Here is a 144,179-nt window from a genome sequence, read left to right as displayed (position 1 = left end):
TTCCTTGGCTGGCTCCTCCATCTGGAACAGCCTCCCTCCCCACCCCCCTCCTACTTGAGCCGGGTCTTCCAAAGTTGCAGAAACCTCTCAAGACTTTCCTGTTCTCCTCTTCCTTCCCTCTCCCCCCCTCCCATGCTAACTTTCCCTCTGCCTTTGCGACTGGGGACTTGTCCCTTCAGAGTCGTACAGGGGCCAGACCACCCCCCACCACCCCTCCTGTATCCTTTGCCATCACTTGCCCTCTGGCTCCCTTCCCCAGACTAGCCCAACCTGGTCCTCCCTGCCTACCGCACTCATCCTCCCTTTCCCCCTTTTTCCCCATTGCACTTGCCACCTTGGCCCACCCAGAAAGAACTTTCTGCCCCTTCCCTGGGGGCACCCCACTCCTGCACTTCTCCCTCTAGCCCCTCACCACCTTCTCAAACACTTGCACGGTATGATTATCATGACCAATATAACAGTTGCTCTGCCCCAGCCCCCCCATCTTGTATTGTGGCGCCTGGAAACAAATGTCCAATAAATAAAATAAATTCATTTGCCAGGGCCCAAACAAGTTAACTCCTACTGGAGCTCTCTGGTCTCCACAATAGATCTGTTGCGGATTGCTCATAGCCACAATTCCTTCTCCCTTTTTGGTGCCATTCCCTGTAACTCTATTATCTGGGAGGTAGGCAATGCTGTGTAAGGTGTTGGATGTTCGCTCGCTGGTGGAGTGGTCACAATGTATTCAGCAGGCATTTTATCTGGTAGATGTGCCACTATTTCGTCTACTGCATTGGCGGCTGCATTCCCCATTGATATTTCTTCGGCCCGGTTAGTGTGGGTGGCGCACTTGACGATCGCCACAACAGATGGCTGGGATAATGTTTCTATTAGTGTTTCTAGCAGTTCTGCATGCTGCACTGGAGACGCCTCTGCCCTCCGAAACCCCCTCCTCTTCCAGCGGGATAGACTGGCGTGCACAGTTGTTGTGACGTACGCTGAGTCTGGATATATTGTGACATGGCACCCTTGGTATGCTCTATGCTTCAATGAGCAATATGAGTTCTGTCACCAGTGCATAATGATGCATGTCACAATTCAAGGGAGGAGAGGGTACCGACCCCCTCCTCCAAACCACAGAAGCCGAATAGGTTGACCCTCCCACCGTGGTTGGCACGAGCGCCTGGATATGAATAATACAGGTAACCACGTGGCAGCCAATGGGGGGAGGAGGGATTAGGGAGAGGTTGTAGATAGGTAAACCGGAAAGAGGGTAAGGAACACATGGAGTGGATGGGTTGGGGGATATTAGGGAAGAAATCACACTCATGAATCAACAGTCTAATCAATTATCACAACCTTGTACACTTTAACTGAAGATCTCAAAACCTGACCATTCCTACCTACACCTGAATTCTATTACCCTACTAGAGTGTAGATCACGTATAACATGGACCTTATATCAGCAGAGCTGAACATACATGAAAGCACATGTCATAAAGGTTAGTGCAGCCTAACACAAGAACATAGAACCTTATGCAACATGAGGCAAGACATGACCCTGAGAGCAAGCAATATGGCACAGACAAGGGAATTCCCATTCCATGAAAACAAGACACATGGACCATAGGGCGAGCAACATCAAAGCAAACAAACACATATTACATTGAGGAGTGCCCCTTCCTTACTGCTTGAGGAGCAACCCCCATCTCATCATGTAATACTCGTATGATCGTGCCCCTTAGCCTTTTCAGCAGAACACAATGCATGCTTCCCTTTCCCTGCGTGCGGATTTAGTTGTGGCAAGGATCAGTATGCTAAGTAAAGTTCCACATCAATTCCGTAACATGTCAGTCTGCGATGACGGATCACCGCGTTATAGAACTCTTTGTTATCTTGTGCGTGTAACGCCTATGCAGTAGTCTGCACCCTCCCCTTCATCCCAAACAACATTGCCCACATTTATCTGAGTGTCCGAGAGCCTCATGAGGAAACCTGGACTCTGTAGAACGAAGCAGTGTATTGCCAGGGCCGCTTCTGTTCACCGCCGTGGCCCAGGACTTAGTTCAGCATTCCTCTGGCCCCCCTCAGTTCTCTAGATTGCCTCCTTCAAAACGCAGTGACCACCCGTGCTGCATACCATCAATAATCCACACCAGAGCACGGGCGGCCAGCGCGTTAAGAAGGCTCCTGATTGACGTCAGCTAGGCTGATGCGCAAAAACCCCAGAACTACCCGCTAGCCCCCAGGCTGCTAGGTAATGTAGTTTTCCAGTCTTTTTCTGCAAACATTACACCTTTTCCTGCCCCAAACTCAATTCCTGACAATGCACGGGCAATCTTTTACATAACCACTGCTCGTATTCCCCTTCCTCAAGTCGTACTACAGCTGCCCCGGTATGTCTCTGTCCATCCTCCTGGCTAATTGTGGATAACCCATCAATGAACAGTACCTCACCTTCCGTCAATGTGCAATGTTTTGCTTTGTGGATGTCCTCTTTCATCTCCTATGTGGCGCAGTCATGCAACGTTAGATCTTCGGCAGTGGGCATATCTGTTAGGAAGGTGGCAGGATTCACTATTTGGTATCTAACCACATGGATGTGAGGCTTTGAAATAATGATCTTTTACACCGAAGATTTGTGTAGTCTGGGTCTATTTTGACCTTTCCAGGATGACAAATAGTGTTCCACATACAACGTAACTGAGCACACCATTACAATAGTAGAACTCTTTGCGATGCAAATTCAGCAGCTGCTAAAGCTTGTTCGCACATGAACTGCCCTTGCATCACTGAATCCAGTGTGCCACTGTAATAGGCCAACAGCTTATGGCTCATAGTGTTCTTCTGTGTCAACACTGCGGTCATTAGCTGGCTATCTGAATGTGAGAACAAGTCAAATTCCTGTGTGTAATGTGAAAACCCTGAGGGTATTCTCCCAGTAAGAAGTCAAGAATCCCTTATTCAGGTGGCCAAGGACGGGCTGGCGTTTTCAGATCCCAACCCTGGGGGTGGACAAGCGAGGGAGGATCACCTGGGTAGGGGAACCATGGGTTTTGCTTGGGAGAATAGCCCAGGTGAGATGCGGTATCACACCGGGGAAGAAGGAGAGGAGGGTGAGATTCCTGAGATCTTTGTGGGCTGTACCGTTTCCCTACACCTTACCTGAATACTCCCAGTCATTTTCTGTCCCGGCCCTCTGAATATTTCCCACACTCCCATCTTGCTCGGGCAAAATACTACCGTTCCCACAATCCCTCTTATTTTTTTTCATGATCCTAGCTATTCCCGTTTGCCTCACAAACCCTCTTACTCATTGCAAAACCCACCCTTCCGAGTTTAACAAAATCCCCTCTAATATGAGGATTGTAATCCCATATAGCACTGTTATTCCATCCTACCATGTGGGACATTCAAAACCACTGCCCCCCCTACCCTTTTTACGACACAAACACTTTTGCACGACACACTAGAGAACGGGCTAACACCAGAGTCATTTACCTGACATGTCCCAATACAAGGGTCAGGCAAAGTCAGGCAATTGATCAGAAACACAAACACCCGAGTGGCCATTCCCTTCCCCAAAGGGATAAAAGGTGGAGCAAGAGAGCACAGTACAAGCAAGGCAGACCACACAACGAGATCACTATCAAGACCCAGCAGTTCAAGAGGATGTGAAAAGTGGCGAATACCAAGAGGCTGACTAGGAGAGACCCGACCTTGCCCTTTTTGACAAAACCCTGCAAGACCTCTGCAGAAGGAATCGTAAGACTGAGGACAATAGCCCAAGTGTGTTGCAGCAGATGTCAACGGTACATGAGCGTATCAATGCTGATAAGCCGGAGCGAGAGAGACTCCTGCTACCGTGGTACCGCCCTTGACTTCGGCTACAACAAAAGCCAAGCAATTTATCACAGCCGGTGAATGGAGAGGAGAACTGATAAGAACCAGGCTGCGATGAATGAAAGTCACAAAATGGCAGAACGAAATAACTGAAAGATTGTAAAGGGGAGACCAGCTTCAGAAGGGGACCGGCACCAAGTGGGTGCTGCTCCAGGAAGCTCTGGTTGATCCCCATCTGTGTAAAACTACAGATACCAGAATGCCATAGGAGAGCCGCAGAGATGGGTCAAAGTGGTCATACAGGAGGTCAAGCAAAATCCCCTTACAGTCGAAAGCCTTTGACCTAAGAACTATAAAGAAAGCATGGGAAGTGAATCCCAAAAACATAGAAAGAAAATGAGAACGTGAAGTTGGCAAGAGTGAACCCGGAAGAGGGATGCTGACGAGAAGGGGGCAAAGTCTAAAATCCCAAGAAATAGTGTGTTGACAAAGGTGAACCCGGCTGAGGGATGTCCATTGGAACTGTTTAGAAAGACAATAAGATTTGTAAGGTTGGTGAATGTTGAAAAATAAGCCACAGTGAACCCGGTGGAGGGAGCCTATAAGCAACGAGGGTTCTGCACTCAGAAGAGAGGGACCCAAGGGTGAAGCCATCAACCGAGAAAAAGTAGAACAGAACTTTGTGTTTGTTTGTTATAGGCCCTCGGAATCAGGAGGCACAACTACCAAAGGCTTTGAGATCGATAGGAATTGTCTTAGGATCCAAGCCTGGAAATCCAAGGGGTGAAAATCCAGGAGGTTAAAAGCTATCACCCAACACCACGAGGAACAGGGGGTCAGCGCCAAGAAGAGGGGGTTTGCAGGGGTGAAGAATCCTCACCGTAAGTAAAACCAGGAAGAAAACCTTCATTTTGTTGAAGAAACTTTTGTTTTGTTATTTGAATACGTCAGGCCCTCCAAGGCAAGAAACTATCAAGGGAAACAAGACTTGGTCATCGAGGCTGGAACAGAACTGTCGACTCGTGTTTGGAAAGCTTGAGTGTGTGCTGTGCTCTAAGATTCCACCTTGCCCCGTGCTCAAAACGTGGGGAAGGGAGACCCAAGCCATTGCATCCTGACCTATTATTTGAGAACACTACTTTCTTTTCTTGAAAATCATCCCACACCTTTTTGTATTAGTTGTAAGATTTGACAATTGATTTCTTAGTATAGGCCCTTTTTATTTGACACAAGGCCACTAGGACTGCCTTATTTTCATTTGCTGGTCGACGCTTGCTCCCAGCTTAGATTTAGGTTTAGATTAGGCTTTTTTCCAACCTGCATACAGTTTAATAAACACCCTTGAACTGTGATCACTTGTGTCTGCCTTTACTGTTGCCACCGTGAGTTCCTTACACTAACCTTGGGTGGCCAGTACGGGTGCTGAACTAATTACTTCTTTTAGATTGCCAAACTGTTTGATCATATCTGCAGTCCACTGTAACTTATCTTTTGTTTTTTGTGCTTCCTTAAGGGCCTGCAGAAGTAGTCTTGTGTATGCCACATAATCTAAGATCCATGCCATACAGCAGTTGCCCAACCCCAAAAACGTCTGCATTTCTTTAACTGAGGCGGGTTTGGGGGTGGCGCGTACTGATGCTGCCATATCTGGTAGTATTCTTTTACCATTCGCTGATATGAACTGTCCCAGACAGCGCACCTCCTTTTAGCAGTATTGCAATTTACCCATGTCGACCTTGTACCACTTATAGGCCAGCAATTGTAGAAGTGCAATGGAATCCTTTCGGTAGTGCTGCTCACTGTCACTAGACACTAGCAGATCGTCCATGTACTGGATAATCGTGCTGGGTACCTGAATGTTCCCTAAATCAGAGTGCAGTATTCTGTTAAAGATTGTCTGGCTCTCACAGTACCCGTGATGTAACGTAGTATATTTCAAATGCATCTGGCCCTCTATAAATGCTGTGAGGTACCTCTCGACTCAGGATGGAGTGGAATTCAAGTCCACTACAGTGAAGTATGTGGCTTCTTTGGGGATACTGCATAGAATTGTCTCAGGATTAGAAACAACTGGAAATTCTTTCTGTACATGCCATTTATGGGGCGCAAGTCCTGAATCATTCTCCAATTGCCCCCTATTGATTTTTGGACAGTGCCTGTATTGTATTTCTAATACCCTCCTCCGGCTCCCTTAAAATTGTTTTACCCTGGGTAGCACTCCACCTGGGTTCATTGTTATGCGCACAGTGGTCACGTCTTTCATTAGTCCCACATCGTGTGGATTTGTAGACCACAACTGCGGAGGCACATGTTGTAAGTCTTCGTCAAGAAATAGAGGCGGAGTTAGTTCTACCATCAGAGGGCACAGCACCCTTTGGTACTGTACCATTATGTCGCAGGGGATACAAATCTCTAATATTATCTCACCATTTTTGTCATTGTTCCCCAAACAGCTCGTCATCCATCACTGCCTTTAACTGTACTGTTGGATTTATACAGAGCACTGTGCACCACTCACACCCGTGCCTGTCTATTCCCAGCATGACAACCCTAATCAGAGACTAACAAACTCTGTAAATCCAGCGACCATATTGTTCCTGCCACCACCTCGGAAGACACAACTGGATGAAAGATGAAATCTGAGGGCGCTCACCAACACTGCTTAGCGATCTGAGGCACCGTCTCCACAAGTACAGTAATACCATAAATGAACATGTCTGGGTCCACGGGAGTCTAGCAAACCACCACCTCCCTTGTCATTGTTTGTATTATCAGCATTCTCCTGATTGCACACATCCCAGGCATGGAGCAAACTATACTGCGATCTGTAAATAATATTATCATATTTATTTTGCTGAGCAGGTCACTGCCCAACAAATTGACAAGGGAACTTTCAGAATATAGTAAGAGAGCCCGCACCACCTTCCCACTCACCTTTACGTCCAGCTCCTCAGTGTATGGAACCATGGAAATAGCCCCAGATAATCCCTGCGTGTCACGATATTTGCCTGATAATGGGAAATTCCCCTCCGTGATGCATGATTTTGTTTGTTGGCTTGTGTGGGAGTGGCTTTTTTTCGCTGCCCCCGCCTCCTGTTAAAACAAGGAATCGTGCCCAAAATACAAGTTAACCAGTCTATTAAGGTAAATTCTTACATTAACCTTTCTGCATGATCAGGGCAATTGATAAAGGCCACTATAGTTTGTTACAAATGAGAGTGCTTTGCATCATCAGTATTAAAACCCCGGATTAAACCTATTTGGCATGGCTGAATGGTTTAGGTTAAATAGCCTGCAGGAAGGAAATGAACATTTGCATTGTAAAAAAAGAAAAGATAAGATCAAAAAAATCAAGTTTGCGAAGCAGAGTGTCATGAACTTCAGATCACGCCCCTTTTGGACCTCCTGGTCCTTGTCTCAACAGGGCTTGCATTCCGTATTACTTCCAACATGGCTGTCCAGAGCTGAAGCCCTTGCTCGCTCCATGCGCTGAACACGGCATGGTCTATTTATAGACCACGCTTTCCGCGGCTCAGCGCGTCTCAATGCTATTGCATAGTAGCCCAGACGTGTGTTCTTAGCTCGCGGTATTGTTTCCCTTGTCCCAGTGCTATTATCCATTCCTTTTCCTTCCCCCTTCCTGGTTCCGAGCTTTTCTAGCCTTTTCCAGTCTCCCGGATTCCTGGACTCCGTGATCCCGGAACTAAACGCAACCTGGAACCAGATGAATCTCGAGCAGCGCTGTTCAAGACCAGGAGCGTTCGCAAGAAGGCAGCGATCGAAGTCACCGGCAGGCATCGGACCCAGGTGAGAAGGGGGGAACTCCTTGACAGTTTGAGACGCCACCCGACCAAACCTAAAAACGAGATGGAAGCCGCCGTGCAGGACTTAATGCTACGAATGCAAGAACTATCAACCGAGGTTCAAAATCTTAAAGCGGAAAACACCGCGCTCAAACAATTGGTCTTATCCCGGGATTCTGCTACAAAGAGGGTGCCCTGTTGGGCGGAATTGTTGACAATTATGATGGTTCGGCAAAAACACTCCGCGGATTCCTGGATTCATGCCTGGTCCACTTTACCTTCAAGCCCTATTATTTTTCGACTCCTAGGGCTAAGGTGGGTTTCATCATATCCTACTTTTCTGGCAATGCCTTAACTTGGGCAACACCCCTTGTCAACTCCGGCGATTCCCTCCTAGACGACTACAATGGGTTCATACAGGCCCTTAAAGGCATGTTTGACCGTCCAGAGCAGGTCTATACTGCCCAAGAACGCTTGCTGGACTTTCAACAAGGTTCCCAAGATATGCTCACTTATGTGACCAGATTTAAACAATTGGCCAAGGAAGCAGACTGGGCCCCTGAGGCTAGTTTTACCCGGTTCAGGAGAGGCCTAAACAAAGAGATCAAGGATGAACTGGCAGGGTGGCCAGACCAAATTCATTCCAAGCACTAATGGACCTGGCCTTGCAAATAGACTTTCGCATCCAGAAAAGGAAGGCTGAAAGAAAGAAATCCAAGGAAAACCCACCCAAGACGTCCTTTGAGAGCACAGCCACATTGGACGCAAACCCAAGTCCAGCCCCAGAACCTGAACCCATGCAAATTGGAGCCTTTCGTGGACCCATATCGCCTCAAGAAATATTGAGAAGGATCCATACGGGTTTGTGTATGTATTGTGCTTCAGACAAACTTTTGGTCAGGGAATGTCCTCTGGCACCTCCTCGGCGTTCGGGAAACGCCAGCTCCCGATCTTAAATGGAGCAGAGATTCGGGAGAGAGATGTTTGCTCCACATCAATTCCATCCTTGAACTCTCCTGGACAAAACAGTTTGGTGATACTACAGGCTTTCCCGTCGCCCTCCAAAGACAAGACCTATCCCATTCTGGCCTTGGTGGACTGCGGAGCTATGGGAATTTTCATTGATCAAGACTGGGTGGTTAGTTATCATATTCCGTACGAGACCCGAAACACCATGCAGCCGGTGGAAGCAATAGACGGAAGACCACTCTCTTCAGGGCCCATAAGCCTGCAGACTAAAGAGATCCAACTTTCCATAAACCATCATCAAGATCGGATTACATTCGACATCATTAAGTCAGCCCATTACCCCATGGTTTTGGCAATGCCCTGGTTACAAAAGCACAATCCGTATATCAATTGGACAGCAGGATCATTATTCCTGGGCTCAGAGTTCTGTATGTCCCACTGTCTGTCCCTGGATCCCTCCTCTGTAACTCCTAAAGAACCACCAAGAGACCAAGAAACACCACTCATGGTTTCCAATATCATACAAGTTCCAGAGGCCTATCAGGAATATGCTGATGTATTCTCTACTGCCATAGTCCAGGCCTTACCCCCTCACAGGCCCGAAGACTGTGCCATAGATACTGATCCCTCAGCTGTAATTCCTTTCGGCAGAATGTTCATTCTTTCCGGACCCGAGAAAAAGGCCCTTTGGGAATACCTAGACACTAATCTTGAAAATGGCACCATAAGACCCTCGAAATCTCCAGCGGGTGCTTCATTGTTCTTCGTTCCCAAGAAGGATACCAAGGAACTCAGACTTTGCCTCGACTATAGAGGCTTAAATCAATGCACTCTCAAGGATCGGTACCCACTGCCCCTGATCTCGGATATCCTGGAAGCTGTGCGAGGAGCCGTAATATTCACCAAATTGGATCTCAGGGGTGCCTACCATTTGATCTGTATCCGGGAAGGATCGAGTGGAAGACCGCCTTTAGAACATCCCTTTGGCCACTACAAGTACCTACTCATGCCCTTTGGACTAGCCAATGCCCTAGCAGTTTTCCAACGTTTTATGGATAGGGTGTTCTCTGATATGTTGTTTCTCTTCGTCATTGTCATGATGCCTACCTCCAAGGAGCCAGGCCCAGCCCAGCAACCCCAGAGGCAGACATCATTTTCCCCAAGGACGTCTCAGCAGGCCCAAGTTGGGGCCTTTTGGACGCAGTCCTGGCGCCTTTGGCGCCAGGCTCATTCTGGACCCCAGTCCTGGCGCCTTAGGCGCCAGGCTCATAAAGCAAGACATGTGTGTAAGTGTTTTAATGTGCACTTACCTGAAGCAGACCGTGCTGCTACATCCAGGCCCTCTTGAGGACTGAATGGGACTACTTTATCTTTTGGACTACTTTATCACTCGGGTGTGGTCTGAGGAAGAATACATATCTGAGTGGAAGGATACATACCTGGAACTACTTTACAGGCTATTTAAACCACACCCGAAGAGCAGCACATGCTTCGCGTTGTTCTGCATCTAGCAGCTGGACGCTCACCGTGTTTGCTCCTGCATTCGGACTTCTGCCACGCCTGCCAGCATCCTGATCACCTACAAAGGAAGAGAAAGAGAGAATAGGAGAAGGAAAAGACTTTACCTGCAAGATCCGCATTCCGGAGTCAGCTCGCCGACGATCCTGCAAAGGAAGACACTTAATTTAAAAGCACATCGCATCGACCGCCGCAGCGCCGCATTCCACTCACCTTCACAGGGCGCCTCCATGTTCAGCAGCGATCACCCGGATTCGCAGCCACGCTTCCACGCCTAGGGAGAAAAAGACAAGAGCAAAGGTGAGAGAGAGAAGGGAATGAGGAAACCTAAACCTCCATGTTAAGACTTACCTGTTGGGTCATTCCCTTTTCATTTCGGGTCCGCGCCGCATCCAGGCGTTTCCGGACCCCGGCCCCTATGGGGAAAAAGACATTAGCGTCAATGAGCGAATGAAAAGACATTACCCAAAAACGCTCATCAAGACTTACCTGATTTCTACAGGGATTGCACCTCGCATCTCGGGTCGGTGCCTTTTCCCCGGCATTCCGTACCCCGGCCCCTATGAGGAAAAAGACATTGACATTAGCATATTGATGCAAGGACAAAAGGGGAACCTTTCAAGGAACTTACCTGGAAGCCAAGCAAGTTTGGTTCTCATAAAACCAAGAATCCAGTGAAGTAACTGGATACCAACGCGCCCCGGCATCAGAAGCAGGAAGGAGAGCTCGCCCTTCAAGACCCTAAGGTGAGACGCCACGGGAAACACACAAGGGTTTCGAGGAGGGTGAGAGGGGAAAGGGGGAGGCTGGTAGCATTCCCCGCAGACAGTTAATCCCTTATTCTCGCCTACAGAAGGATTCTTTTGCAAGCCGGACAAGCAGGAGTTGGGAGTCCGGTCCAGTCCATCTTCTGAGCCCCGCGCAACACCTTAGAAGAGGTCACAGCAGCACGATCCTGGCCAGCGCCTCCGTGGGAGTCAGGTGAGCGTAACAGTCATTGTCTATCTGGATGACATATTGATTTTTTCCAAGGACCCTCAGAAGCATGAAGGACATGTCAAGGCAGTTCTACAAAGACTCCGGGAACATCACCTTTTAGCCAAGCCTGAAAAATGTTTGTTTCACGTTACCTCTGTGCACTATCTGGGATTTATCCTTAGTCCAGAGGGGATTGGCATGGACCCTTCAAAAGTAAAGGCCATTCACACCTCGCCTACTCCCACGTCCGTGAAACAAATCCAATCCTTCCTAGGACTAGCCAATTTCTACCGGAAGTTCATAGCCACCTTTTCCGAGATTGTACAACCCATAGTGGCTCTGCTAAAGAAGGACACCCATTTGTCTGGTCCACTTTACAAGAAACTGCATTCCAGCGTTTAAAGACTGAGTTCACACAAGCTCCCATATTGGCTCAACCCAATACAAGTCGACCCTTTTTAGTGGAAACGGATGCCTCTAATTACGCTATAGGAACAGTGTTGAAGCAGAAGATGGAGGACGATTTGGAACACCCCGTTGCTTATCTGTCAAGAACCTTAACTCCTAGTGAAACGCACTACTGTCCTGGAAAAGGAACTCTTAGCCATTCGCCAAGCTTTCACTGAATGGTGACACCTACTTCTAGGAGCCAGACATCCTGTCCAAGTCCGTACTGATCATCGAAACCTACAGATTCTACAGTCACTGGAGTGTCAGGCACGTTGGGCCTACTTTTTTGCCCAGTATCAGTTCCACATTACCCATGTCCTCGGATCACAGAACCTGATCGCTGACGCCTTGTCTCGCCATCCTGACTACGTGACAACTGAAGATAAAGCATTTTCTAAAATGTTCTCTCCCACAATATTCGTAGCCCAAGCAGTTAATCTCCTGGAACAAGTCCGATCGCAAACCCAATCCTCGGAATTATGGAAGGACATTTCAACACGAAATCTCTGGAAATTAAGAGCCAAGGAAGGCTACTTATTCAAGGACAATGTACTATTGATTCCTACACGGAAGCTACAGCAAAAGATAATAAACCTTTGTCATGACACACTCCATTCCGGGCACCGAGGTATCAATAACACCCTCCGTCTTATTCAGAGACAGTTCTGGTGGCCTAAAATGAAGTCTGACGTGCAGCAACACATCCAGACTTGTATAACCTGTGCCCAAAATAAACATGATAACAAGAGACCGGCAGGTCTTCTTCTGCAGCCCACTCTACCCTCTAAACCATGGGAAATCATCCCTACAGACTTCATAGTGGAGTTACCACCTTCCTGAGGATATGCTACCATCATGGTCACCATAGATTTGTTTACCCATATGGCTCATTTTACGTCACTGATGAAACTACCCTCCTCTTCAGAGCTAGCTGGAATATTTCTGGAACACATATTCCGACTACATGGGCTTCCTTCCAAGATCATATCTGACCGGGGTCCCCAATACATTTCACAATTCTGGAAACACCTCTGTCGGGTGTTAGGAATCCAACATGCCCTCTCTTCAGGACATCACCCCCAAACCAACGCAGCCACAGAACGTGCAAATCAGACCCTGGAACAATATCTCCGATGTTTTGCTACCAAGGTCCAGGATGACTGGTCTCTCCTGATACCCGTTGCGGAATTCGCTTACAACAACTCCGAACACTCAGCGCTACAGACCAGCCCCTTTTATTGTAGTCAGGGGTTCCATCCATCGGTCTTACCTTCGGTTCTTCCTGACCCTACACCAGTACCTACTGTTGACTCCTGGATCGAAACTCTTATCAACATTCACCGGGAGGCTAAAGAACACTTAGAGAAAGCCACATTACAGACCAAGAGGTATGCAGATTCCAAGAGAAGACCAGGTCCGGCCTATACGGTCGGTGACCGAGTGTGGTTGTCATCAAAACTACTCCCCCTACACTTACGACCAAACAAGCTGGCTCCCCGCTACTATGGTCCATTTCCTATCAAGGAGATTATCAATCCTGTCTCATATCGAATCAAGCTACCTGACTCCTGGAAAAGAATTCATCCAGTCTTTTACACATCCTTATTGAAACCCTACATCCAGTCCTCTCGAAATCCCAGTAGACCACCTCCTCTACTGGTTGACAACCAACTGGAATATGAGGTGTCCCGGATTTGTGACTCCAGGTATAAGCGGGGCCATCTTCAATATCTAGTGGAGTGGAAAGGATATCCTCCTAGCGAAAGGACCTGGGAACCTATTTCAAATATCAAGGCTCCTCGGTTGCTCAGAAGATTTCACCTAATACACCCGGGCAAACCTGGAGGGAAAGGCCTTCGGAGGAGGCATGCTGTCATGAACTTCAGATCACGCCCCTGTTGGAGCTCCTGGTCCTTGTCTCAACGGGGCTTGCATTCCGTACTACTTCCAACATAGCCGTCCAGAGCTGAAGCCCTTGCTCGCTCCATGTGCTGAATGTGGCGTGGTCTATTTATAGACCACGCCTTCCGCGGCTCTGCACGTCTCAATGCTATTGCAGAGAAGCCCAGACGTGTGTTCGTAGCTCGCGGTATTGTTTCCCTTGTCCCAGTGCTATTACCCATTCCTTTTCCTTCCCCCTTCCTAGTTCCGAGCTTTTCTAGCCTTTTCCAGTCTCCCGGATTCCTGGACTCCGTGATCCTGGAACTAAATGCAACCTGGAACCAGACGAATCTCGAGCAGCGCTGTTCAAGGCCAGGAGCGTTCGCAAGAAGGCAGCGATCAAAGTCACCGCCAAACATCGGACCCAGCTGAGAAGGGGGGAACTCCTTCACACAGAGTACTTAAAGTTTGACATTTGAGATCCATGGCTAAAGTTTCTTCGACCACCTTAATTACTGCAAATAGTGTTCTAGTGTATGTGAAACAAATGTCAGCATGCCTCTCCACGAGTTTAGCTGAAAGGTTGATTTAAAAGCCGTTTTAGTTCTGAGATAGCTTTACCATTCTTTATCATGGTAAAGCATTCAATTTAGTCCACCGCCAAGGGTAATTGCTCCTGTGGGTGCTAACTGTATCTAAGCAAAATCACACTTTCTGTAATTATTTAGAATGCTTAGCAAGCAAATAGCTCATTTTAATTAAACAATTGTAAGAGCATTGTTCAAGAAGTTCTGTGCCCTTACATTTAAGGCTTAATTCAGTGACTTTGAGGATTCGAGCATCGGTTGCTTGGGGAGCTGATATCAAAATCAGTCACTTCTGTCACTTCTGCACACTTCAACGAAGAGCATTCACATCCGCAAAGGGGTCATGGTCGGTCGCAAAAAAAAAAAACGATAGAAGCAAACTCAATAAAGTTTCACCACTGACAGTGCTGAGTTTACCTCACACGGGTACAAGCTACTCTACTCACAAAAAAAGAGCATTTGCACACTAATCTAGCTACATGGGCATTAGAGCATATATATTGGTGTGAGATTAAAACATCTCTGGCTTAGGATTTGTGTGTTTACGGTAAGAAAAGAAGGAGTGTTGTAGATCAAACATGATGGAGCACAATGGAAGCAAACAGGAGCACTCATATCACCCATATGTCCCTGTGTATTATAAGGAGGCATAGCTGAAGAACGCATGGTAGGGCATCACGGTTGCATACGGTAATGACTACTATCAAAGCCGACTAGAGAGACATTACAAATAACAGGGAGACTCGCCTCCGTGTAAGCAGCGCCTTGAAAACCATCTCTCACCTAAGCGCTAATCCGCATTGCACTCCACGGCCTCCCGTCCGACTCAGCTGTGCTCCAAACCTCTTCAACACTTGGCTTGCCATTTTCACTTCTACTGTGAATCTCAGAACTTTGAAGGAGGGGCCTCGGAGCAGTACTGCCTCCTGGAAGTGACACAGTGCCTGTGCTGCGTCCAATGAGGATTAACTGTGCCAACAGGAATGATAAAACATCATAAACGACACCTTCCACCCAGCAGCCACCTTCCAAGGGAGCTAATAGCGTTCCATTTCAATAATCCAACATTACAAAGTCACGCAAATAAGCCTCTCTGTCCTAACTCCTAACACAGGGATGAACTGTAGCTGTATTTATTTCCCTTTCTAAATACGCAATGTACTGTGGGGTAGAAGCGCCCCTCTGGTGCATCTGTGAAGTGATTGTCTGTTACATGGTGGTTGCTATGCGTAATGGGAGCTGTATTTCTCGCTGGTCACCGAGTTTATCTAGCTTCCAGGGGCCACACCATTGTACGCTAAGGATTGAAAATGCAACACTTTTACACACAGACTGGAGAAGCACCCACATCATACTGACATCACTCACTGCACAGCCAATCAGGTGCTGCTTGGATTTTGACACTTGACCAACGCTCCACAAATAACTATATGAACATTTTGAAAGACAATTTAGACCAAAACATAACTATTGCATTAACGTTTTTTTATTTTAAATACCAAGTACATTAAAATGTGTAACATAACTTCAGAGCTGTAGTAAATATTTATAAAAGCATCAATAAAGTGAATCAACTTTTTCTTAACATTAACATATGGCAGCCGCCATTTTGCAAGTAAAAATGGCTGACAAAAACACTGCACAATGCAAATGAAGGCAAAGAGTGCAAAACGGGGTGTGGTTTGAGGTAACTTGGGTGTGAATAGGAAGAAATCCATATAGATTTCACTTAGAGATGGGTGTTAAATGGGTGGGACACATAGCTAAACAACCTAAATCCATCCTCATATGTCATCTGCATTGAAAAGCATTAGAGACTCTTATTCAAAGCCTCTATTCGAAGCTCTTATGTTAAAGCTCTTATTTTAATGACAATAGTTTCAGCTAAAAAGCAGCGCTTTCAGCACCACGCAATATCCATAAATAAAAAGGGGGCAATATTGAAGAACCAAAATTGCCAAAGTAAAGAGGGAGCAATATTTCTGAAAGTATATAACCTGCATTGGCAAACTAACAAGAGAAAACTATTGCAGAAATATTGTAACCATTATTCCCAGAGTGAGGAGGAGGCAATAGTTAAGCAGGGTATTAACAAGCATTGCCTAAGCCAAAGAGGAGCAAGTATAATAAAGAAACATTGTCAGCAGTTAGTTGATGTGAAAGTGGGAAGTCAAGAGTGGCAGGAGAAAAGCCCTGCAGGTAGGAAGTATCAAGGTGGAGAGGAGCATAACCTGCATTGTATGTGGCAAATAAAACAGTGGAGCAAACCACACCAATATGTATCATGTCTTCTCAGAAGAAATTGTGTGTTTCGATGTTGAAAGTTAAAAACTTTTCTAAATGTTTGATGCAAACCTCACCACAAACTATTTGTAATAGAGTTAGGAGTTTGTCCTGGCAGGCGAGTATACCAGGAGAGGGATTGCTAGTGGTAGTACTGGCAGGTTAGTGGACCAGGAAGAAATCATTGAAGAACATATTGTGGTTGAAGGTTGTGGAGAAGAGGAAGTGGCAGAACCACGAAAATGTTTTATGAGTTGTGGTGAAATCTGGAAAACATTGTTGATACCTGAGAATTGTGAAAGTATTTGTTTTCTTAAAAAATTCAGTTAAACTATTGACTACAAGTGGAGAGATAAAGACTTTTTCGTTTGGTTGAACCTTTGTTGAAAGCCAAGTGAAAGACCTTTGGCGTGAGGAGAGCATTATGGTCAGAACTTGGCTACAAAAGGAGCTTTCTTATTTGAACCTTTGATAGAAAAATCCTGCTTTGAATCTGGTGAAAGGGGATCCAACCCAGGTTACAATCATATACAATTACTAGGTTCATGTTGAATATAACTGTTATTTCTTTTATACCTGAATTGCCATATTCTACTTTTATGGATTTAATGTATGTATAAGTGTGAGGGACAGATGCCTTTAAATTAAGTGTTTTCTTTTAGTTTTCCTTTGATAGGTATGGAACCCTCTGTAGGTTAGGGAACTTGAATGGGTATCCTCACTGTCTGTGCTCACTTTCTAAAGATATAACGGACCAAACATTGTTAAAACATGAAAGCACTTTGTGGGTGCTTGGTTTATTGGTATTGGTAAACAACTTAAAACTAGTAATATGAAACCATAATATAGGAGTAAAGGTTGGTATTAGATAGTTGTCATACCAATCGTGTGTATCACACCTGTGTTTCCACACACAGCAGTATAAATATTGCAGTAACAGTTGTGCATCGTTTTTAGGCCACACCATAAATGCTGTGGAAAGAAAAGTTGTAACTTAATTTTGAGCCACGCCACGCCAACACGTGTTTCGATCCTGTAAGGTCGTCCTCAGGGCGTACAATAATACATTTGACACAAATGGTCCACTCAAATTTTAAATCAATTGTACATGATCATATGTCAAATCACATTGGAAAGCAAACTGGTTCAATCTGGTAATAAAAAACAGAGGGGGGGTCTGGGAAACTCTCTACCAGCACGAACACAGCCCATTGACTTGTTCTTGGGTGGATGGCCCCTGGGAGAGCCTCAACCAAGTATTTAGCTCACTGTTATTTTCACAGAGAAGAAATATCCCCACATATCAGTCTTTGTCCTGCTCAGGGGCAGTCCAGCACCGAAATGCTAGGCAATTCTCCTCTGAGCAAGAGTACCACAGCAACCCCATGCACGTGTTTCAGCCTAGTTGGGCATCATCAGTGAGGTGAAGCTTTGTCTCTCTAAGAGCAGTGAGCAAGGGGTCCACGTCTGGAGTCCCCTGGTAACTTAGGGTGAGATCCAAAGTTACTTGGTATGCAAAACAGAGGGGGGTCTGGGAAACTCTCTACCAGCACGAACACAGCCCATTGACTTGTTCTTGGGTGGATGGCCCCTGGGAGAGTCTCAACTAAGTTTTTAGCTCACTGTTCTTTTCACAGAGAAGAAATATCCCCACATATCAGTTTTTGTCCTGCCCAGGGGCAGTCCAGCACCGAAATGCTAGGCAAATCTCCTCTGAACAAGAGTACCGCAGCAACCCCATGCACGTGTTTCAGCCTAGTTGGGCATCATCAGTGAGGTGAAGCTGTGTCTCTCTAAGAGCAGTGAGCAAGGGGTCCATGTCTGGAGTCCCCTGGTAACTTAGGCTGAGACTCAAAGTTACTTGGTATGCAAAACAGAGGGGGGTCTGGGAAACTCTCTACCAGCACGAACACAGCCCATTGACTTGTTCTTGGGTGGATGGCCCCTGGGAGAGTCTCAACCAAGACTTTAGCTCACTGTTCTTTTCACAGAGAAGAAATATCCCCACAGTATGATGTTACTGGCGCCATTTTCCGAAAACGTCATGTTAATCTCCAGAAAATGAGCATCACAGCTTTCAAGTTTCTGGTAAATTGAAAATTAGGTAGTGCTCCCACTGAAATCCAGGTTCTGTACATACTGAGACTTCCAAGTAGAAGGTGGGGAGGAGAACTCAAAGAAGATTAGGGGACCAATCATATCAAACGACCTGGGAGTGACATTGAAGACAAATGAGGGTCCCTGTCATGAAGTGATCGATGTACTGCCCCATAAGAGCCCACCCTCCATGGATTGGTCGGGGTTATTGGCAGCTTTGTGGGTGAAGGGGAGTCAGAACTTGGGAACTGTGCAACAGCCTTTTTAGCAGCATTTACCACATAAAGGTTATTTCATGGCATACGCACAGAAGTGTCCATCTTATTTCCAATGTGGAAGCTTTAGATCTTTTAAAACAATGTAATTTTATATTTCTGCAAGAGAGTGGCTAACTACTGCACCGGTGTTTGATGGTGTGAGACAGGTATGGTATCAAGAGAGACAAAGGTTCCTGGGGTGGTGGAATGCCTGACTGGCTGTAACTCTAAAAGGATGGTTCCCTTAACTGATGTTTGTAATGGCCGGAGTCGTCTAATAGTCCAAAATAAAAGTCTGTCTGTGCCTAAACCTATGCTTGCTCTCACACTGTACAAAAGTCTTTTGAAAAGGAAAAGATAGTGGTTCAACAAAAATGGCAAAACCAAAGTTGGTTTCAGGTGTTCTTCTGACTAGCTGCAATTTGATCAATTGTACAAAGATGGGTTCACTCACTAGGGCTGGCTGTTCGTACGACCTTCTCCACAGGGCCCTTACAGTGAATTCAAACACCTTCAATGTCCTTGAGTTCCTTGGGGTTCACTTCGCCAAGCTTGAACTTGTTCACTTTCATCTTTCAACACAAAACACAAAGTCTACTTTTCTCAATATGGGAAATTAGTACCCAGCGGGGTGTGGCAACCTCTCAGCCAATGAGAAGGCTCGGAACGGGGGAATACTACGTGGTATTCCCCCGCTGCAGGCCTCCTCATGACTTGCGGCTGCCATCTTCCCCCGCCGGGTATTCAGGTCAGCACTCTGCTTCCCCCCTCCCCTCTACCGATTTCCCTTCCCTCCACTTACCTGTTTTTTGCTCCTCTTTGTGAGCGGACACGCTGGAAACACTTCTGTCTCCAGGGCATCCGCTCCCCATCTGTGACAGGCTGCCATGAACAGGAAGAACGGCCTAGTCCCTTCTCGCCTTTCTAGGGCGGCCATTTATTTGTTTACTTTTTGCCAATTTTTTTGATGGCTGCCATGGAAAGGGCGAAGGGACTGTAGTCCTGTCGCCCTTTCCATGGCAGCCATTAAGTCTGTTAACTTTTTTATTATTTTCAATGGCAGCCATGGAAAGTGGAAACTGCTCATCCGCTTGTACTGTATCCTCTTGTGCAGCCAACTGCTACCTATTATGCTCTGCCACCATTTAGCCTCTGCCTGCCCCACTCAGAAAATCGAATTTAGGCATTGTATTTTGTTGAACTGCTACCTATTATGCCCTGCCACCATTTGGCCTCTGGCTGCCGCCTTTTAGAAAATCGAATTTAGGCATTGTATTTTGATGAACTGCTACCTATTATGCCCTGCCTCTGAACTACCTAGCACTAGTCGCACAATCCCCCTGTCATTTCTGTCACACACCATCAGCACCCACCAGCTGCACACACACACACACAGCCACTCTCCACGATCATGATGCCCAAGAATGCACCTCCCAATCATAGCATAGTTTCACTCTCCCGCACTCTCCCTGCCACACTCTGCTCAGCCAACCTATTAGCCATCCTTATAGCCCTCACTATAATGGCCTCTATGCCTCCCCACATATTCCCAGCACACCTCACCCAGCGCTCGGCACTAAATTCACATGCCGCAGCACCAGACTACAACATCAGACAGTCTCGGCCACCTAGCTTAGCCACCAGACTCCACAATCTCAGAAATCGATCACTTCCTAGGTATTTACTCTGCTCACCCACACCCATCATGACTAGAAACACCAGATTGGGCACCCGCACTGCACCACTACCCCATACTAAAATGAGCATAGGCACTAGTGCCTCTCCCCCCACCACCCCAACATGCCTCTACACTACTTCACACTAAGCTCCTCACGACCACACACCACAACAAGCACACTTCACCCCATACTAGTATAAACAAAAACTTCAAAGGCGCACAACACCCACCTCTTAAATGTGCGCTACTGAGCGTACGCTCCCTACCTGCACATGCCCTTGAGATAAATGATCTACTATCCACACTTGATCTAGACTTACTTTGCATCACTGAATCCTGGCTCAATGATGCCTCCTGCCCAGCCATCGCACAAGCCCTACCCACAGGCTACACCATCCTTAGGCACGATAGATGTGATAAGATTGGAGGGGGAGTTGCCCTTATCCACAAAGACTCAATATCCATCAGATTAGCAGACCATAGTACATGGGGTGGTAATGCTGATATCCTATCAGCTAAACTTACGCTCTCCCCCAATAATCTAATCAACATCTGTTAGGCAGAAACCTGTGCAGTTCCCTTGGGGAACACTGCAAAAGATTTAAGACCACAGGTATAGCAGTAAACCCACTTGGTAGCAGTCCGCACCACCCAGATTTACCTGGTAGCTGTGGCTGAGCAGTCAGACTTCCCTCAAGAAGAGTTAGGCAGTATGCAAAGTATACACAATATGTACTCAGACACAATAGCACAAGCAAACACTGACCAGAGCTTGGTTTCAAAAGTATATAGTTATTTATTTTCTAGAACATATAAGTTGAAAACACTCCAGCAAAAATATAGTAAAACACTCTAAACACAGTTATATGGAAAGCAGTCCCAATCCTTATTCCTATCTAGACAACTCTAGGTTAACACCACATAATTCAAACAGAGGTGAGCGCTTAACGTTAGATGACACTCTAGTAGGTAAAAAGAAGGGAGAAGGAGCAGAATTAGGTTAAACACACCACTCTAAGGTCCAGTACACTTGCAATAGGCTCAAAGAAGTACCAAGTCACAGGTGAGCAAAAGTCACTAGGCAGGGCCCACTCTTAGAGTAGCCGGAGCGAAAAATGTGCCCAAGATCACACTGTTATTAGGGATTCAAAGTCTTGCAAAGAGTTAGAAAGAGTTTAGAGTGGCTTAGAAAGTTTAGCCAGGGTGTCCCAGGCACTCCCAGGTTCGAAAGCCGGGGGCTAAATCTACCCCGTACAGTCGGTGGCAAGGGAAGCCAGGCGGAACACGGTACCTTAAGCGGAAAGGGTCCTCCAGCGGTGGCAGTTGTTCCAGGCAGTGGCAGCAAGGCTCGACGTCGGTCAGGGGAGAAGAAGTTCTCGCTGAAGAGCAGAAGAAGAAGGTCGTTGCACTGCCCGGGAAGAAACCAACCGCGGAGTCCTCCGGTTAAAGGGTTGTACCGACTTTCGCGGTTAGGGGTAAAAATGTGGTATTCCGGTTGCCGGGGTGCTTGGCACGGGCAAGGCGGCCACGGGATGCCTCGAGAAGCGAAAAGAAGGTGAAAACTGGTTGTCCCCACCAGTCAAGGGAAGGAGCCACTCCGTTAAGAGTTCTCCTCGGTCGTCGGGAAAAGTGGTGAGACGGTTCAGCAGGGCTCCACCGGGTGGTGTCGTCGAAGCAGGTCGGCTCAGCTCTTCCCTCGTCGGATTCTTGGTCCTGTGGCGACTTCTGAAGTTCCAGTCCCCAAAGCCCTGCTTTTATGCAGCAAACCCCCATTCACCCAGCCTAGCTGTCACTCAAACATGCTAAGTGGTGAGCCGGCCGGCTCACCACTTGGGCCAATCAGGACGGAGTGCGACTTGAGTTACCAAGGTAACTCAGTCCAGGGTGCCTAAATCCCCCTCCACCCCTCCTAAGTACCCCAGACAGAGTGGCACCACTTTGGAGGGCTTCTGTGGAGAAGCCCGCCAAAAGTGGAACAAAGGGCTCCACTTTGGGTCAGAGTTACAGAGGCGAACGCCAACGCCATTTTAGGATCAAGTTTTGGCAAAAAGTCCCAACCGGAGTTATAATAATAAATATATAAACCGGCGGTATGTTTAAGGCTACCGTAAATAAATAATTAAATGTGTTAGCCTAAAACAATGGGAAATCCCATAGGAAAATATTCGCGGTCGAATATAAAAAGTAGTTTCCACTGCCACTAGCCAAAACTCGATCAGGGGGGACGGAGACGTGCCCCCTCGACTAACAGACCCTGGGGCAATCGAATTGCCCCAGCCAGTACGTCCACAATATGATGGTTTGTACTGGTTCTGTTCAGGATTCAAGACTAGCAAAGTCTTTGGTGACTTTACATGCCCTGGGAGACAGTAGTCAGTCCCAGGGTATGGAGTCTATGTTGGGGAGTCCCTAGGACACCCCTGGGTCACGGCACAGAGGGTGCTGTGTAACCCACATCACAAAAATACATGAGGCCCTATGGAGTAAAAGACCCCATAGCCCATTCAACACAAGGTTTAACCAAGAAAACACACTTCAACATGTCCAAGAGTGAGGGTAAAAGAGTCTCACTCTGGGCAGGGGAGAAAAAATAAACCCAGAAATCCAGCAAAGCTGCTGGGGGACTCACTAGGTAGGGAAATTCAGCCTAAACAGAGAATTCTCCCTAACAACATCCACATCCTATACAGACCTCCCGGACTCACCGCTCACTTCCAAGAGCACCTCTCCCATCGACTCAGCAACAACATTAAAAAGTCCTCCACAATACTTCTATTAGGAGACTTAAATTTAGGATACAATGATCCTAAGGATAAATCCGCCGCAACCCTAGCTAAAGAACTCGCAGACTTAGGTTTCTCCCAAAGAATCCTCACCCCCTACTCACTCCAAAGGCTGCACCCTTGACTGGGTCATGGATCACAACTGTGCATCCAACATTACCTCAAACACCGCCCTTCCTTGGACGGACCACACATGCATCGAATTCCTCATCCCCACCAAGACTAAACCTAAGACTCTCACCCACGCACCAACTGCCACAATAAGAAGTTCTAAAAAACTCAACGCAGACAACTTGCGTCACCATCTTAAAAGCCCATGCCTAGCACCACCTTTCTCTCAGGACCCAAATATACTATCAGCTATCTTCAATGATACTCTCACCAATGCCATAAACTCTATAGCCCCACTTGAAAGCAAGAAGGAAAAAAAATAATTTCACTGCAACTCCTGGTTCTCGGAAGAACTCCAAACCCTCCAAGCTCAAAAGCGCCAGTCGCTTAAAAACTGGCAAACGGATCTGAGTGATCTAAATAAGAGCCTCTTCAAATAAATAGCCCTCCAATATAAAAAAGCCATTTTAGCAGCAAAGCCCAACTCCTTCAATGATAGGATCTCAAAGGCCAACTCCCAAGCTAAGGAACTATTCGCAATCTTTAATGAATCAGTCACTCCCCCAGCTAGCGCTGACGAGATAACTAAAGACAATGCCTGGTGCGCTAGCATTCAGTCCGCCATGCTCAACAAAATAAAACTCCTCCAAAACAAAATCCAAAACCACTGCAAAGCCCTCCCAAACCAAAAAACCAACCGCCCTACACAAGCCGAGCGTAGTAATCTCAATCACGCTCAATTCTCCTTCAGAAACGTCATTGAACCTGAGGTCCTTAATCTCATCAAAAACCTCAAACCATCCCTCTGCAAAGCAGACATTTGCCCTCCCAAAATCATCAAGGAATGCGCCAATGAGCTAGCACCCCTGATTACTGCCTTCATTAGCGCATCTTTCCAAAAGGAACTGTCCCAAACAATCTCAAGGAAGCCTGGGTGTGGCCACCTCTAAAAAAGGCCACACTAGACCCAGCGCAACCCAACAACTACAGACCGATAACAACAGTCTTGTTCCTCCTAAAAATCCTGGACAAAGCAGCTCACATCCAGATCCAATCATACATAGGAGCTAACTCCATACTAGGCAAAAGACAATCTGGCTTCCGTGTCGGGCGTGGAACAGAATCCGCCTTATTAGACCTAAAAAATCAAATCTCACAGATCATGGACAAAGGCAAACCTGCCTTGCTCCTCCTCCTCGATCTATCAGCTGCTTTTGACCTGGTAGATCACCAAACACTCACCACCCACCTCACCCATGCAGCCCATTTCTCTAATCAAGCAGCATCCTGGATCACTTCCTTCCTTGAAGGAAGAGCCGTGAAGGTCTACTCCGACAAAGCTAACGCAGATCCTACCACTATAAACTGTGGTGTCCCCCAAGGATCTTGTACAGCCCCCACCCTCTATAGCCTCTTCACAAAACCCCTCTTCGATCTACTTGACTCCATGGGTGTTGCATACACAAACTATGCAGACGACACTCAAGTACTTGTACCCCTATCCGGAGTCTATCACCAAGACGCCACGGCCCTTCACAATATCTATGCCACTATCCAAGCTTGGATGGCAATCAACGGCGTCTGTCTTAACAGAGAGAAGACTGAAATTCTCATCATGGGCCAAACACATTATCGAAACTAAGCCCCCAATACAACAACTTCAACACAGACAACTCAACCATCTCCTTATCATCCTCCGTCAAGACTCTAGGTGTTCACATTGATGCAAATCTATCGATGAACAAACAAGTCAGTGCCATAGCCTCTGCATCAGCGTTCAGCACCAAACTCATCAATGCCATTAAACCCTACTTATCCACCCCCAACCGCTTGGCCATAGCTAGAGCAACTATATGAGCCAAACTCGATTATTGCAACACCCTTCTAGCTGGCACCTCTGCCAAAAACATTCACAGACTGCAAACCACACAAAACAATGCCCTCAGAGCCGCCATGAGCATCCCTAGGTGGCTCCATGTCCAAGACCGTATTACTCTGAATATCCTCACCAACATTCACAGGTGCATCAACAAAACCGCTCCAGCATACCTATCTGAAGCAATATCAAGGACCACATCTACTCGCCCCACCAGAGCTCAGTACACCAACCAGCTACACGTACCACGCATAAAAAGAGAGCCACAGCGGGAGGTCTAGGCTTCTCCTATGTTGCACCGAAACTCTGGAACTCACTCCCTGCCACCCTTAGAGCTGAAACTTCCATCTCTGTCTTCCGCAAAACAACCTTAAGGCCACTCTCCTCAACTAGCAAGTGGAGGACTGCCTCCTCCACTTCTGCCATGTATATTGTAATATAACACAAATGTAATATAACTATATTGCAACCTGTATATATATTGCTAATGACCATGTAACTAAGTAACTAAGCTTTGTACTGTAACAAGTGCCACAATGTCCTCGGGCTGTTGTGCGCTATATAAATACGAATAAAACAAACAAACAAAACAAATAGACTTTGTTTTCCCTTCCCCAGTAGCCATTTTTTTTCTTCCTTTCCGAAAAGCCAGAGCGTTTCGCAAAGGAAGGAACAAGCTTTTAGTACCCCTGTCCAATGGGCCGGGCTACTAATAGCAATAATCCCCTCACCAGGGGGTCATTACTGACTCAGGTAATGCCCCCGGGTCTTCCTTAAGGCCCTCACACCTGTAACAATGGACCTTGGTGCACTACCTGACTCTGTAATGCCCCCCGTTCCCCGGCGAGGGGATTATTGCTTAATTATGCATTGGGACTGCATGTGTCAGAGGGTGACGAGTTATGGTGGATTGCAATGGCTGTGTGGCTCACTGTCACTCCAGGTTACATGAGTTCACATGCTCATAGCTAGTTTGCCCATTGACAGGTATGCATTTATCACAGCCTCTTTGTATGAGTGTCACCTGCATTACTGGTCCCCTGGTATAAATTGTGACCATTCAGCACAAGCTTTAGCATCACCTGATTCTGCATTGTGACTCTCCAATTGTGGTTTAACACGCATATTGATATTTCCAAGAGGCCATACATCTGATTTTGTACTCATCGGACTGCTCCCATCTGGACTTCAAGTAAGCCACTAGACCAGCCACATGGAGGATGCTGGAGACCTTATCCTCCCAGGGATTACCCTTCCAGTGGCCCTGTGGTGCACCGCCGGTAGATCAACAGGAGACTGTGCACCCTGCCCTTAATGTCAGTCCACTTTTTTTGCAGCCCTCAGTACCATAGTCATGCCCCGGGCACTGCCGCCGTGGCTGTCTTCCTCTGGATTGTAGGTTTGTGATGGTCGGTCCTGAAGCAATCATCTACGTGGTCGGCCTCCTCACCTGAAAGAGTGTGCCGCTCTTCCTCTGTAAATGTGCGCATTTCCGGCACGTTCGCTTTCCCATCACTGAAGAGGGAAAAAGACATATGCAAACCAGGCCTGGATGCACCTCTATAGGGCAGGGAATCTTCCACGCAGCACCCATTTTTAAACCTGTGTTGTGTTCTAAAAAAAAAACATTCCCTGGAAAGAAATAATAGGCGTTCTTCACAGCCTTTGAACTCTGGCGGTTTGATCAATATCCAGGGCTTGGAAAGTGGATTTTTGCTGGTGGGCGCCCATTTCTCCAGTCTCTCCTTGTAGTGCCTCTATGCGTGTTGGTTTTGCTGCTGACATTTTTTGGCTGACTTGCTTGAACCTGCTCTGTGTACAAATATCCCCGAGGAGAAAGGCAGGGGCGCTGAGTTCTGCCCAATGAACAGAGCGATGCACAGCGATTATATAACGCTTATATAAACCGCACCGGGCAGTGCAAACTATGGTTGTGTTAAATGCTATGACGTGCTGTTTTGATGCACTTGTGCTACAGTGCACAGGGGAATATTGCAACTGGTGGTGATTTTCAACAGGTACCTCTTGTCATTAATTTGTTTTATTTGTACGCAATTTGACTACATATTGAAAGACAGAAAAGAGATACAAATAAAATACGATAAGGGCAACATTTCACCTGACTCTATTAACCGCATGGGACCAGATTACAGAAACTTTGCCCCGGTGCAAGTGCAAAGTTTGCACGGTATTAGCAGTAGGGCAAAATTTATCCTATTTTTAAAAACACTGGCACATATTAAAAAACCATTGCACCTCGATAAGTGCAGTTTGGCATATTAAATGAACCAGGGTCAAAATTGCCCTAGTATTAAAAAGATATATTTCTGATGCATGTTTGCATCAGGGCAAAGTTTGCCCTAGTGCTAATACCTTTCTGTATCAGCACTAGGGCAAACTTTGCACTGGTAAAAAAGGTAGTGAAAATGCATCTTTTTTGCACCATGGCAATTTTTCCCTGGTGCTTTTAATATGCCAATCTGCAGTTGTCGAGGTGCAAAGGTTTTTGATGTGTCCCAGTGTTCTTAAAAATAGGGCAAACTTCGCCCTAGTGCTAATACCGTGCAAACTGTGCACATGTACCGGTGCAACGTTTCTGTAATCTGGCCCCAAGGCGCAGTTTCACCCCTGCAATTAAGCACCACTGCAGCAAAATAACATACAAGCGCAATTTAACACAGCAGTCTCAGGGACTGATTTTTCCATTGAAAGCATGTTTGTAAATCAGGCCCTTAATTGACCTGTTTTTGCGATATTCGCATCAATTCTTCCAAAAGAGCTCAGCACCCCTGCTGGGAGCCACTGTGCTTCAGTCGATATAACACTCATTTGTCTTACTTTTCACCTCCGGAAATAACCCCTCTTGATCCCTTGCTGCTCTATAGAGCGTCGGGGAAAACATGTTTGCGCAAATGGGTGTAATCTCGTCTGAAAACCCGCGTAATTATGCAGTAACCTAATCTTACCTCTCGTTTCATTTTCATATCTGTCGTCAGCATTATTTGAGGCCGTTGGATACAGGCCGGCAGTGCCCTCCACCTTCAACCCGCAGTAAATAACCGCTGCCAGGCGACACCGAGAGTGAAAAGGGCTCTAATGAGAAGTGTGGGCAGGCGTGGGCGCCATTCATCATCCTGCCCGGCCCAGCGTCGAGGGGCTTTTTTTATCAGCGCTCTCCCTCACTCGTGCCATCACCCCCGGCATACATCTTCTGTCAGCTGCGGTCGCTCGGCCGCCCTATTAAACCCATGCTCGCACATCATCACAGGGCGACCTTTGGATGTCTTTCATTAACCCCTGACCCCGACCTCACAGGCTTAAAGACCTCTAGGTGGTGGGTCAATCCATTGCGAGACGTTTATGTGTGACAGCGCATTTGTCGTATTTAATAATCATCGCTTTCCAATGACTCCTGTTAACTGAAATGGGGATGTGTGATTTGAGTGTCCCGTTATTGATTTGGCTTTTAAAAGACCGAACCGCAATGAATTCTGTAATACTGCCTTGTGGAGGGCGGGCTTCTGAATCGTCTGAAGAACAGCGGGTGAATTCATTTGATAGAGGAATTTGCGAGGACGGCAGTCTGCGATTTTAGGAGAGACTGTGGCTGGCCTGAAGCTTAAACATACCAATCAAAGTCGCTGTTTACTTGACGCTCTTTGAAACCTCGCAATGCCACAAGTTCATTCCCTAGGAGGTGTCAGAACAGTTCAATATCAATTACAGACGTTTTGCCTTGTTGGAACCAAACTTCTAGAAATCATACATAACTCATTAGATATGAAATATGGTTATAAAACTAAAAAAGATGCTTCTAATTCTATTCTATCCCTTGAAGATGAAAGGTTTGCCAAGTATACTGGACTACAAAATACTAATGGAAAACCTTAAAGGGCAAGCACAAAACAATGTTACCCATAGAATCGGTATCAACAAACACAAATGTGTAATTGAATACACTTGTATTATATTATATTGTTTATAGCGCAAACCTAGCCCAAGTGCAGCAAAGCGCTTTACAACATGATTGCGCCAGAATTGTGCTTGGCACTTTATACAGTAACACTGTACTGTTGGTGACAGGAGAGGGAGAGAGAGAGATTTTTATTCCTCTGGCAGGTTTTGTTGAAAGAGACACGTTTTTGTGTGTTTTGTGGAGGATGGTAGAGGCATTTCAAGCTGATCTATGTGATGACTGCGACCCCATAATTGCGACGGCCGAAAATGCCGACTTTTATTATTATTTTTTAAACCCCCTTTACTGCACATACATATGGGGGGGAGACCCCTGCAACCCCGTATTGCTGTTATATCATATACCCCCCCACATATATATGTGGTGTAAGGGGGGTCTAAAAATATATATGTGGTGTAAGGCGGGTCTAAAAAAAGAAAGTCAGAACTTCGGCGTCGCAATTAGGAGGGCGACATTTTGGGCCATTATCTTTCAAGCCTCTAGCGGGATTGTGTTCCAGGGGTCGGGCTGTGACAGGAGCAGGACTGCTTGCCTGTCTTCTGTTTGAGGGCTAACTTTGACTCCAAAGTTTTGATAGTTTTGCTATGTGAGGTGTGAGAGCCTTCATAATATACACTCAATGGTCTGCTTTAACTTGAAGGTGTAGGATACACAGTGGGCCGCCGCGGAAGCAGCAGTTAATGTGACACTAGGTATTTGCTCACTTATGAAATGGTATTTAAAAATCATAATTGTGATTCTCAAAGCATGAATAATCTAGTAGCACACACAATTGAAATACAATACATAAAGTAGGGGAAGTGCAGAATGTGTGACATGCCTAGTCAGGTCAGTCCCCAAGTTCAACCTCAACAAAGGGAAATACAACAGATGCAACATCCCTGATGTATCTGCATGGATATTGTGACCAGTCCAGCATTGCATCAAAATGTGCGCGTGTTCTTCAGGACTCCATTACACAACTTATATCAATTATCTCCTGTCATGTCCAAGGGTTCCAGACAGTGTATTCGTCTGTCCTCTCACGCATTTGTTGCAATTCGAATGCCCCTTAAGAAGATAAGAAGGGTAATAAATAGTAGATGTTCCTTAATTAAAATTAAATTAAATAAAACATTTTAAAAAAAATAAAAATATTAATGTGCCCAAGTCTAACAAAATGTGACTGATTTTATACTGATAGCTATTTTCTTGCTGCAGCTTTAAATTGCAACACATAAAAACATGAACCTAGAAAATGACAACTGTAGACACATAAACTTTTAATGTGATATTGAAACCCCTTTAAATTATTAATAACAGCTTGACAAATGCTATTATTGGTATGGGGTCTCCATTCCCTCCAATCTCCTTCTTGCGACATGCATAGATATTCACAGACATGTGCATATTTGAAGATTTTTAAATATCTATTTGACTAGCCTTGCAGAATGTGCCTTCTTAGAAAAACTTGTCGTTAATCTCATTCCAACTATTTCTTTTTCTCACTAACTATAGATATATGCATATCAGTGCGCCACTTTACTGACAAACCCTTGGGTACAAGTGGCAGCCAAAATCAGTTCTTCTACAAAAAAGCTTCAAGACATCATGATCACCATAAAAATTGCTCTTTCGATTGAGCCACTGTGAGATCATTTTACTTTTTAATTTTGCCGTTTTTAATTGTGGCAATTTGAATTTGCCACCGTGAGGTTTTGCCACTCTGGATGTTGTCACTATGAGGTGTTGTCACTCTGAGCTGTGCCACTTTGAATTATGGCACTGAATGCTGCAACCTTTAATTTTGCTACTCTGGCATTTGCCACTTTGAATTTTACGGCTATGAGTTTTGCCTCCTCACATTTTTCCACTGTGAGTTCTGCCACTTTAATTTTACCACTTCGAATTCCCCTACTGTGAATTTTACCACCTTGAATTTTGCCACTTTTTACTGTGCCACTGATTTTGTGCCACTTAGAATTTTGCTGCTGTGAGTTTAGTCGCTTTGAATTTTGCTGCTGTGGGTTTATCCGTTTAGAATTTTGCCACTATGATTTTGTTCTGTGAATTTTGCCACTGGGAATTTTACCAAAGTGAAATTTGCCACTATGAATCTTGCCACCTTTCATCTTGCCACCTTGAATCTTGCCACTTTCAATTTTTCCACTTTTAACCCTGCCACTGTGATTTTTTGCCACTTTGAATTTTTCTGCTGTCAGTTTAGCAGCTTCGATTTTTGCCACTGTGATTTTTCCACTGTGAATTTTGCCACTGTGAATTGTGCCACAGTGAAATGTTGCCAATGTGAGTTTTGGCTCTATGAATTTTGCCACTTTTAATTTTATCGCTGTGAGTTTAGTCACTTCGAATTTTGCCATTCTGAACTTTGAGGTTTTCCCCACCACAAGGTTTTGCGACTGTGAGCCAACCACCACATTGAGGATTTCACCACTGTGAACTGTGAGGGATCATTAATGTGAGACTCACGACAATGTTTGGTTTACTCAGGATTCTGCATTTTATTGTACACAAAAATAAAAAAATAACCCTAATTAAACCTGCTCTACCAGGGGATTATCTAGCTAATCTAGGAACTATGAGAAAACCTCCTAATATTCAGAAAACAAACTCTCATACTAAACAACGTAAACATTCAAAGCAACATGAAAACACCATAAATAAAAGTTCACCAAACATCCAGTGTCTTGGATGAATTCTAGTGGTCCTGGGCAGAGCTTGCTCCCCCAGGAGTGTGCCAACGTCGCTTCCGTCAAAGGAAAAGAAAGTCTTAACTAAAGTCTTGAAAAGTTCCAAATAAATAAAAGTTTGCACAAATAAAGATTCACTGGCAAAAGTCTCTTCTTTGCTTGATGAAAAGATTCCCCTTTTACAGTTCCATAAAGAAAATACCAGCACCAATGGAGTTTCCCGGATGACTTCCTTCCATGAAAGAATAGGTAAAGTTGAAGAAAAAAAATGACCACTTCTGCTTATCTCAACTTCTCTGCTTTCAACTTCTGCGGTGTGTTTCATATACAGTTTGTTAGGATGCTTCTACTTTTCCAACTTTTACCATTCTGACAAGAATATTGATGACCACAGTTCTACTGCTGATACTACAACTTCTGATGTTAGGCCAGTTTGCTGACACAACTGCAACTTCACTTTTAGTCAACTTCAACAAGACTTCCTCAACCTCTTCAGGTTGGCAAGGCACTCTTCTCTCTTGTATGGAAAAAAAGGCAGCCTCTTCGCCTGTCTTATAGCTATCACAAATCTGCTTCCCGGCTTTTAGACCACTTATCCCTGCAAATAGTCTCAGTCAGTCATGCAGATTTAAAAACAGCTTCTTTTAACAAGAACCCAGCTCCCGTCCCCAGCTTCATATAGATGTTTTCCTCTAATAGTTACCCCACAGCTGTTGGTTCACTCTTCCAGCTTTGGGTAACTTGGCCACGTTTATTTCAGAGGATTCTTGGGTAACAACAACTTCATAAACCCAAGAACAATGTTGTTTAATTCTTAATTGAGCGCGATTCACTTTTATAGAGTTCACTCTATGGGCTTAGGTAATGCTTGTTCTTGCTTCAGCTTCAACCACTCCTACAACTGCTGCTTCAGCAATTAATGTGTTACAAGATGTAGACCACTAAATGAAAAACTAAATTAGGCACATGCAACTTCATTTTGTGTTTCAACTGCCACTTCAAAGGGAGACACATTCCCACATTTCGGTCAGCATTCAGCCTCCAATGTATCAGGAAACATTGTCTTGTGTGCAGCCTCTTTAAACGGTGTTTGTAACACTTCAGGAAATTCTGTTCTACTTCAAATAACCTTACTGGCAGCATTCTCTGTGTTAGCAGGAGCCACATGACCGCTTGGCAACAAATTATTTCTAATATTATTTAAAGGAGATGTGTTCAGCATTCTACATAAGCGCGTGTTACCCTTTCCTTATATAAAGACAGGTATTGCTGTTGTGCAGGAGTGCTGAGCTTCCTTTTCCGACTGCCAATTCCAACGACTGTGGTCTGCTGCTGCTTCCCAGCTTTGCTTCTTCTCCTTCTACTGCTATGGGCACTCTTGGGGCCCACACCAATCTGCATCCAGCCTCATCAAGGGAGAGTCTCCTACTTTCCAGTTTCCCTTTGGCCTGCCTCTGCACATGGACCTTGGGAGAATGCACAGCTTCAGCTCTACATTCACAGCAATTAGGTGCATCTGGAAAGACTATCTGTTGCTTCCATTCTCTTCCAATGCTGCCACAGCCAAACAGGGTTTGTGAGCAGAGGACCAACTCAGAGCCTGCAGGTTAAATCTTCCCTTCTGTTTTCACACTTCCATGTGAACTGCCAGCCTTGTGCTCTGCTTTCTCCTGCTTCTGCCAACCTTTCAGCTCCTGCTCCAGCTTCTTTCTACTGCTCCTCCCTTATGGAGCCTTTTATGCCCCCCAGGTGGGTTAACTTGATTTAGGTACATGCCCTTAGGACTAATTGCCTGACCTTGCCAAGAGCCATTAGGCGTACCTGCTTGTCTTGGACTTCTACATGTCTCTTTAGCCCTCTTCTTTTCCACAGTCCCTGAGGGATTCTGGGACTTGCAGTTCTTTTTGGGAAAGTTACATTTCTCCACTTCTTTAGAATGGCAAAAGGCCATAAAAAGGGCAGGGTTACGGGGAAAGTTAAAAAGGGGATCCTCCCAGTCTTCCTGGTCTGATTCCACCCCATGTGATCCTCCCGCAGTGCACCACCCCCAGTGCCAGGATCAGAGAGTCTGTGCCTTCCCCTGGCCACATGAGAAGGGTCCCAGACCAGGTTCTTGGGGGGGAATCCTGTCGGATTCATCACACGCGTTACTAATCTTCATTCTTGTGCTCTTTATACAATGTTGCCGCTTGCAACTTTGACTTCAACACAGGCCGGTCTTGCATCGGTCTCCCCAACTCACCGGCTGTGTTGATCTCTCTAGCGCTGCTTTGATTCTGGAGCCAAGGATGGTACCATGGCGGCTGGTGCTCCTCCCCGACTCAGTCAGTCATGCAGGAGCGCCTCGGCTATCTCCGACACACAATGCAGGATTCTTCAATCTGGTTTCCTGGCCTCACGCTTTTTAATCTGAAGGATTCTGGAAAGTCCCATTTCTCGGTGGAAAGGTCAAGGGTATCTCCTTGTGCACCCTTCTTGCTTTTCTGTCTTTCTCCCCTCTTTCAGCTGCCATCTGGAAAACGATGTTCCTTCGCATGCTTTGCCTCACTCAGAGTCTGCTCTCCTGCTCCACCTTTTATCTGTGTAGGGAAGCTTAATGGAAGTCAGGTGTGAGTGGTTACCAGTAATTGTTTGACCTTGCTGACCATAGTAGTGGTCCATGTCAGGTACAATATTCGGGTGTGAGTCTGTTTTCTCCCAGAGTGGGCTTTCAATGTAAAAGTGTTCATGAAGGGAAAAGGGGGGTTGGGGGATGAAGTTCCCAAATTTCCTACTCAGTAGGATGGGGTAAAGGTGTTACAGGGAGGGGATACCGTGTCTCACCATCAGCGGTCCCACTCCCCGAAGACCCCTGATCCAAGTTTTCCTACCGCATTGGTCCGCCCCCAGGAACTGTATCCAAAAGTAATGGCTGTGTCCTGGCCACCTGGATGACATATCCCCGGGGACTAGCAGGTGAGACATTTTCTGGTTTCTCACACCCATAAGGCCCCCTTTATTTGTCCCCTGCCAATGTTCCTCCTCCAACTTCTCGGCCTCCAAACAAGGTGGTGATCCCTCCGTTGGAACCCATGCTCTACAGACATGATGCAAAGTCTCGCCAGACTGGGCATCCTCTTTGGGGGGTGCAAGTCATGTATATACACCCCCCAGCCCCTGCTAAATCTATCCAATGCTCCGTATAATGCTTATGGTTAGGTGGGGGTATAGTGATGGTGCTAGGAGGGTCTAAGCGCTTTTCTATCTCCACCATGCAGGGTTTGTTTGGGTCATCTGTTTGGACAGCACTATCCTTTGTACCTCGAGAAAAGGTTGTCAAACCAATCCCCTGACTGTATGCCGGTTTCGGTCGGCATTTGCAATCCAAGGGTGAGCCATTCTCTGCATCATTTGGCGGCACGAATGTGCAGCAAGGATCACCAGTTTTTTGCCCTTCCATCACTGTTGACAGGTCAAGCACATATGGGTTATGAAAAGTCATCAACCTTATGGCACGCACCTCGACCTTGATTGCACTGAGGCCTTGTTCTGTGTCATATGCTAGTTCTACAACCTCCCATCACACAATCTGGGGCCACTTGGCATTTGTGGCTGTTTGAACCGCAGGTAGGAGTAGAGATGCGAAAAATGTTTCTTCTTTGCGAAACCGTCTATATTCATTAGGTATTTCTTTGAGCAATTCAGAGGAGTCTTGAGACAGATGATTCGATCTTTCTCTGTGCAACTTGCTGTTCTTTTCTTTCACAGGCAATACACTGAAGATGGGGAGTTGTAACGGTTTCTGGTGGTTCTCATTGTGGCTGTAGCTAGATGTTGGGGCAGGCAAAGTTTTCGATCCCACTGCAAGGTGTTTTTCAGGAATCACAAGAATTGCTGAGTGCAATGTGGTGAGTGAGCAGTAGCCTCTTCATGATGGCGGGAGGTGCAAGAATGCCTGCTGTCCACACACCTAGTACTAGTCCATTACTGCAGCTGTACCTTTTTTGAGGTCTTATTACACCACAAGTTGTTCCCAGAAAAACAGTTGCCTCATTGTTAGTTTTGCGATATGTTTGTTCCGAATTGTGCACATGCTTTGTTCACTTGAGCCAACACTTCTTTTCCGAATCCCATATATTGTATCTGGACCAAGTCCATTGTAAACCTATGTTTTATATATTTTCAAAAGACCTGGTGAGATTAGAAGATATTGTAGAAGAAATGATAGTCATTGGTGTTACGAACAATACTTTCACTTATTATTTGATCTTTACCAGGGTTATCTGTGGCCGCAGTGTTGTGTGTGTATAGGAACGGGAGCATATGTTTGTTTGAAATGTTGGTCATATAAAGCACAACCCAAATATATTCCTAAACCACACATAAATATTGTGAACAGTAATACTTTGTACATGAATATGAATAGGAAAACCTTGACATAGTATTATACACATTACATTTCTTAATATAAATGGAACTGTTGGAGCTGGCTGGATCCATTGGAAAACCACGTAAAAAATGAACTTGTAGTTATAAGAGGCAGATGAGAGCAGAAGGGAGACTAAGAGAGAAAGAGAGATAGATATAGGAAGAGAGAGAGGTAGAGGAAGAGAAATAGAAAAAGAAAAAGAGAGAGTGAGAGAGAAGGAGAGAAAAGTGTATGGGGAACTGTGAGAGTGCAGTTCCTGTGGACATGTAATGTGTAGCAGCATTGTGTGGGAGTATTCGGTGGTGCTTCTTTAGTCTTTTAAAAGGGTTGTTTGTCTGTCATTGAGGGTGGAGTTTTGATGTTGCGGGCATGCTGCAGTTCAATCCTTCAGTGCAGGCTGGAGCATGGGTGCCTTGCGGAGATCAGAGGGGTGCACCCAGTAACGGAGCTCCTTCACCTTAACAGCGAGGGGAGTGGCATAAACGGGCCAAAAAGGACCGTTTTATCTGGGTTGGTTCCACCAGCAAATGAAATTTCGAACATAGATCCAATCATCAGGGATCAGCTGCAGAGGGGGCAATGTTGCAGGCGTGTCCGTTGCAGCGCCAGTTGTTTTGTCTGTCTGGGGTGGTGAAATCTTTTGGGGGACACATTCTTTTGCCTTTGTTAGGGAGAACAAGTATCTACTAAATACCTCCCCTAAAATGGATGCTGCTCTAAGAGCGTCTGACGCCCGCCTGACAGGGGAGAGAAGAATGTGCCTGAGACGCCCTGTGACCACTTCATGGGGCGATAAATGGTGGTCTTTAAATGGTGTGCCCAAACTGAATAATGTAAGTGGTAAACAGTACACCCAGTTGTTCTACTGCGTGGTGCACAGTTTCGACAGCTTCGTTTTTGGCAGGCCATTGATCCTCGCTACAACCCTGTTGGCCTGTGGTGGTAAAAGATGCACATCCGATGCCTGATGCCCAGTAATGCTTAGATCTCCCTAAATAGGTCATTAAATAAATGTGTGCTAGTATCTGACCTTAAAGGATAGTTCCGGGACTTTTTTTTTATTGTCCCTACGGTTCGGCCATGTGTTTTTAAGCATAACTCGGTAGATCGTAGAAAACTTTCCTATGGACCTTACCCGACTTTTCGTCCATTATCGCACTCGAAATCAGCCGCCATTTTCTGATAATCCTATCATTTCCCCCCATCGCCCTGGCTGCACTGCTTTTGCAGCACTAAATCAAATCCCCCGCCCCCTGAAACAGACTTTATCAAAACATTCATATTCCCCGCCTCTATCCGTGACGTGACTGAGCTGCGTAGGCAAACGCGCCCAGGCATCTTCTACGCGACTCCAGACAGAACCCGGAAATCAACACAGATGAGCTCACACAACACAGCGCGCCACAATTGGGAATATGAAACTGTACTTTTAAATTAAACCGCAAGATTGTAAATTTGGTAAAGTACATTTATTTGACATCAAATGTTTTGAGAATATTCAGCGGTTTGCATTTTTATTTGCTCACGTTCCAAAAAGTTTGTTTTGAGGCACGCGATGTTCCTTTGCTGTACACAGGGTCTTAGATCATCTCACAATACAGCGCCACAATTCGGAATATGAAACTGTGGTTTAAAAGCAAACGGCAAGATTGTGCATTTGGCAAAGTACTTTTATTGGACATCAAATGTTTAGAGAATATTCAGCGATTTGCATTTTTCTTTGCTCTCGATCCAAAATAGTTCGTCTTGAGGCAAGCGATGTTCGTGTGCAGTACACAGGGTGTTGGTTTACGATAAAATAAGCTCTTCGGTCGCACTGATAATCGCATGGCTGTTCCAACAACGAGGCACTAGGCCACCACAAAGGTCTGTATGTTGCATCTAGCCGTTAGTACCGCGTAAGGGCATACTTGTACTTGGCGATCGTCCCATAAAATGGTCAGGGTGGTAACGTTGTTCACGCGGAGAAGCAACTGGTGGTTAAAAAACCCATCCGCCGGTGTCTGGTACTCGTGACACATGCAATAATGAAGTATGTACCTGTTTGAAAAACATAAAAAATGAAATTAGTCTCACCATCAGATCTTTATTAAAATTATTCATTTTATATATTCGGTCGGGAAATTATTTCATAGCTAGGACAGTGCAACTGGGTATTATACGTCAAGGGGGGGCTGTAGGATACTGAGACAGTCCCCCAGTGCAGGGGTTGACAGGGAGGCAGTGCAGGTGGAGAGTGGAAGGGCCCAGGACCGAGGTCGCAGACAGTGGACCAGTTGTAGCAGGGGAGAGGGAGAGAGAAAGCAGAAGCAAAGAGGAAGGTTTTGAGGTGCTTCCGTAAAAGGAGATGGTTCTCCTCAAGATAGTGCGCGGTACAAAACAATATGCCACATAGAACGAACAAGTTTAAATTGCGGTATAAACTCATCTAAAGAGTTACTTACATTATATTTGCATTTTCCATTGTTTCTGTGCGTAGGGCAGCTCCGAAATACCACTCCTTCTATGCCGACGTTATTTCTTCTAATGAACGAACATTAAATGGCTATCGTTTCTGAAATTTTATTCATTATCGTTTCTTACGTTATTGCACCACACCCCCAAAAAGAAGTCTTTCGGGATGGTCCCGGCCTGTCAAGGTCAAATAACAATAGAACCTTATACTGAGTCGTGGGCCATTCCGGCACCCGAGCAAAAAATCAAAGCAGCTGACCTTCACTTTGAACGAGCACACATTCCTAGTTAGCTACATTCAGTCTAAGGCCATCTCACAGGCCTTGAAATTTACACTCCATCTTTGCATTTTGTCTGCGTGCTTTGCAGCCCCAGAGAACCATAAATACGGAGACATTCTATATTTTTTGAAAAATGATTTATATTACTGTTTGGTTTAATTTAATGCGCAAATGAACAAGGTTGGATAGACACATTGCATGTACACTGAGCAATCACTTTTATTTACACAATACATAGATACACATATTCAATGGGCCTGCGACATGAGGAGACTCGAGAGCAAAGTCACAGGTGAAACCCGGGTGGTTCGCACTAATGCACGGTGAAGGGAGGGGCAAGGGTAGAGAGACACATTGCATGTACACTGAGCAATCACTTTTATTTACACAATACATAGATACACATATTCAATGGGCCTGCGACATGAGGAGACTCGAGAGCAAAGTCACAGGTGAAACCCGGGTGGTTCGCACTACTGCACGGTGAAGGGAGGGGCAAGGGTAGAGAGACACATTGCATGTACACTGAGCAATCACTTTTATTTACACAATACATAGCTACACATATTCAATGGGCCTGCGACATGAGGAGACTCGAGAGAACAGACAATCAAATTACAATCATTTAAACCGTGATGTGTATTTCTCAATGAGCTCTTCTTTAGGTGGACATGGAACAGAGGCAATGTTGGGTGGCAATGCAGTTGTCCCCTGCACAAGTTCATTCACAACTCCATGTATGTGCCTATCTAGGACATCAACAATTAGTCTCTCAATAAACTCATATTGCATATCCTCAAACACTGGTTTGATCACCCATTGTTTACTTCTTTTAGTGAAGGCCTTATTGTAGCGAAGCGTCCCTAAAGTTCCGGTCGTCCTACTTTGTTGACGGCCAACATTATGGTTATGTGCCAAGACCGCTAGAAGAGTCCGATTTATCATGCCCTCCATGCCAAAATGCAATCGTTTTGGCCGGTACTTTAGGCACATATTGTGGAACACCTCCAAATCTCCTGTGTGGCAGAATTCCGTGAGTCCCCTCAAATCTCTTGTTATAGTTTTATGAAATACAATCTTTTCAATGGCTTTGTGAGTGGGTGATGAAGGAATCAACCACTTCTTCTTCCGTGCCTCCTCTGTGGACAAATGGCCATGTTCACAATTGTGGAAATGTTGGTTTGTGTTCCAACGGTGAACGTTGGTACAGTGTAGCATTACTGACCGCCATTTTTCCAGTAGAATTTCCAACGACCCTCCACATGTTTTTGAGCTCCACCAAAGATGGTTGCTGATTGACTTGGACCACTGTGAAATACCTTGCATATCTTTTTTTTTACTTGCAGCCGACATTTTTTTATTGATTGTTTTTGCAAGATGCCAAACGTCAAATTGGTGATTTATATTTTTGTACTCTTCTCTCATTGTCTTGGCAATTGAAACGTGTCTGTCCGTGGCTATCAGGTCGATCACCATTCCCCGTGATTGTAGTTCTTGCAATGATGCTACAAAGCCAACTTTCTCCATGGCCACTGAGGATGTACTTTGTGACACCTGCACGACCACCGAACTCACAATTTTCTTACTTTCCATGTCCTGAAAGTGGTAGGTGCAGTACTTGGCTGAAAATCCTGGGCTGTCGCACTGTCCATCACCGGCTAGCCTGAACTGTTTGCCCGCGAATGTACTATCAATAGACATTTTTTCCATTCTCCAAGCTTCGCTAATGGCTGGAAATAGATAATCGGTTTGGTATTTGTAGAACTGAGTTTTCGCAATGAAATGGATTCCCACAAACTGAAAGAAAGACTCTAACTTTTTAAAACTTGAACCACTAAAAAGTGCAGCCGCTGCACAAAGTAGATTGCCTGCTGGCAGTTGCCCCAGCATGGGTTGTGCAGACCATGAGAAAGGATGATATTTTGTGCAGGTGGCATGTATTTTAAGGTTAGTGCCTCGAATTGCACGAGTCACATTAATCAATGGCTCCCCACATACTTCCCCACCAACCGAATGCCCACATTTCATCCGAATAATAATATCAATCAAACAACTATCGAATACAATGAATTTGGCCTCTTTCCTTATACTGTCACTCTGCATCCCAGCTGGTTCGGCCTGTAACGTTGAGGACATGTCACTCACATGAAAGGTAGAATCTCTGATATTGTCTTCCGCTATGTTCAGTGATATTGATGGTGTTTCATTGTCGTCCACTTCATTCTCTTCCATTGCAACATCTGTTCCTTCTCCGGCGATGGGTGAATAAAACAATTTCTTCAACTTTCTCGCGGTCTTAGTTTTTGCGGGTGTGGATTCTGTGAATTGATCTCCGACTGCATCCGAACTACCAGGAGGACATTCACTATTGATGGCTGGATGTGGTATAGCTCCGTTGTCAATCACTTCATATTCTTCCCATTGGCACGATGCATCTCCAGTCTCAAGTCCCTGCCAAAAGGTTTGACAAGCAACATCTCTCGTTCGCTTCACTGTCTGTGTAGATCTAGTTCGTACACCCACTCGCAACTAGACGACAGATTGGAAAAGGGATGTTCAGTTTAAACACAACTTACAGTATTGAACTATTAACAGTGAAAAACAACATAATATAGTGACCAGGCCACTAACCTTCTTTTGCTTTCTTTTCTTTGAAACTTTCTTGCCTCGAACTTCAACATCAGGACGCTGTTGCTCCGACTCGTGTGTGCATGTCTCCACTTCCTCTTGCGCTGCAACGCCTATATTTTCATGATAAGCACATCCATCACGCACTGACGCTCCATCGACTCCCTGAAACATAGAACTTTCATTAGTATGTATAATAATATTGAAAACACAAAATGTACTTGGGGACCAATACCCACGTACATCTCAATAGCAAAACACGAATGAACGCTTTGTGTAGAACATTCAAACGACAATTATTCACGCATTGTTGATCTAGTTAGATGGAACTGTCAAGATCCATACCTCGGGCTCCTCATAGACTTCCATTGATGATATTATTGAAGATGATGCTTCAGTACCTCCCTGAAACACAGTAATTGCATTAGTATGGTTTTCTATTTTGTTAAAAAGAACATAAACTTTGTGCAGGCGTCAACGGCTCATCTAAATAGACCTGCACAAATGATCAGTTGTCTAAAATAAATAATGGATATGTAAATATGATTCGATTTGCTCGATCGTTGGAAGTGTCACCACCCAGAGATCTGCATCAACTACTAGGGGTGATGTTCTTGTAGAAGAAGCTCCGTCATCTCCCTGAAACATAGTACTTGCGTTAATAAAGAAGGAAGTATAGCGGATGTAATCACGTCATATGATTTCGCTTGATCGAACTGTCAGTATCCATACCTCGAAATGCATAAGAACATCAAGGGACGATGTAACTGCGGTGCACACTTCTGCAAGCTGTTGCGCTGACCCGTAACTGCATGCTCCCGCTTCTTCTTGGACTAATGCTCCATCGACTCCCTGAAACATTGGACTTTCGTTAGTAATGAACACAATATTGAAAAAAGAAGAGACAGGAGGGCGACGACAGAAGGACATATCAATGGCTAAAAACGAAAGAAACATTGTGTGTAACAATCACGCTACAAGAATGCAAGATCTGATGATCTCCATCGATGGAACTGTCCGGAAACGTACCTCGAGCATCTGAGTGACATCAACGGTTGTCGTCAATACGTTGGACTCCTCAGCATCTCCCTGAAAGACAGTACTTGCATTATTTTGGATAACAATAATTATAACTGAAAACAAAGACTAGAGGACGAGTACAAGGGTGTACCATTAGGTAAAATAATTACACGATAAATTAAAACTATTAATTTACATGCCTAAAACAAGTCAGTGGCAGAATAGCCAAGTAAGATTACCCGATAGGCGCTTGAAGTGGCTGATGACTGCAATAACGACACGGATGGAGAATCTTCCGCCTTCATATTGAGTGGATACATAAATGGGGAAATTATTGTTAGCTAATGCTACACACTACCGCAAGGCCGAGAGATAAATACGAAAACTTGACTCACCAGTGGAGGGATGTGGACGAATAGAGTGGGAATAGCGGTTGAGAGCAATTTTCGCCTCGCTCGCGGTGTGTTCTTCTTTATTAGCAATGATGTGGAGTACATGTCTGAGCTAAAGTGCCTGCTGCAGATGCGGTATCGATCACCCCTCTTGTCCGCAAAGACTTCTAGGACTCTACTTTCAAGCTCAGACGGTGGATAGCCGCAATATCGGACCCATTCTCTTATCTGATCTATTGTCTTAGGGAAAACATGCATTATAGTACCTTCCGATTTATTATGGGTCTTGGAAGGGCAACCGCCAATGGAACAGGCAGGCATTGTGGAAAGTTCTGAAAAGTAAAGATCAACAATTCTCTATGAATACCAATGTGTTAAAAAATTAAATGACACATAAAAGGTTCAATGCAAGGTTCATTTTGGTTCTTGGAACTATACACGTTATTCACATGCGGATAAGTATTTGAATAACTTTAAAAAAATATAAAAATAATTTGACTAAACTCAGAACATGTGACTAGTTCCTTGCATGTACTGTCTTGAACGAAAAGAAAACATGGATGCAATTTGATGACTACTAGCAAATAGATATAAATTAAAAAATTGGACGCAAAATGATTATGGTACATGGCCTTACCTTGACGAACAAACAGTTAGATGCAGGGATCAGAGTAGTTTCTTGTCGTAGAACAGGGAGCAGTTCACAGGTTGCAAACTGACGAGTTTGCTCGAAGTGGTCACGGAAGTTCACAGAGACGAAGAGCAGATAACCAGCACCTTCACGGGTTGACTAGCAAAGCGCAAAGAAGTTCTCATTAGAAATATGAAGTTGGTTATAAAGAATTCGAAACAGGGGTGTGTTTGTGAATGAATGACGTGTATATGTCGTGGCATTATGCGGTTTGCAGGGGGACGTCCAGCGTGAGGGGGGATGCTTGGCAGGAGACACGGGGTCTGGAGGTAGACATGGGAACAACAACCCATGCTCTATAGACCACTTTGAAGTGTACATGGTCTTTGGCACCTCTTGGCCTTTATCGCTCCCTGACAGCTCCACTTGCCAGCACAAGTACCCCGGTGCGAACTGCCTTTGATAGGGCGGGGGGTGGATTGGGGCGGTGGTCGTGCAGACAAGACACAGGAAGACTCGCGAATGGAGACACACTTATGTGGATTGCAGGGGGACGTCCAGCGTGAGGGGGGATGCTTGGCAGGAGACACGGGGTCTGGAGGTAGACATGGGAACAACAACCCATGCTCTATAGACCACTTTGAAGTGTACATGGTCTTTGGCACCTCTTGGCCTTTATCGCTCCCTGACAGCTCCACTTGCCAGCACAAGTACCCCGGTGCGAACTGCCTTTGATAGGGCGGGGGGTGGATTGGGGCGGTGGTCGTGCAGACAAGACACAGGAAGACTCGTGAATGGAGACACACTTATGTGGATTGCAGGGGGACGTCCAGCGTGAGGGGGGATGCTTGGCAGGAGACACGGGGTCTGGAGGTAGACATGGGAACAACAACCCATGCTCTATAGACCACTTTGAAGTGTACATGGTCTTTGGCACCTCTTGGCCTTTATCGCTCCCTGACAGCTCCACTTGCCAGCACAAGTACCCCGGTGCGAACTGCCTTTGATAGGGCGGGGGGTGGATTGGGGCGGTGGTCGTGCAGACAAGACTCGTTTGCCGCAGGGCCTCACCAAGGAGAGGCCATCTAACTGCATGTAAGAGGCAGGCTGCAGGATCTAGTACATGGAAGGCAGGGGGGTGAGTTTATAAATACCTCACCCTCCCAGGAGAATATATGGGTGCAGTTCACCCTGGAGACCCTGGATGCCTAGGCAGTTAGTCAGCAGCAGGCTGGCCTGTGGTGGCAAGGCGGCACGGGCCAGAGGGGGTCATCTCTGTACCCGGTGCCCAAAAGGATGATTTATTATGATCAACCATATTGATTATTTACCTATAACCATGTTTTGTATCAATAAAATCCAACGGCCTTTTATTGCCAACGCTTGAACAAAGTGGTGTGGTAAGTATTTTTGGGGGAGGAGGCAAGGCCGGGAGGCTTGATGCCAACCCGCAAAATAACATATGTATGTCTGCTGCATATGGGTTCAACGGTTATGTGGATTGAAGGTGGGCGGCCAGCGTGAGGGAGGATGCTGGCCAGAGACATGTGGTGTGACAAGACAAGGCACAGGAAGACTATTCAATGGAGACACACTAGATTCATTTAAAAAATCAAAACAACCATTGTTAAAATATATGTTGGGTTTTATTTTAGATCTTAATTTCAATTGAACATAAATAATAAACATTACACATTGTAAAGTTCCGGTTGCAGCACATCCAGGGAAAATCCGCGGTATTGTCCACTGTCGCTGGGGAAATGTTGTCTAATGGCAAGTACCGCACAGGCAGGTATTACTCTCCGAACGCGGTGTCCGAGCCTCCCGTGAAGCCACCAAGTGAAGCAACGATAGGCCACCAGCCTGTACCACCTGTGAAAATGAAAGATGCAAACTGTATTAAAATGACAAAACTTTCTTATCACTGTCGATTCAGGTAAAAAAATATGATTCTGCTTTGAAAAAAAATCGATCTAGAAAATGCACAATATGGAACCAATTTACATGCATTCGAATGATATGTAGATGTAATTTTATATGTGGGAGACGACCATGAAATAGTAGTGGCATCACTGACATCACAACCAGAGTATACTTACTCGTTACTCGGATTACGCGGACGAACAGTGCCGCGAAGTTCGTGCATAAGCACCATCATCATCCTCAACACGGTCCGTGAGAGGCAGGCTTCCCTGAACTCTGGCAGCTCGGTGATGCATTGCGGACTTGGCTCGCCTTCCGAAATGTAGGCCAAGCACCCGGAATTTTCACGGCAGCAGCAGTTCTCCTCCTCAGTTGGCATTAGCTCGCACCGATTGCACGTGCACCAGGTGGAGACGCCGTCCATGCGACATGGTCCAGGGTCTTCATCCGTTGACTGGTCCTCCCAACTGCCGTCCGAATCCCCATCGTTTTCGCGTGCTTGCCTTTCCAGTAGTTCTTCCTCGGTGTACTCGGGCTCGTACATATACGGCATTATTGTAGCCATTGTGTGGTAAAGAAAGTAAAATAATTTACAGAGATGGTACAGGTGTTCACAAGGCCTAGAAGCGGCGAAGGTAGCTGACCAGAGCACAGAAACGAGTCACAGAATACTCAAAGTAACACAGAGAGAGTAATGGAATCGAAAATCTGCTGCTGTGTGTTGTGAAACGGTGTGTTTATACTTATTGAGGAAAGAGGCGTCCTGCCATTTCCATGGCGACACTTCATTAGCTGAGGTGCAGCGATTGTTGACACGAAACGTGCTTTGGCGTTGGGAAATGGGCGGTACGCGTCTGCTGATGTCAGGCTCAGGGGCGGCGGATTTGATTTAGTGCCGCAAAAGCAGTGCAGCCAGGGCGATGGGGGGAAATGATAGGATTATCAGAAAATGGCGGCTGATTTCGAGTGCGTTAATGGACGAAAAGTCGGGTAAGGTCCATAGGAAAGTTTTCTACGATCTACCGAGTTATGCTTAAAAACACATGGCCGAACCGTAGGGACAATAAAAAAAAAGTCCCGGAACTATCCTTTAATACATTGCACACACCCCATCAAGGGAGAACTTCCCGCACAAGAATTTAGCAGTGCACTTAACATCTGGATATGCACAAGGTCCCGTCTCCACCCATCATGAGAAATGACAGACGGCAACAATGAGGTAACAAGATCCATTACATGTTTCGCCCATGTCCGCATAATCAAACTTCAGTTCATGGAATGGTCCAGTAGGGCGGGGCAAGGTGCCTCTGATAGTTGTTAGTGTGAGGCCTGCATTATAACTTTGACACAAAGTGCAATATATGACCATGTTCGATAAACTTTCTTGTAGGTTGGAGACAAACCAGTCCTCCTGAATGTCTGCTGCAATGTGTTGTTTGGCAACGTCTCATGGATGATGTAACTGGTCGAAGGCTACTAGTAATAACTCATGGGGCATTACCGCTTTGCCTGATAACTCTTGTCTCCATAAGAGATCTGCCAGAGACGGTTTACACCCTCTCTTCACCCAGAGCTCCATTTCATCTTGTTGTGCCCGTCCCTGTTACTCAATCAACGGCGCAATTGGTAAGGTGTTATACAGTGTAGGAAACTGTTCCATGTTAGGTGTTAACAGGGGTGTTAAAATGGATTTCTAAACTCTGGCCTGGTGGACAGAAGTTTAGGAGGCCACCCTAGTTTAGTGAAACATGGAACCTTCCGAACAATGCCAGAGTAATCATATTAGCTTGACACGTGGTCAAGACGAAGTCTCATGAGGGGTGAGAGTGATCAGAAGCCCACAATGAGCAAACACAGTAAAGATACCACAGAATACTCTTAGACAGGTGTATATCACAAATACATATACATTTATTTTAGGTCCAATAACACAACACTAACAACCAAACTAATAATGCAACAGTTACACCAAAAGCATATCACTATGTAACATATATAAAACTACTGCAGCCTAATGCGATAAAGGCAGAAAAACATCCACAACCTGCAACTGAAGGGAGTTAACACAATTTATAGCACTAGGAAGTCTTCAGGATGGAAAGCCTAACTTAAGCAGTCCAGCCCTATGAAGTGTGAAGCCTTGGGCTCAATGTACAGCATTGCGTAAAAACATGCAGTCATGCTTAAAGCGAAGACAGTACCTTTTCAAGATGCTGGGACAGTTATGTGAGGGTCCTGATGGGGGTAGAAGAAGTTCCAATTGCATGGGAAGGGTCTGCCCTCGCGGACAGAACAGTTTACGACTTTTGGAACAGGCCAGGGAGCACGGGCTATCCCTGCCAAAGAGAAGATCCCAAGGATCCTTTGTTTGTAGAAACAAATGAATGAGCCAGGGGCCACCGCTATGTTATTCAAGTACTCACCGCCTTTAGCTCCAATCCTGACCAAACTTTGTCAGTTTAGTCGAGGCCGTCTGAGGTTGTAAATTCCACCTTTACTTCTTGGATCTGGCTCTCAGGTGCTGCGGGAAAGGACAACAGTCCGTGACAGGACAGTAGCCACAACTCCACCCACTAAGGGAGGATGAAGACAATTCTGGTGCAGCAGGACTCCTGGCACAGCAGAGAAGGTTGGGAAGTCACCCACAGTGACCGTCATCACAACGCAGTGACACAGGGACCGCAAATGCTTGCCGTGTGACATACACACCTAATTCACGACCCAGAGGAGCTAGGCCTATGATATTTTGCGGGAGAGTGTTGAGAACCACAAGCTAGGGATTCCCAAAGTTCTGAGTCCCAACTCGAAATGGCAGCACTCCTACACAATGTCCCCGGATAGAGCTGGTCAGTTCACTGGATGGCCCAGGAACACTTCTAAGAAGGCTCTTTTAACAGGAAATCAAGAGACGCTGAGAGAAGTTGTTCCCCCTACTCAATGGGTCAAAGCACCCTCTCAGGCCTTCTAAGGTCGAGAACAAAGCAGGGGTCCGACAGGACAGCAGCGGGGTCAGGGTGCCCAAACCTTCCAGCTCGTCGTCTGCGGGTCCTTGGGTCTGCTTCAGTTCACAGGATACTTGGATCCTTCTGTAGTTTGGAATGAACCATTGTAGATCGATGTGGAATGGATGCAGGGCCCCTTCTCTTATCCGAAGTTCAATGCATGATCGAATCTGGACAACCAACAGAAGATCTGCTCCCTTGCATGCATGCCAGTTGTGGTCCAATCATGGTCCATGGTAGTCCTCATGTATTAATGCACACCAGACATCCTGACACCAGTAGTGTGGATTGGGACCAGACAGTCCTAACCCTCTTCCTGGACACTAGCACACGTGCCATGCAGGTGCCCACGAAAGATGCAGTTTTTGCGGGAGGCTGCATGCTCAAATAAGGAACAGGATGGCCAAGGGACAGAACAAAAGACTTTGTGGCACAGTCATTTATCAGCATTGGCCACAGTCAGGAACCATCTGCGGTAAATGTGGTATAGTTTGCTAAAAAGTTGTAAAAATACCATTACAGTATACTGCTGTCACCAATTCATCCTAGAGACACTTGTACATTCACCAAAAATTCCTTAGAGGGTGTCTAGGGCCATAAAACAAAAGGACCCCATTTCTCGGTACATAATGTACTTTGGGCACTGATAAAAAGTTACCGAGAAATGGAAACAAAGTAAAACACTAAGGGAAACATAGTCTCCCACTATTGATAGTCTGAAGGATGTGTCAGTTTCCCCATAACAAATGAGCAAAAGCCCCGGGTAGTGCAGCTGAAGGCTGTGCTCCACTGGAAAAAGTCAGGTTAAGATAGCCAACCAAAAGCAAACAGTTTGGGGGGGTCCATAATATGGAGCGAAAATTTCATTAGAGAAATATTTTCTAACAACGGGATACTCTGATACTTGCAGTACCGAAAGGTATGCTGCAGTTTTTGCTGCTGCATCCGCAGCGGCGTAACTGAGCGAGATCTGGTCTGTATTATTAGTGAGGGCGGTGCATTTCACGACTGCCACTACAAATGGCTCGGACAGTGCATGGATGAGGTTTTCCAATAATGCAGCACGTTGCACGGGAGATCCGTCCGCCCTCCTGAATGCCCTTCTTTTCCACCGTGCAAGACCTGCATGCACTGTGGTAGTGACGTATGCTGAATTGTAGTAAATGGTCATGTGGGACCGTTGGGACGCTTGAAGGGCTTCAATAAGCACAATGAGCTCGGCCGCTTGTGTCAGGAAGGTCAGTAGACTCCTCTTCTTCCTGTGATACCCCAGACTCCCCTTCTTCCCCTTCCTCCTCACCTTGAAGTCTCCGGGGTTGAGATAGCGTTGGATTGTCCTTAGTTCGAGCCTTCACCCCTTTTTTTTGAAGATAGGGACGACCAAGGTAGGACGCCACAGTGACACCCTTTGGGTGATCTGTGGCAACCCTCCTCGGGCGCAGTTATACGGGGAAAAAGCCAAAGGCACAAAAAACCCCGGAAGATTAAGATCTTCAAGCGTAGTGAGGTATTTGTTACCTCTTCCGGAGGCTGCAGTAGGAGAAGAGGAATCGGATGAACACGGTCCAGTTATCGAATAAATTCCAGGAAGAATCGGGTAAGGACCAGATCAATGAAAGTTCCAGAACAATAAACAGAAGAGGACTAGGCGAGGCAATCCAAATGGCAGGCAGAGGTCGGTACACGGGAATCAACGGGAGATAACTCTGGTACGGATTAGCAGAAAAAGGGCTGTACGAGGCAATCCATAAGACAGACTGAGGTCGTGAATCCGGGATATCACCGAAAGGAAAGAGGGAGGGAAAGAAGAGGAACAAGAGTGGAGAATTCCTTACTGGGAGGAGACTAGAAAAGACGGAAAAAGAATAGAAGGAAAATCTCAAGATGGAAGGGAGGAAGGGGTTTAGATGGGAACGGAACCGACAAAGGAGGAGAGGAAAAGTAGGCGAGGAAATAAAACCAAAAGAAGGTTCGGAGCGAAAGAAAGGGAGGAAGGAGGGAAACAAGAATACGGAAGGGAAAAGGCTGCTACACAGAAAATGTCAGCGGCGCAGGAACAGGACGAAAACACTGTACGTTGCAACGCACCTGACCCCGGAAGTGAAAAGGCTTAAATACCGAGGTCAGGAATGTTGCAACGACGACTAGACCTGCACCGCACGCTCAAAAATATACGTGATGGAACCCGCTAGGGCGGGCGCAGCTTCCACTTCTTCCAAAGCCGCCAGTTTCCCTGCGGCGTGACAGTATGCCCCCTCCTAAGGTCCACCCCACCGGGTTTATTGGGATGTCTGAAATGGAACCTACGCAATAGAAGAGGTGTATTTAAATGTGCTCTAGGTTCCCATGTGTCTTCAGACCTCGGGTATCCTTTCCAGTGGACTAAGTATTCTAGACGTCCCTTATGATATCGAGAGTCACACATTTGGGATACCTCATAGACGTCTTCAGTGAGGTCTGGAGGGACCTGAGTGTTCTTCCTTCTACGGAACCACCTATCTTCCATAAAGGTCTTCAGTTGAGAGGTGTGAAACACCGGATGTACCCGACTTAATCGAGCAGGTAGCTGTAAGCGAAAGGCTACTGGGTTGATTACATGTGTTATTTTGTATGGTCCTATATATCTAGGGGACAGCTTAGATGGGTGAACCCAACGTGGTAGAAATTTAGTGGACAGAAGTACCTTTGATCCGACTCCCCAATTTGGCACTGGTCTCCTGTGTTTATTAGCTTGGGTCCGATTCCTTTCTTGAGCCTCTATGAGTCCTAGTCTAGCCTTGTCTTGGGCTTCCCGAATAGTAGTTAAAGAAGCTTCCACAGAGGGCACCGAGGACTCAATGTTTGCTAAGGGAAGAAAGGTACGGGGATGATACCCGTACGTGCAGAAAAAAGGGCTGGAACCTAAGGCAGAGTGGCAGGTGTTGTTATATGAAAATTCTGCCGTAGGGAGTAACTGGACCCAATCATCCTGTTGTTGGTTGACAAAACACCGGAGATACTGCTCCAAAGTACCATTAAGACGTTCGGTTTGTCCATTCGATTGTGGATGGAATCCTGAGGTCAAGGCCCTTTCAATGCCTAATCGCTTGCATAAGGCAGACCAGAAATGAGAAGTGTACTGGCTGCCACGGTCAGAGATGATCTTAGTAGGCATACCATGTAGCTTGAATATGTCACTCAAGAAGACTTCAGCCATGCGAGATGCAGAAGGTACACCAGGTAGGGGTGAAAAATGTGCCATCTTAGTGAATGAATCGATGACCACCATTATACAGGTACAACCCTGAGACACTGGCAACTCTACAATGAAGTCGGTCGAGATAGTGGTCCATGGACCTGTGGGAATGGCACTGGATTCCAACAATCCCAGAGGTTTTTGTGTGGAAGATTTGTTACGAAGACAGGTAACACAAGACTGGACGTATTGCCTGGTCTCTTCCTTCATCCTAGGCCAAAAGAAATATCTCGATAAGAGTTCTTGCGTATTCCGGATTCCACGATGGCCCGCAATCTTGGTATCATGGCACCAGGATAATGCTGTCTTCCTTAATGACGTAGTAGGCAGATACAACTTGTCCTTAACCATATATAAACCTTCCTTGATTACATATTCGCTCTTGTTGTTAACCTTTTCTGTTTCAAATCTCCCTCCAGAATTGTCCTTGACCTGTTGCAGGAATGTGGCCACCGCTCCTATCCTCTGGGTTCTTGCAAACATCAGTTCTGTAGTTGTTTCTTGTTCAGACAGGTAGTCACTACGTCGAGACAGGGCATCTGCCACTAAGTTATGTTCACCCGGAATGTAAGTAATGTTAAAATCAAATTGGGCGAAAAAATGTGCCCACCTTGCCTGTCTTGTGTTGTAACATTCAAATTGACGTAATACCTGTAGATTCTTATGATCTGTTCGGAGGGTAAAAGGGTGTTCTCCACCTTGGAGAAGGTATCGCCACTCTGTGCACGCTAATTTCATAGCCAGCAATTCTCTCTCTATCACAGAGTAGTTACGTTGGCTGGGGTTAAGTGTCTTGGAATAATAGGACACTGGATGTTCCTTCCCTTCATACTCTTGCAGTAACACTGCCCCGATAGCAGCAGAAGATGCGTCAGTTTCCACTATAAAAGGATGGAGCTGGTCAGGTTGTCTTAATATGGGAGCTGAACAGAAGGCTTGCTTGAGTTGTTGAAAACTCTCTTCGGCTAGAGAAGACCATTGGAAAGGAGAGGAAGATTTCTTAAGAAGTGAGGTCATCGGGAGTACCTGTTGAGAGAAGTTGGGTATGAACTTTCGGTAAAAATTTGATAACCCAAGGAACCTTTGGATATCCTTAACAGACTTGGGAGACGGCCAGTCTAGAATAGCATTGACCTTCTGAGGGTCCATGGCAATTCCCTCAGAGGAAAGAATGTACCCCAGATATGATATGGACGTGGCCGAAAATACACACTTTTCCAATTTGACAGAGAGTTGATTGTCTTTGAGTCTGTGAAATACTTCCTTGACATGAGTGTTATGCTCGACTTGTGAGCGGGAAAAGACCAATATGTCATCAAGATAAACGATGACAGAGTGTCCTAAAAGATCCGAAAAAAGTCTGTCCATGAAACGTTGGAATATTGATGGAGCATTTACAAGGCCAAAGGGCATCACTTGATACTCATACAGACCATAAGGGGTCCTAAAGGCAGTCTTCCACTCATCTCCGGTTTGGACCCTAAGCAAATGGTAAGCGTTGCGTAGGTCTAGTTTTGTAAATACTGTGGCCGACAATACGGCATGTATGATTTCAGAAATGAGAGGCATAGGATATCTGTCTTTGATGGTTACCTTGTTTAATCCTCTGTAATCAATACAGGGGCGTAGCTCTTGCGAGTCTTTCTTGGGAATGAAGAATAAGGAGGCACCAGCAGGAGATTTAGAAGGTCTGATCAACTTATTAGCTAAGTTCTTGTCGAGATAGTCTCTCAGATAATGCCTTTCTTGCATAGTCAAGGGATACATACGACCAAATGGGACTAAGGCATCTGGGTGCAGGTCTATGCAGCAATCCTCGGGTCTGTGAGGAGGAAGTTCTAATGGTATTTTCTCTGTCACAACTTCAGCGTAACTATTTAAATAGGATGGTAAGCAATGTATGGATTTAGAGTCTATCCCACAGGAAGTTTGCATCATGGAAAAGGTTGGCTTCGGTAAACAGCTTGCTTTGCAGAAGGTTGAATGAAAACTTAACAGGTTTCTAGACCAGTCAATGGTGGGGTTATGCTGACGCAACCATCCTATGCCTAGAATCAAAGGGAAGTGAGCAGCTCTGATAATATCAAAGGAAAGGCGTTCAGTATGTTGCATAATACGCATGGTGAGGACTTCAGTAGAATGGGTAATAAGGCCTGAGCTCAAAGGTGCGCCATCAACTCCCTCCACCGATTGATCCTCGGTCTTAGCTATCCGAGTCAGTCCTTGACTCTCTGTCCAGTGGGTGTCTATAAAATTACCTGTGGCCCCACAATCCAGAAGGGCCTGAGTCTGAATTGAGGTCTGGCAGTTCAGAAGAGTGACAGTCATCACCATCAGTCGATCATCGTCAGAACACTCCAAAGTGGTGACTGAGAGGGTAACAAAGGGACTGGATTCCTTCCCTCGGTAATATGTCCCCAAATTTACCGAGGGTGCTCGTTTCCCGAGCGTCTAGAAGGCACATCAGGACATTCTCGAAGCAGGTGAGTTGAAGATCCACAGTACATACATAGGTTCCCTTCTCGCCTCCTCCTACGTTCTTCTGCCGAGAGAGGAGAACGGGTAATGCCGATCTGCATAGGCTCTTCCCGCGGGAGACGAGAAGAGGGAGGTGGTGCAGAAGGAGAAGTAGCTGGGGGCATAGGAAAACCACTCTTAATCCTACGTCGCTCAGCTCGCCGTTCAGACAGCCGGAAATCGATCCGAAGTGTTGCAGTGATTAGATCGGCAAAAGTTAAGGGGCGTTCGATACGTGCAAGTTCATCTTTTAACTCTTCACGCAGACCCCTCCGAAAGATGACATACTGAGCTTGTTCTTGCCATCCAGCTTCCGCAGCGATCTGTTTAAATGAGGTGATATAGGACATTAAGTCTGAATTTCCTTGTCGGATGTCCAACAGATCCTCGGAGGCCAGAAAGGTGCTCTCTGTTCGAAGGAAGGTTTGTTTCATCAAGGTCTTGAAAGCCTCATAATCCTGGAGCACAGGATCAGTTCTATTGACTAAAGGGGTGGCCCAAGTCAAGGCATTGCCAGACATGTGGGTTATCATAAAGCAAACTTTGGTATGTCCGGAAGTAAAGGCATGTGGACGAAATGAGAAATGTAAGTGACATGCATCCAAGAACTCCTTTAGCCTTTTGGGTGTCCCATCAAACTTCCCAGAGACTAACGGTAAGGGAGGCAAATCAGTTGTCGGTAGTTCTCGCTCTGCCATCCTCTGTTGTAGCACTGCGTTTGTGCCTTTTAGATTCTGGACTTCCAGGCTCAAGTTTTGGACGGCTGCTACAAGTTCCTGAACCTGCTGCGGAGTGGCCACGTCGTATTCAGGGCGTTGCAATCTGTCAGGAAGGTCAGTAGACTCCTCTTCTTCCTGTGATACCCCAGACTCCCCTTCTTCCCCTTCCTCCTCACCTTGAAGTCTCCGGCGTTGAGATAGCGTTGGATTGTCCTTAGTTCGAGCCTTCACCCCTTTTTTTTGAAGATAGGGACGACCAAGGTAGGACGCCACAGTGACACCCTTTGGGTGATCTGTGGCAACCCTCCTCGGGCGCAGTTATACGGGGAAAAAGCCAAAGGCACAAAAAACCCCGGAAGATTAAGATCTTCAAGCGTAGTGAGGTATTTGTTACCTCTTCCGGAGGCTGCAGTAGGAGGAGAGGAATCGGATGAACACGGTCCAGTTATCGAATAAATTCCAGGAAGAATCGGGTAAAGACCAGATCAATGAAAGTTCCAGAACAATAAACAGAAGAGGACTAGGCGAGGCAATCCAAATGGCAGGCAGAGGTCGGTACACGGGAATCAACGGGAGGTAACTCTGGTACGGATTAGCAGAAAAAGGGCTGTACGAGGCAATCCATAAGACAGGCTGAGGTCGTGAATCCGGGATATCACCGAAAGGAAAGAGGGAGGGAAAGAAGAGGAACAAGAGTGGAGAATTCCTTACTGGGAGGAGACTAGAAAAGATGGAAAAAGAATAGAAGGAAAATCTCAAGACGGAAGGGAGGAAGGGGTTTAGATGGGAACGGAACCGACAAAGGAGGAGAGGAAAAGTAGGCGAGGAAATAAAACCAAAAGAAGGTTCGGAGCGAAAGAAAGGGAGGAAGGAGGGAAACAAGAATACGGAAGGGAAAAGGCTGCTACACAGAAAATGTCAGCGGCACAGGAACAGGACGAAAACACTGTACGTTGCAACGCACCTGACCCCGGAAGTGAAAAGGCTTAAATACCGAGGTCAGGAATGTTGCAACGACGACTAGACCTGCACCGCACGCTCAAAAATATACGTGATGGAACCCGCTAGGGCGGGCGCAGCTTCCACTTCTTCCAAAGCCGCCAGTTTCCCTGCGGCATGACAGCTTGAGACAAAAAATGCATTAGTAACCTCTTCTGCACCAGTGTTTCATATCCCCCATCCACTAGAGGGACAACTGCTGCAGCAGTGTGTCGCAAGCATGTGTCCTGGGCAATTGTGGCTGAATGGTCAACAATGAGGACCTCCCCCCAACCCCCGCAGTCGTCTGTTATGTGCTTTGGGATATCTTCTTTCTCTGCCTCAAATGTTACACAGTCATGGTTGGCCAAGTCTTCGTCAGAACACATTTCGGTCAGAAAAGTGCCAGGGTTAACAGTTTTGCATCATACACTGTGAATGTTTGGACTGGATACAATGATATCGTATGCAAATGCTCACTGTGTGGTCAGTGTGGATTTGGAGCATTCTAAAATAGCAAATACTGCGTGCTCAAAGTACAATGTTATGGAACATCCAATAACGATAGGTGAACTCTTTTCAATGCCAAATACTACTGCAGCAATTGCTTGTTCACAAGCAAATTGACCCTCCATAACTGAATCTAAGATACCACTGTAATAGGCTAAGGGCCTATGGGCCATGGTGCTCTTTTGCATCAACACTGCAGTCATGAGTTGCCTGTTGGAGTGGGAAAATAGGTAGAACTGTTGCATGTAGTCTGGGGTTGTTAACACTGGTGAGTTGAAGATTACTTCTTTTACGTCATTGAAATTGGTACCCATGTCCTCTGTCCATACTATTTTGTTGTCACTCTTATGAGCTTCCTTGAGGTCTTGCAATAGTGGTCTTGTTTATGCCGCATAACCAAGTATCCATGGCCTACAGTAATTACATAGCCCACAAAACATTTGCATCTCCTTCACTGTTTTGGACTGTGGGGTGGCACGCACATAGGCGGTGCGATCAGGAATTATTCTTTCTGCCATTGACAGAAATGAATTGACCCAAGAAGAGCACCTCCTGGAGGCACTACTGTAATTTTGGTTTGTCAACCTTCTATACCCTGTGGCCCCGTAAGTTGTAGAAGTATTTCGGAGTACTGCCTGCCTAGTAAGTTGTCAACATATTGAATGATGGTACTCAGCACCTGAATGTTGCCTAAATCAGTGTGTAGTACTTTGTTGAAAATGCTAGGGGTCTCGTAGTACCCTTGAAGAAGTCTGGTGTGTTTAAAGCACATCCCCCTATGTGTAAACACGGTAGGGTACTGAAAATCAGGATGCAGGGTAACAGAGAAGAAGGTGTTTTTAAGATCCACCACAGTAAAGGGGGTCGCGTCTTTGCAGATGTTGCAGAGTATTGTCGCAGGGTTCGGCACCACCGAAAAGTATGCCTGTACAATGTCATTGAGAGGGCGCAAATCCTGAATCATCCTCCAACTCCACCCTTTCGCCTTTTTTATCAGATAAATAGCTGTGTTACATAGAGATATAGATGGTACAATTATCCCTGCATTCAGCAGGGCAACGATGGTGTCCCGTATACCTTCCTCTGATTTTCTCAATAAAGGATACTTCCTCACCCGAGTCAGCACTGCTCCTGGCTTGAGTGTTGTTCAAACTGCGGTCACCCTAGGCTAGAGCCCAACATCATGAGCATTTGTTGTCCACAGCCTTTGAGGGACCTGTTCTAAGTCATTTTCAGTAAAGGGGGGCAGGGCTACGAGAGCAATCAAAGGACATTGCACTTTCCGATACTGCGCCATAATGTCACAAGGGATAGAAATCGCTCACACAATCTTGCCATCATCTGGCCGGTCTTCAAACAAATCTGCATCTGTCACTTCTTTGAGAGGCATTGTGGGGTCAATACACAACACTGTGCGCCACTCACACCCTTCTGAGTCAGTTTCAATTACAACAATCCATTTAGACAACACCACCAGACCCTGCAAATCTAGGGACAACATTGTTCCTGCCATCAGCTCAGGGGACACCACAGGTCGGAAAATGAAGTCAGATGGCACTTCCCAACAAGCCTTGCCAATTTGGGGTGCTGCCTCCAGAAACACTGTTATGCCATACACAAACAAATCAGGGTCCACAAGGATACCGCGAACCACAGCTTCTCCTCCCCTCACATGTATTATGACCATTGCTCTTAAGATGCACATGCCCGGAGTGGTGCACGCTATCCCTTGTTCTGTGAAAGAAACAGTCCTATTCAATTTATTCAATAGGTCTCACCCCAAAAGGTTTATCCAAGAACTCTCGGAATACAGCAAAAGTGTGCGTACCATTTTCCCTCCTATTTTGATCTCAAGTTCTTTTGTATAGGGAACCATGGTGACAGCCCCAGAGAAGCCCTGCGTGTCAAGAGTTTCACCTGATAATGGGAAGTTTCCCTTACTGATGCATGATTTAGTGGCACCTGTGTCAACCATGAAGATGAATTGCGTGTTATCTATCTAAGCACCCACCAAGGGTTCCTTGTCAGGGTGGACGATCATGGACAGGACTGGGTACGCAAGAGTTTTCTGTGGGCTGTCCTAGTCGGGATATGTGTTGGTGCCGGGAAAAGTGAAAGGATTGCTTCCCACCACACTCACTCCTTGGTAGGGTATGACGGTGCCATTAGGCATATTGTTCATTGGCATATTACTCCCATACATAGTGTTCTGTTGGGGCACCAATAATTGTGTCACTTGAGGCATTTGCAGCTGCTCACTTCGGGGTTGGAGCAGTAGTTGAGTGTAGGCCTGGTGTATCTCATAGGGTATAAAAGTCAGCCTCAGGAGTTGTACCTACGATTGGTGTTGGAGTGGTGATGGACAATAATTACTATATGGAGGTTATCCCGCCCCCTGCCTGCTCCAACACTCACTTGCAAATGGTCCCCACTTTCCACAGCTCCAACTTTGTGAGGGTCCCATTCCTGCTCCGCAAAATCCTATACCCCCGAATCTTCATCTTCCCCCTCTGAATCCACCCCTGCCATGTTTCTGACCTCCTTACTGCCAATACGGATAGGGGCTGGGGTCCACCTCCCCACTGTCATTGGAAGGAATGTAGGGAGGTGGGTCAGTAGCTGGGGTAGGCACATATGTTGCTTTGTGTATCCCATGGTTGGACAAGTGGTGAGTGAATAGAGCCCTGTAGGTGGGAGTACATCTTTATTCTCCTGTGTTGTTTCATACATTACATTTATCGCTATACACTCTATAGTTTGTGCCCCCTCCTGATTAGGGTCCGCCATATTATCTTCCACAGATTTAGTATTTCCTTTCTCTTTTGAAGTTATTTACCCTTATACTTAGCAGCTAAGAACATGCCCATGTGATCTAATATCCCTCTATCACCTTCTGTAAAGGGGATGACTGGGCATTGGTACCAGCCCCGTCCGCCCATCTTCTTCCATGTGGGTGATGCTGCAGTCGTCATCGGCCAGCAGGCGGCCAAATAGCAATTATATTAAAATCTAGAAAAAACACATCTCTATCCATGTAACAGTGCACCTGGTACAAACAGACAGGGGCACAGAGGGCAAGCTGGGGTCATACTAAGTCACACAATTCACTCGCTCCCAGACAGTCCAGCACCTCCCCAATGTCTCCCACCCTCATTCAGGATTATTACTTTATCCCTCCCTGCACCTCGCAGCACAAATCACATGACCTAGAAGTGAATGCAAACAGGCCCTGCTTTCTGAGCTTTTTGATCCATCGGGGGTACAACAGGTTTATGGTAAGTGGTTTGGGGGTATCTGGTACATTGGAACTCAGGGGCCCTAAATCCAGGGCATGTGGGTGTTATAATCTAGGAGTAGGACTGGTGGGTGTAGGAGGCCCATGCCCTCCTTCTCGTGAGATTGTATCGTACAAAGACGCTCAGCCATCCTCCCATGGCCTTGCAGGCACATTCTTCCGAGAGCACAAAGGTTTACAACATTATAGGACAATGAATGGGTTATGGGTCTGTGGAGCTCTGGCCTTTCTCATCAGTCTCAAAAAAAGCTCCTATGGGAGGCACGTCAAATGTTAGTAACTCCAACACTCTACACATACTCTTCAATCTCACATATTCCCATACTATTCAACACATCCTTTTCTTGCATAGACAAAACTATACTCTGTTCTTAGGAAAATACATTTTAGTTATATCAAAAAAAGTTAAACACATCTCAAAAGACCACTTAAAAATTTCCCGTCCACTATTAGGTGGACTAATTTTCACACAAGTTTCGTGATGGTGGTTAGTAAAATGTGTCTATAACACAGATAAGAGTCTGGACTGAATGCCTGAATTCCTTTTCTCAGGCCTTTCCCAATAGTCGCATTGTAAATGGATGTATTCCCAATGCCAGATCTAGCCGGCAAACCGTGACAAACAAATACTCGTGTGACGTGCTTAGTCTGAGACCTGCATTGATAACCTCAATGCACCGTGTGTAACAAAACAACAAAAACATATCAACAAACGTGTGTTTCGGCCTCTAGTAAGGTGTTCTTTTTGCTGCACCACCCAATTTGGTTAGGTCTTCATCAGGACAAACAAAGCTTGCTCCCCATGATGAAACTAGAATGAATGGCATGAGTGGATCCTTCTATTCCCAATTGTTCTGATGAAGGCCTAACCAAATTGCGTGGTGCAGCAAAAAACCGCCCTACTCAATTCTGCAATACACGTTTGTTGACATGTTTTTGTTGTTTTGTTACACACAGTGCAGTGAGGTTATGAATGCGGGTCTGAGACTAAGCACGTGGTATGAGTATTAATTTGTCACGGTTTGCTGGCTATATCTGGCCTCAGCAATACATCCATGTACAATGTGACTATTGGGAATGGCCTGAGAAAATAAATTGAAGTATTCAGTCCAGACTCTTATCTCTGTTACAGAAAAGCGTACTGCATTTAAAAAATATTGTGATTTTTGTATACATTTGTCACGTTTTTACTAACCCCATCACGAAACATGTGTGAAAATCAGTCTTCCTAGGAGTGGATGGGAAATTGTTAAGTGGTCTTATAAGATATGTTTTACATTTTTTTTAGATAATTAAAATTTATTTTCCTAAGCACAGAGTATAGTTTTGTCCATGCAAGAAAAGAATGCGTTGAGTAATATGGAAACATGTGAGATTAAAGAGTTTGTGTAGAGTGTTGGAGTTACTAATATTTAACGTGTCTCCCATAGGAGCAAGCTTTTTTGGAGACTTTTCATCCCGGTAGCGGGAGACATTAGTCCAGTCCCCACCTGTTATAGGTTGGCTTTCTTATCAGTGCCTGGGATACAACCTATTCCTTTGCTCATGTTCGCGGCCCAGGCCGGGGATGCTGACTGCTGCGCTGTGTTGAAGATTTGTGTTCCAATGTGGCTGCTAATATCTAAGACGGCTGCTATTCCTGCATGTGCACCGCACCTACAAAGTATGCAATAATGTAGTTGTCCAGAAGCTTTTTAGGGCAACTCCCTGCCACCTGGTCTCTTCCATTACGGGTGGTGGCCTTTGCCTTATTCTAAAGTGCCTGGGGGTGCAGGAAGATCGTGTCCCCTTCCCATGACTACATAATGTTTGTTTCAGTCTATTGAAACATTTTTGATCTGTAGAGGACCACTGTAGTTTTTGTCGACCTACATTTTTAAGCTTATCAGTAAAGGTTCCTGAGATGGAAAGAAAATACCCATTTCCAGCAAGATATCACAGAAAAGTAACAACCGATCTGGCTAGATGACACTTTTTGGGATTGGCTGTTAACCCTGCTTTTCACAATGCCCTGGTAACCTGATATAAATGTGACATATGTTCAGGCCAGGTCATACTATATAGAATGATGCTATCAATATAGACTGCACAAGAAGAGGGTAGCAGTCTCAAGACATGATCCATTAGTCTTTGAAAAGTGTCAGGGGCCCCATGCAGACCAAAAGGCAAGACCTTCAACTGGAATAATCTGAAAGGTGTTTGAAAGGGTTTATCTGCTGGTTTAACTGGTACTTTCTAATATCCTTTTGTTATGTCCAGAGTGGACAGAAATTTGGCATCACCTAATCTGTCAGTTAGATCATTTATTTGGGACATTGGAAAGCTATCAAATTGAGATACTTCATTAACCTTCCAAAAGTCTATACAGAACCTCCAAGAATTATCTGGTTTAGCTACTAGAACGATGGGAGAAGACCAGGAGCTTTGTAAAGGTTCGATCACATCAGCTTCTAACATGGCCTCTATCTCATGTCTCTATCTCATGTTAGATGATTTGTTTTCTACTTTATGGGATTCTGTGGGTTTTTAGATGTACTAATCATTCGGGAGGGTTGCAGATGTAATGATACACTGCTTTCACTCTACCGGATTCTGGTCTAAATAGATCAGGAAATTGTACCAAGAGATCTAATAAATCCTGTTTTTGATTTTGAGGTAGTTTGGGAGATATAAGTGTATTTTCCTGGTTTTCTTCAGATAGTAAAGTAGTAAGCATAATAGAAGTATCCGTAAATGTTGGTTCCTTCCATTCTTTAAGCAGATGAATATAGTATGTGTGTGTTTTTTCATTTTCTTATCAGGTTGCGAGATTTTATAATTATAAGGCCCTGTCTGTTCAATGACTTCTTAAGGTCCATGCCACCTAGATAACATTTTATTATCAGATGATGGAAGGAGGAATAATACCTTTTGCCCAATGGAGAAGGATCTTATTACTGCTATTTGATTGTAATTTTCCTTCTGCTGTTCTTGTGCCTTTAGCATGTTGGAATGTTCTATTTTCCTGACAGCTGCCATTTGTTCCTTCAACCTTTGTGCCGTCGGGGATAGTGGGATAGTAGCTCTTTGGCTTTCCTCCCAGGTTTCTTTTAGCATATCTAGCACATCCCAAGGTTCTTCTCTTCCATACAACAATTCAAAGGGTGACTTATGAGTTTTCAGAAGGGCAAAACAGAGCCCATAGTATCACAACCTCCCAGATTTCTCCATCCACTTCAACTAGCTTCCTCAAAATAGGTTTTAGAGTTTGGTTGAATCTTTCTACCAATCCATCTACTTGGGGATGATAAATGGATGTTTGGAGTGTTTTATTGTTTTAATGTGGAAAATTTTCTTTACTTCAGACATATGTTTGCTCATGAAGGTGGAACCCTGATTGGGGAGAATTTCTCTTTGAAATCCAATTCGAGAAACAAATAGTAACACATTTTTAAAGATTTGCTCAGAGGTATTATTACTTAAAGAAAAAGCCTATGGAGATCTAGTAGCATATTCCGAAATTACTAAGATGTATTTATTACCCAACTTTGAAGTCTCCAAAGGTCTGACTTGATAAGCTTTTTTTCCAGTTATTTTGCATCAGGACTTTTATGTCAACTGGGTAATCTGGGTCAATCACCCCTGCCAACAAGTCTATGCCATACCGCCAGGCTAAGCCATACTTAGAGGAAAGGCAAATATAAGTACTCTTAGGGGGTGTGAGAATTAAATCTGTGGGGATCAAAACACTTTCCCCTATTTGGATTAATTCTCCCATGCTACAACACATGTCAAATACAATAGAGTGTTCAGTAGCTATTGTTGGTCTAGAAGCTCTTTTTTCAAATTGGAGGGTTCCTCAATTCCTATCAATTGAGCCCGATCCCACACCTGAAACCATATATGAGGGGTCAGTAATGTGAGACTCATGACTGTTTTTAGTTTTCTCAGGATTCAACATTTTATTGATTGTACACAGAAATCATAAAATAAACCCTAACTAAACCTACTGTACAAGGGGATTCCCTACCTACTCTATGATACTGGGAACACCTCCTAGCATTCACAAAATTAACCCTCACATTAAATAGCATAAACATTCAAAGCAACATGAAAACAACATTGATAAAATGTTAGAAAACACCCAGCATCTTGGAATACCTTTAGTGGTCCCGGGCAGATCCTGCTCCCCCAGGACTGTCCCAAAGTCACTGCCTTCTAAGTAAAAGAAAGTCTTAACCAAAGTCTTGAAAAGTTCCAAAGAAATAAATGTTCACACAAATAAGGATCCACTGGTAAAAGTATCTTCTTTGCTTGGTGAAAATATTCCACTTTTACAGTTCCACAAAGAAAATAACAGCACCAATGGGGTTTCCTAGTTGACTTCCTTCCAGGAAAGAATAGGTAAAGTTGAAGTCAAAAAGTATCATTTCTGCTTATCTCAACTTCTCTGCTTTCAATGTCTGTGGTGCCTTTCATATAGAGTTTGTGAGGCTGCTTCTACTTTTCAAACTATTAGAGTTCTGACAAGAATATTGACGACCACAGTTCTACTGCTGCTACTACAACTTCTGACAGACCAGTTTGTGCTAAAACTGAAAATTCACTTTTAGGCAATTTCAACAAGACTTCCTTGACCTCTATAAGTTCGCAAAGCACTCTTCTCTCTTGTATGGCAAAAAAGGGAAGCCTCTTTGTCTGTCCTGCAGCTACCACAAATCTGCTTCGGCTTATAGACCACTTCTTCTCCCTTCAAATAGTCTCAGCCATTCCAATTTAAAAACAGCTTATTTTAACAAGCCTTCCCCAGCTTCATATACACATTTTCCTCCAATAGTTACCCCACAGCTGTTGTGCCACTCTTCCCGCCCTGGATAACTTTGTCGCATTTATTTCAGAGGATTCTTGGGTAACAACAACTTAATCAGCTCCAGAACAATGGTGTATAGTTCTTAATTGAGCATGATTCACTTTTAAAGAGTTCATTATGGGCTTGGATAAGGGTTTTTCTTGCTTTATCTTCAACACCTTCTACAACTGCATCTTCAGCAATTAATGTGTTACAAGATGTAGACATCCTATTGAAAACCAAATAAGGCACACACAATTTCGTTTTGCTTTTGAACTGCCACTTCAAAGGGAGATGCGTTCCCATTTTTCAGTCAGCATTCAGCCCCAAGGATTCGGGAAACATTGGGCCTCATTACAACCTGCCAGTCCGGGACCGTGCCAAAGCCGTGACGGCGGTAAAAATGTTTCCGTGTCCGCAAGGTTGCGGAAAAACCGTCCGATTACACACTGTCGGTCGCGCGCACCACACGGACTCGGAAACGTTGTTACCGCCGTCACGGAAAACCCCACGGAAATGGAAATAACGAAGCCACAAGTGGCGCTAAACCCGTTTCCGCCTCCGCCACCACGGACACGGAACCGGAAATACCATGATCGCCAAAACAGGAAACAGAGAGGCGGCCATCATATAAAAGCACAATCCATTGCCATCCAGAGCCAGCACAAGCACAATCCTAACTCTGAGAAGCCAAAAGGGACCACCAGCATGTCTGCCAGGATTCCTGCTCAGAGGCAGCGCAAACAGCGCTTCAGCGAGGCGGAGCTAACCGTCTTGGTGGAGCACATTGTGGACAATGCTGAGATGCTGTTCAGCGCCGACCAACGGCGTGCCACACAGCAGCGGAGGAAGGAGGTGTGGGTCGAAGCTGCACGCAAGTGCACCGCCGTGGGCGTGGCAGTGAGGAGCGTGAAGGACTGCCACAAGCGTTGGGACGACCTGAGGCTGAGGGTACGCAACCTCATTTCCACGCACCGCCAACGCAGCAGTGGGACAGGCGGAGGACCCCCTTCCCCACTGAGGCTGCAAGCATGGGAGGAGCGTTGCAGCAGCGTCCTCCACCTAGAGGGAATCCATGGGATCGGGCAGGCTGAGGCAGGAGTGAGCCCACCTGCAGATGCCGGTAAGTGCCCAAACATGAATGCCACATGTAAATATGCAGTTGTGAGTACTGGGCCAAAGGACCCATTAACAACCCCCCCCCCCCAGGCAGTGCATGTGTGGGCCAAAGGACCCATTAACAACCCCCCCCCCCAGGCAGTGCATGTGTGGGCCAAAGGACCCATTAACAACCCCCCCCCCAGGCAGTGCATGTGTGGGCCAAAGGACCCATTAACAACCCCCCCCCCCCAGGCAGTGCATGTGTGGGCCAAAGGACCCATTAACAACCCCCCCCCCCAGGCAGTGCATGTGTGGGCCAAAGGACCCATTAACAACCCCCCCCCCCCCAGGCAGTGCATGTGTGGGCCAAAGGACCCATCATGATCCGTATGGCAACCAATATCACTGAATGCAGACACCAGCAATCAGATGCATGTGACTAACACTATTCAATGTACAATCTTAATGACGCATGTGATGCACCCATCTGCCACCACAACAACACTAATTGCATGCCCTTTGTGTCCCCACAGCCGTTTCAAGTGACAGTGATACTGCACAACAGGCCAGCCAATCTGCATCGGCAAGTACACTAGCCACTGCCACCACACAGGAGGATGCTGCCGGCAGTTCTGCACCTCTGGCCACATTACCAGCCACTACAGATGTGCGGCACACCACCACCACCGACATCCCCACCGTCTCCACACTGGCTGAGTCTAGACAGGTGCCACGGGAACCTATCATGGACACCCAACACAACACCGAAGGCAGCAGCACTGCAGAGGGGGCGGCCTGCAGTGATAACAGTGCCCCGCAAGAGCACTCGGAAACGGGGCCACAGGGGGAGATGCCCACATTGGAAGACCTGGGCTCCTTCCATGAGCTGGGGTTCAGCCCCACTTCACTGGGGAGTCCCATGAGGTCGCCCACCCCATCCATGGCCGAACTGAATGCCCGCATGCAGCGGATGGAGGACCAGCAGGCTACCCTCACCCAGCTGGTGGAGAGGCAGCTAGAGGAATCCAGGCTGCAGAGGGAGAGCTACAGCGCCTCAGTGCGTCGCCTGTCGAGGTCCATTGGACGCTTTGCGAGCACCATAGTGACCCTTGCACGCCATGTGCGGGAGGGCAACGACCACACCTCCAGGCTTGTAGAGGCCATGTTGGTTGGCCAACAGGCAAATCTGGCACGGATGCCCTCAATCCCAGATTCTGCCCATCAAACACTACCACCCCTTCCAGCTCCACCACTGCCAGTCCAAGGAGGCGCTCGAGTAGGCTAACGGGTCCTTCGGGCAAGGTTGCACAGGCACAGAAGCGCACGCGGAAGTGATGGCATGTGTGTGGGGCAGTGCAGGACACATGTGGACTACAAGGGTGTGAGAGGGGTGGGCACGTTTGGGTGGTGGGGTAGGTAGTTTTGGGGGTTTGGACAATGGGCTCTGGGTGGGGGTGGGCACGTTTGGGTGGTGGGTGGCCCCGGGTGTACAGCTTCCCTAACCAATGCACCTTCTTCCCTGTTGTTATCACATCAATACATCACCATTTCAAATCAAGACATACATGTGTGGACATTGATCATTTATTTGGCAGTGCAACTATTAATTCATTGTCGTCACCATGTTTGTGCATTTCTGTGAATGTGCTGTGACTCAAAAGTAAATGCGAATCAGGGCATCCCGTGCTCTCTGGCCATCATGTGGACCCCCAGGGGGAGGCGGTGCCATCCCATCCCCATCTCCATCCCCATCCCCATCCCCATCCCCATCTCCATCCCCATCCCCATCTTCCTCATCTGCGTCTGGTGGCATTGGGATGTTCCTGCGCAGGCATATATTGTGCAGCATGGCACATACGAGCGTGATTTTGCCCGTCTTCACTGGGCTGTACAGCAGTGATCCGCCAGATCTGCTCAGACAGCGGAAACGGGCCTTCAGCAGTCCAAATGTCCTCTCAATCATTCCACGTGTGCGGATATGTGCCCTATTGTATGCCTCTTCATGCCTGTTCCTTGGTCTCCGTACAGGTGTCATCATCCATGGCGTGAGTGCATATCCCGCATCACCTACATGGGATGTAGATGGGGGAACATGTCAGTGTTTGTGGCATCATGTCCTCATCTGCTGCTGTGCATTCTTGTATCATCATTCATTCATGCATATGTACCATGCAGTTTCTGGAGGTATGTTTCGGCCATCACGAGGTATGTCGCTGACTGCATATGGGCCTACACATTAACTTGCATGTTTACTGCGCCCTGCGGGTGAAATTTGATTGTGTGCATGTCATGGTGCAGTGCTGTCCACACATGGCAGAGTGACTCCACTGTACGGAAGTAGTAAATACATGTCGTCTCATTTACACGCCTCCCGTGCTTTTTGGGGCAGTGTTTCAATTGAGGGTGGGTGTCTGCAGTGGCACAGGGTTAATGGGACAGTGACGGGATTGGCTGTGGCAGCGTGTTCACGGGCACATTGTGGTGCCCTGTCATGTCTTCCTTCATGATGTTTGGCATCCGCTGTGTATTTGGTAGATGGAAGGGGGGTGATGCATGTGCGGTCACAGCGGCACACTCACAATGCTCATTGGCCTGGACACACACACACCACTCCGACAGGGTTGTAGCATCGTCAGCTGTACTCACCCAATAGCCATGTGCTTTGTCCGGCATAGCGTTCCATGTACCGTGGCAACGTGGAATTCCGCAGTACCATTGAGTCATGTGATGAGCCTGGGAAACGTGCACAGCAGTGTGTAATCAGTTGCATGGCATCACAAACCATCTGGACATTCAAAGAGTGATACTGTTTTCTATTGCGGAACACCGCCTCAATTGCATGTGGTACTGTCAGCTCGACGTGGGTGCAGTCAACTGCGCCTATGCAATTTGGCATGCCTGCTATGGCATGGAAGGCCAACTTGGTGGCAATGACCTCGGGGAGGGTGCGGGGTAGGGCTATGTGTTCCGACACATGGCGCAACAGGGCATCCAGTACCTGTACCAGGATTTTTGAGAAACACGGTTGTGATATGCCGTGCAGCTCACCAACCGTGTGTTGATAGGTGCCAGTGCCAAGGAAATGCAGAACTGAGACAACCTTCAAGAGGGGGGGGATGGCGGTGGGGGTGTCAATTAGGCTGCTGATGTTGTCCTCAATCATGGCGGTGATGTGCAGGATTGTTGGACGGTCCAGCCGGTATAGGGTGTGGATCTGTCCTGGGGTGAGGTTCCAGGGTGAGGCCCTGATGCGTGGTATTGGTGGCTGGCGGCGGGGTCGGGCTGGCTGGGCAATGGGGTTTGCCATAGCTGCAGGGTTGGCTGGTTGCCGCCTGCGCCTCCTCCGCCTACGCCTCCTCCTCTGCGCCATTACTGCCACCATGTGCAGCACTGCCTGTTGGTTGAGTAGGCCCAGTCCCAGTGCTACTAGACCTGCTGCCTGCATGGTTCTGTGTTGTGTTGGGCTGGGTGTGGCCCTTTTGTAGGCTCCCAGTGGCCTGCTAGGTCCAGCTGGGCTGATTTGGTGCACCTGTGCCCTGATTCAGTTCAGCAGGCAGTGTATAACGCCATGTTCGCGGTGGCGGCGGTTCCGCCACCGTGATCACGGTATTTTCGTCATTTTTTTCCCGGTATTTCCGTGTCCGCGCTAGTTGTGATGCTCACGGTGTTTAGTGTTGCCGGTAACGGAGGGGTTTCCGTGCAGACGGACTTAAGGGGAACCCTATTTCCGCGGTGGCGGTTTAGGGTGGTGCTATTACCGGGGCCGCGGGTCATGATTGCGCGGACATGGAAACGGTGCCGGTATGGTTTTACCGGCAGTGTTAATTCCGGACCGGAGTACTTGTAATGAGGCCCATTGTCTCATGCGCGGCCTCTTCAAAGAATGCTCGTAACACTTTAGTAAAGTCTGTTCTACTACAATTAAGCTTACCAGCAGCATTCTCTGTGTTAACAGGAGCCATGCGACTGCTCAGAAACAAAGTATTTCTGATATTAAGGAAAGGAGATGCTTTTACCACACACAAGCGTTCTACATAGGTGTGTGCTACCTTTTCCTTATTAAAAGACTTCCCACTTCTATGATTAACTTCTACTCACTTGGATGTATGCGCAAGTGCAATGGAAAGCTAGCTACAGTTACCGGCAAGGTATTTCTGTTGTTCAGGAGTACAGAACATTTTCTTTCAGACTCTGAATTAGAACGACTGCGGGATGCTGCTGCTTCTTGTTTGGGTTCTTCTCCTGCTACTGCTATGGGCACACTTGAGACCCATGCCCCTCTGCTGCATGGCCTCATCAAGGGAAAGTCTCCTACTCTCCAGTTTCCCTCGGCTTTCTTCTGCACACAGGCCTTGGGAGAATGCACAACTTCAGCTCTGCATTCACAGCTATTAGGCACACCTGGAAAGACTACCTCTTGCTTCTAGTCTCTTCCAATGCTGCCACAGCCGAAAAGAACTTTTGAGCACCTGATCAACTCAGAGCCTGCAGGTGAAATCTGCCCTTCTTCTGCTATGGCATCCCTTCTGTAGTCACACATCCTTGTGAACTGCCAGCCTTGTGTTCTGCTACTGCCAATGTTCCAGCTCCAGCTTCTTTCTACTGCCCCTCCCTGCTGCAGCCTTTGATGCCCCTCAAGTGGGTTATTTGGATTCAGGTACATGCCCTTAGGACTAATTGCCTGACCTTGCCAAAAGCCATAAGGCTTGCCTCTCTGACTTGGATTCCTGCATGCCTCTTTAGCCCTCTTCTTTTCCACAGTTCCTGAGGGATTCTGGGACTTGCAGTTCTTTTTGGGAAAGTTCAATTTCTCCACTTCTTTAGAATGGCAAAAGGCCATAAAAAGGGCAGGGTTATGGGGAAAGTTAAAACGGGGATCCTCTCAGTCTTCCTGGCCTGATTCCCCCCATGTGATCCTCCCGTAGGGCACCACCCACAGGGTCGGGATCTGAGAGCGTCTGCCTTCCCCTGGCCACATTAGAAGATTCCCAGACCAGATTCTTAGGGGGGGGAATCCTGTTGGATTCTCCACATATTCTCTGTCACTGTAAAGCCTTGACAGTGTGGGTCTCTGTCACCATGAACCTACTGCCGCAGTGAGGCATTCGCCACTGTGAGATTCCACCATTACAGGGTTTTGTGATTTTGAGGCCCTGCCACCATGAGGACTCACCACTCTGACAATTTTCCACTGTCAGGCTTAGCTTTTACCAGCTTTTACCATGGTGAGGCTACTTAGTACTTTAGTAGTGGATTTGAATGCCCATTCATCATTTTTATAAATAGGATAGCTCGCTTCTTCAGAACCATGGATTTGAGAGAATGTATTCACAGTTCTAATCTCAATATAGCCATGGGGATACATCTAGGTAGGCCCAATAACTTTCTCCAAAATCTGCCCTAAATCAACTGCAGCCAATCAAGGTTAATTTCCATTAGGCTCTAGAGTCCATAGATGATTGCAGTAACCAAACATTGCATATATAGCTGTCTAATGTGGAATATTTTTATCCACTCCGATGTTACACACTGCACCCCTTTGCCAATGGGGAAAGAAAATTGCCTAAAATGGAGGCAATAGCCCCCGTACGTGCCAAATCTAAAAAATTGTGCATGGTGCATAAACTACAAAAGAGCTGCACACCCTGCCACACACACAGGCAACGTTGGTGTAAAAACAGGAATCACTGCTGTCACCTGCCATCTGTCATCTGTCACCTGTCACAGGAATCAATGCCATAGAAGTGGGCTAAAATCAGAAAATCCCTTAAATACAGCTTCCTAATCAATGGCAACCTTCAAAGTGCTGTTTTGGTGCTAAATTCAGTCATTTTCCCCAGTGAACTATTGAAAGGAAAGTGTGCATGAGTCATGGATTCTCCAGGCAGTCAGAGGAATCCAAGCCTCACTGACTGACAGCTGCACCAGAAAATTAGCTGTCAAATCCAGTTTAAATGTGTTTCTGTTTTCTGATTAAAATGGCAAAATTCACCTATTTAAGCATGTTTGTGACGGGCTAATTATTTTAAATGTCCAAATCCCTTATAAACTGCGCTTGTATTTTATATGTGAACTGAAAAGACTTTAATGTATAAGAAGCCAGTCTGGAGCGAATCAACTACTTAATTCTGATCTGACAGCCCAGCCTGGGAAGATTCACATTTCAGCTTGACACTCAATTGCTACAGGAAGGCTTAATGGCTGCTTAATGGTTACCGCATAATGAAAAGAAAGAGAGCCTCAGACATTCGTCTGCTGGCTGACCCAAGGACAAAGGAAGGCTTGGACACCCAGCCTCCTAAAGGAGGGGCAGGATGTGGAGGAGGTTTCTAAGTGAACTTCAAAGGACTGGCCATTTGCTCACTTGGGAAGTAAGAAAAAAAAACCTAGAATGGATTTTGAATGGAAATTACTTATTTTTGCCTAATATGACATTTAACATGGCAGCCAAAATAAGTAGGAAAATAATCGGAGTCAGCAGCTACCCTAGTCATTGACGCTTTCAGTAGCCAAAATAAGTAGACAATAAGTAGACAAGTGAAAAATACAAACTTATAAATCTGAACTCATGCCAGACAGTTGAAGATTTGGTAGGAGTTCTTACTACATAAGGGACTTAAGATACACTACAACACTAATTGTGGCAAAACTATTAATGTTGCAAGCTTAAAAGTGTATGTACATGATCCACTGATCAGCTCCCAGAGGTGTATCGTATTAGAAATGATTAATCCAAACCGTTATGGTGAAAATTGATAAAAATCTGTTGAATGAGAAAGACAGCTCGCACAAAGATGGGGATTGAATGTAGATGTAGACAATCAAATCTGAAATATATGTGTCCCATTTTATTAGGGTACATAATGTTAGAAATGTACATGTGTGCAAGAGTTATGTTTTGGCAAAAATCAAGGTGGGAGTTCCTAAATCCTGTCATATGATGACAGCTCTGTTCAGACTGCCAACCAGGACAAAGCACATGCCTGTAGCCACTCACAGACATGGGGGTGTGTTTTGAAGTTCTGCCCATGCCATAAACTTTGTAATGTATAAATATAGGAGTTTCACTACACATAGATAGACTGTTTCCAGAACCCATCCAGATGTCCGCATAGCACCTTATTCCAGAACTCTTCATCTTGTAGCTGACTCCAGAATTCTTGATGATCCAGATTTCTTTGCAGAATCCAGACTTTAGCATTACAGAACTCTTGCTAGCTTGACCCAATTGCAAACCTCCAGAACTTAAAAAGAATAATTCTGATTCAACTTGGCTTGCTACCATTAAGGCTTGCCCGCTGAAACGTGCATCCTGCTATCTACAGTGTCCAGTAACCAGAAGGGGCCCTTCCAAATCCAGTCTGAGGGTGCAGTCCAAAATGGACCAGAACCGCGCCGCTGATCCAAATCCCTCCAGAGGTGCCCTGCTGCCGCTAGACCTGATACACCCAATGACCAGAGCTGACGGTCCAATGTAATTATAAAGGACTGTAAGTATAACAGGGAGAACAGTAACCCATAGCATATCTGTATTGTATTATCTCAATCTCAACCCATCCCATCTTTAATTCAGAACCATAGTATTGTTAGAATCCTTCTTGCACTGATTTTCTCCCATCTGTGTTAAAAAACCATAACTCCCTAGTGATTTTGAAGTAACTAAAGTAAATCCCAGAAGAAATTGAGGATCCATCACGTGAATGGTTGCGCTGGCCACGTAGTCATGAAGATTCTTGTGCGGTCTCTTCTTTTTCATAATAATTAATCTAGTATTACAAAACCTATCTGTCATTTTTAAACCAAATTCCTGTTTTCATTTCCGCGCCTATTTTGCAAAAACGCCTATCACTAAAACCTCTATAACTTCTTCAGTTTTAAAGATAGAAACGGAATATCAACTCTCACTGATACCTAAGACCCTTAGCTACCTCCACAACATATTGCGGAACAGTGTATTTGACCTGTTTTTCTCCAATATCGCATAGTAAATGTTTGCCGTGAATTTGCAAAGTTCAAAAGTTTACACGTGTCATTCTCCCATTTCAAAGTGCTTCTTCCATCCCATCCTTATCTGAAGTGTGTATTGTTGTTTATATTATAGCTCATGTGTGTTAGGACTTATTTAGAGTTGCTTTCTTTAGAACGTTTCTCCATTTAAGCATTTTTGCACCTTTTGTATTATTTTACAAAGCAATTTTCACCTGTCAGTTTAAAAGTGTCATTTGAAAAAATGGTCTTCTCTCTTGTTGGGGGAGGGAAGCTGGCATATAAACTCTAGAACTTGTCTTTCATTCCTGAATACCTGCTGGTTACTCACAGTGGTGTAGGATTGCTCATTTGCATTTAAACAAAACATTGCAGGGGGAATATTAACCTAAACACTATCTGTGCACAAAACAAAACTGTTCTTTTTCCTGTTTTTTCTATTTTTCATCATCATGAGTGAATGCAATTGTTTTGCTTAGTTTCTGAATTGTATTGTCACCCTTTGATTGATTGCTGCCCCATATCTATATATATTAAACTTATGTGTAATTTGAATATTAAATAAATAAATATTTACCTTTACAAACTAGCCGGATTCCTGGTTCAGTGTGACCTGGGGGGTATTATGAGAAGGGTGTGATATGAGTGGTATATCATTCAGAATATTGAACTTATAGACAAAAATAAATAAGGGTGTCATTGTGTGCTACATGCTAGGCGAGACCTGGGTGAGGGCCTGATTGAAATCCCTTATAGCTTTTGGACTTGCGCCGCGATTCTGAATTGAAATATCACCCGTGACAGTCTAGCACAGCATACTAGCCTGCAGGGTACAGTCAGCTTGCTGGGTTGGTGTACTGTGCTACACTGTACAAGCACCCGTCAAAAGAAGTACTAAAAAAATTGGGACTGTTTGTAAAAGTAAATTAACCCTGAAATAAGTCAGAAGGAAATTTATATTTCTGAAATGGCGACCCCAGTAGAAATTAATATTGCTAGGGAACACTTCCTGCACAAACTGTCAGGGATGAGTGGCCCGAACAGGATGAACAGGTATGGTTACATGAAATAAAATAAGTCACTGCAATAGACCTAGATACATGGCAGGACAAGGGTCCACTAAACCAAGTGCTTAGCGAACTGTACATGGCCCCAAAAATAAAAGAGGAGCAGTGTAAAATTGCCAAAATAGCGGCCTACCTGTACCTCCACATAGGAATAATACCGGAAAGCATGCAGACAATATAGTTCTGGAAAAGAAGCAAAGGGAAACACTGCAGAAAATCCAAACTAATCTGGACTCTGCAGAGAAAAGGTTCCAGGAGAGCAACGAATCAGAAACAGAGGCTAGGCAGTCTGTTACCAAGTTAAAGGAAGATCTGGGTCTCCTACAGAAAAATAATGCAGAACAAGATCTCAAATTACAGACTCTGCAAGATGAGTATCAGGAAAGCGGGGACTCTTTAAAACAGAATCAGCAGAAGCTGGCACAACAGTTAATTTACAACAGAGCATGCGCAGAACAAATAGTCACTTTACAGAACCACATAGAATCCTTGAAAGAGGAAAATAATAAATTAATTATTAAAGACATCCACTCTGAAGAGGAATTTGATGAGGAGCGCCAGAAATCTAGTGCATTTAAAAAACAGAGGGATGACCTGGCTGAACAGAGGGGCACTCTAAGTCAGGAGAGGGACGCCTTAGGCCAGGAAGTAAGCCAATTAAAAACTAAGTTAGAAGAAAGAAAGATGGTCCTCCAGGAGTTTAGTGAAGTTAAAACTGAATATGAGAAGCTACTAGAGCACACCAGGCGGGTGGAGAATGCTCTGGAAAAGAACCCTCAGACCAATCATGACAAAACTCAGGAGGTGAGTCTCCTGCAGCAAAAATTGGCCCAGTATTTCTAATCCAGGCAGGAAGCACAGAGAGACAATGAGGCTCTCTGTGAAAATAATGATAGGCTACACAAACAGGTAGCCATGCAAGAGTAAGTCATTGAGACCAGTAAGGCCTTAATAGAGCAGCAAAAGAGTCAGATTTGGCATGTCACCAGGGAATAGGGGCTGAAAAAGTTGAGGTAGGAAGGGACAGAGAAACCCCTGAGCATAACATCAGGACCCCTGTCAGCAGGGACTTTAACCCCTCAGTACCATGGACTCTGCCGCCCTCATGTCCACTCGCTCATATGAACCAAGGGCCACGGGGATGGTAGACTTCAGCAGAATGGGAAACATGGGACTGACAGAGCAGCACCTTGCAGAAATGGATGGGTGGGCATCTCTGTAGAGATTCCCAAATGTTAGGGCTAGCCTCTCTGATCAGGAAGACTCCAGTGAGGGGAAAATCAGAGAATTGAATCCTCAAAAATACTGTCTGCCAAAGGATCAGTCTGTAAAATTTGGTGGGGACCTCCATGAAGCTAGGCCCACAAAGAGTATCTTAAAGACCTCTTCCCAGCTTGGGCAGTGGGGGGGGGGGGGTACTCAGTCAATCCTGGGAGCAAGGGAGAGTCAGAAGACACTTCTGAGCACCACAGGTCTCAAGAAACTAGGCCCCCACATTCTGCAAGCCATTCCCAAGCTCGCAGAATCAGGGAGAGCCTAGAGGATCAGATAGCCACCTCCTGTAGCAGTGCCTCTGAGTCAGAGGATGAGTGGACAAGGGTGACTAAGACTAAAAAGGCCAACAAAATTAAGAGGGCCCTACTGAAAGATCCCCTGAAACAGATCAAGGCCATTAGGAGCGTCATAACTCCCTATCATAAAAATGCTAAGTATTCAGTTCGGGAGCACCTAGAGTTATACAAGCAAATGATGGATACTTTCCATTTGAAAGATAGCCAGAGTTGCATTTAATATGTCAAATGGACATTTTCCCCTGAATACTCCAGCTTCTTTGCGGGGCTGGAGTATCAGAACCACTCAAGATGGTCCACCTATAGGGCGGCCATCTTAAAGCATTTTTCTGTACATAGGAACCCCCAAGAGGCCCGCAAGGCGGCCTACAACCTACAATATGGGGAAGACCAGGCCCCACAAGAATTTCTGCAAGAATTAAAATGTGCCTTTGCGCAGACCACCAGGAGGGTGCACACAGACAGTAGGGAGTTCATTAATACCTTCTTTCATGCACTCCCTAAATACATCATGACCCAGCTGGTGAGGGACTTTCACGAGAAGAGATCACTAATCTGGGTCATTGAACAGGCGACTCGTATTCATGAAGTGCAGAAACCGGTAGAGAATAAAAATACAAATAAAAACCCCAAACCAGCCAACACCTCTGATGCTGCTAAGGTGGCGGAAGTGAAGGTTGCCCCCATTTTGGACCTGGAGATGGGGGGGCCTAAAAATATTCATGTACAAAATCCTCCTAACCAAAGACCCAGAAGACCCTCGGGCCAATCCCAAACAGGTAGTCAAGGAGGTAATCCCACAAATGGAACCCATAACTCCCCTGATTATATAAGCCCCTGTTAAAAGGGCAACAGACCCATCCTGGGCTATGTGTGGACTCCCCCAGCCCAAGGCGAGGGGGGGTCCAACCAGGTAGCTGCCAACCCAGGAAACTTCCCTCCTATCTTTCCCCAGGAGGGCAGTAATCCCCCAAATGCCGGGTTGAGCTTCTTCCCCCGATACCCACCAAACCTCAATCCCCAAAACAACCCTTCTTTCTTTCCCCACTTTCCTGAGCCCAGACAGCCCAATCCAGGAGAGGGGAGGCCAAGGATGGATGGTTACCAAAACTATCCCAACCAAGGGTATTATGGGAGAAGGGACAGTTACCCTTCCCTTGATCCACCTAGGATGGAACAGAGACCCCCCCATACCAGCCAGAGCGGTGTCCCAACTGGAGTGCCAGGAACAGAACTTGTCACAGAATGTGGGTCACATGTTGAGGGCTCAGCAGAACCCTCAATTGAACATGGCGGCCCAGAACCCCTCAAACCAAGGGTCTGATACTCCAGAGCAATGACGGGGAGAGAAACCCGACAACCCATCGGTTCCCAAGGAGGAGGCACATAGGGAAGAGGGGTGTAAAGCCTTGGAGGAAGCTTCCTTCCCCCACTTGTGAAAAGCCCCTGTAAACCCAGGAACCGGAACCAGAATCTCCTGCCCCCGAAAGTCTGCAACCTAAGGAACAGAGGGCGGATAGGAGAATTTAGGGGCCTAAAAGAACCCATTTTGTTGAGGAGGTTAGAGTCTTCCAATTTAAAGGAGAGGGGTCCTCAAAGGACTCTGGGAAAAGGATCTTCTCCCTCAGGGATGGGGGAACTCCTCCCAAAGAAAATTGGGTCCCGAGATATCCTAATCCAGACTGGATAAATGTGGGGACTGAGTTAAAACCGCCCATCATTGAACCCCAGTATGACAAGCCAGAAAATCACCTTGCCCAAACCAATTCTGATGACTGTCTCCAAAAAGGGCGGGGCAGCCCAGAATCAGAACCAGGGGATCCCAAAACTCCCCCAATATCCAACTGTCCTATTTTTCTTACAGATCCCCAAGCTCCCACACAGGAATATGCCCAAACCTATTCTGGGGACTGCCGCCAAAAAGGTGGGGTGGGGTGGCACAGAACCAGAGAAAGAAGATTCCCTAGCTCCCCCAAGCCATGCTGGGGACTGTCTCCAAAAAGGGGGGGACATCCCCGAATCAGAAGGGGAGGGGCTTTGGACTCCTCAAATAACTGAGTGGGAAATTGTGGGTTCAGAGTCCCAAACCACCCAACTTCATTCTGGGGGCCGCCTCCCAGAAGGGGGGGACCCAGAACCAGCACAAGAGGAACCCCAAACCTCACCAACCACTTCTGTTGACTGCCTCCAGAAAGGGGGGGGCAGCCCAGAACTAGAACAAAGGGAGCCCGAAGCTCCCCAAATAGCGGTGTGTCAACATTCTTTGACAGACAGATTCCCCAACTCCAACACCGTCTCTTGACCCAACTACCCCGGTGTCAGAGTCAGAAATAAGTCAATTGACCATCCAGCTTAACAAGAACACCCATTACCTTTGCCCCTTGGAGGAGAAGGAAGGTAGATTCTACGCCTCCATCCAAGTGCAAGGGCAATGTGTAATTCCAGCACTGGTGGACACTGGATCCCAAGCAACTTTGCTGTCAAAGAGGATCTTTGAGCAGCTAAATTCAGGAAGGGGGAAAAGATATCAAATTCCTCTCACCCCTCCTCCTAGACAGCTCCAGAACTTTTACGGGAAGGAAATTCCGGTTGAAGGGTCTGCAGAGCTGGAATTAAAATTGGGTGACACAAAATGAAGCATCCGGTCCTAGTCGTGGTACCAGAGGGAACCTCCGTAGGCTGTCTCCCGTAATAGATTGTGTGAATAAGGTACTCTGGGCCCAGACTCACAGGCCAATTAAATTAAAACAACGTGTCAACCATGTTAGTCTAAATGGCACATGCCACAGTGTTTCAAAATAAACGGACCAAATCAGGTTCTACTTTCAAAACAATGACATACCCGAAGTCACCGTCATATCTATGGGACAACAAACTGGTGATGAGAACTCCTCTCCATTTCTGCAAATCAGCCTCCCTTCCAGTCTCAAGTGGCATTCCACCCTTTAAGGGGATACATTGAAATTTTATACTTATGTACAATCAGAAAGTCCCAAGTCCATAGCCAACATTTATATCAAACCAGCACAAAATTTTGCTGGCATTTTGAAGAGGGGCAAACAGCTCTTCCTCCCAATTCAGTTAAATGACAGGAAGGAGTCTGTCCTCGCCCGAGTTGACTTGAATAGCGAAGAAAGCTTCATCAGCGAAGTATTATAAAAAAACTCCCAAAAGACCAGACCTTACCAGCCGTAGAGTCAGTGCAGCAATGGGTATGGGGCCTGGAAAAGCCCCGCTCCAAACATCCTCTGCTTAGCAGTTGCATGATCAAAATTCTAGGGATGATAAACGCATAGTACATACTTGTTGGGTTGTGCGAGGTGTTCCTTCTGCCTTTTATACAAGCAGTGACCTCCTCAACCAACTGGAGATTAATTTGGACCCCAGTTATTGCCAAGCCTGGTCCCAACTGGAAAGTAAATCAGTGCTACAGTAGGAAATGTAATTTCAGAAATGGAGGAGAGGTCACCATCACAAACCTCACCTGCAGAATCCACCAGCTAAAGAGTTGCCATCCCAGGCATACTTTGTGGCAAATAGAGGAGCCCACCGGAAACCCAGAAGGGGAAAATCATAAACATAGACATAAAAAGAATTATTAAATGTTCATCGTGTACGTGCAAGGAGAGTGTTAAGACCATTATTAAATATAGGCGGGGAACATTGTAAATTGTATTCAATACATGCATCTGCCCCACTACACCCCTCGGGGAGTAGTAGTGGGGAACTTTCCATAACCGTGCTACGTTCTGTTTTCTAGCATTGGAACTAAGAACCACCTAATCACCAAGGAGGACTCCTCGGGGACCGGAAAAAAGAACGAAGAACCCAGAGGGTCGCTCCACACTTCCAACCTGAGCCAGCAAGGAGAGCGTCTCGCATCCATCGCTGATGGGAGAAAGAACCGAATTTCTACACATGGACCGAAAGAAAAATACTCCCACTTATCCAACTCCCCCACGACTGGACATCATGCTGGAGACAGAGGGGCATCTGTGGAATATTTTTATCCACACCGATGGGCCACACTGCACCCCTTTGCCAATGGGAAAAAAAAAATTGCCCAAAATGGAGGCGATAACCCCCCGTGCATACCAAATCTGAAAAAGTGTGCATGGTGCATAAACTACAAATCACCCTGCCACACATACAGGCAAAGTTGGTGTAAAAACAGGAATCACTGCTGTCACCTGTCATCTGTCATATGAATTAATGCCACAGAAGTGGGCTAAAATCCGAAAATGCCCTTAAATACAGCTTCCTAATCAATGGCAACCTTCAAAGTGCTGTTTTGGCGTTAAATTCAATCATTTTCCCCAGTGAATTATTGAAAGGAAAGTGTGCTGAAATCATGGATACTCCAGGCAGTCAGAGGAATCCAGGCCTCAATGACTGACAGCTGCATCACAAAATTAGCTGTCAAACCCAGTTTAAAAGTGTTTCTGTTTCCTGATTAAAATGGCAACATTCACCTATTTAAAGCATGTTTGTGAAGGGCTAATTCTTTTAAAATGTCCAAATCCCTTATAAACTGTGCTTGTATTTTATATGTGAACTGAAAAGACTTTAATGTATACGAACACAGTCTGGAGTGAATCAACTATTTAATTCTGATCTGACAGCCCAGCCTGGGAAGATTCACATTTCAGCTTGACACTCAGTTGCTACAGCAAGGCTTAATGGCTGCTTAATGGTTCCCACATAATAAAAACAAAGACAGCCTCAGACATTCGTCTGCTGGCTGACCCAAGGACAAAGGAAGGCTTGGACACCCAGCCTCCTAAAGGAGGAGCAGGATGTGGAGGGAGGAGGTTTCTCAGTTAACTTCAAAGGACTGGCCATTTGCTCACTTGGGAAGTAAGAAAAAAAAACCTGGGGCCTCATTACGACTTTGGAGGCAGCCATGCCCTTAATAAGGGCATGGCTGCCTCCAAAATCATGTCCGGGTCCGGGTTCCCTGAATGTGGAAATACTGGGCCATTCCGACGTTGGAGGGCCCGGTATTTCCTCCTTCAGGGAACCCGGCCCCCATAGGGCTCAATGGGAATGGGGAGGGAGCTAACTACGGGCCCGTTAATAACGCGCGACCCGCTATGGACGTCTGGTAAAACTAGACGTCCAGAGTGGGTCCCGCGAGGGAACCTCGTAATAGGGCGGAATGGGATTAACGGCGCCGGCACCATTACCGGCGAAATTAATCCCATTCCGCCCATCTTGTAATGAGGCCCCTGGACTGGATTTTGAATGGAAATTACTTCTTTTTGCCTCAGAGCTTTATGACATTTAACATGACAGCCAAAATAAGTAGACAAGTGAAAAATACAGATTTATAAATCTGAACTCATGCTAGACAGTTGAAGATTTGGTAGGAGTTCTTACTACATAAGGAACCAAAGATACACTCAAACACTGATTGTGGCAAAACTATTAATGTTGCAAGCTTAAAATTGTATGTACATGATCCACTGGTCAGCACCCAGAGGTATATCGAATTAGAAATGATTAATCCAAACCGTTATGGTGAAAATTGATAAAAATCTGTAGAATGAGAAAGACAGCTCGCACAAAGATGGGGATTGAATGTGGATGTAGACAATCAAATATGAAATATATCTGTCCAATTGTCTTAGGGTACATAATGTTAGAAATGCACATGTGAGCAAGAGTTATGTTTTGGCAAAAACCAAGGTGGGAGGTCCTAAATCCTGTCATATGATGAAAGCTCTGTTCAGACTGCCAACCAGGACAAAGCACATGCCTGTAGCCACTCACAGACACGGGGGGGTGTTTTGAAGTTCTGCCCACGCCATAAACTTTGTAATGTATAAATATAGGAGTTTCACTATACATAGACAAACTGTTTCCAGAACCCATCCAGATGTCCGTGCAGCACCTTATTCCAGAACTCTTCATCTTGTAGCTGATTCCAGAATTCTTGATGATCCAGATCTCTTTGCAGAATACAGACTTTAGCATTGCAGAACTCTTGCTAGCTTGACCCAAATGCAAACCTCCAGAACTTAAAAGAATAATTCAGATTCAGCTTGGCTTGCTACCATTAAGGCTTGCCCACTGAAACTTGCATCCTGCTATCTACCGTGTCCAGTAACCAGAAGGGGCCCTTCCAAATCCATTCTGAGGTGCAGTCCAAAATTGACCAGAACCACGCCGCTGATCCAAATCCCTCCAGAGGTGCCCTGCTGCCGGTAGACCTGATCCACCCAATGACCAGAGCTGATGGTCCAATTTAATTATAAAGGACTGTAAGTATAACAGGAAGAACAGTAACCCATAGCATATCTGTATTGTATTATCCCAATCTCAACACATCCCATCTTTAATTCAGAACCATAGTATTGTTAGAATCCTTCTTGAACTGCTTTTCTCTCATCTGTGTTAAAAAACCATAACTGCCTAGTGATTTTGAAGTAACTAAAGTAAATCCCAGAAGAAATTGAGGATCCATCACATGAATGGTTGCGCTGGCCACGTAGCCATGAAGATTCATGTGTGGTCTCTTCTTTTTCATAGTCATTAATCTAGTATAAAAAAACCTATCGGTCATTTTTAAGCCGAATTCCTGTTTTCATTTTTGCACCTATTTTGCAAAAACGCCTCTCACTAAAATCTCTATAACTTCTTCAGTTTTAAAGATAGAAACGTAATTTCAACTCTCACGGATACCTAAGACCCTTAGCTACCTCCGCACCACATTGTGGAACAGTGTTTCCGACCCGTTTGTCTCCAATATCGCATAGTAAAAGTTTGCTGTGAATTTGCAAAGTTCAAAAGTTTACATGTGTCATTCTCCCATTTCAAAGTGCTTCTTTCATCCCATCCTGATCCGAAGTGTGTATTGTTGTTTATATTATAGCTCATATGTCTTAGGACTTATTTAGAGTTGCTTTCTAGACCTTTTCTCCATTTAAGCATTTTTCCACCTTTTGCATTATTTTACAAAGCAATTGTCAGTTTAAAAGTGTAATTTGAAAAAACGGTCTTCTCTCTTGTTGGGGGAGGGAAGCTAGCATATACACTCTAGAACTTGTCTTTCATTCCTGAATGCCTGCTGGTTACTAACATTGGTGTAGGATTGCTCATTTGTATTTGAACAAAACTTTGCAGGGGGAATATTAACTTAAACGCTATCTGTGCACAAAACAAAACTGTTCTTTTTCCTGTGTTTTCTATTTTTCATCATTATAATTGAATTCAATTGCTTTGCTTATTTTCTGAATTGTATTGTCACCCTTTGGGTGATTGCTGCCCCATATCTATATATATTAAACTTATGTGTGATTTGAATATTAAATAAATAAATAAATAAATATGTACCTTTACAAACTCGCCTAATTCCTGGTTCAGTGTGACCTGGCGGTATTTTGAGAAGGGTGTGATATGAGTGGTATATCATTCAGAATATTGAACTTATTGACGAAAATAAATAAGGGTTTCATTGCGCGCTACATGCTAGACGAGACTTGGGTAAGTGCCTGATTGAAATCCCTTACACTAATACCCAGAAGGGAATAGCCCACCTTTTCCTAGCAAAATGAGCAATCAGTGCTGTAATTTGAGCAGCCTTTCTTACCCATGCTTCAATGCAGATTTTAAAACCCTTTCTAGATTCAAACTCTATCCCCAGGTATTTATATACCGCAGTATACATAATCTCAGTTTTCATAATCAGAAGTCTAGGGGCCTCATTACACGGATGGCGGTGAACCATGGCGCTATTAGCGCCATGGTTCATGCCGGTAAAATACCGGCACCGCCTTGGTGGAAAGGGGAATTACCGCCCTATTCCAAGGTTACCGGTACCAGTAAACCTTTACCGCCATCCGTGTAATTAGGCCTTAGGTCTTGCTATTTGTTTTGCTGTGAATAGCATCATTTGGGTTTTATCTCTACTGATGACTAATCCATTTTTCTCTGCATAATCCCACAGGCCTCTGGCAATACGCTTAATACCACTGAATGTGGGGTCCAACAAGACCAGGTTGTCTGCGTATGCCAGGAGCCAACAATGTGAGTCACCAATTTTCGGGGGACAGGCTTTGATCAAGGCCAGGTAGTCCGGGAGATCAGAAATGAAAAGGGTATACATATTCTGTGACAAAACCTTGCTTGACTCCAACATTTTGTGCAACATGAGGCGTCATTGTTCTGCTATTGTCCAGACTGAGACAAACCGTGTTATTACTATGTAGCAATCTAAACAAATAGAGAAGGCCCGGAGGGCAGCCTAAGAGATTTAATTTCCTCGATAGCAGCTCTCTCCTAACCATGTTAAATGTTGCTTTGAGATCGAGAAAGATTGCATAAAGGGGGGCCTATTTAATACCTGTGCCTGTTTAACCATGTGGTCAAGGAGAAGAAGATTATGCACCGTTGAATACTCTGCACGAAAGTCACTCTGAAATTTGTCCAAAATATGTTTGTGTTCGGCCCATTGTTGGAGTTCTTTAAATAAAAAAGAAGCAAACAGCTTCCCAGTAGAGTCCAGCCTCGATAACAAGCGATAATTCCCTGGCTCTAAGGGGGAGCCTTTCTTCAAAATCGGGACCAAATGGGCGGTTTGCCAGGAAGTCGGAATTTTACCTTCTGCAAGAATCTCATCGAACAATATTTTAAGTAGGGAGGACCAGAAATAGGAATTATGGAGCAAGAGAACATTAGCCAAGCAATTTGGGCTCGGTGCGTGGGAGGGTTTCAAGCTCTTAATTTTACTATAGATGTCCTCCTCAGTGATCTTAATTGCTGTCCCTGGTGGTTTAAGCTCCACCCATACTGGTATGGATCCCTGAGCGACCATGTTGCGGTGACCTAGTTACTTTACCCATTCACAACCCTTAATGGGATTTATCATATTGGAGTTAGTGTTATCCTTGGCTTCCCCTAATATAGCCCAGATACTACGTGTGTTCCCACTACAGAGGATAGTTGCCATGTGTATTGTTTGTTTGTTTGTTTGTTTATTTATTTGTATGGCGCACCTTACCCAGGGGCAACAGGGCGCAGGCAAAAGATCATTCGAAGCTTACAATGTTGCAGAAATATACACTTTAAAGTAGTAATAAAAATAATCAGAATTACAGGAATAAGAAATATACAAATCTTCATGCATACAAAGTCAATATCTATGCAGGGGTAAATATACAGATATGTACAGGGCTGTTAGAGGTCGGGTAATCCTGAAAAAATATTCAGGATTACAGGAATAAGAGGTATACAAATCTTCAAACATAAAAAGTCAATATCTATACAGGAGGTAAGTTTTTGTTAAGATTATTGTTATTGTTCCTTGTTATTAGAACAAGACCTCCTTTTCACCCAGTTGCGGTAGGCATTCTTAAAGGCTCTTCTCTTCGTAAAGAGGAACTCACTTGATTGATTCGCTGTTTCAAGCCTATGAAGGTCTCTTCTGAGTTTACATTTGGCATCCCTAATAACTTTATCATACCTCCGATGAGGTTTAGGATCTTTGGCTATAACTGGAGTATTTACTACTACATGTTTACCCGAAAAGGCAGATATCCAATCCTCAATGTCATCCATCGTCATGTTCTGGAAGGACTGTATATCTGTCCGATACGGGGAGGCTGTTGCTTGTATGGCCTTCATTATGTTATTGTCTGACCATTTTATCCTGTTACCACTATGGTTAACTCACAGATCCCCCATGTGTTTGATATTTGGCTGTGTTAGGTCAAACCTTAGACTAAGAACTACCGCCTCATGGTCATTCCAGGAGTTCAAACTCACAACAAGGTCCTCGTCACCCAGGGCCAATGTTGTATTCACATAAAAATAGTCTAAAGTAGCGGCAGATTTATATGACCTCCAAGTGTATCTACCAGGGCTATCACTCTTATTGCGCCCGTTGATCATTTCAAGTTCCCAGGAATGTAGGAATCTCCTCCAGCCCTCCCCCTACATATCTACCTGATTAATTGTCATAATACTTCTGGGCGAAAGCTTCCCCTCGACCAGAGTACCCAAAGCATCTGCACACTGACAATTCAAGTCCCCAGCAACCAAAATACCAACAGGATTCAGTTCACAATCCCAGTTCACAAAGGTTTCATGCAGTTCTTCATGTCATTGTTCCCTATATGTTGCCCTATGGGATTTTATACATTTATTAATAACAGCTTAGCGTAACAACTCCCTGGGGGCATAATGGCTTCCACAGCCAACATATAAGATGTTGTGAATATCATTTGGGTGTTTAAGGTGTTATTTATGCCTGTAATTGAGCTACCATAGGGGCCCCCCTTCGGTCCCTTCTTGGCATAGGACTGGTGGAAGGTATAGCCATTCATCACTATAGGAGACAGCAGCCATGTCTCTTGCAATAGAAACAATTTGTGTTTTGCTATATATGGCAATGACCCCAATGGTGCTAGAATGTGAGAGAATCCCCGGGTATTCCAAGACATTAGAGTTATTACTCATTGCTTCTGTATAGCCAAAGGAAGGGATTCTGCTAATCATTTCAGCATAGTCTGTATGTCCTCCAATTGCACCTTATCCTTTCTAGGTAGATGGGCCACCAAGTCTATATTGCTATGTTTCCCTCTAACTGTTAAGGATAATGCAGGGTCTTCCAGCTCTGGATCTACATCCAGTGCAGGGCCTTCATCGGTAAGGTGGGCATGAAAATTCCAAAGGAGTTGAATCGTGTAAGCATGTTTACAGTGGACAGCTGACACATTTGGATTAATTCCCTTAATAGTCTCAACAAATGAAAAATCTTCAGAAACCAGTACCCGTAATTGTGGGATCAGGTGCAGACGACCAAGAAAAGCCACATGCAACAACCATTTATTCCTGCTTTTTTGTTTTAAATTCTTAATAATACAGATCTTATTTCCTAAGTTACGCTACTGGTCTGAAAGTTTATTTGATAAAGCTACAGGCTCTGTAAGTGTAGACCTGCCAGAGCTTCGAGGATGGGCATTGGGGGTAGAAGATATATCCCTCGCTTCTGGTGAAGGCTGTACCACTAAAGAAGCAGAGCTAGCATTGTGATCTTCCATTAATGCCTTGGTACTTTCACATGTTTTGTCTGCAATAACCCAGCTCGTTAAGCTTCCCATCCCCTTGCTTTGGCGTTTATTACTGCGTGCAGCTTTCTTGCGAGCTGTCTTAGATTTCGTTACTGGGGTAATAGTAGAAGGCAGGGAAGCTGTCGTCTCACAGGAAATATTGTGTTCAGCCGCTCTTATAGCTAAATGACGTTGTTTCCTACCACTTTTCCGGCGCCTGATATCGCGGTGCCACCAGGACATTCAAAGTCCCAGCGGATCAGGAAGTCAGACACCGTAAAATGTTGTTCCCCATTCCCATGGAGTCCTATGGGGCTCCATGGGAGTGGGGAGATGGAAGCACCGGCACCCTTGCAAACCGTGCCGGTGCTTCCGTGACAAGTCTGCTTACCAGGACGGTTGCACCCTGCAGGTCAGACCTGCCGAGCGCAACAGCCCCTGTAGGCCCCTGTAGGCAGATTTGTAGTGTGTTGTTCCGGAAAGGGTGCCGGTATGTTTCTACCGACACACTTATTTCGGGACCGTCACATTTGTAATTAGGCCCAATATCTGATTTGAAAACATCAACTACCTTAAATACTAACAAATCAACTATCAACAAGGGAGCGGTCCACTCGGCAGGACACACCCTAGATACAATTTTTGCAAAAGAAACCTGGTCACAACTGCACCCTCAATGCAGATTCTCTGGTGCGACCGCCTTATAATATCCTTTGTGATCCACCCGCCAACACAAACACACCCTAATCTCCCAAAAACTCCTCTGATTCAGAAAAGAATCTGGAAATCCATAAATACTAAAGACTTCAACACCAGTCTGGAATCCACAAAACCACCGACCACCGTCTTTGAATCATCGGACAGAGAAGAAATAACAGACACTTCAAAAATGGTTCACAAAAACACATGATATTGCACCAGAAAATATTTCACTGCTTTGCTAAAGAAAGCAACATTGAGATGGTTCACACCTCACCTGAGAGCACTGATGAAAACAAACAGGAGAATGGAACAAGAATGAAGGAAAAACTATGATCAGCCCAAAGCAAAACACACATCAAAGACAGATACAAAGTCGAAATCCTCCAAGCAAAAAAATGATCACTATCACAAACTCAAGCAACACCCAGAAAGAGATGTTCAAGATCATCAACAAAGAAACCCGACAGCCTGCAGCAACACACCCACACCCTTACAGAAACTGTGCAATGACCGTGCAAATCATAGAAAATAAAATCACAAACATCCAGCAGGTCATCAAGAGTATGCCCAAGAAGAACAACAACACCTCTAACCAGCCCACTCTGGAACCAACCACAACACTAAACTACTTCTCACCAATTTTGACAGACAAATTCACCAGCCTAGTGAATCAAAGCAACAGAGCATATTCACTAGCAGACCTTTACCCACCAGACATGTACAAAACTATCCTCAGCCAAAGAATTCCTGCAGAATACTTCCAGTACCTCTTTAACCATTCACTGGCAATAGGAGATGTACCACAAAGCTTCAAAAAGGCATACATTAAACCATTACTCAAAGACCCCTCAGGAAACACAGAAGACCTTACCAACTACCGACCGATATCAAACATCTTGTATGCAGCAAAACTCCTCGAAAGCTACTTAAATGAACAATCCTGGAACATGTACAAAGCAATCAGATACGGGAACAGGTCCAAGTCAGCTTCAGACCCCTGAGAGGAATGGAAACAGCACTACTATCCATTTGAGATGACCTAAAAACGAACGCAGACTCCAACATCAAATCAGCGCTAATACTACTAGACCAATCCGCAGCCTTCGACACAGGGGCATTAGAGAAGGACCAGGGAATGCCCCACATGGGAGGAATATGTCCATATTAAGAAAAGTGGTTTTAACATTTAGCTGGCAGGTTTGTGGAAATAAGTGGACGGTTCCCTTCAAACGTATAGTAAGTTTGGAATGTCGAAGGGTAATTTTGCAAGGTTTGTGACATTAGCCCAAGTGGAATGGACTGCAAGAAACGTTCTAAAACAGTATTTAGTACAATTTGAATATTTTAGGAAATTATCTTGAAGTTCAAAGTGGGGCGCAATGTTATGGGGTCGGCCCAAAACACATTTCCCATTTAAGTTTGTCCTATGTGGAACGAACTGCAGGAAAATGTGCCGACAAAATTGCTTGGCAACATTCCTAGTTACCTGTCCATTTTTACATGTTTCCTTGTGTCCTAAACTGGAAGTGAAGACTTCAGTAAGCAGAGCACAATCTTGTCATGTGGTTCATTACACTACAGATGCAACAACTCTCACTGTTGAGAATAATGGCCAACACATTTCTGACTGAATCCCATGTTTTGGGATCAAGAGAAGAATAAGGATGAAATGATAATGGCAACAGGGGATTTTTTCTCTTGGTGTAAGTACATCATTCTTGGGGGTCATCTAGGATGCTTGCAAGTCCACATAAAGGGGTTGGCAGATTTCAACAGAAGTCAAAAGTAAACACTTAGAAAATACAGAGTGGGATGATTTAGAGAGGAACTAAGTAACAAACACGTGAAGGTTAATCAACATGATTTAAAAAAGAAATATAAGAGATCTATGTGCATTCAGGGACGAGACAACATGTATGTTGATCAGAAAGAAATCTTGAATAAGGAATATATGTAGATGCCATACAAGGAATGATCAAAGGTTGGCCTATGTTTTCCTTGGCAGACCAAGCGTAGAAGCATGGCAAGTAATACTCAAGAAGTTATTCACCCCTTTATTGGTGAGTTGATTCAGGATCCGAAGTTGTCATATTTTTGTGAAGCATTTATAGTGAAAACTTTAAGCCTTTGGCAAATCAAATAGCGGGGTTTCTTGGGAAATTAAATGTACCCATATTAGAAGAGGATCCTGCCTTGTCGAACCAACAAACTACTAGAGTCGTTAGCCGGGTCAGACATATATAAATTCCAGAATATCTCCTTGTCCTGATGGGTTCGGTATTGAGACCTAAGAGATCCTGAGGGCATCCCTTTATGCGCTTTTGACACACCTTTACAATAATCTTGTCAATGAGGATACTGCCTGACAAACGTTTTCGGAGGGACTTAAGGTATCTTTCTCACAAGCTAGTTAATACCCATGCTTTGCGCTTGAATTATGACTGCAACATTGATATAAAAATCCTTGCTGACAGTTTCGCTAAATAGCTATTACAAATATCGGAGAAGACCAGAGTGATGTTATCTATGGTAGACAGTTAGCAACAATCAGACATTTTTTAATTGAGTACATAGAAAATGCAGAAAACTCAGTCAAACCCAAAGCTGTCAATTTTTCGGGTATGGAGAAGAAGCTTTTGACCTGGTAAGAGTTTATGTGGGCAGTATTGGACAAGTAGGCTTGCATTGCCCACCTCTGTTCATAATGTCATTACAATATGTATGCCAAAGCTTATGTCCTGAGATAGTGATTGAGGTTGAACTGCGAGGGGAGACTGACAGTGGAGAGGATTAAAAGACAACAGGTCCCCCCCTCCATTAATTGTTGCTCAATATATTCAACTCCTAGCAACGCAAATCAGAAATAGAGTTGACATTGTTTATTTTTATTTCTGCCTCTACACGTTCCAAAAGTGAGACTATATGCAGATGATGTGACTCTGTTTGTCCCCAGAAAGCTCTAACTTAGCCAGAAGATTTAATAAGAATGGGGGCTTCTCTCAAATTGCCAGATATAAACACCAATTACCACTTAGCCTGTAAGAACATCACTCGTACTCCACACCCCTCTCAAAACAAAATCTGGAGTTTCGAATTTCAGCTTTAAATAATAATCTTTTCGAACAAAACTAAAGTGTGATCTTTGCTGGAGAAAATAAAAATAGCAATGAGCAGACGGAAGAAGCTTCTATTAGTGATCATTGGACACTTGGTTAAAATAATCACTCTGTCAGTTGTGTTTCTGAAAACTCAACAGATGAATTACAACCTCCATTTGGACAGGCAAGTAAAGCAGAATGACCCATGCAAAATTGTCTGGGCCTTGCAATGTAAGTGGCTGTGAATCTCCCGATTTTAAAAACAATGGGCATTATTACTACGACCCTGGCGGTCCCGTTATGAACGGTGCCGGTACGGGACCAGCACCGTTCATTACCAGATGCCTGATTACGAGGTCCCCTAGCGGGACCCGGAAGAGACGTCTGGTAAAACCAGACGTCCTTTCCGGGTCCCGGGAGGGGACCAAGGAGCTAATAACGGGTGTGTTATTATCAGGCCCGTTATTAGCTCCATCCCCATTCCCATTGAGCCCAATCGGGGCTCAAATGGAAATGGGGAATGGTTTTGTGCATGAGAAATTACCGGGTCCTCCAAGGTCGGAATGACCCGGTAATTCCTCATTCACAGAACCCGGTATTGGAGCCCGGTATGGAGGCAGCCACGAGGCCCAATGTCTTGCTATGAAAAGTTATTTTCAAGGTTGATTGGCCCCACCAGGCATGGTCATTGTGATGCAGGTATATTAGAGTTGACGGCGCAGGTAGCCTCCAGATGGAGCTTTTTGTACAGAAACCAGAGACAACAGGCCTTTAATGCATCGTAGATTGCTCAAAAATCTTTGCAGTATTTGCTCTAAAATCTGAACAAAATTGAAGTTACTGGTTTCATGGGATAGAGACGCCCATTCGGACCAAATCAAACTTACCTGCAACTCTAACATTTTTAGACAACACTTCGAATAAGACTAAGATTGTGGATATGTGCCCTATGTAATACAGTCTTCTCAGGAGCAAGGGATATGGCAGTGCCCGATGTTAAATTGCAGTTCTTTAAGTATTTACAAATATGCACCTGCTTGCAAGTAGGCTCTCTGTAGACTTGGTGGGATCACATAGAGGAAGAGGTGGCATTACAAGAAGTTACCAACGTCCTGAGCAGTCAGAGTGCAGGACTGTGCTGAAGCAAGTGAAGGATGGTGACAGGCAAACGGTTTCATGCTGGGTGCAGTAGAACAGGGCCCATTCAATTGAACCTGGAGCCTGTTCAAGTTGTGAACATTCAAACTACCCTATATATCGGGGAGGTTATCAGGGGTTTTAAGTAGCCTTGCACTTCAGATGAGGATGTTAAATCTGAGAGGGCTCTAGGGGTTTTCTATCACTTACAGGAACATGGGAATTCCGGCTGACATCAGTAAGGCGTTCAGTAAGATGCTAGGCAGAGACATTATTTTGAGGACCTTGTGGTTTGTTATGTCTTACCTATCCTGGTCTATTAGCTATTTCCTATGTATGTGTGAGTTTGAGTCTGGAACGTTTGGTGTGGTGTATTCCATTCAGAATGTTATGGTGTGAGTGCCAAGGTTCCCACTGTGTCAGTTGGAAACTTAATTGGGCACAGGGGGACCGGTGGATGTTTCCTTCCCTCATGTATTTGTCCTGCCTGTAACTTTAATTACCTGTAATCTTTATTACGAACCCACTAAAGTCTCCTAACCAAACGTGGACTCCTGTCTCATCATTTCAACGCCTCAACCTGCGTGCTAACACGGTTCCACTTGGAATATTCCCTGGAATGAGACTGGGAGAAGGAGAGCAGAGCCCTACCTCCATTTGTTCCGTGGTCTTTTGCAGGGTGCTGACCCTGCTTGAGGATTGGATTCGTTAAAATAAAGTTCATCATTGTTCTAGAAATTGACTTTTCAAAGCAATGTACTAGGAGGACATTTGTTGAGATTTTGAGAACGTTATCATCTTATTTTACTAACAGAGTAGACAGATCAGCTCAAGGCACAGGTTAAACGTTATGTTCATGAATGGATTAAATTTTTCTTTTCCGTGTTTTTACTTACTGTCATTAATGGAATCTGCAATATTGGCTGTAAAATCAGTTTACTTCCCATAGTAATTCGGATATGTATCTATAGTTCACGGTGAAACTGCCAACAAAATGAAAATGTATAAAAAAAGGTTGGCCAAAGAAGCTCCACCAAAACACACTTGGAAATGTTTTGTTAACACAATGTGTTAGCAGATCTATTGAAAATGCATTTTAAAGTTTTGTGGTTTAAAACAAGTGTTAACATGCAGATGGCTGACAAAACACCTGTAGTAAACTCTGACACCTCACTAAATAAACAAACTACCTTAAATGTCCACATATCAACTAATCGTTGTGTATGTTCATAGGCGGTTCTGAAGAAAAGAATTTGAAAAACTCTGAGAATCCTTAATTAAATGGATTAGTGACGGTAGTAATTCTTCTTTGTACTGGCTCGGGCAGCTGCACTGTGATGTTACAATGCAAGAGGTTATTTAAAAGATAGTGGGCCTCATTACATGTATGCCGTTCCGGACAGAGCGGTACCGGTAGCACTGTACCGGCGCCATTTACCTGACCGGAACATTCAGAGTCACAAGTGCAGATACACCATTACCGCAAAGTAACACCCACGCCGCTACCGCATTCGGCAGCACTGTGACTGTAAACTGCGGAATGAGTCACCGGACGTGCCTGAATTACTGGCACAGTGTTAGTACGGGCCCATTCAGAGTACCGCCTACACGGAAACACCGCCATAAAAATGGCGGTGTCACCGTGAATACTGTGTAATACCGGCACCGCGGGCCAGGCGTTAAACAGTGCCAGGTGAGCAGCAACTGGGCTCAGGTTTCCAAAATTAGCCCAGCTGCACACCATTGACCGCTGTGAATGTACAAAAGGACCACACCCACACACAAAAACCCCTCCCAACACAACAATGCTGCTAAACAGACAACAGGTGTCCAGAATTAGCCCAATTGCACACCATTGACCACTGGGAATGTACAAAAGGACCACACCCAACCCACCTCCCAACACAACCATGCTGGCAGTCGCTGTAGCAGCAATTGGACTGGGGACCTGCTAGGGGGATTTGAGGATGTAGCAGCAGAGAGGCAGAGGAGGTGGCATAGGTGCAGGAGGCGAATGAGGAACCAGTTGACCATGCATGACATCAATGGACAGCAGGTAGCACCCCGCAGGCAGGCACCAATACCCCGCTTCAGGGCCTTGCCCTGGAACCTTACTCCAAGCCAAATCCACACCTTGTACCCGCTTGACAGGGAGACCATATCATCAATTGTCACCCTCATTCATGACATCAGCAGCCTGATAAATATACGGACTGAAATCCCCCCTTGCTGAAGGTAGTGTCGGTACTGCACTTCCTTGCAACCAGCACATACCAACACACTGTGGGTGAGCTGCAGGGTCTGTCACAATCCTATTTTTCAAGGGTACTGGATGCACTGCTGCGCCATGTGGCAGACCACATCGCCCTAACCCGAACCCCTGCCCAGATTAATTCCACCAAAGTGGCCTTCCATGCCCTGGCAGGCATGCCCAATTGCATCGTTGCGTTAGAATGCACGCTCGTGGAGTTGGTGGCCAGACATGCCATTGACGCAATATATAGAAAACACAAACAATTCCACTCCCTCAATGTACAGATGGTCTGTGATGCTGAACACCTTATCACCCATTGTTGCACACAGTTTCCGGGATCCAACCACGACTCAATAGTCTTGCAGAACTCCACAGTGCCAGGGTACATGGCACATCACATCTGAGAGCGCACCTGGCATTGGGTGAGTGGAATGACCAATGCATGACCTCTGCGTAGTGGGGGGTAGATGCACAGTCAGCAGAGCATGTGGCAAATGCATCCTTACACACATACATTGCATCTCTGATTTCAAAGGCATGGAATGCATGTACCAAACGGCCATATGGATCACACCCAATCCCTATCAATGAGAAGTCTGTGAGGCAACACAAAAGTACCACATGTACCAGAATGCATCAGACAACCTACAAAAGTGCCTGCTAAAACACTGTGCACATCCCCCCACCGCCTGCATCACAGACAAGTCAAATGAATGCACTCCTACACACTATCAGCAGTGAACCACACAGCATGTAGCCAGTACACATGCCTGTCACAGGAGAACATACCCACGTGCATGTGACATGTATGTGGACCTGAATGTGGCACACATGAATGAATGTCATTGATGACCAAATTACAACATATCAAGGGTACACTATGGGCTGACGCAATGGACCTAGAAGGACAGCATGGAGGCATAGGCCAACATGTCAATGTGTGTGAGAATCAGTGAGGGAAAACTTACTACAAAACAACCAGTCAACAACCCTGCATAGGGAGCAAGGCAATTGTCGCCATGCCTATCGGCAACCCGCCATCACCTACACAACGGCAAGTGCACATTACAAGGTATACACCCACCACAAACAGTACCCATTTCTGACAATGATTGACAACCACACCCATACTGCAACATGTGTGATGAACGATAAACATATCACTGCACACAAGTACATATATCCCAAATGGATGCACATCTGTGTGCCATCATTATACAAATAGGAGCTGTGATCGCAGACATGCAAATTGACACATCAACATTCAGAAGATGTAGAATATCATTGTGCAGTGAGCAAAACACACAACATGAAGCAACAATGCAGTGGGATTGGGCATCAATATGTGAGAGACATCAAAGTGAACACGCACATGGGCCCCATCCGGAGGCCTGCAGGAAGCCCGACCGTACCCCTGCCGGGGTTGTACCAGACACCTTAAATACAGCCGGTTTACCAGTGCCACAGGGCTATTACCAGTTGCTGTGGCACAGGACGCAAGGTGCCGGTAAATTGCAAGTCCCCCTCACCATGGACTGCCACGGTACTCAATGGGGATATGGACATGGTAGTTTTGACAGCGTTGAAAAAGTTGCTGGTGCTCTGGTGAGCAAACTGCTAACCAGGCCAGCAGCACACAGCAGCATCAGGCCTCTTGGGCTCTGCGGGTGCGGTAGGCAGATTGTTAGCACCGTACAAGATACGAGGCTCCTAGTAGGCAGCCACGCACCCTTGTTTCCATACCAGCAATAGAAACACGTAGAAGCATTCAAGGCCATTTCAATATATGTTAATGTAAAGTGATATGCTGTAGATTGTTCTTCCCTTCCGTCAGTATATGGAAGCTATCTTAAGGAGATAGGGAGGATCGGGGCTTCCTCTGAGTATTGTTTCAGCTGCATATGTGCCCCCATAGGCATTCCTTCTAGACTTCTTTATGACTGCATACAGTGAACATGCCGAAAACTCTCAGATCAAAAAAGTGACCAACTATTTGAATGTGGTTATGGCATTACATGTGACATTGCAGGAATCACTAGGGTCATCTGTGGCATGTGCCACGTCTTGTCCTAAGTAAATATGGGAAATGGGTACATGCACACTTCACTGACATGAAATTGCCACCACAATGATTCCATCCCCCTTCTGTCACTCCCATGCAGGTGATGCCAGATACGCCCTTATTCCATGGCTGATGACACCAGTTAGACAGCCACGGAACATGCATGAAGAGCCTACTTGTGGCCACGCTTGGCGGTATGTATGTCCTTGTGTGCCATGCGAGACAGGTGCATAGATCGCCTCCTAGGGCTGTCTGGTAGGGAGCTTGCATGCGTGGAGCTGGTGGAGACCAACGGTGTGTTGTTGCTGGTGATTCGGGCCATGCATGCCTGGAACGGCATTGCCATTGTCTAAGCAATAGTGGTCTGGACGCTCTTGCCCTCACTGATCCTCCTAGCCAAATGTACAGTGGCCGCAGTTGACCGCCCAAGTGAACGGGCAACCCACCGTCCAATGGCCTGGTTGCTTTCCCTCATGAGGTGGGACTCCTCCAGGTGCTGTTGCACCAGGGCAGTGAGGGTGTCCTGACGCTCCTTCATGCATCTGAGACGCGCATTCATTTCCCGGACAGAGGGGTAGGGTGAGCTCTGTGGGCTTGATAGGCTCATGGGGCTGAATGTCTCACCCACATCCAGGGTGTGATCGGTGTCCTCCCTGTGTGCATTCCAGCATCTCCAGCTGCATCCCCATCACTGGTGTCAGTAGCATGGTAGTCGGGCTGCTGGGGTGGGGTGGTGCAAGTCCCCATTCTGTTCCCCTTGTGTGTGCCTGTGCTACTGGGGATGCTGCCAAGTGATCCATCGCAGCTGGGGTGTCCAGCACAGGTGCTGCCTGGGGCACAGGGGCAGGTGGTGTAACCGCCACAGCGGCTGCCTGGGGCAAAGGGGCAGCTGGTGTAACCACCACAGGGGCTGCCTGGGGCACATGGGCAGCAGGTGTAACTTGCCTGGGGCACAGGGGCATCTGGTGTAACCACCATAGGGGCTGCATGGGGCACAGGGGCAGCCGGGGTATCAGCCACAGGGCTGCCTGGTGCACGGTGGCAGTTGTCACGTGCACACTGCTACAGGACATTGACGGGCATTGTGACGTATGCCTTGCACGTCTGGTGCCCCTCAATGTCTCAGGTTGGCCGCAATCCATGTCAGATGATGTTCATGTGGGTCAATGAAAGGCACAATGTCAGTGACCTGCCTAGCTAACAATTGTACAGTTACATGCAACATGGTGATTGTGCAACATTACATTGTGGGGGCATGCAGTGCTGCATGGTATGTCAAACTCATGCATGTGTTGTGTGGCCACAGCTGTAGACACATGCAACACAGCTGTGCTGGGACTGCTGCCATGTACGCCCGCATTTGGCTGTGAGTAGTGGCATACCGGTCTGCCCATGTGCAGGTAGTTGGGATGTGTTGAGGGGATATTCGGGGGGTGCGTGCCTGAAGTCGATGTGTGACTAGTTGCATGACCATGATGTGTGCAGGGTTTTCGTGGTGGGGCTGGCAGGGTCATGTAAGTGTCATGCACTCCCCATTGGGTGGGTGCACATGTGTTCGTGCAGGTGAGGCCTGCCAGTGTTGTGATGTGTTGGCAGTGTCAGCACGGCAGGCACACAAGCAATACTCGAGGCCAGGATGCACAGTGTCTGCGTCATGGATTCTGTTTCTTTACTTGACAGCATAGGCTGCCTATGAGTTGTTCATCAGTGTTCTCAGGTGCTGGTTATTGGAGGGAGGCTGGGATCATGGTGAAGGCCTTATCTATGTTATCCATGCAGTTATGTATGGGTGTCCCTGCAGGGGGTGGGTGTGATGCAGTGTACATGTGACGCTGGGCCTCATTACGGATCTGGCGGTAACCCTGCCAGTGCTACTGGCGGGTTGCCGCCAGACCCATGAACAATTACCAGTGCCTGAATTCCCGGTGCCACTGGCCTATTACAAGTACAGGGGCTGGGAAGTCAGGCACTGGAAAGTCTATTGATCCACATTCCCATAGAGACCCATAGGAATCTGGGGGAATGGGTACATGGAAGTAGCGACAACGTTGTTGACGGTGCCCGTGCTTCCATGGCAACTCAGCATGCCAGGGCCACAGCACCCGCCAGGGACAGGCCTGTTGGGCACTGCAGCCCTGGCAGCCACTGTACTGGGACATCATCATGTGTGTGCCGGTCAAGTGACATGTGTTCCGATGAACTTACAGGCAGCCTTGTTTTGAGACCCCCACAGTCAGAATGTGGGACACTGTGTGGTACCTTGTCATGTGGTTGGGTATGGGGCATGCATGGGAGGCAGGGCATGTAACTTGCTTTGCGCCACATTGACTAGGTCGGAGGGCTAGGGTAGTGCTGGGTCGGGTCTGAGTGATGTGAGCAGTGCTATGGCCATTTCAGTGCAGTGCATTTCAGTGCAGTGATGTTAGAAGGTGGTTGCAGGGTGGGCAGGTGTGTGCTTTACATTTTGGCACTTTCTGTACTTGCCAGCCTCAACAGGGTTCCCGGCTCCCACCTCGACTGCACCGACGCCCTCAATCCGCTCCATATGCAGCACACTGCTGCACTTCTCCCATTGCAACACCTTGATTGGGGAGGATGGTCCGCCACCTGTAGCCGTGCAGTGCCTGGGGTGTGCAGCAAGGAGGATGCGCACCCTCAAGCACAGGTCGTCCGAGTGCTTTTGACAGTCCTTGACACTGCATGGTGTCACCCCCACAGCAGTCACCTTACGAGCAACTTTCGCCAAGATTGCCTTCCTCCGGAGCTGCGGGCTGTGGTGCTGGACCCGTGAAAGAACTCCCCAGCATGCTCCACAATGACATCAACCAGCTTGTTGAGCTCCGCCTTACCAAAGCGTGGCTTGCTCTGGCGGGTTTGCGCGATCCTGGCAGACACGTCCCTTGACTAGCTCAGGCACTCAGAAGGGGTGTATGGCTTCCAGCAAAGGGGGATTGCAGTGGATTTTGATTTTTGTAATTACCCCCAGGCTCATTCCGGTTCCAGTGATCACGTTATTTCTGGTTGTGCCGTTTCCAGCTAAGTGTCCTTGGTGCTGCTACGTTCGGCATGCATACGGCAGAGGCGGATACACCGCCAACCTTGGTGGCAGTATATCCGTCTCCACCAGTGTTACAGTGATCGTGGTGGCATCGGTTCCGCAGATAGGGGATGCGCGCGGCCAACAAGGCGTAATTCTATCTTGTTTCCTGCGCCCCGCGGTGGTGGAACCGGTGGGACCTCCATCACGGTAACCCTGGTGGAGACGAATGTACTGGATATTTACTGCCAGACTCGTAATGAGGCCCAATAACTTCACACACTCATGTCTCATGTTCTCCCTCTTCAAAATCCCATGGGGAGACGCAAGAAAGTCCTCAAAGCAACAACCCGTAACAGTGTTGACGGTATTCACCCATATCATGACCTGGGCTTTCAAAACTTTGGTTAATTTGCAAGTGAAGCCATTTAACATTTTTATCTCGAGTTCACTCCACAAGCCACCAGCTAAAACCCTCAGTGCCACAATCACACTGAGACACAAATGAATGTGTACAAGTCAAGCAAGAGACCCTTTGGGCAATGCACATCGGGGGTCAGTTTCATATGAAACCTATATTGGACAAAGGGGGCAACTTTCATTTGCACCTTAGTACAAAAGATATCACCCATGGAATTTTCAATGTTTCCACCAAATAGTGGAAAAGTGAGGAGTAAAAAAAAAGCAAAATTGCCTTTACTCTTTACTTTTCCACTACATTTGTGGAAAAGTGTAAATGGCTCCTGCAGTTGATCATTTTGGGAAGCATTTACAATGTATTCCTATAGAATCCACCTGCTTTTATAAATGGGTCATTTCATTTGGATTTCATATAAATCCATTGCATTACTGCCAGAATGTAAGTCCATGTTGGTGGTAATGCAGAAACATTGACAGCCGGACATGAGTCTGTCCTGCTCCTCAACTATGCCATACAAATTAAGGAGAATCCTGTTGATAAGTAGAAATGGCAGTAAAAGTGTACTATCACCTTTACTGCCATTTCTACTGATATGCAGGGCTTGGAAAGTAACACACATTATCCTTCAAGGTGTGTTTCATTATTAGACATCTGACTGGATTGTCCTTTTCAATAAGTAGTACAATTGATGTAAGGTTCAACTAGATCCCAGAGTTCCCCTCATGGTAAGTGGGAAATGTATTGCTCAGAATAGTATAGATATACACTAGCTACACACCTCCCCTTTTCCCACCTCTAGGAATTTGTAGGAGGCAACCCACTTTTATTTTGAAAATACTTCTGTGCTTGAGATTGTCCCCATTTACAGCACTTGTAAAAAAACAATACTCAATGATGGAGTTCCCCCCCCAAAACACATAACACCGTTCTGTCGCCTGATATCCCGATGCCACTGGGACATTATAAGTCCCGGCGGCCCGGGATGTCAGGTGGCGGAAAGTGTAAATCCCGATTCCTGCGGAGTCTATTATGACTCCACAGGAGTGGGGACACAGAAGCACCGGCACTGTTGCTAACGGTGCCAGCACTTCCGTGAAAACCATGCCTGCAGAGGAAGGATTTCTATTAGTTGGAACTTTACTCACCAACCTTGTATACTTTAATGAGACGTCACAATATGAGAGACGCATAGGATAGGGGGAGAGAGGAGTCCATGGTCTGCACTAATTCCAATTAAAAGTACTCCCCATTATTCCCAGGCCATGTGGCCTATTTGTTCCTTTGTTTTTGGCCTTCAGTATCATCTTGTACCTGTATGTGTGCTAGGGAGTTCAGCAGGTGTCTTATCTGTACTTTGCTCATAAAGAATAGCCAGTGTCCTTCATACCTTTATCACGTGTTAGGGGACTGTGTTGGAGAATTACTTTTGTGCTATTTACTGAAGTTTTTGTTAATTCTAACGTGAATGTTGTACTCTTTCTGACCACTTGAGACACTCTTCATCTACCCACGATAGAGTCTTTTGGCATACTGATCTCATGCATCTGGACATCAATGACCATTTGTGCTTTTTTTATTTTTTTTTATTTTATTATATTTTATTTCATATAGTTTAGTTAAACTTTTGAAATTGATACATCAACTACTACAAAACATTATTACTTACATAAAATCCTCACATTAACATTAATAAAATAAGAAGGAAAGGAGAAAATTAAGCTGTATGAACAAACTCTAGGCATGTTCTCAGGAAGCACTCTTCTCTGATTCCAACTTAATTTGTAGCTTTTCTAAATACCTCCTGAGTGCTAGTGTTAATATTTTACAGTCACTGTTATGCATTTGGCACCACCAGTCTTCACTACTATAGGTTGTACATTCGTCCATTTCTTTTCCCAAGAAGAAGGTTTTCATGTTTCTTAGGTACGGGCAGAAGAGGACTATGGCCCTCATTACGAGCCTGGCGGAAAGTGACAGACCGGACCGCCACAGCGTAAATAGCGTTTCCGCCATTGCACGATGGAGCAAAGTGCGGCCCATTCCGACCCATCGGGCACGAGCACCACGCCATGGCGGAAGTGCAAAGTCCGCGATGGCGGAAATGACCCCAAAACGGCCCACACCGCCGCCGTACGGCGCCCTAGGTGCAATACCGCCACCCATCTTAGCGGACACCGCAGTGAGCGCCAACCGGAAAGTACGGTGACCGTAAATATACGGAAACGGAAGTAAAAACATGGTCCCGGACCGGGAAACATCACGCCGTACACCTATAAAACCACAAAATCCACACAACCACTAAAAACACTACCCTGAGACACATCCCAACCCGTCATCCACCCTAGTGAAACCAAGAAAAATGGGAAAAGTAGTGAAGAAAGCGTGCGACCGCAAGCTGCAGGTCCACTTCTCCCGTGAGGAACTCACCGTGCTCACAGAGACCCTCCAGGAGAATGCTGCCGCCGTCTTCTCCACGCAAATGACCAGGACGGCACTTGCGAACAAGAAGGCCATATGGGCCCTGGTGGCACAGCGGGTAAGTGCGGTGGGGACCGCACCCCGCAACCCACAGCAATGCAGAAAGCGATGGGACGACCTGCGGATACGCGTCCGTAGCATACTTTCTGCCAACCGCAACATTGCCACAGCCACCGGGGGAGGATCGGAATCACCCATCAAGTTGACCCCCTGGGAAGAAATCTGTGCCTCCACCATAGGAATGGAGAGCATAGAGGGAGTCGGAGGGATGGAGAAAGGAGTGCAGACATCCGAAGAATCCGGTAGGTGGCCCAAATAAAACCATGCCAAATCCACAATGTCCAATCATGTGAATCACCATGTGTCCACATAGCGCAACAGTAACACATGTCCAGGAGAACGTCCACACACATTGGCCTGACAGCGCACTTTAAAACTCACAATAAATACATAAATAATTAAAAACCCCAAAAACACCCTTTACACGTGCAGCAGGCACACCCTAACTGCAGGCTGCCAAACAACTGCACCCTCACTCCACACACAAATGAAAGCACCTCCAAGGCCCCGACCCAAATCACCCTCAGGTACCACCCCAATGCATGTGATACATTGCCATTCCAATTCCCACAGACCCATTAATAACGCTCGCCCTCCTTTACTCCACCACAGGGTCCGATCCAAACGACGAGCTTCAGGAAACCCTACCAGCACACCTGCAAAGAGGGCCAAGACCAACGGCCAAAGACCCTCCACCTCAGCTGCACGCATCAAGACACGGCAGCAGCACAAATCAAGTGGCAGCACAGAGGAGGGAACTCCAACAGGCACCCCAGCAGCCAGCATGCCCACAACAGCACCACCACAGGTCCCCCCAATGGATTCCACAGAAGGCACTGCCTCTGGTGGCAGCAGCACCATAGGTGACACTCCATTAATGGCAGCATGCTCCGACACAGAAGACGGGGATGTCGAAGTCAGATCCATCCATGACCTGTCCCAATCCCCCTGTCTGTTCCATCCCGTACACCATGAGGATACCACGCAGGGGCACCCACAAGACGACGACTGGCCATCCCCCACAAGCCCTGTGGCAGGGCAACATGAGGCGAACAGCCACTCTGTGACACCACCGCAAATGGCCATGGCCCAGCAGAGGCAACAGTCCCTCGACCAGTTAATCGTGCAACAGCAGCAACTGGCCACGCTCCTCAAGGACCATGCCGATGAATGTGGGGGCACTAAGGCAGACATAGAAACATCAACTGAGACACTTAGGGCAGAAATGGAGAGAAGTACAGAGACACTAAGGGCACAAATGGAGAGTAGCACCGAGAGCCTGAGAGTCCAAATGGAGAGTAGCACCGAGAGCCTGAGAGTACAAATGGAGAGAAGCACCGAGAGCCTGAGGGGGGAACTGCATGCGACGTCCAAAGACGTATGTTCCGAACTTGCCGCAGTGCGCCGTGTGCTCACTGAGCTCTCACAAACCCTTAGGGACATGCATGGACGTGAGCAGGCAGAGACATCATCCGTTGCAAGTTCCGTCCAGGGCAGCCCCCAACGTAGATCTGGGAGGAACCTGCGCTCCACAGGCAGGGGTGCCCCTGATACCCGCAGAGGGGGCTTGCAATAGCGACTGCCCACTGACAATGAGCATCTTTGGACACTGGTGTTCGGGGGGGAGGTAGGAGGGTGGAGGGGGTGTGTTGGGCTCACTTGGGTGGCGGGTCGATAGGGTGTTCAACATGATATCACATATGCCATAAACAATGCACGATCAACCAATGAGATGTGTGGACATTGATCTTTGTGTACGAAGCCATCATAGGCGTACAGTCCATATTGTGCATGTACCAGACACACACAGTGCCATGAGTCCCGTGTCCATGTATCAGCCACCAGGCGTGAGTGCTAGAAGCATGCATCTATGAGATGCTGACGAATGTCACGGCCCTCCTGTGCCTCGCAGACTCCTTGAGGTGCTGCCACATCCCCACCCTCATCATGACCATCTTCAGGTGCTTGCAGTTCTGCGTCAGGGGGCATGGGCACATTTCTACGTACGCACATGTTGTGTAGCATGACACATGCCATCACCATCTTTGCAACCTTCACATGGCGGTACAGGAGTGCCCCGCCAGACCTGTTGAGGCACCGGAAACGAGTCTTCAGTAGGCCGAATGCCTGTTCAATGACTACACGGGTACGTGAGTGGGCATGGTTGTAGTCCTCCTCATGCTGGTCCCGTGGGTTCCGGACTGGTGTGAGGAGCCATCTCTTCAGTGGATATCCGGCATCACCTGTATGTGGACGATAAACGAATTATGTGGAATGCCATTGCTACATACGCACCCCCCCCCTTCCTGCCAGGTCATTGCCGCATCACATACCCCACATCATCATGCATGAAATGAGACTCACCGAGTAGCCAGGATCTGTTCCCTGCGTGTCGCTCCATGTAGCGTGGTATTGTTGAGTTCCTCAAGACCATAGAATCATGGGTTGATCCAGGGAATCGGGCACAACAATGTGTAATGATCCTGTTGGAGTCACACACCATTTGTACATTCAGAGAATGAAATTGTTTTCGGTTGCGGTACTGGGCCTCCATGGCATGTGGGACGACCAATTCCACATGGGTGCAGTCGATGGCACCAATGCAACCCGGTATGCCGGCAAGTGCATGGAATCCCACTTTTGTGTTGGTAATTTCCTGCTCCGAGCGTGGTAGAGAGATGTAGTCGTCTGCGTGCTGCAGGAGGGCATCGAGCACTTGCAATAGTGTCCGTGAGAACAGTGGCTGTGAGATGCCATGCAACTGTCCGACTGTGTGCTGGTAGGTGCCTGTGGCCAGGAAGTGGAGTACAGACACCACCTTCAGTAGGGGTGGGATGGCGGTTGGGCTATCTATCATGCTGACAAGGTCAGCCTGTGTCATGTCCACAATGGCGGCTATGGTGTCCCGGTCCAAACGGTAGAGGGTGTGGATCTGCTCATCAGTGAGGCTGAACGGATGTGCTCGGAGGCGTGGGATTGCGGGCTGCCTGCGTGGTGGTAGTGGCTGTGCTGGCAGCCCTTGCTGGCCCTGCCTTGCCCTCCTCCTCCTCCTGCGTCTCCTCCGTGCGGCCGGTTGTAGTTGGTGTTCGTCTTCTTCTTGGAGTTGGAGTACTTGCAGTGCTATCAGGTCCCCCAGGGCCAACATCGCGAGTCCTGCCGGTAGCATTTCGGAGTGAGTGTGGTTGTGGGAGGAGACTGGGTGTGCAATTTATGTGTTTTCAGGCTGTATGGCCTCCACCTGTGGTGATTCATTCCACCTGTGCAAGCTGCTCTCCCCTTTGGGCGAGCAGGTCCCGCACACAACGCTGCAATTCGAGGAATGGCATCTTGCTATTACAATCATGTATTTGTACCCGATGGCAGTGTAACATTGGTTGATATGTTCATTCGGCTATGGTCCCATTGTTTCACATACTATCTTAGCAGTCGCGAACAGACTTGTGAAGGGTCAGTGGAACGTAGTACTCGAGTAACGGTGGACCCTCATGCATCACTGTACCGAGTTTCAACGACGGGCGGGGCGTCCCATTTGTGAGTGAAGGCAGTTGCCATTTTCACACACAGCCGCACTAGATGGATTAATTTGTGATTTCAAGCGGCCACAGATGCCTTTTCGACGTGATGTTGCAAATGAGGAATTCGAAGGGCGGCGCTTTCGGTTTTCAGCTAGCGGCGAGGAGATGCCCACAGGTCTGACTGCAAATATAACGTTCTATTGTTCAATGTCCTTGGGACAGGGGCCATGGCGAGGATGCAATTATTGATATGAATAGTTTGGGATGCGCAATAGCGAAGTGGACGATGAGGCCGGACGTTCCCAAATACATGTTACTTCACAACACTGGAATTACGGGCTGGGGCACAGTGGATTTTGCAGGCTGCATAACGCACAGACTCAATGGAATTTTCACATGTTATGTGAGTATGGAAACAGGCGTTATCATTACGGGATGAGGGAATGATGAATGGATGCATGGACAGATGATTTGATACAGGGTTTGCCATGTACAGGGCTTCTTGGAATCTGTCCGCCTCCCCTGCGCTATGTGATGCAGGGCTGCCATAGTGGGACCATCGTCTATCTGGCCTTGTTGAGCCCTCCTGTCTCGACGCGCCTTCAGACACTTGTGTCCATGCACGTTACCAATCCCATCTGATGGATTCTGTTTTAACAGACGCATGCACAGGTACACTCGTTTGTGATGGTGTTTTCACCTCGATATAGATAGTTATGAGTCGCAAGTGGTTTTTGGGTGGTGATGATCCTTTGGAGTGGGCTAGCATGCATATGGCTGTGGATTTGGTGTGATCATTGAAGTGAGTTATTCTAATGTAGTTCTGATGGCCATTCTATTCTTTTTCTTTTCATTTGGTTGACAGGTATCTCCTCCCCTTTTGCCACTGCCATCTGTATGCCACTCCTGCAGATGGATTTTACTCCCGACACCTGCTGCTTCGTGTTAATCAGTGGAGCAGCATTACGATCTTATGGGACGATCGCCAATGGGCCACATGCCCTTACGCAGTACTAGTGGCTCGGAGCAACATTTCGGCCTTTCAGCTGGACTAGTGCCTCCCCATTGGGACGGCCCTGCGGTTCTGGGCGCTTCCATGTTGCCTTTTCGTACGAGAATGTGGCCCTGTGTACCATGAAGGAACAGGGCGTCACACAAGAAGTAGCTGGTCATTTATTGCGGATGCAGCCCACAATGGTGAAATGTGTTTTGGAGTTCATGGCCTAATGGCTGTATGGGCTTGGTGAATTTGTTGTGCATTAAATTTCTATTCTGATATGGGCCGTGTAGCGTTCTTCTTTGCAAGTGATGTGGCATATTCCTATTTGGGGAGCGATGTATTGTGAGGAGATCTGCATTGGGTTCCAGCTTCGGAGTATAGTTGCGTGGTACTGTGCTGGGCGCGTTTGCCTACGAAGCCCAGTGAGGTCAGGGATGAGGGCTGCCAATATGACTGTTTGAATGATGTCATGCTCAGGGGCGGGGGATTAGGTTTTGTGTAACAGATGCCGGTCAGCCAGGTGGATTGGTGGAATGATGTGATTTTCGGAATATTGCTGGTCACAGGTGCCTGTGTTTGCGTGCGTTTCTTGGTGGGAGACTGAGGTCATGTCCATTGGAATAGCTTCTGTATTCGTGCCATCTGTGCCCTGCAGCTCCCATTGGCCCCTCTTGAGATTCTTTTGTTCGTTGGCATGCATGGGTGACTTGTACATTTCACTGGTTGCATTGTGACTTCATTGCACCTACGGGGAGTTGTACAATGTGGCCAGGGAGCGGTGTACAGGCACTCAGTGGGGCCGTTTACGGTTGGTTCGCGATGCCGTACTTCTCACCATGGCGGAATGGTACTTTCCGCCGTGCTTGATGGCGTTAGGTGCATGTCCGCTAGGGTCAGAATTCGCGTACCGTTGCGCCATGGTGGTATTTACGGTTTGGCATGGCGCGCGCGCGCGTACTTGGTGCAGTTAGCGTTGGCGTTCACTACGGTGTCGCTAATGGCATCGTACTTTGCGGTGACGGGTCATAATCGCACCGAGCGCTATTCGATGGCGGTATTGCATTTCCGCCATCGTTTTTCGATTTCCGCCAGGGTCGTAATGAGGGCCTATGTGTTTTAGGTTCTCCTCATCATGATTGAAAAATCTGCAATTTGTATTTTCAGAGTGGATCAATCTTCTTTGGATCAAGATTTCCTTTGTTTCAAATAGGTTCAGTCTGAATTTCAAATACAGCTTTCTCAAGCACTTGCATGGTATATTTGGGAATTATGTTGACATCTTTGGCTTCAACCAGTGAGTTGGCCATACATTTATACTTCAATCTTTTTTCCACCGTCTCGATCCAATCCAATTGCAGCTTTTTTTTTTCTTTACTGCATTCGGGTTGCCCCATAGGGTTTTTTAATCCGAGGACAGTTGTGCCAAGATGTCTTTGCATTGCTGTCTCCATGTGATTAAAGCTGTCTTGCCTTCTGGCAATCTTTTTGGCTCAATTAGAACTTCAAAAGGAGAAAGTTATGCTTCTTCTAGAGTCTTCATTTATAGGCACAGTTTGTTCCACATTATCCTTGCTTTTAATGAGGTTAACCCAACCTCATATAGCACACAGGCGGTAGGAAAACTCAACGGTATTTGTAGAATTTGCTTCCAGAACTTACTTTCGCACCGGGACCAGATCTCGGACGGGCACCCAAACATACTTTCTGCTCCAAAGGTCAAAATGGGAGATACCTAACTCTTGTAAAACTTTACTATCGGGACGTACGAGAATTTCCCATATTTTTTGTGTAGGATCACTCCTTGCGTTGTTAACTGTTTGCAGTTGCTTGTGATCTTCTTCATCATTGTGTCATCATTTATGTTTGAGTTTATCAGCATTCCCAAGTATCTTGTGTGTGATACTTTACTCAGGGCTTCGATCCTCAATCTCCATCTCGGCTTCTTTTTCTTTGACTGCCCACCTTTTCTGTTTTCGAGGACGAGTATCTCTGATTTGGCTACGTTGATCTCAAGACCCAAGTCCTCGATAAACAACTTTAAGGCGTTTAACTTTCTTTAGAGACCAGCTAATGTGTTTCCCATTAAGTTTTAGGGGGAATGACACAACATCATCAAATCTGGTTCCTACCTCAGAGATATAGAAATTGAAAAGGGTCGCTCCCAGTGGGCACCCTTGTTTCACACCTCATTCAGTTTTGATGGATTTAGATGGGTGTCCCTCGCTGTCAAGTCAGATCTGTATTTGGGTCTCCGAATAAAGTTCTTTGATGGCCTGAATGATGCTGTGCGGACAGCCTCTCGATTTTAATTTCGTCCACAGAGTTTTGCGGTCGACGCCATCAAATGCGTTGGCTAGATCTATGAATGCCAGGTAGATTTTGTTACCTGATTTAATGGCATCTATTTTCAACAGGTTCAGGATCAGCAGATTTAAGCTGCATCAAATGCCTTTGATGAAACCAGGTTGTCGTACGTCGAAGATCTTATTTGACTTTATCCAGTTTAACAGCTGTTTTAGGAGTAGATTACTTTCCCAATCACATCCAATAGGGCTATGGGCTGGTAATTCGTTGGATTTGTGCAGTCGCCCTTTTTGAAAATTGGGACTATAATGCGCGATTTCCATGTTGTTGGAATACGACCCTTTTTCGTTATGTTTTTAAAGAGTATATTGCAGAACTCTGTCCATTCTTCGATATTATTTTTGAGGATGGCATTTGAGAGCCCATCTGGTCCAGCCGCTCTTGAGGAGCTGATCCTTTGTATGATATGATATGATATGATAGGTTATTTATAACGCGCTTAATACCCAGAGGTTTCTAAGCGCGGACCCAGGGATCGAACCTGGTTTGCTCCGTGTCATTTTGTTTCCAAGTCGAGCACGTTGCCCCTGAGCTATCCTCCTGGGGTGTTCCGAATCTCCTCTTGTTCAAAGACTAGATCCCATGGCACTCAAGCTTGGTGAAGGGGTATTTTTCTTTTTTTTTAATAAGTTACCATAATGGCTTATCCATTGGTCTTCGGTCACCATGTTTGCTAGCCTTGCTTTTTGTGGATTCTCCCACTCATTTAATATCGACCAGAAACTTCTTGGGTTGTTTTTATTCAATGCTGCTAGCATTGCTTCGGCATCTCATTGTTCTGGGAGCCCGCAATGAGCTTTGATCCAATTGTTGTAGATGTTCTTGCCTTTCTTTATTTTGTGTTTTTGGTCAGGTGTCGCTTTCATAGAGATTCTTCTTATGTCAGAGCGCAAGTCTCTTTTTTTCAGAGCAACTTGAGGGTCAAAATTGTGTCTTTGAAATGTCAGGTTATTGCGAGAGTTATTTTTTGTTCTGTATACTTCCAACAGGGCCTGATATTCATTTGCTCCCCCCTTTCGGTTTTATCATTTCGGCCAATCTCGGTATGTCGCTGGATTTTAGGCATAGACAGTTACCTCCTGGTTCCAGGGGTATCTGCATCTTCCATTGTTCAAAGGGTTGCTGGTAACTCTGCCTCCATTCCACTGTTACCACATTATGGTCACTTTGTGGTGATTTAGTTACATATAGAGTTTTAATTTCATGTGAGAATGTGAGATGATTTTAGTTTGTTTATAAACTTTTTCATCTATGTCCTCAGGTATTAGGAAATGTTGATTATAGTCAGTCTCAGGAGATTCTTTTGTTAAGTTCTAGTATGGTGCTAAGAAAGAGAGTGATTGTGTATGTGTATTTGTTATTTTGCCCACTGAGTAGGGCTGCCCATCTTTCTTCCGTGGCCATTTGTTGTGATCAAAGCTGGAAGAAAGTCCCAAATTGTTTGCGTCGGGAAGAAACTGAGTGGCATTCCATCACCAAATGAAATGTGGTTTCTGGCGTTGATTCATCATTGCAGAATCAACAGTGGTTTTTTGTGGTGGCAGTCTGCCTCGTTATTACCAGGTATGAGTTTGTAGGTAGGATGTTGAGACGTGTTCTTAGGAATATTGTTATGATGGTTTGGTCTGGGAACAGTTGAAGATATGGTGGTAGCTCATGGATTTTTCTGTTATCTTTGGTGCATTGAAGGTTCTTTTTATAAGCATTTTTCAGTTGAATCGTTTTTATCCAGTCGTTCTGAAGATGTTTTATTTTGGCGTGTTGTGGACGAAGGGTTAGTTGTTCTTCTGAAATCTCTTCGTTTTCCATTTCTTTCGTTATGTTCTGTTTCCATTTTCGTAATACCGTGTTGTTGAAGGTATTTGGCTGTGCTCGCAAAATTTGGATCGCTGGGGTTTTCTGGTCGGAGAGTATTTTCCGGAAGATGTCTAGTCTTTTCCAAAGTACAATTGATGCAATTGATTGGGTTGCCATTTCATATATTATTCTTGGGTTTGGATATGATTGGGGTAGGTGGAGAATTTTGCACCAAAAAATTGCTTCGAATTTCATCCAGTTAACTGTGTGAGCGTTCATCATTGATTCTGTGTCATACGTTATTATAGGGATGTATTTTTGTCTGTAATAGGCGATGATAGGTTTGAAAGAGAATTGCCCATATTTCCTGTGAAGTATGCATCCTTGTCGTGCCAGGGTTTGTGCTGTTTGCTCTATTTTATCCAACCATTGTTCTTCGACTTTAGATTGATTTATTAGGATGCTGAGATATTTAAAAGTTGTCACGTTTTCTAGTTGGATTCCGTTGATTTTAAATGTTGGATGTTTTGTTTTTTTTGTTTGAGGGTTAGTTAGCGATAGTGTCTTAGTTTTTGTGATGTTGATTGCTAGTTCGTTTTTGTTCATGTAACAGCTCAGTGCTGTGAGGGATGTTTGTAGTCCAGAGATTGTTTTGTCGAGCAGGATGATGTCGTCTGCGTAGGCCATAGCGGGCACTGGTGTTGAATTTATTTTCGGAGGTTTGGTTAGGTTGCTGGTTAGGTGTTCTTCAATGTCTGCTGTGAACAGATTGTACAGAGTTGCCGCCAAGGGGCAACCTTGTTTTAAACCATTTGATGTGGCGATAGAACCGGTTGTGGCACCTTGTTTCGATAGTCTCACTTTTATGGAGGTATTCGAGTATAGTAGAATGATTGGCTTCAGAAAGTTTGATGGACACTTCCACGCTTTGAGTTTTGAACATAGCTTGTCTCGTGATATGGCATCGAAGGCCATCTTCAGGTCAATAAACGCAGCATGTATAGTTTTATGGGAGTTGATGGCTTTGTGTTTTATTAGATGAAGTAATATCAAATTGATGTTAGTGCTGACGTTGGCAGTGAAGCCTGTTTGTCTGTCCGAGAACCTGCCATTGTCGGTTGCCCAGATGGTTAGTTGTTACAACAGTATCGATGCGAAGAGTTTTCCAAGCGGGTCCAATAGGGCGATTGGATGAAAATTCTGGGGTTCATCGCGGGGTCCTTGCTTATGAATGGGAACGATTATTGCTGACCTCCAGGAGTTTGGGATTTGATTGAGTATGTTTATCAAGGTTATGATTTGACACATGAAATTCGCCCAGGCTGGTGGATCTTGTTTGATGACGGCGTTGGATATTCCGTCAGGGCCAGGTGCTCTGGGGGTGTTTAGGTTTCTGATCAGTTGTATGGGTTTGTCGTAATCCACCTTTACTTGCCATTTCATTTAGTTTTTGATGGTTTCATCTTGAGACTGCGATGCTCGTGCTCCATAAATGGTCGTAAAGTGTGTGGTCCATGTTTCTTGTGGCACGTTAGCCGTCAGTTTGTGTTGTTTTTGCGAGTTGTCATTCAGGATGTTCCAAAGTTCTCTCGTATTGTGTGATTTATCCGTTTTCATTATGGCTTCTGCATCAGCTTGTTGGAGTATTTTTTGTTGAGATTTTCTCTAATTAGCGTATTTCTGTTTCAAGCTTTTGATCCATGTCGTGTTTTCTTCCGGTGCCGTATTGAGTTTCTTAGGCATTTGTTCTTGTCAGCTTTTTCCTGGTTGTATGAATGGAGATGGTTTTGATGTGGTCGGTTTTTACCTGTTTGTCGAAAGGGTGGCAGGATCCATTCGTAGTTTAATTTTTCGGCATCCATGAGGTTGGAAGCGTGGAGTTTCTTTGGTAGGTTTGCCATAGCTGATAGTGGGATGCGTAGTCTGGATGTTGTACCATCAAGTTCAAGTGGGCATACTGGTGCGATTTCTCGTTGTTCAGTTAGCGGACCCGAGTGCACAGTTGAAGTTCCTCTGGACCAAGTTGGGGTGTATGATGTGTAGTTGTTCCTTGCATGGTTGAGGAGGGCAAGGTTACGAGTAGTAATTTCGTTCATCCATCTGCATGCTTTTGATGAGAGTTGTGATTGACTTAGGAGGGTACCGTTCTGCCTGAATAAGTTAATATTCAAGTCTCCACAGATTATTATTTCTGCTTGTTGGTGGTTTGCAGTAATTTTGTCGATTGTTATGAATACACCATCGATGAATGCTTCAGTTGTTATTGCTGCGGGGTTCCAGTAGAGGTTTAATATTGCAATCGTTATCTCATGCTTTGTTTTCCTTTGCTGCTTCCCGGTGCTTGTTATTTTTGTTAATTGAGTCCAGGGGTTAATGTTTTCAGTGCTTAGTACTGTCCAGTGTGGGTTTATCTTGATTAAGGTGAGGAGGCCTGATGCTGGTCTTCCTTGTTTTTGGACAATAGCAGGGTTTAGAAATGTGAGAAAGCCATCACAGACTGGCGGTTCACTGAGCCAGGTCTCTTGAAGACATATGATTTGAAAATATTCTAGTTGTTGTGAAGGATTGGTGAAGAGGTGAAGATTTCCTCTGGTGTTCCACGAACAGAGTGACCACGTGTTTTCAGGCTTCATTGGTTGTTATGATTGCGAGTTCCTTGAGATTCCTAGAGGTGAATTTTCTATGTGTGAGTTATCCGAATCATAAATTTGTTTGATTGGTTGTTCAACTCTGCGCAATTGTTGTGATTGTGATGATTGGTTCTGTTTTCTGTCTGCTCCTGGATAATCATTGGTGAGGTTGTTTGTTTGTGGGCTCAATTGACATTGCCAGTAATCAACTCTGTCTTTCTTTGGTCTATATTTTTGTGTAGTGGTTGTTCTTGTGGTTGTAAAGGCCCAGTATGTGAATCCAAGCTTTCGGAGCTGGGTGCGCCTTGATAAGATCAGTTCCTGATTGTTGGGGTTGCTTAGCTCAACGATGATTTTGTCTAAGTTCAAGTCATCTTTGAATGTTATTAGATCGATGTATTTTGTTGCTATTTCATCTAGCTTTGTTATTGCTCCAAAGAGGCGTAAAACATTAGTTCTGTGGAGAATTAGCGGTTCGGGTCTGTTGATTTAATTTTCAATGTGAATTTCGTATATTTGTTTTTGTCGTAATGGATTGACAAATGATGGAAATTTGTAGCTATCTATGGTGTGATCTAGCGTTAGTGATCCCAGTGAGTTGGAAGAAATGTGGTTGTATGTTTCTTTTGTTGATTTGTCTGTTGCATCACTTTTCAAGGACAGATCTGAGATTTCTTCCAAAGAAGCATCTGGGAGTTCTTCGTAGTTGTTCGCTACTGGTTGTTCATGTTCAATGGTGTATTCATCTATTATTATGAAACTCGAGTGGACTGTTGGTTGTGTAGCTGGCAGTGTATCATCTGGTATTAGGTCTCCGTGGGTGAATAAGTTAAGAAGGTCTTCATCAATGGGCGATTTATCTAGCGTTCTTTTGTGGCCCATGGGTTGCGGGTGGGTTTTGCATCTTTGTTTTCATTGGGTTTTATTGTTTGATGTTGTAGGGGGAGTGTGAGTCTTGCATTTTGGAGATATGTGAGGTAGATCAATTGTTTTCACTGTTCTCAGAGAAGCTCTTGAGCTTGTTTGTCGTTTTTGTTGGTTTTCGGTTGAATAGCTTTCGGGCCATTTTCTTTTTTTCTTTTGCGAAAATCTGGTATGATTCTGTAGTGGTCTTAGATGATTGTGTAAATTCTTGGGTGACCGGGTGTGGGGTATTAAGGATTCCAGAAGTTTGTTGCAGAGGGCGGTCTTCCTTGGTCGGAGCTGCAGAAGTTGGTTGATGCTGTGGATGTGGGAGAGTGGGGGCTGGTATGCCTTGATCAGGTAGTGGATTCAGTTGGAGAGCTGTTTGTTGTTGATGATGCGCTTTGAGGAAGGATAAGACTTCTGTTGTTAACTTTGCTTTTTCTTGGTGATCGCCTCTTGCTATTTCAGCTAGTCTTGTTGCCAGCGATTTGATTCTTCTGCTTCGTTGATCAGACGGGATTCAATTGTCGATATGAAGTTCTCCATTTAAGTCTGTTTAGATTGTATCATGGGTAGAAGGGTTGCTTCGTCTTTAATACTGTCTTTCATAGTTTCGTGTAGTTTGAAAAAGGGCATCATCCATTGAGAGAGTACTGCAATGAGCATGTTTTGTAGGTCCAACATGGTGGTAGGAATCCTGGGATTGTTGTTTTCTTCGGGGTCTGGATCTTTTGGCGTGGTGTTAGTGTTTTTGTCGTGTGGGGCATTACTGGTGGCGGTCGGTTGTTGATTCATGGTCGTGGGTTCTGGGGTGTAGAAGGATTCATCTGAGTCGTAGTTGAAACGGGTTGGAAAATATAGTTTTCCAGAAGTGCCAAGTTGAGGTTCTGTTTTAACTGGTAGTTGGTGGCTTTCATGAATCATACACAGAGTCGACGTAACGTGTAGTTGGTGATTTTCAGTCCGATTACCAAATAGTTCCTTTTGTTTGTCAAGGTTTGTCATAATTGATTTGATTTCGGTTATATCCATCGATATTCTTGCTTGGTTATTGTTTTATTAGTAGCACTGTCTAATGGTTGTGCAAGCTTGATTGAGTTGTGTGTTTGTAGCCACGCAAGTTTGGCTAGTCTTGCTTTTTCTTTCTTCATTTGTTGGGTTATTGTATTTGGCAGCTTTTGGAGGCTGGTCTTGATTCTAGGTTCGTTTTCTTTTCCTTGTGTTGCTGCAACAGAGTTGAAGGCCGTTGAATTTCTTCGTTCTATTGAGATCTGGGCATATGTATTTGGTATCTTGATATTGCCGTTAGAGTGGTTGGTGATATTACTGTGAAGGTCGGTATTGTCGTTGATCGTTTTTTTGTTTTCTAGGAGGATGGAGTGGTTTTGTGTGTGAAGGAGTTCTATGTTGGCCATTATAGGTGCTTGTGCTTTTTCTTGTTCCGTGTTACCTTGTACAGTAGTCGTCGTTTTTTGTTTTCTGGGGGGTTGGAGTTGTTTTGTGTCTCAAGGAGTTCTTTGTTGTCCAGTATAGGTGCTTGTATTTCTTCTCGGTCCATGGTACCTTGTGCAGTAGCCATTGGGGTTTGCACATTGTCAGGGACCTGAGTAATATTCTTGTTTGGCTGGTGGGCGAGGGGCTCCACTGAGTTGTAGGTTTTTGGTCTTTGTAGATCATATTGTTGGTTCGCAGAGCTGGGAGAGTGAATTTGAGCTTGTGTATTGATTTGGTTGGGTGTTGTTTCTTCGTGGTTGACGTGGTAGATGGGTTCAGCAGTTTGTCGTGCAGGCTCTAGTTGGAGGTTTTCATGGTTTGTGGTGTTGGTGGTAGGGGGCTCTTCTGTTTTGAGGGGATCTTCATAGTTCAGTTCGGGGTGCTGAGGTACATGCTTTACAGTTCCTTTGACATTGGGTGCTCTTTGGAATGATTGCTCCATAGTTAGTTGTGAGGAGTCTTGGTCGGAAGTGGCAGCAGTATTGAGTTTTGTTCTTAGCCTTGTTTTTGGACGTACAATAGTTTGTTGTTTGTTGGTTCGATTTGAAGACATTCTTCCTGGGTTGGTTGTACCATGGTTGTTAGGATCCAAGGGTCGAGCCCTTTCGGTCTCCCAACAATGGTATAATTTGCATTGAGGTGATTGTGTGATGCAGGATCCAAGGGACATGCCCTTTCGGTCTCCTAGGCGTAGGTGCCACAAGGCCTCTGTCAAGAATGTGGCAGAGGATGTCTTCTCAAGTGTTATGGTTTTCCATTATGGATTCGGTAGGGTCCAAGGGTCGAGCCCTTTCGGTCCCCTGCCGAAGATAGAAATACTGTATACTTGATTGTGAGGTACAGGATCCAAAGGTCGTGCCCTTTTGGTCTCCTGAAGAGCGATGCGGTAGAACCTCAGGTGAAGTTGTGGTAGTAGAGTGCAAAGGGACTGCCTTCTTGGTCTTTTCACTGGTCTTTGAGTTGCAGGGTTTGCAGGTTGAATATGGGTGCTCTGAGGGTTTCAGGGAGTATTGGGTAGGGTCTACGGGTCAAGCCCTTTCGGTCTCCTTCCGATGGTCTACTTCAGGTGAAGTGTCTGCTAAGTGATGGATCCAAAGGTCCTGAGTCTTCAATCTCTTGATCTGTGATGTAAGGTGGCTGTAAAAGGTGTGGTCCCTGATTCTCTTCCCAAATTTTCTCTTTAGGGCTTCTTTGGGAATTCGTAGCGTAGTGTTCAGGTCGTTATGGGTACGTGAGAAGCTTCTTTAGGCAGGTGGCATCTGTGCTTATCTGTAAGTTCTGTGTTGTTGCGATGACAAGGCGAGGTGTTGTTAGTCTTTAATTCTGTGCTCTCCTGAGCAGGCAATATCTGTTGAGGATGTGTCAGTGGGCGTCGTCGCAGTGCCACTCCTCTATCGCTGGTGGTACAGGAGCATTGGGGTCATCAGGAAGCAGTTTTAAAGGCTTGGCCAAGTAAGGTAGGAGATTTGAGGGCAGCGCTCGGAAGGATATCGCCTGTTGTTGCGCCATTCATCATGTGCAAGGAGCGGGAGGACATTTCCTCTAACCATAATGCACTTTTTCTAATCTCCTTCTCTTTCTGGCCTTTTTTGGAGCTAGGTGTACCCAACAACTTCATGTTAAAATCGCCACTCAGGATAATTTGTGCGTTGGGATTTTCGATCATGATATTATCGACAGTGTCTAGAAGTTCCTTTTCGAACTTTAGGTGTTCCACTGGGGAGGTGTTCCAGTATACATTTAGCACACGCACCGTATGTGTTCTTCTATTTGACATTTCTTTGGCTTCTAGATTTGCATATTGAATGTGAGGAGGGATATTATCTGATGTCTTTATACTAAACCCGCTTTTTCTCTTTACGAGAATTAGCTGACCAGACATCGGTCGGCCCTTTGGTTGTACAATTGCCGGGTTTAGAGCCTCTTCAAAGCCCTCTACATATGGCATTTTATCCAGCCGTGTTTCCTGTCGACAAATTATGTCTGCCGATATCAGGACTTTTGAGCACGATTTTAGAAGATGCGAGAAACCTCTTGTGTTCCAGGTCGCCCACACTGTGCTGTTCAATTCAGTTTGGCATTAGCTTTCGGAGGTATCATTTATGGCCTTCACCACCCAGGTCCAGCAATTTTGATCTTCACCTGCAGCATCACGCTTTGTTGCTTTAGAGCTTACCAGCTTGCCAATCCTTGAATTTTCTACTGTGATTTTTATTTTTTTCAGTTTTGAGCCTTCTGGCTGGTCCCACGATGGCTTTGTAGGGACTTTTATATTTTCATCACTTTGTTTTCATTGATCCTTCATTGGAGGTTTCTTCAAGGCACTGTTTTTTGTGGATTCTCTTAGATTTTTAATTTGAGCTCTTGGTTTTAGACTTTTGACTGTTTCAGGTATCCCTAAAGCATTGTCAACTTCGTAAACCTGGAAGCCTGCCTCAATCATCTGTCTCTCACACATCATCACTGCTTCAGCGGGTTTGCGATCATTGATGTGTAACAAGGCACTTTTATGATTTGAGTCTTCCAAAATTTCAACGCATTCAATTTCCGCTCTTTTGGTTGTTCTCAATACAGGAATAAATGTAAACAGCTGTAATATTAGGTTTCTGTTTATAGGCAGGTCACCTCTTTTATGCGCCATTTGTTCGATCAGAATCCTATAAACCGTGGTTAAATTCTGATGCTTTTTTGAACCCGGAAATGGGTTAGGTATCCTTGGTTCATCTCTCTGTGAGTTGTTTTGAACTCTCACTGGTGACACCAGTGAGTTGCATGGCTGTAAAGGTTCGACGTCTGTTACACCCTGACCAGCCGAGTGATTTTGAATACTTTGCTTTAATTTTTCTTAGATGGTTTGGAAGACTTTTTTCTTAACTTCGTTTCTCGCATTGCATGTATTGCTATTCGCAGTTTTTTTTTTTCTGGAGTTGGCGACCATGTTATCACCTGCTTCACCTGTGGGCCTCGCACTTTAGGGCTTTGAAAGCACGTCGAGGGTGACGGAGATCTTTCTCCTTTGAGGACATCTGGCTCAGACTGACCATCGTCCACGATTGACCTCACTTCGGCCTTGCTAGGAGTCTCTTTTTCGTCTTTGTTTCCCTCATTGCTGTAGGTCGACATGTTCAGTAACTCTTCATCCTCAAACGACTTGCCCTCCTTCTCCTCACTATGTTTTGTATTGATCGCCTTGCTTCTTGTTTCATTCATGCTTGGTGATCTGTCTTTCCTTTCCGGCGGCGCTTTTGGCAAATCGTTATTTGCCGTCTCGGGATTGTTAAAAGTAGTGCTTTGATGTTTCTAAAGAAGTTGGCCGAATTTCTGGCCTTTTTATTTTTTGGCATCGCAATTTATTATTTTATTTTTGCATTTGCCTTGTTTCGTGTCAGTTTCAGGCTTTTTTGTCTGCTTCTGAATTTTACTTATGGCTTGCTGCTTTTCGAATATATCGAACCATTCAGCGTCTTTCAATTCTGGAGCACTTGCAATCGGGATGGATTTAGGGTGCATGCTTTGCACGTCTTCCGTCGCATCACTCGCGGCGGTTTCAGGATCCCACTTGGCAGCTCAGCCTGCGTTGTTTTCGCGGCAGGTGGTTTGGTAAGATCTATGATAGAAGGTAAGACTGGCGCGTCATTACTCCCTACTTCATTCACATGCAACACCACTTGATCTTTGACACTCTCTTCGAGGCCATTCATTACAACGACCAATGAATTAGACACTTCGTTCTCTTTAGGTGGATTCAACGGCGTTGTCTGTTTCTCGTTAGTTGAATCGGTTTCTTTCATGCTTGAGGCTGAGGAAGAATCTGTGTCCAGCCTGACTTGTCTCGATTGCGGCGCCGGGGATATCAATGATCGTTTCACATTTGAAATTTGAATTGCATCACTACTGGACCTTCCGTCTTGCTCCTTCTGTAGTAGGGTTAGAGCCTGTCTAGTGACCTCGGCCAGAAGTCGTTTATCTTCTGAGTTATTCTTTAATGAGTCTTTCAGGACTGCTAATGAGATGTCGTCACCTTGCCTTGTGACAGTGATTTGCGTCATCATGTCCACCAGATCAGTTTCCATTTTCACAATTTTGGAGTTTAGTAATGCTATTAGAGTAGACTGGTTGTGGTAGTTCTCATACAGATTTTCATATAGCTTTGTTAGTGGTGCCACTGCTATTGTATAAGAGGACATCAGTATTGGGCGCAAAACGCTAGCTCCACCGTCGACTGTTGTCCACCTTGCTCTTTTGCCTTATCGGACTTCGGATCGAGGTATCTCTGATTTCTTTTATTGGGTGAGTTGTACTCCTCATCTGAGGATGAAGAGGAGGAGGCTGTATCCACTTTCCCTTGAAGTTGAGATGACGCTGGTACAACACTAGGGGCAATAAGAGGGTTTATCAACAAGGTTCTGTTCTGGCTCTTAAACCGTTTCTGGGAGCCGCACGCTTCACTTCCAGAGCTTGGATCTTGTCTAATCCTTTTTTGAGAAATCATTATTTCATCATTTCTTGTCTCAAAACTTGGCGCGTTCGCCTCTAAACTGGCCAGATAACTCATCGCTTTTTCTTGGTGGTGCTGCACCACTACTACTTTTGGAGTAAAATCATTTGACATCTTGCTGTTGGTTTTAATTACATTGGTTAGCTTGCTGTTCACCTTTGTCAAGTCTTTGAGGACTTGATCAGCAATTACCAGTGAATTACGGCGTCCCTTAAGCTCATTTTGCTTTATGGGCTCCTGGATTTTCTGCAAGTTCATATGTTCCCATCCATCATCATAGCTTGTGACCTCGTCCTCATCCTCAAATGGGTTATTAAAAGAGGGTGCTGGTTTGGCATGGAGTTGAACTTGGACCACCTGTAAGCTATTATTTGTAGAGAGTTTATTTGCCATCACATAAGCGTCAGATTTTTTTGAGGAACATTGTTTGTTGATATTTGTCACAGTTTTCCACACCATTAATTCTAGAGGGGCAATAGCTGTTATGTTAGAGTCGCCCGTCATTGCCCTGGGCTGTTCACACACATTGTCTCGCTGTCCGTTTTGCTTCAGCAAGGCAGCATTGCTCGCTAAGTGCTCCCCCTCCCGTTGCCCCTCATTATCGTTCTTCTCTGGCAGACTTGCCAGGGGAGCTTGCATCGGCTCGCTTCTTGTCCATTCGCTACATGCGGGTCCGCCACCATTAACGAGCCAGCCGGAGCTCTCCATCGGTTGACGTACTCCTGCTCACCCAGGGCCCTCCCCTCCGCCGCCCACAGCTCCCCAGGCCACAGCACCGTCTGGATGCAGCTTGCAGCCATGGCTCAGGTCCGTCGGGAGCCGTGGTAAGACCTTTCCAGAACGTATCACTGGCACTGTGTTGGGGGACTTGTTGGGGGACATGGGGAGGGATGTAGATGGCGGGCTATTATGATCGATCTCAGGGCATTGTATATTTTCATTTAGTGGTGAATCCATCCCTCCACCTCTGCAGCCACCGCCATAGTCCACCCCCCCCATTGCACTTACTTGGTGGGTGTCGGTTCCGCTCATGCCAATAGATGCGGGATTTTCCGTTGCACTCTCCATTTCCCTCTCCGTTGGCGATAAGGGATTATCTTCTTTTGTAGCTTCTGTCGCTTCTGTAGCACACCGAACACCCAACTTCGGGGGCTGTTTCCCATAATTTGATGGTGTTTTTAGGGCCCGTTTGACCTGGGAATGGGTTGCTGGAATACCCATTCTGGAGCTCATCTCGGGCCCACCGGTGGGCACCTTCGGCCCCCCAGGAAACACAGGCAACACACTCCTGCCACGCTCCTTCCACGCTCCGCTACACTCTGCGTAGTGCAGGGGGATATATAGGTAGCTCCACCTTAGAAAGTAGAAATGAAAAAAACACTGCTTCAACACTGCCTCAAGTGTTCTCTGGATCAGCGCTCCTCACAGGCAACACACTCCTGCCACACTCCGCTGTGCTTTTTATTGAACTTTAATTAGCTTGGGAGTCTACTTTTTCTCGTCCTGGGAACTGTTATCTCGTCCCTGCGTTCTGCACATCCATGTCTTACTTCCGTGCATCTGACCTGCAGCGTCACAGCTTCTAAAATAAATGTGTTTTTATGAATTCAGCATCTTGTCTGAGGCCTTGCTAACTCTTAGGCTTGCTGTGGCCTCAGTGCTGGGAAATGGCTGTACTTCTGCACCACTCGCCTCCATATTGTCGACCTATATTTAAATCTGTTCATGTTACATCTACCTTGTGCATCTGCCATACGTTGATTTCCCTACTTGTGTATGCTGCATCTTACCTGCCTATATTTTCATCTGCCCTATCAGTGCAGTGAATCCCTCTCTTGGTATTCGAGAATCCTCCTCCTGTCTATGCTATATGCAGCATTCTACTTGTGCTTTCTACTATCTAACTGTAATCCCTAGTAGTGTCGCACAACCTAATTCTTTATGGCAGGTGCATGTACATATATTGTTTAAAGTATTGTTTCTTGGAATCTGCCTTAGTTGTTCTTGTTTCTCACCCTCAGTAGTGATGCCTCAGCTGGTACCGTTTCTCACCTGCACACAAATGGTGAGGAGTACGGGAAGCAATTAATCTGCTCCATTACACAATAGAGCCTTGAGACATCCGGAGCACACATGCCTGAGGGCTTGAAGTGCTCTACAAATGCTAAATAAATGAATAAATCTCCTAAAATAACTACTCCAGACATTCTATTTTGTACTGGACACCATTTTTAAATTAACATCTTTTGTCACTTTTCATCTGCAAATAGAAAATGTATAGTAATACCAGAGGGTAAATTATGTGTGAGTTTCTATTTTACTAATAAGCTAAGGTCCATAACATCTGAGATAACATTGCCTACCTCCAGGTGTTCCAGTACTAATGCCTGGACTGTGTTAGAGGTTAGAGGGTGGAAGACTAGACTTTATTTAGTTGAAAAAAGGCTATTTGAGCCTTTTTAGCGTTATCTTGTTTGAAAGACAAGTTCCAGTCAATGATTATAGCCAGCCATTAGGCACTAGGGCTAATTTCTGCCATGAATCTTTCGAGTTTCATAACGGTAACCCAGGACTGGATACGTGTGTTTTTTTGGCTGAGTTTCAGAGGAGCATTAACTGTGTTTCTCTGGGGTTGAACTTTAGGTAGATGCTTGCATTCAGGATTCAATAAGCACAAGACAGTGTTTCACGGGTGAGATGTCTTGGGTGCGGCTAACCTTTATCTATAACTGTGTGACATAGCCATGATTGAAGTTTCTAGCATAAAGGCGATTTTGTGAGGCATATAACTGTGGTGCACATGGATGAAACTGCATGAGAAGTTTCTCAAAAAATTCATGGATCACACCGAACTTTCTTAGGAAAGTCATGTAGTTCCATAAGGCTTGCTGGGTGACAAAGTTATATAGTGGGATCCAAAAATTCAAAACTCCATTTCAAACACCTATAAGAAATGTTTTCTTTGGTAGCAGCAACAAACAGAATGGTTTTACAGCAAATTTAGCCGGGATGTTGGTGTTTAATCCAAATCACACCCATTGCGATTAGTGAAACCTCACCCAGAATTTATTAAAAGTCAAAATGTGGGTACCGAAAAACACAAGGATATGTTTTGGATGGGTTCTTGAACATTACGTGAAACAAAAGCCATATCATAATCTAGGGCTGTTTGGTGGATGCCAAAATTGGAGTTGCAAAGCTTCTAAACAGGTGGCTGACATAAGGACCATAGAAAGAGAGTTGAAAAAGCCCTCTCAAACTCACCTGTGGAATATTGGACTACAATTATATCTTCAGCTTGTGGTGGAGACAAAGCATTGTTTACAAGAGCTACCAGGATGCATGCAGGTAGTCATAGACCAGCAAAAAACAGACAGAAATCAGAGGAAATCCTGGAATCCTGCTGTAGAAACTGTGTGATGGATGAACACCCCCACACATTACTTTACATTATTAACAGATATCAGAAAGAAGAGAGAATAAAAAAGTTGAAAGGGGGATTTCTCTGGTTTTCTGCAACTATTTTGTTTGCTTTGCGCCCTCTCCACTCCACCCCCACTCCCTTTGTTTCTCTTTTTCCCTACATCCCCTCTCCTTTCCCATAACAGTTCCTTGACCTCCCTCTCCGTTGAAACTGTCATAGTATGATTTCTCAGTTGTATCTCTATGGCAATAGAGGTCTGGTACTTCACTTCAGCAGTGGGTACTTGGACGAATCAAAGGAGTTTGTCACCATGCCTAAAAGGAAGCCACCCCCTTTGAGACTAGGGATGTGAGCCTGCTATGCTTAACACCACGTAGCGAACAGGGTAAGCAGCATCCCTCTGGAGGTGACTCCTCCTTAGGGGACGCTGAACCAAAGAGAGAAACTTAAGTCGCCAACCCTTTTCCCCAGAGACTAATTACCTTTATGGGGTATGTAGCAGCTGGATGTTGCAATACTCACATACACCCTTTTGACATCACTAACCTGGCTAATGACCCAAACTTAATTTCCTCCTCTTTAGAGAAAACAGCGCCCAAAACGGAGCACGCCAGCCCATCCTCCTGCACCAACAAAGACAAAAGGGAAACAGCGAAAGGGCAGAGGAAACAGCCTCCTGGAAGCAAGTCAAGCAAAGAACCAATCAGGAAGAAGTATCTGTGCAGCCCGCATTGTAAAATTATACTCCAGCGCACATTGAGAGGAGGGAAGCTTGGAAAGACAGAATGTTAGACATGGTGTTGTGCCCAGAAGCCTGCACTAGGAGAGTACGACGTGACATGGCAAGCGAGAAACTAGAGCTGTGTTGTCTGGCATCCTGAGTAAGAATGGAGCACCCCAGCGGGCCGAGGCAGAGACCGGAGGAGGTACCGCAACACAAGCTCCCGCACTGAGCAAGTGGGAACCATTTGGAGACATTCACCGCAGCAGAGGCCAGTTGAGGAGTCTACATAGCCCTACATAGCCCTGCTTGGGAGCACCACTTATACAAATATAGGTACACTGTGGGTTCCGAGGAATGGGAGGTGGGTAGCAAGGACAGAGAAAGAATCCCTGATGTGGGGAGGAAACAGAGAATCCCCAGAGTGTTGAGAGAAAGTAATAGAAGCCCCAAAGTGGGGGAGAGAAACTGAAAGAATCCCCGTTGTGGGGAGGAAGCAGAGAAGCTCCAGAGTGGGGAGAGGAACAAGAGAGAAACCGAGAGGTAGCGAAAGAGCCAAGAAACCTCAGAGTGGAGAGTGAAATGTCAAGAAACCACAGTCAGGCATCCAGATACGCATACATGCCAAACCTCCCGATTTTCGAGTGGAAAATACTGCTATTTTTCACGTTCTCCCGCCTAAAATAATTATTTCCCCAATGCATTTCTATGGCAAAATTGTTGTCTCAGCAGCTTCGGAATGATGGCATGTATGAGATACGTGTTGTACCAGGCCTTTTTACACATTACAGTCTTGTAAATATGACATCTTTTATCTTTCCATGCATGTCATTTACACATCAGTGGCGAGCTGAGGGCAGTTCAAAGGGAAGATGACGTGCCAGAAACCAGAGCATATTTGTTCGATTTTTTATCTGCATGGACGAAGTTGGAATTTTTTCTTTCAGCTGTGTGCATTGGCTCTCAGAAAGAAACAGCACACAGTGAGATAGGGAATGGTTTCTTTCTGTTCAACTCCTGGCATGTTTTGTTTCTTTTGATGCTCATGGATAGTTGCATATTTATTTTTCTAGTGTTTTATGATCATATCAATAATAAGATGGAAATCTTAGTTACAATTGAAAGTATCCTTTATAACAAATTACGCCTTTTTCAGTGACTGCCTTCGTGCATTGCGCACAAGTTCCTGTGTTGTGTGCATTTATCACCAAGATGAATCCATCTGGTGCGTTCATTCACATTAATGTGTAGGAGAACGCTTTCGACAAACGTAATACAATTGTATGAAGCCAAACCTCTTTGCTACACAACTTTGTTTTGTTTCTAAAGTGCTCTGTTCATTTATAAGTTCAGTCATGTTTTCGTTGCATGCCCCAAGATTTTTTCTCTTGAGGAGGGAAATCATTTTTACTCTTATAATTTAATTTATAGTCTAATTATAAAAACTGGGCCTCATTACGTATTCAACGGTACAGTAAAAAAGTGATGGTAATACTGTTACAGCCACATTTCTGGCCGTAATGTAGTTACTGCCACTGTTACCACACTACCGAATTCCGAGGTAAAGAGGAGGATTCAACTTCATGCAGCAAATAGTCTGGAGATGAATCCTCCACTTTGCTTCCAAAAATCTGTAGATTTACCCTGCGGTAATACCGCTCAGTGTAAACCTGCCAAAAATCCCCTTGGAGCCCAATAAAACAGGGATTTACACTGCTGTACCACCACTCGTAATCCTGTGGTAATGCCAGGGGACTAAATGGCAGTAATAGTAAACAATGGCAGTAAAATGTCATATCTACCACTCATTTACCTCCAAACTCATAATGAGGCCCAGTGTGTAAAATACTGAAAACATTATGTGGGTCATGGGTGAGCATGCTTTGTGTAGTTAAGCATCCACTCTATCTTAACTTAGGAGTCAATTGCGGTAAATGGTACCAAAAATTGTCAGCAGCATCAGGGCCCTTGCTCAAGGGTGTGTGGTTGTCATTAAATAAATGACGGGGGGGGGGGGTCACAACCCTCTTTCAAAACTTTAAGACTCCAATTAAAATGTTCAAAAACCAGACTCTTTACTCAGTGTAAGTGCAGTCAACACAATCAAAAGTGAAATAGAAACTCAGCAAAACATATCCATGTCGTGGTAATACAGAAAGGTACTTAACTTTTTTTAAAACTTTTTTTCATATAGTGGTTCATGCAGGGTGCCTCCAACTTCTAAGCACTGTGATTATTACCTAACTCAATAGTCAGTTAACAGCCCTCTACAGAATGTATGGCTAACTCTTTTAATGGGACAGATGAATACACAGGTAATACCCACTATACCTACACAAATAAATATATAATTACCGATTCCAATCCCTGCCCCTCGCCAGTACTGTCCAGGTGAAAAACGTTACCAACTGAGACAGCCCTACTACCCCAAGAGCTTCGGTCTAGAAGATGGGAACAACTAAAGCAACAAAGTTACTGTTATAAATAAGATGGATGAGTTGACTAGTAGAGTGTGTGAGACAGGCATGGTATCAAGAGAGACACAGGGCCTCATTACGAGTAGTGCGGAATGGGTTTAACGGCGCCATGGCCACCTCCAAAGTCGTAATGATGCCCCCAGACGCCTAACTGGCCCTAACTCTATTGGATTTGTTTCCTCAACTGATGCTTTTAAGGACCGTCAATGTGTGTAAGTCCAAAACCAAATCCTGTCTGTGTCCAAACCTAAGCTTGCCCTCACTCTTAAAACAAATGTGATGTTAGGTCTTCTTAAAGAAAAATGGTGGTTCAAAAAGAAATGTAAAGCAAGGCTGGTTTCAGATAGCCTTACCGCCAGGTTTAGTTCTGCCAGTTTAAAAAATAGTTGAAGGCAAAACGGGGTGTCCTTGGGATCATCCAGGTAGGGCACTTGTAGCAGGACAATACCGGTCACAATGTATCTGGGTCTCTTGGCATTCCCTTTCTCAAGTTCTGCCCCTCTGGTTCCAAAAGAAAAAGTCACTTTTCCTCTCAGGGTTCCTTTCCCCAAGTCTAGGCCTCTCTCCTTTCAACAATGTATCTCAAAGTTCCTTTTAGGCCTCCCAGGATTCCTTTTCCCAAGTATAGGCCTCTCTCTGTTCAATAATATCTCTCACTTTTTTCTTTTGGGCCTCTCAGCATTCCCATCCCCAAGCTCAGACTTCTCTGGCTCAAAAAGATTCACACTTTCTTACTGTATAACTCAAGTGAAGATTCACAGTTCCTTTCAGGCCTCTCGGGGTTCCCTTCCCTAAGCCTCAGACTTTCTCCCTACAGCAATGTTTTTCACAGTTTCCTCTGGGCCTCTCAGGTTCAGTTCCCCAAGCCTAGGCCCCTCTTCACTCAAAAGGTTCACTTAAAAGTTCATAAACACAAAAGGCCCAAAAATCACCTTGTCAGGATGTAACTCTCAAATCACAATTCTTTCAGGTGGGTTGCAACAGCCTTTCCTTCACTTTGCAGGATTTCGCTTCCACTTCACTCTCAGTGTAGCTCCCCCTTTTCCCACCTTTTATCAAGTGGCGCTGCACACCTTCTTTGGTCAACACCACAGCGGTATCAGAGACTTTCGAGAATGCAGGGCTTTTGCTCCTCCCCATGAGTGACCACTCTGATTCCTAGCCCCTCTCCTTACAAGCTTTGTTTTCCTTCAGGCACCTTTTGTCTCTCCTTGCCTCTTGCACACTTCATTTGTCTTGCTGTGTCTCTTGCATACGTTCTTTGCACTATCGTGCCTCTTGCACACTTCCTTTGCCTTGTCGTGCCTCTCGCACACTTTCTCTCTGTTTGCTTTGTGTTGCTCGCACATTTCTCACTTTCTTCTTTCTTTCGGGTTACTCGCACCCTCTCTTCGGTTTCTGTCCCTCACAATTTACTGTTTCTACTTTTGTGCCACTCGCGCATCTTTTTTCTTCTTACTTACCCTTCCTTTTCAATTATCGTGCCTCTTGCTCATTCTGCTGCTACTGCTGCTGCTCCAGCCACCCGCATGCTACTGTTTCTCTCTCTCTCTCTCTCTCTCTCTCTCTCTCTCTCTCTCTCTCTCTCTCTCATGAAACTCACTGAGTAGCGTGGCGCTGGCAGGCAGTTTCCTTGGGATGTTGTGTGTTGAGCTCAGGGTCTCACCACCTGCCCCTAAGACACGTCTGGGACCTGCACACGTCCCTGGGGAACGTGCACTGGCCTGGATACGGCCAAAAGGTCATAGCTTTCCCCAATCTGGCTCCATGGAGACACAGCTCCCTCGCCATGCTGCAACCCTTCTGACTCTCCAGGTGAACTTCCTGGCGTCCCGTTCTTCTCCCGATCCTCTGGGCTCCTCCACCTGCAGCGTCATGTTCCCTGGCTTCCACGATCCATCAAGCAACCACAGCTCAATCATTTACTCATGCAGAACTCCACTTTTTATATCTTAACTGAGGGTCAATTGGAGTGAGGTGTGTATGGTTAGTGTCAAGTGCCTGACCCTGGCTGACTCTATTAAGGGGACATGTTAGTGGTAGAATGTAGTCTTCTTAAAACATCTTCCTCTTCACAGTACTTTTCACACAGGTAATCTCTCTAATTCCCAGTTGCCTCTTCCTCGTCCCAGTACATATTTGAAATGGGGAGGGGGAGATGAGATGAGACTGAAACGGATATGTAGAGGAGGAGCCAAAAGCCTCTACCAAAAGTCCCGCACCTAATCTGCCTATATGTTGGGAACCAGAAATAGTGACAAAGGTGACACCTGTAATGATGCCTATAACACGAGCAGCCTTTGAACCAAAGTACCCATTGAGAAGCCCTTTCTTTATGTATCCACATAGAGCTGACAGTCTCTTGGGAAAGATCCCTGAAGAGCGGGAGAAAACGAATTAAAGAGCAGACTGGTGACGTCACATGATGTAAAGTGACATGCCGAGAAGAGATAATAGAAGAGAACATAAAGATAACATATAGGATCCAGTGACAAAATAAGAATCGAGTGAACGTTCACGTGCAAAATGAAGATTGCACGTGTAAGAAGCACGGAAGAAAATGCAAACCGTTTTATAACTGTACAGATGCTGTAACGCAAGTAGATTATGTAATCATAAAGCCTGTCTATATGTAGTGAATAGTTGGCAGGTGGTGCCGCCAAGGTATATACAAGCATAAGTATCTGGATGTTCCACATCGTGTTTTAACAAACTGGGATCCCATGAGCAGAGAAGCCGAAACGTGTGGTGCAGTTGATAAAAGTCGCTGATGAGCAAGAAAGAATCAAGAAGGCTTATCTAGCCCAGTGTCAAAAGGCCAGTGCAGGCGAGAACTGGTTGTCTATTTTCAAAGGATACAATGAATGCAAGAGACGAGTCAAGCTCCTGCCAAGGTACAGCAAAAAGACAATGGGCCCCAATTACGAGTATGGCGGTAGCTGTGCCTGTAGTAAAGTTATTGATTTTTATCCGGCTTCCAGAAAAGGACAATTACCAGGTCATTACGACCTTGGCAGACCCGGTACTTGCCCTTTACTGGGCACCGGTAAAAATGTATCCCCATTCCCATTTGAGACCCATAGGGCTCAATGGGAATGGGAAGGGTGGTAGCAACGGTACCGTTATTAAGGGTACCGTTGCTACCATCAAGTTCTGCTCGCGGTGCCGGTACGGCCACCCAGTAAAACCTGGTGGCTGTAAGGGCACCCGTGAGCAGAACTCATAGTATGGTGGTAATGTAACAACGGTGCCGGTAGCGATACTGGTGCCGTTGGTGCCTTACCGCCATACGCGTAAGGAGGCCCAATGAGTGGCAAGTAGCATTCGTTTTAATACCATTAAATACTTAATTAAAGCTCGAAACGTGGGCACCAGTCACGTAACCTAAATGGAAATAGACTTGAGCAGACTACACAGAACACCAGAAGATAAGAGCATGCTCACACTCCCTATAATTCTCAGGAGTTGTGTGACCTAAAAGGCCATGTTCAAAGACTAAATGAATGACAGAAAGAGTGATGCTAGATGTTGGGATAATTGGGTGGGGAGGTATGGTCAAGACCAACCCACCAGCACCTGGGATACCAGCTTGTGAGCTGCTAGAAAGTGGAATATTCCAGAAGGCTACGAGCGTGGCAACCAATTATAGAAGCCCACGTATCAAAGGGCCCTATACTTTGTGAACCAATAAATCATTGTGCATTTAGTGACGATGAAGATGACTTGCACTAGAGGAGGGTTTAGTTTCCCATCTGACAGTAGAGATCCTATCACAATCCCACACCCCGTAGCAAGTATACATTTAGGTGTTTCCCGTTATCCTAGTACAGCCCCACATAAGTTTTAACAATTTGCCACATAGGATGGCATCACTGATGATGAATATTACTATATAAATGTGTTTTTTATGAAAATCGTTGAGACGTTGCCATGAGACGTCCGTCAATATCCGTTGTACTCCCTGTTTTAGATAATTGTTAATAAAACAGCGGACCTTTTGCCAACTTCCTGAGTCAATCTTTTTATTGATGTTTGAGTAACTTCTGCATCCCCATCCATCCTTTAAGAGTGCCACCTCGTCTTACAGGGCCCATACGGGTTCAAGTGGTAGCGGGTTGGATGGTTAGAGAAAGATCCGCCGGTTTAGTAGACTCGAGATCTCCGGATAATCCAATACCCTCCACCATTTAGCTGGAAAGACACAAAGTTTCCTGTGGAGAGCGGTCAAAATAATCAAGCTTGCAAGTAAAGAAGTTACAGGTGAAACGGGCCCCTCTTTGACAAAATCCCTCCTGGTTTCCATAGGCGCGGAGCGAAAGAGACTGGCAAATTGTGGGGAAAGGGATTGCAATAATATAAGGTAACATGGGGTTATTTTAGTGTTTGAGGAGGAACGTCAAGATATATGATAAAGAGTTAAAGTGAGATGTATAGCGTCTGAAAGCCTGATGTCCTTGTTCAAGGAGCGTAGAAGATATTGGCCCTCATTACGACCTTGGCGGAGGACCATGGTGCAATTTGCACCATGGTCCATGGCGCTAAGCTGCCAACTCCGCCATGGGGGTTGGCGGACTTACCGCCCCATTCCGAGGTTGGCGGGGCGGTAAGTCCCCAATCCCCATTTACCCTTCCCCATTCCCATTCCTGGCCCCATAGGGCATAATGGGAGTGGGGAAGGCGTTAATTACGCCACCGTAAATTACGGTGGCGTAATTAACAACAAGGTCCCTTAGCGCCATGGATTTTAACGCCTGCTAAAAGCAGGCGTTAAAATCACCATGGCGCTAAGGGAACTCGTACTCAGGCGGTAAGGTACGCCATGGTTTACGCCGGCGTAAACCCCTTACCGCCTGGGTCCTAATGAGGGCCATTGTCTTAAAATGCAAGTGCATAAACATAGGCTACACACAGACAGGTCTGCGAGAGAAGACAATTCAAACTCCATCGGAGTAGTTTAGAGGCTAAGTGAAAAGAGGGTCATGACATGCATGTGAAAGTCGACTACGTTTGTCTGTTTGTGAATTTTATGTTTTAAAGAAGTGTTGGGGAGAAACGGCAAGGATAAGCTGTGTTGAATAGAGACAAAAGGTATAATCTATACTGGGTCATTGTCCGCGCCGATTGCAGGTTAGATTGAAATTATTGAGAAGTAAAGCCTTTGAGCGGCGAGTGTGGAGCATACTCATATTTAAAAATGTTCTCAAACGTATCTTGTGTAAAGACTGGTAAGTATATACAGTCGATTGAGACTTGTCAAAATGGGAGAAGACACACCACTGATTCACATGTGCAAAACATTGCCCAAGCATATGCCCGACATCAAACAGTACAGTCCAGAATGGGTAAAAGGCACAGCAGATAAGATGTTCATGCTGCGGCCACAGGGGGTATCACTGGCGAAAGCAGTTTTGCAACTCATGACCGCATACCTGCACGCAGTATTCACGGAAAAGAAATTAGAAAAGACATTGGGCCTCATTACGAGTCCGCCGGTCTGGAATGCAGTGATTCTGTGACGACGGTGACACCCTTACCGCATCCGCAAGGTTGCGAAATGAACGGCCGATTACGGCTTGTCGGTCATGCGCACAACACCAACGCGGAAATGGTGTCACCGCCGGCACGTAAACACCCACGCACACGGACATACCGCCACAAAAAGCAGTGCAAAACCCTTGACCGCCCCTGCCGTCATGGACATGGAATCACCGGAAGCGGAAATACCATGATCGTGAAAACCGGAAACAGAGAGGCGGCCATTACTTAAACCACAATCCACTGCTATCCTCAGACACCACAGGCCAGATCACCTTTCTGAGCTGCAAAAACCATGAACCACTATGCCATCCAGGATTCCAGCACAAAGACAGCGCAAGCAGAGGTTCAGCGAGGCAGAGCTGACAGTGCTTGTGGAGCATATAGTGGACCATGCGGAAATGCTTTTCAGCACAGACCAGCGGCGTGCCACCCAGCAACGCCATAAGGAGGTGTGGGCTGAAGCAGCACGAAGTGCACAGCAGTAGGGGTGACCACACACACCGTAAAGGACTGCCACAAGAGGTGGGATGACCTCAGCCTCATCGCTGCACACCGCCAGCACAGCACTGGCACCGGTGGAGGCCCTGCATCCCCAATGAAACTGCAGCCATGGGAGGAGCGGTGCAGCAGTGTCCTGCACATTGAGGGCATACACAGCATTGGCGACACAGAGGCAGGAGTGAGTCCACCTGTTGATGCCAGTAAGTGCACAAAGTACAAAGCCATGAGTGTGAATGGACCCCAGGAGTGACCCAATGGACCCACTGATAACCCCCACCCCCGAGCCAGGGCAGGAGTGACCCAATGGACCCATTGATAACCCCCCCGGCCAGGGCAGGAGTGACCCAATGGACCCACTGATAACCCCCCCACACCCCAGCCAGGGCAGGAGTGACCCAATGGACCCGCTGATAACTCCCTCCCAGACAACGCTAGAGTGACCCAATGGACCCACTGATAACCCCCCCCCCCGGGCAGGGCAGGAGTGACCTAAATGACCCACTGTTAACCCCCGCAGCCAGGGCAGGAGTGACCCAATGGACCCCCTGATAACCACCTCCCCCCAGCCAGGGCAGGAGTGACCCAATGGACCCACTGATAACCCCCCCTCCCAAGCCAGGGCAGGAGTGACCCAGTGGACCCAGTGATAACCCCCCCAGCCAGGGCACAAATGACCCAATGGACCCACTGATAACCCCCCCCAGCTAGGGCACGAGTGACCCAATGGACCCACCAATCACCCAGATGACAAGCAACACACCCCCAATACATGGCCCCTGGACATGCACACAGTGTGTGACTGAGTACAAGCAGAAACACACACACCTCAGTGCATCAACAGTCATATGTGTGTACATGCAAGTGGTCAGAGATTGTTCATTTTGATGCATGTGATGGACCCATCAAGTACCACCACAAAACTAACAGCATGCCCTCTGTATCCCCACAGCCATGTCAAGTGACAGCGACAAAGCCCAACAGGCGACGCAACGTCCATCTGCATGTGGCCAACGCAGCCCTCCTGCCAAGGAGGACGAGGCAAGCTGCTCTGGGACACAGGCACCAGCACCACCTGCATCTGGCACGGATGCACCAACCGACGTCTCCATCCCCATGCAGGCTGCCGCCACACAAGTGGCACACACTCCCACCATGGCCACAGATTCCATCCTGCAGGCCATCTGTACTGCGGTGGAGGCCACATCCAGTGACGACAGTGCCCCAGCCATGCAGGCTGAAGTCGGAGAACAGGGAGAGGTAGACAACATGGATGACCTGTTGTCCCTCCACAACCTACAGTTCAGCCCCCCTCAATGTACAGCCCCACGAGGTCACCAACGCCCTCCATGGCAGAGCTAAGTGCCCGCATGCAGCGGATGGAGGAACAGCAGGCCACTCTAACGCAGCTTGTTGAAAGGCACCTGGAGGAGGCTAGGCTGCAGGAGGAGGCGAGGCTGCAGCGAGAGAGCAATGCCACAACGGTGCGTCGGCTCTCCAGGGCCATTGGACGTTTCACCACGACCATTGTTACCTTGGCACACCATGTCCGGGAGGGCAACAGTGTGACATCCACCATTGCTGAGTCAATGTTGGTTGCCCAGCAGGCATTTCTTGGACGTGTGCCACCAGTCACACCACCAGTGCCGTCCACCAGCATCACCCCATCAAGCTCCACCACTGCCAGCCCATGGAGGCGCTCCAGTTGGCTGACTGGACCCTCCGGCAAGGACGCTCATGCGCATAAGCGCCCCCGGAAGTAGCGCCATGTGGGAATGGCTGCCCACAAGACATTCTGGGACACAATGGGTGTATGGGGGGTGGGTACATTTGGGTGGTGGGGAAGTCCATTATGGGGTTAGTGGTTTGGGTCCTGGTTGGGGGTGGGTAAGTTTGGGTGGTGGGGGAGGTCCATTATGGGGTTAGTGGTTTGGGGCCTGGTTGGGGCTGGGTGCGTTTGGGTGGTGGGTGGGTACGGGTGTACAGCTTTCCTATCCAATACACCTTCTTTCCTGCTTTGTTTACAACAAAATCACCTTTGAAAACTCTTTCACGAGTGGACATCCATAATTTCATTTGCAATCAATCCATATATTAACGTGCATCATCATATTCATGCAATGCTGTTCATGTGCAGTCTCTCAAAAGTAAATGCGAATGAGTGTATTCCATGCTTGTTGACCATCTTGTGCCCCCTTGAGAGGGATTGGATCCATCCCATCCCCATCCGCATCCCCATCCCCATCTTCATCATCACCTCCATCATCATCCTCTGTGTCTGGGGGCAGCGGAATGTTCCTGCGCATGCACAGATTGTGCAGCAAGGCACACATGAGCACTATTTTACCCCTATTCACTGGGTTGTACAGCAGTGATCCACAAGATCTGCTCAAGCAGCGGAACCTGACCTTCAATAGGCCATATGTCCTCTCGATCATGCCACGTGTGCGGATATGTGCCCTGTTGTATGCCTCCTCATGCCTGTTCCTTGGCCTCCGTACGGGCGTTCTCAACCATGGCGTGAGTGCATATCCTGCATCACCTACATGGGATGTAAATGGAGGGGACATCTCAAGGTTTGTGGTATACATGTCTTGATCAGATGCAGTGCAAACATGTGTCGTTAGTCAATCATCCATATGGGGCAAGCAGTGGTCTGACCAGTGGGTTATTACCATTTCCTGGGTCATTGTTGTCCACATTGGCATTTGGGCATTGCCCAATGACTTGCTGTGCATATGAAGTGCCCCTTGCGGCCAGTAGTAGTTGGTGAGTATGGCATTGTGCAGTGATGTACACACATGGAGGAGTCAGTCCATAGACACTGTGATGATGTGGTTGATGCAGAATGTTTCATGTGCACACATCATGTGCATTGGGGGGCAGTGGTGCATGGCTGTATTAAGTGGCTGAAGTTGTATGAGCTTGTACTAGCAGAACATGTCTTGGATGAGCATCTCCTTTGGCAAGGTGTGTACGGGCACACTGTGCCCACCTGTCATGTGTAGCTTTGTGATGTGTGGGTTGTGGTGACTGTTCACTGCATGGGCCAGGGAGTGATGCATTTGCAGTTGCAACAGGCAGTCACACAGGTCATTGCCCTGGACACCTCCCCCCCTTTCACAGGGCCCGTGCATTGGCAGTTGTACTCACCCAATAGCCATGTGTTTTGTCCAGCATAGCGGTCCATGTACCGTGGCAATGTCGAATTCCGCAGGACCATTGAGTCATGTGTTGACCCCGGGAAACGTGCGCAGCGATGTGTTATCACTTGTCCAGCGTCACATACCATCTGTACGTTCAGTGAGTGGTATAGTTTCCTATTGCGGTACACCATCTCGATTGCACGTGGTACTGTCAGCTCTATGTGGGTGCAGTCTACTGGTGGCAATGGCATTGAAGGCCAACTTGATGGCAATGACCTGGGCAAGGGTACAGGGTAGGGCGATGTTTTCCGACACATGGCGCAGTAGGGCATCCAGTACCTGGCCCAGTATTCCTGAAAAACAGGGTTGTGAGAGCCCATGCAGCTCACCAACAGTGTGCTGATACGTTCCAGTGCCCAGAAAATGCAGTACCGAGACCACCTTCAGAAGGGGGGATTGCGGTCTAAATGCCAATGTGGCTGCTGATGTCGTCCTCAATCATGGTGGTGAAGTACATGATTGTTGGACGGTCCAGCCGGTATAATGTGTGGATCTGTCCTGGGGTTAGGTTCCAGGGTGAGGCCCTGATGCAGGGTATTGCAAGCTGCCTGCGGGGTCGTGCCGGCTGCACAATTGAGTTTGGCATGGGTGCAGGGTTTGCTAACTGCTGCCTGCGCCTCCTCCGCCTCCACCTCCTCCTTCTATGCACCATTGCTGCCACCATGTGCACTGCTGCCTGTAGGTGCAATAGCCCCAGTCCCAATGCTGCTGCAGCAGCTGCCTGCATAGTTGTGTTTGGAGTTGGCCTGGGTGTGGCCCTTTTGTAGGCTCCCAGTGGCCTGCTGGGTCCAGCGGGGCTCATTTGTAGCTCATGTGGCCTTATTCAGCTCACCAGGCACTGTTTAATGTCATCTCCGCAGTGGCGGTGATGCCGCTACCGTGTCCACAGTGTTTCCGCCATTTTTGTGGCAGAGTTTCCATGTCCGTGCTACTCTTAATGCGCACAGTGTTACGTATTGCTGGTAACTGGAGGTTTCTCTGCCAACACAGTTATCAGGTACATCGACTCTGCGGTGGCGGTTTCTGGTGGTGGTATTTCCGGGATAAAAGGTTGGAATTCACCGATCCGGTAAAAGGTGCCGGTATGGTTATACCGGCAATGTTAAGTTCAGACCGGCAGACTCGTAATGAGGCCCATTAGCTATTTTACAGCTCTGGAAAATGTACCAGGAGGAGCGAGAGGATCTGCTCCCTGAGGAATGGATGCTTAACCAGAGCAAGGAGAAGGGTGTTGAGCCTTCTGCTGCCCCTACTCCGTCGGAAATAAACGGCGATAGTACAGAAGAAAAAGGGCTGTATCCTTTAAAGGAACTAAAGGTGGCAACAGGATATAGCAATCCAATATACGAACCACCTGCGTATAGCAGTGGCGATAGTTCAGAAGAAAGTAAGAGAAAGGAAGAAATCTTTAAGGCCTTACAAAACAAGGAGGACAAAAGTGAAAGATCGAACATGACCACAGTTATAGATCTAGAGATTAAGAGATGGAAAGGAGAAAAGGATAAAGCTGACGAGATAACGCTCGTATAGAACAAATGGATGGGTGGACAGATATTGCTTAAACTTGATGGGAAAAGTATTGAGGAAGTTAGGCAAGGAGAAGACCAAACCGAACAAGATAAAATAGACAGGGAACGAGAAAGAAGGTTAAGGGAAGATGAAAACAAGAGAAAGAATAGAAATGGGCGAGAACAAATGTATCAGGAAGAACAGCAAAGAAAGGAAGAAAGGGCAGAGGAGCAAAGGAAATATGACAAGAGGCAGAGAGCACTTGAATAACTGGACAGACAAGAAAGAAAGAGAGAAGACAAGGAAGCATGGATATTAAGAGATAAAAGGATACAGAGACGAAGGGAAGAAGAAGAGCGAAGGGTAAGCGGAATAAGGAAGGAGAAAAGACTATAGGAGGAGGAAAGAGTTAGATGGGAAGTGAGGAAATGAAGGGAATCAGACGAAGAAATGGAGCGAAAAAGGAGACAGAGAGCACGGGACATTGATCACATTCAGAAAGAGCTAATGGAACCGATTCCAGTAATATCATATAGAGAAGTTTCCCCCATCACAAGGAAGGAAGACAGAGCCACGTGGAGTAAGCCTAGAGGAGTTTCTTCCGTTAAAGGAAACAATGCCTGGACCATCTAGGGTCACCCTAGAGGAATATATTGAGATAGGAAGTATTGGAGATAGAATCCATAAGGTTTACCAAGAGATGAGGACAAAGGGTTGATTAGGAAGCAGGGGAAAAGAAGATCGATCTATAATTGCCCAATTGCGAGGCAAAGACTGTTTAGTCTCTAGCATAGAGCCTTGTTGTTAGACAGCTGACGTTGAACAGAGATGAAAGGGATGAAAGTCATACTGTTTGGGGATTAGATATGTCAGAAGAAGAAAGGGAAGCCTTCCAAGGGGAGGAAGGAGAAAGCGCATGTGACCCGGAAGGATGCATGCTGTCAGACAAGGAAGTAAAATGGTCAGATCTGGAACAACCTAAGGCTAGGACACCTGATCCTATAGCATATCCTGAGCGCCCTAAATGATGAACACATAGTGAACACATAGTGAGAGAGGAGAATCGCCATCATATGTGAGCAGACTCATTGACAGGTAGAAAGTGATGCAGAACCAGACAGGTAGAAGTGATGCAGAACCATTATCCCTGCTGACAATGGGAGCCGATGGCGGATCTGGGTATACGCAGTTCCCCTTGTTAGAGAAAGGAGGGGCTAGGCCGCAGTATATCCCATGGCCACAGATGGATAAGGATAATTTAAGATGCAAACTCCCTAGTTTAACAGCGTGTGTGGAAAAATTGATTTATGAGTTAGAGAAAATGACAGGGAGAAATACTCTAGCTAAAAGGGACATTAAGGGTCTCCTAGCAGCTATTATTGGGCAAAGGGCTGACGACATTTCGACACGAGCAAGTTATTCTAGTGTCACGGCACAGAAAACAGCTCATGACGGATCACCATTTAACAATTGCAGAGCAGATGTTTGGAGAGCCCTGAGGGTGCAGTATCCTGACACCCCAGACATGGGTGCAATTATGGCACGTAAGATGCAAGAAGAGTATCTGCTTGCTTACATTCAAAGCATTCAGGAATGGTGGACTTTGGAAACTCGCGAGCCTTGGGGGAAATCAGTGGCAGTATTTTACCACATTTTATGTGAAGGACTGCCAGAGAGGCAGCTCAAGAAATTAGTGGGTATGGAAGCAAGACCATGGACAGAAATACAGTTGACTATAGTGCATCATTGGTGACTGCTGCAAGAGAAGAATAAGACATGGGAAGAAGCTAGGAAACTTCAAGAAGCCAAGCTAGTTCAGAAATAATTGTCAAAATACTCTCTAGAAGGGGCGGTTTTGACAAGCAGAGAGGGGCTTGTAATGCAGCAACCTATGGGTGTATTGCAGGTAAATAATCAACATCAGACGGACCAAGGAGGAAATGGGTTCATGAAGAGAGGTTGAGGAATGGCCTTTAGAGGAAGGGGTAGTTTTCAAAATAATCAAAACAGCTTTCAGAATATGCAGAATGACGATCAGAATATACAAGGAGGGCAAATTAGAAGGGAGCCTCTTGTATGTTAGGCATGTGGCATGACAGGCCACATCACACACATGTGTGGAAGCCAAGGGTATCTACAGAATGGGCAATTCTCAAGAGGGGGGACAGCTTACCCTCCGGTATATAGCCCACAAGTTGGAAATGGGTTTGCACAAGATCTGACATGGTATTAACAGCAAGCGCTGCAAATGCAACAAGCTCAACAATCACAACAGGCACCATTGAATCCGCCTCAGGGGCAGTCACAACACGCACCCATGAAAATACAGCAGAACACAAACATGGGACAGCTAATGGCACCTAGAGTGGGAGATGCTACTGTGATGGGAGGGAGTCCTTCCACTGGTACTGGGATGAGTATATTTCCACAATAGAACAGCTCACAGGGCGACTTAATTTGTTCAGTACTATTGGTAACACCAGACCCCCAAGATGAGCCGAGAGTTGATGTATTGATAGGAGGCAAATCCTTTTCTTTTTTAGTAGACACTGGTGCAACTCGCTCATGTTTACGTGAGGGCAAATATCCAATGTCGGGAAATGTCATGAATACTCAAGGATTATCTGGAGCTACAAGTAGAGTTCCTTTTACTGATGAATTGCCAATCTCTGTGGGAGAACGTGACATGTCTGTACCTTTATTGTATTCGCGGCAGACACCAGTTAATATTCTGGGTTGAGATTTAATGACGAAGCTTAACATGACAATTTAATTTACTGATGATGGCATAGTGTGTTCCAGTCCTGGGATACACTATTTAAATGTGGGCGAATTTATAATGGCATTTACAGGGCACATGCCTCTGAGAGGAGTGCCACTCAAACCTGAAGTTTTTCTATATGGGATACGGATTCTGTTAACATGGTGGCCTGGCTTAGTGGGGAAGGCTATGAGGATACCTGATGAGTTTCTGTTTAGACCACAGATACCTATGGATAAAGAGGGGGGTGAGTCATTCCTCTAGAACTAGTTGCAGCTGTAGTATGAGGGGAATTGGCCATACTCGAAGGATGGGATGAGGGCAGGCCATAGAGAACAGTGATTGCCATTGGGGAAGGGTATATAGATTGACTGATGTCACAGATGAGGAGTTGTTTAAAGACGATCCAGCAGATGATGAGTTGATATTTGAAATGAATATTATATATTAGATTAAATAGAGAAAAGAGAGGTTCAGAAGCGAATGATCATAGTACGACAACATCCAGAATATTTTGACCAAGACTTAGAAAATGTGCCAACCTCGTTATGGACTACAGCCCCCTATGACGTAGGCCTATTGAAGGGGGTAGGAGAAGTTCTGTTTACGCTGAAACCAGGAGCAATTTTACCTCAAGCAAGGCAGTATTCCATGTCTCGAGAGGCAGATGAGGGCATTTTAAGACCATTTCTGCATTAATGGAACACGGCATCCTAGTGACGTCAAGGTCACCATGCAATACCACAGTGTGTCCTGTCAAGAAACAGAAGGGAGAGTCTTTGCATTTAATCCAGGACATGAGGCAATTAACCAGGTTCTAGAGGCAGAGTTTCCTCTAGTTCCAAATCCTGCGACAATGTTATGTAGTATCCCCATTGAAGCACGCTATTTCACGGTTATTAACTTGAAAAATGTGTTTTTCTTAATCAAGTTGCATAAGGACTCTCAAGATCTGACATAATTTACTTTCTGTCACATGAAACTGAAAAGCACATGTTTACCTCTGGGGTACTGTGAGTCTCCATCGATTTTTAATACGGTCCTCCAGATGGACCTTGGTAATATTGAATTCAAAGAGAAAAGAGTTGTACTGCAACAATACGTAGATGACATTTTAGTTTGCAGCATGACAGAAGATGAGTGTATGGAAGACTCGATTCAGTTAATGAGTATTCTAGAAGAAAAGGGATATAAAGTGGATAAGGAGAAATTGCAGTAGTGTCAACAAGAGGTGTTGTACATAGGTCAGTTGATCTCGCATGAGGGAAAGAAGGTTACACCTGAAAGAGCAGAGCCAATTATGAAGACAGCAAAAAAGCACACAATAAAACAGTTTTTGGGATTATGGTACTATGTTAGAGCATGGGTATTTGATTATAGTTCATCCACAAGACCACTTTTGCAGGCAATAAAAAAGGCACAAGTGACAAATAATAAAGTAAACTAAACTAAACTGAATATTGATAAAATAGAATGAACTTAGGAGATGGAGCAAGGATTTGATGAATTAAAGAAAGCAATTTGTGCAGCTCCAGTTTTAGGGATTCCAAATTATTCTGAGGAGTTCTACTTGTTTTTGCATGCAAATGGGACAGTTATGACAGCAGTGCTTACACAGAAGACTACCCTGGGGTATAAACCTCTGGCATATTACAGTGGGATTTTAGATCCAGTAATGAGGGGACTCTTTCCTTGAGAACAATCGCTGGCAACAGCCGCATTTGCCACCATTGAGAAGGCTACAATTATAGTGATGGGATGCTTTATGACATTATTGGTTGAGCATGCCTTATTTGCAATTTTGGAAAAACCCAAGGGCACATTGACAAACCAAAGAGCTTCTACATATGTAGCAGTCATATTGAATCCTGTAATTAAGATAGTCATATGCAGGATAGTGAACCCTGCCATATTTGTAGCTGAGCCAGTGGTATAGGGTGAGCATGTGCATGATTGCGCTAGCTATGAGGAGTCGTATAAGACATACCGTGTGTACATTAAAACGCGTTGTCAGAAGGAGAGATTCTCTTTATTGATGGGTCGTCGAAAATCAATCAAAATAATGGAGAACGGTGGACTGGTTCAGCTGTAGTTAGGTACAGGGAAGATTGTGAGTTTGAAGCACTGGCAAGCGTAAGGCTGCCATCTCATTTTTTGGCAAAGGTAGCAGAATTGGTGGCACTTATTATCGCGCTTGAGAAATATGAAAGGGAGTAAGTGACTGTGTACAGTGACTCTGCCTATGTGACGTCGACCGTGCACACAGGGCTAGCACTTTGGAAAAGGAGAGGCTACGACTGAGTGGACGGCACTCCAGTGCACCACGCAGTATTATTGGACAGGCGTATTAAGGCACTACAGCTCCCAGCAGCCATTCCAATAGTTAAATGCGCAGCACATACTAAGAGAACTGATTTTATTTTGCGTGGAAACAAAGCTGCGGATGAAGAAGCCAAAAGGGTTGCAGATTCTTCAGATGTTTCAAGTTTTGATACTCCTAGCATAAAGAGGGGGGTGACAATGGCTTTGATAATGCAAGATGGATTTAATCATTTACCGTAAACACAGTTGATGGAAATTCAAGACAATGCTTCACAAGATGAGAAGGAGCTATGGGAAAGGAGGGGTGTTCTTTATTCCCCACTGAAGCCTTATGGTGGCAAGACAGCACTGGAAAGCCAGTGATGACAGTAGCATTACTGAAAGTAGTGCTTGAACAGCTGCACTACCATGCGCATGTAACTAGGGAAAGCCTTGCAGCAACTATTGCAGAGGACCTGTTCATACCGAACCTGTTAGAACACGTTGCATTATATGTATTAAATTGCATCGTATGTCAAAAGTTTACTGCTGGGCACACACTGCGAACATTCAGGGGAGTAATCCCTAGACCGAATGGTCCTTTTCAACATTTACATATTGACTATGTTGATTTGCTGCAGATTTGTAGTGGATATAGGTATATGATAGTATAGCTATCTATGTAGTCTGTCCCTTTTTTAGATGGATTTAAGCCGGTCCATGCACAAATCGTGGTGCCACTTATGCAGCAAAGTTTTTAGTCCGATAAGTATTTCCTAGATGGGGAATATATGAGGTGCTGAGATCCGATAATGTTCCACATTTTGAAAATTAATTATTAGAGCAGATAAGTTTGTTATTGAATATTAAGCATACGTTTTCTTCTGCTTATCACCTGCAAGAGAACGGACTTTGTGAGAGACTCAACAGCC

Source organism: Ambystoma mexicanum, chromosome 9 (genome assembly GCF_040938575.1).
Source record: "Ambystoma mexicanum isolate Mex_15411 chromosome 9, UKY_AmexF1_1, whole genome shotgun sequence".
NCBI classification, from domain to species: Eukaryota; Metazoa; Chordata; class Amphibia; order Caudata; family Ambystomatidae; genus Ambystoma; species Ambystoma mexicanum.
This window is presented reverse-complemented; position numbering follows the sequence as displayed.